Below are 144179 nucleotides of genomic sequence, written 5' to 3'. Positions count from 1 at the left end.
TTGAGGCGGGCGTAGCGTAAGCCATTTACACTCCGCCGCCCCAACTTACAGGAGCAAGTGCTGTATTCCCTAAACACTTGGGGCCAGATTCACGTAGCTCAGCGGATCTATAGATCCGCTCGATCTACGTGAATTAAGATCCGCTCCCGCAAGTTTAGGAGGCAAGTGGCTAATTCACAAACCACTTACCTCCAAACTTGCGGCGGCGGATCCTAAATCCCCCGGCGGAATTCAAATTCCGCGGCTAGGGGGAGTGTACTATTTAAATCAGGCGCGTTCCCGCGCCGATTTAAATGCGCATGCGTCGTCCGGGGAATTTCCCGGCGTGCATTGCTCCCACTGACGTCGCTAGGACGTCAGTGGTTGCGACGTGAGCGGGACTTGCGACGTGCGTGTTCGTGAATCGGCGTACGCAAACGACGTAGGAAAATTCAAATTCGACGCGGGAACGCCGGCTATACTTAACATTGGCTGCGCCTGATAAAAGCAGGGGTAAGTATACGACGGGAAAGCCGCTACGGAAACGTCGTAAGAAGACTGCGTCGGGTCCGCGTACGTTCGTGAATTTGCGTATCTCGCTGATTTACATATTATTCAAGGTAAATCAGCGGGAACGCCCCCAGCGCCATTTTTAAATCGAAAATAAGATCCGACAGTGTAACACATTGTAACACTGTCGGATCTAAGCCCTATCTATGCGTAACTGATTCTATGAATCAGGCGCATAGATAGGACCAGTGTAAGTCAGAGATACGATGGTGTATCTGTAGATAATACACCGTCGTATCTCTTTGTGAATCTGGCCCGATGGGTCTATAATTGTTATCATAGGTGTATGTTAGAGACAGATGGCCATAGATTTGAGGCGGGCGTAGCGTAAGCCATTTACACTCCGCCGCCCCAACTTACAGGAGCAAGTGCTGTATTCCCTAAACACTTGCTCCGTAGTTTGGGGCGGCGTAGTGTAATTGGCCCGGCGTATCCCCGCGTAATTCCAAGGGGGCGGCTTGTATTTAAATTAAGCGCGCCCCCGTGCCGTTCGAACTGCGCATGCGCCGGGCTTAAAATAGCCCAGTGCGCATGCTCCAGTTCCCGATGGAAAACGTCAATGACGCCGACGTGTGCGTCATTGACGTAAAGTCGTATTCAAGAACGACTTAGTAAAACGGCGTACCCGACGGGAAAAGACAACGCGGACCCGACGCCATACTTAACATGGCATACGTGGGACTGGCGTAAGGTTACCCCTCATATAGCAGGGGTAACTTTATGCTTACGCAAACGACGTAAGCGACGGTTACGTGACGCAATTTCGTTCGGGAATCGGCGTATCAGGCTCATTTGCATAAACAAATAAGACCTGAACGTAAACGCCATCTAGCGGCCGGCAGCGAATTACATTTAGGATCCGACAGTGTAAGTGACTTACACTAGTCGGATCCCAGCCTAAATCCGGCGTATCTTGTTTTGTGAATACAAAACAATGATACGCCGGCGGGAAATTCGATTTACGCCGGTGTATCAGTAGATACACCGGCGTAACTTGTTTGAGAATATGGCCCAGAATATCAACCAAAAATCCTGAAAAAATATATATGATACAAATGTAAGAAAAAAATAGGTAGCAGTTCAGTGAGTAAAATAAGTACAGTAAAACTTTGGTTTGAGAGCGTTTTGCAAGACAAGCTAATTTTTTTAATAAATGTTGTCTTGATATACAAACGATGTATTGATATACAAGTAGCGTCACAACACAACTGAGTATAAAAAAGAAGAGGCGCCTCTAAGTGTTTTTAAACATTTTGCCCGGGATTCAGAGAGATCGGCGCATCTTTAGATAAGCGTAGCGCATCTCTTATGCGCTACGCCGTCGTAACATTGAGAGGCAAGTACTGTATTCACAAAGCACTTGCTCCCGTATGTGCGCCGGCGTAACGTAAATGGGCCCGCGTAAGCCCGCGTAATTCAAAGTAGGCAGGTAGTGGGCACGTTGTATTATAATTAACCGTGACCCCATGTAAATGAATGGCCGATCGAACGGTGCATGCGCGCACATGCTCAGAATCACGTCGCAAATACTCCCTAAGATACGTCGGCTCAATGCTTTCGACGTGAACGTAACCTACGCCCAGCCCCATTCACGTACGACTTACGCAAACGACGTAAAATACGACACTGTTCCCGCGCCCATACCGTAACATGACTTACCCCTGCTTTATGGGGGGTAAAGTTACGCCGGGCGTACGCCTTACGTAAATGGTGTAGCTTAATGCAACGGGCGCAAGTATGTTCGTGAATCGGCGTATCTAGCTCATTTACATAATTGACGCGTAAATCTACGGAAGCGCCCCTAGCGGCCAGCGTAAATATGCACCCAAGATACAACGGTGTAAGGAGACTTACGTCGGTCGTATCTTGCAAAATTCAGGCGTATCTGAGTTTCTGAATAAGCGCATAGATACGACGGCGCACATTTGGACTTACGACGGCGTATCTGGAGATACGTCATCGTAAGTCCTTTCTGAATCCGAGCCAGTGTATTTATGTCTTTTGATAATTTCAATGTAATAAAATACTGGGGTAGATTCAGGTACATTTGCCCATTTCTTACGGAGGCGCAGCGCACCGTTTTGCCGCTGCGCCTCCGTAAATTTCCTGCGCTACGCTTGATTCACGGAGCAGGGACGTCATTTGCTTCAAAGTGAAGCATTTGCTTCAAAGTGAACGTGAATGGCGTCCAGCGCCATTCACGATTCACTTACGCAAACTAGGTAACTTTCAAATTTCGCGACGCGGGAACGACGGGTATACGTAACATTGGCTGCCCCTGCTAATAGCAGGGGCAGACTTACGCGAAAACCGCCGTACGGAAACAACGTAAATTGCATAAGTAGGGCTCGCGCAACGTTGTGAATCGGCGTTAGTATGCAATTTGCATACTATATGCTGAGCACAACGGGAACGCCACCTAGCGGCCATCGCAAGAATGCAGCCTAAGATATGCGGGCATAAGAGCCTTATGCCGCACATATCTTAGGCTGCAGTCGGCGTAACGAGGTTCCTGAATCAGGAGCATTCGTTACACCGGGGCAAGTAAGCAATTGCGCTGCGTAACTTATGGTTACACAGGCGCAATTGCTTCTTGAATCCAGGCCACTGTTTCTACATATATCACAGTGTCTGGCTTTTAAAGTCCCATCCTAGGGGGAACAACCTTTTTGTTCCATCTTCAGAGTCAGGGACCCATGGAGCTGGTGTGCATTGACATTCTGTGCTTGTAGCCTGATCTGAGCGGGCAGAGAAATCTCCTGGTAGTGACTGACCATTTCACTAGTTATGCCCAGGGGTTTTCCACGAGAGACCAACAAGCATCCACAGTGGCCAAGATCTTTGTGGAGAAATTCTTTGTGCACTCTGGTCTGTCCCAACGCATCCACTCTGATCAAGGGAGAGATTTCGAGAGTAGTCTCATCAAGAGACTTTTAGACCTGTTGGGCATCAGGAAGTCGAAAACCACCCCGTATCATCCTCAAGGAGATCCTCAACCAGAGAGATTCAACTGAACCCTCCTGGATATGCTTGGAACTCTAAATTCAAAACCAAAGCAGCACTGGAGCAAGCATATAGTGGCTATCGTGCATGCTTATAACAGCACCGCCAATGATGCCACAGGTTATTCTCCCTATAGTTTGATGTTCGGACGGTAGGAACGGCTGCCAGTAGACTTGGCCTTCAGCACATCCCTCAACCAAACTTCAGCAACTTACCACAGAGGGGATCACCTGCAGAGACGTCTAAAGACCGCCTATGATAAGGCTCAAGCTGCCTCATATGCCAGACAGAGAAACAAAATAAACTTTAACCTCAAGGTACGAGTGCAGGACCCAGGGCCGGCCTTAGGTGTTCAGGCGCCCTGTGCGAGCTAATCTTGTGGCGCCCCCCCCCCCCCCATCTTCACCCCCTCGCCCCCTGGTCACCTAAACATACACAAAGAGGAAAAAAATATTTGTAACAAATAATTTCTTTTAATAAACAGACAGACAATTTAAGTGCGTCTCAATGGACCTTTCACACTGAGTCCTGCAAGCAGCATCTTTGGAGCAGCTTTTGGGCACTGAAAAAAAAAACGCTCCAAAAACGCCCCTCTCCATTGAAATGAATAAAAAGCGCTGTAAAAACGCCTTACCCTTTCACACTGAGGCACTGCAAAAACGTCCTAAAACGTTAGGGTCTTAGCGGTGCTTTACCAGCACATTGGGATTGCAGATGAGGCGTTGCTTGAATAACGCTCAAGTAACAGTTAAGCCTTTAATTGCCCTAGATCAGGGGGTCTCCAAACTGCGGCCCAGGGGCCAGATGTGGCCCTTTACTTGCTTTTATCTGGCCCTTGGGGCAATATTTCATCTTCTGACATAAAAAATGGGGCACAATTCCTCCTAATGACAGCAACAATGGGGCACAATTCCTCCTAATGACACCAACAATGGGGCACAATTCCTCCTAATGACAGCAACAATGGGGCACAATTCCTCCTAATGACACCAACAATGGGGCACAATTCCTCCTAATGACACCAACAATGGGGCACAATTTCCTTCTAATAACACCAACAATGGGGCACAATTCCTCCTAATGACAGCAACAATGGGGCACAATTCCTCCTAATGACACCAACAATGGGGCACAATTCCTCCTAATGACACCAACAATGGTGCACAATTTCCTTCTAATAACACCAACAATGGGGCACAATTCCTCCTTTTACTGACACCAAAAAACGTGGCATTGTTTACTCCTGCTGATACCGGAACATTTTTGCTATTTCCAGTGGCCACAGTCCGGCCCCCTAAAGTCTGAAGGACAGCAAACTGGCCCTTCATTTAATAAGTTTGGAGACCCCTGCCCTAGATGATTAACCCCTTGCCAGCCAGTGTCATTAGTACAGTGATCACTGTATTAGTGTCACTGGTTCTCACAAAGTATCAGATTGTCAGTCACAATATCGCAGCCCCGCTATAAGTCCCTGATCCCCGCCATTACTAGAAAAAAAAAATTCCATAAATATATCCCATAGTTTGTAGACACTTATTAGGATATTTTGTACCAACAACATTGACCTAAATCAGAGGTCTCCAAACTGCGGCCAGGGGGGCAGATGTGGCCCTTTGCTTGCTTTTATTCCGGCCCTTGGGTACAATTCCTCCTACTGCCACCAATGATGGGGCACAATTCATCCAATGACACCGATAATGGGGCACAATTTCTCCCAATGACTCCAATGATGTGACACAATTTCTCTCAATGACACCAATGACGGGACACAAGTTCTCCTGACAACACCGATTATGGGGCAACCATTACTCCCATTGACACCAATTATGGGGCACAATTTCTCCCATTGACACAAAAGATGGAGCATTGTTTTTTCCCCACTGACATCAGGACATTTTGTAATCCAAATGGCCACAGTCTGGCCCTCCTGAAGCACAGTAAACCAGCCCTTTGTTTAGAAAGCTTGGAGACCCATGGCCTAAATTTATGAAAAAATGTTAATAAAATTGGATATGTTATATAGCAGAAAGTAAAACATTTTTTTTTTCAAATTTGGTCTTTTGTTAAAACAGAAAAAATAGAATAACGCAGAGGTGATCAAATACCACAGAGAAAAAAATACAAAATTTATTTGTGTACAGCGTCGCATGACCGCGCAGTTGTCAGCTTAAATTATGCAGTGCACATCGCAAAAAATGGTCTGTCATGGAGGGGGGGTAAATCTTCCAGAGCTCACGTGGTTAAACCGTGACATTTTTTTGCCCAGAGTTTATTTATACTTCAGGCAATAAACATGGGGTGTCACAAACATGAAGTGATCCTCTGTAGGAGTACAGGCCAATTACAGACTGCCTGAAGTAAAAATAAACTCTGGGCAAAAAATCGGACCTCTGGAAGATTTCCCCCCCCCCCCCCCCCCCCCTTTCATGATAGGCCATGTTTTGCTATGTGCGCTGCTTAAAGTGGAGGTTCACCTAAAAAAAAAAAAAAAAAATTATCATTGCATTAGGCTATTTAGTAGAATGAGAATCTGCGTTTGTTTTTTAAAAATGCTAGCGGGACATACCTTTTTCTATATAGATGATCAACGCGGCTTCCGGGTATGGTCGTCGGGGCTGGGCGTTCCTAATTGATTGACAGGCATCCCGACAACGCATACAGCGCGTCACGAGTTGCCGAACGTCGGTGCGCAGGCGCCGTATAGAGCCGCACCGACGTTGGCTTCTTTCGGCTACTCGTGACGCGCTGTATGCGTTGTCGGGATGCCTGTCAATCAATTAGGAACGCCCAGCCCCGACGACCATACCCGGAAGCCGCGTTGATCATCTATATAGAAAAAGGTATGTCCCGCTAGCATTTTTAAAAAACAAACGCAGATTCTCATTCTACTAAATAGCCTAATGCAATGATAAAAAATTTTTTTTAGGTGAACCTCCACTTTAACTTAAGCTGACAACTGCACAGTGATATTTGATCACCTCTGCGTTTTATTTTTTTCGTTTTTTTTCTCTAACAAAAGACCAATTTTGAAAAAAATTTATAATTTTATGTTTTGCTATAACATAAAAAAAATGTTTTACAGGCTCAAATCTGGTGTACAGGTGGGGGGGGGGGGGGGAGAGGGAATGACAGGTGTGAGCCTGCTAGATAAGGGGGATGGGACGGGCTGCCTTACCGTTACTTTTCTTCAGAGTTACGGCAGTCTGTCAGGCAGGTCCCGGCTTCAGTCGGTCAGTGCTCTGCTGTCTCTTGGCGCCATTAGGATTTGAAGCTCAGCGGCATGCATCACGCATGCACGCTTTACGCTACGGCGCCGCGCTACCCAGGCCAGTACCACCTGAGACAAGGAGAGGAGAGGAGGAGGGAGGGTCAAGGCCCCGTGCATGAGTGTCAGCGGGCGCGACGCTCCCCCCCCCTCCGCAGCGCCGGGGTGCCGTGCTCTTGCTGAGCAGTGACACGGGCGGCGGCCGCCCCTGCTCCTGCCACATTCAACACATTTTTAGTAAAGTGACTGCAAGATGTGACGGCGCCCGTATTGTCCAAGGCGCCTTGTGCGATCGCACAACTCGCACAACGCAAAGGCCGGCCCTGGCAGGACCTACAGCCATATGACAAGGTACTGCTGAGAAACCTTGGTGTCCCTGGAAAGCACAAGTTGGCTGATCGCTCGAAGTCACAGCCCTATGTTGTTTGCAAGCATCTGCCAGGACTCCCAGTATATCAAATCCGGCCAGAGGGAAGCACAGGCCCGCTGAAGACTTGGCATCGTAATCAGGGGTCAAGTCCTGGGGAAAAAAGTGTGGGAACTCCCACCCAAGATCCACTCCCCCACCCAAAAAAAAAAAAAAAAAAAAGATACGCTCATATGCATATATATTTCACACCCTTTTACATTACATAGCACCATGCATCACTGGACCCCCTTTACATTACACAGCACCTCTGGACCCCCTTTACATTATACAGCACTCTGCATCACTGGATCCCCTTTACATTACACAGCACCTCTGGACCCCCTTTACATTATACAGCACTCTGCATGACTGGATCCCCTTTACATTACACAGCACCTCTGGACCCCCTTTACATTATACAGCACTCTGCATGACTGGATCCCCTTTACATTACACAGCACCTCTGGACCCCCTTTACATTATACAGCACTCTGCATGACTGGATCCCCTTTACATTACACAGCACCTCTGGACCCCCTTTACATTATACAGCACTCTGCATGACTGGATCCCCTTTACATTACACAGCACCTCTGGACCCCCTTTACATTATACAGCACTCTGCATCACTGGATCCCCTTTACATTACACAGCACCTCTGGACCCCCTTTACATTACACAGCACGGTTAAAACAGGATCAGGAGTGGGTTCACTTTACATGCTGTAACCTCACAGCAGTGAGGTAACGGGCCACCCATTCACTATCTCACAGTGTGGATATTATAGAGAAGATACCGTCACCACATTCAGCACATATCCAATGGACTTTCACATTTTTGAATGATTGCTATATACTATATCATGAAATAAGTTATTTTGTACTGCATCAGTTGGATTGCCACACATGCTTTGCACAGTTGTTTTTGGCACTTTTATCATATTTAGCATTTGTGTTATTAAGGACTTGTTTGTTCTGTATTTTCACTTTACCATTGCTATAGTACTTACTGGCAAGTGAAGTTACTATAATAATAATAAGGTTTGCACATAGCACTTTTTTTTGTTCCACATTTTTTTTAGCAACAGCACATAAGATTTGGAACTTTTGGCTATTTTCTTGCACATTGCACTTCTTACAACAGCTCAGTAACTCAAGGGTACCTCTGTTGTGAGAAGTCCTCCAGTCGAGTGTCTGAGCGCGTTCGTGTGTTCCCAAAGAGGGTACAGCAATGCAGCAAGAACCGCAAAGGGACCTGGACCGGGCGGGAGGCAATGGAAGTAGCTGGGCACTGGGCAGGAGCCTCTGCGATGGATGTGTAGCAATTGGCGGGACAAGCCGGGCGCACTCGTATGACGTCATCGGGAGCGTGGGTGTTGCCGTGGTGACAGAAAAGGACGGAAAGAGACAGGACTCGGGTACAGTAGTAAATTCGCTGCCTGTCACAATGCGTCTGCTCGAGTCCTGCAACGGGAACGACGTTCCCGCTGTGAAAAAAGTGCGGGGACGTCGTTCCCACGCGTTCCCGCAGGACTCGAGCCCTGATCGTAATCATCTGTTGCCTCTGTCAGAAGCAGTTCCTGTGCCACCACAGCCAGATTTACAGTCCACACCCACGGCCTCTCAAAGATCCCAGCCAGTGACTACATCTCAGTCTGTACCCCTGCTGAATATGGAAACAGCGAGGCAGGACAACCTCACCTACTACTACAGGGCTCAAAATTTCAAGTCCTGAGCTACTAGCCAGGCCTCAAGAGTTACTCGCCACCAGTTGCCCCACCTAATTCATACACTGCCCTGCGCCTAATTGCACCCGTAAACACGCCCTCATAGGTTATCTCATGGAATGACAATGTTTTATGCAGAATCAAGTTACAAAATTAAATATTACCAACAACAACTTTAACAAAATGGGACAGGGCACAGGGGGCAGACCAGAGGGACAGGGCACTGGGGCAGACCAGAGGGACAGGGCACTAGGGTCAGACCAGAGGGACAGGGCACTAGGGTCAGACCAGAGGGACAGGGCACTGGGGGGCAGATCAGAGGGACAGGGCACTAGAACTGGGTCTCTTCCCCATTCTCTTGCTGTCTGCTCTGCAACTCCCATCCATCCTCTCTCTCTCTCCCATTCATCTCATCATCAGGAGCCTGTGTGTGCGGCTCCAAGCTTGCATGTCCCCACTTCCCCCTTTTATTCAGGCTGGCAGAGAGGAGAGGAGCTGCAGCACAGCGGGAGGGAGTACAATCCAGCGCTGAGATCCACACAACTGCACAGCCATTGACACCATAGCACAGCGCACACTGACAGCGCACAGCACACATTGAGACCAGTCTGTTCACAGTGCTCAGGCTAAACGGTTGGAGAAGGAAACTGCACAAACTAGAAGGCTGCTGCTCTCATGTCAGGGCAACTTTCAGTGAGCGCTGCACCGGAGTGGTAATTTTTGCAATCCTCCACCTCACTCATTACTTTCTGCTCTCCAGCTACATTGATCGGGGCGTGGGGGAGGGGGGCAGGCTCAGAGAGGTCATACTGTTAGGTCCCATGGCTTAATGAGAATTGTAAGGAGAGCACCTGTGTACTGCTCTGCCTGTGCGTGGCTCAACAGACTACTTTTCCCGAGCCTGCACCTTTCCTCTTCGGCCGCCAATCTCATCGGGGCTCTAAGTGTAGGCACAGATTGGAGGGAGATTGGTCATGCAGCCCTGTCATCACTCGCCCCCAGCTTAAATCCACTCGCCAAATGCTAGTAGGCGAGTGGAAATTTTGAGGGCTGTACTACTATAATTGGTGGGACGTTCCTCTGCCAGGGTTTTATGCAGATGTAAATTGTATGGTTTCCTGTGCACACTAACCTGTTTTTTTTTTCCGTGTGTATATCAAAAGCATGTAACAGGTCATAGATTCTTTACCTCCTTAGGTGGACCAAAGGTTCTTTGGTGGGGGGAGTGTGTAGCGAGGGCTGCTCTGTCACCCATGGTCCCACACCTCCCACCATCCCCACCAGCGACCGCCGGACTGAATAGACACTGACACAGGCACTCACTGAGGGAAAGCACACCTGTCAGTCCCTGTGGGGGATTTCTCCCCCTCTTTCTCCTCGTCCTTGAGTGACAAGCGGTGCTCACTCACAGGCATCCGCCCGCTCTGCTCTCTTCTATGTGTCCCTATTGGCAGGGAGAGGGACCCAATCAAGCAGTAGCAGAGGACCACGGGACTTGAAGTCTCATCACAAAATGGCCCCATTGATTTCTACAGGGGCCGGAACTACCAAGCCCAGCCTGCTTTGCAAGAAGGGGAAGTTCAACATGGCACCTCATGGCAAAGAACACTCTGAGGATGTGAAAAAAAAATTGTTGCTCTACATAAAGATGGTCTTCTAGGCTATAAGAAGATTGCCAAGACCCTGAAACTGAGCTGTAGCACGGTGGCCAAGACTATACAGCGATTTAGCAGTACAGGTTCCACTCAGAACAGGCCTCACCATGGTCAACCAAAGGAGTTGAGTGCACGTGCTCAGTGTCATATCCTCTTCCTTAAGTGACAAGTGGCGCTTACTCACAGGCATATGCCCGCTCTGCTCTCTTCTCTGTGTCCCTATTGACAGGGAGAGGGACCCAATCAAGCAGTAGCAGAGGACCACGGGACTTGAAGTCTCATCACAAAACAGCCCCATTGATTTCTACAGGGGCCGGAACTACCAAGCCTAGCCTGCTTTGCAAGAAGGGGGGCTAGCTAAAGACTTAGGCCCCTTTCACACGGGGCGGATCAGTAATGACCTGCCTAGGTGTGCTCCATAAGCTCAGCGGGGATCGCTCCGTAGATCCCCGCTGAGCCGGCGGATGACAGGTCGGTCCCCGCACACTGTGCAAGGACCGCCCTGTCTTTTCTCCGCTCTCCCCTATGGGGGGATCGGATAACCATGGACCGTATGTCCGTGTTCATCCGATCCGCAGACGGAAGAAAAAATAGGGTTTTCTCCCGTCTGCAAAATCAGATGTTTGCGGAGGCGGACGATTACGGGTGTCAGCGGATGTTTATCCGCTGACACCCGCAATCTCATTGGGACTGTAGCGGGGTCATCCGGCCAGAGCTTCATGGCAGGTCATCCCCGCTGAATTTATATTTCAAATTGTATATATGTTGGACATTGTTAGGAAGTTATGCATTGCGGGACTACTAGTAGCAGGAGACACGGACTCCATGGACTCCTCGGAGAAGCGGACTACATTTCCCGCAATGCTTTGCCCCCCCCAGAAGGATGTGACGTCTTGCTCAGACTGGGGGAAGGAGGTCATTTAAGGAAGGGGTGTGGCACCTTTTTCGCTCTCTCGGGACCAGCCTTCTCTCCTGTGCGGAGCTGCGTACAGACACAGCTGCCCTGTTAGGCTGGAAGCCTGGGCCTAGTTTTTACTGGGAGACCAGCTATCCAGACGGAAGTAAGACCCACAGCTCCATTCGGTGTCTCGTGGGGATTGAAGAGGAAGCCCAGCTGACAACCATAGCAGCGGAGCACCCTCGTCCGGGATCCGGTGTACCGTGGAGCGACATCTTGCCAGAGCGGTTTTCTTTCCCGAGGAGGAATCGGGCGGGTCGGCCTGCTGGGTGAGAGAGCACCTGCTCAGTTTCTGACTTTTTGGTTGCCATAGACATCTAGCACATTTTACAGGCCACGGACACATGCTGGCCTATGGCCGAAACCTAAAGGCCTAGTTAAATTGTTCCAGTGTTTCATAAGAGTGATTGATACGGACGGGCGATCGACCTCACATCGTTCTGCTACCCTAGACGTCCTGTTATATGATTTCTTCCCTTTAACTATTACCTGTGGATTACAAATATTAACATGCACCAACCGGCTGCCATGTGAACATCAACTAATCTGCAGAACTACCCGCTAGGGGGGGTGCTCGCGAGCATAGACTGACATCTTAAGTTTAGGCGGGTGGAATCCATCCTCGGGTCTAGAATAGCCTATTAATTTACACTGATTGCTGATTTTTCTTGCAAGGGCCCTTGCGGATCAGACTGAGTTATTGCCTTCAATTATGTCTATGTCAAAATCTTATATCTGTTGTTTTCTGAGCCTTTATACAGTAAAATTACTCCTTACATTCAAATATATTCACTGTGTGGAGTACATTTCTTATTTGGCGGGACTATTCGTCACAGCAGGTAATTCACTTTCATTATTGTTATTGTATATTGCATGCCTGTTATTGTGGCCTCAGCCCAGCAGGGGTCACAATATCTCGCTTACTGGACTTCTGATGTGTCAAGGGAGGGTTCGAGCTAGTTAAATAGGGGTGAGCTAAGCAAAAAGAGAGTAGATCCCAAATCAACCAGCGGCTCCTTCGGGGGTAGCGCTACACGTGGGGGCTCGTCTGGGGTTTCTACTTCTCAAATCACCTACCCCTCCTTAAAGACTGAACTCTACCTTTATCGATGTCAGCCATGGATACAGCAACTGCAGCCAATTGGTGCAAAAGTGAAAGCATCCCATTAGAGCAAGGTTTAGTAGTTGAAGTGCGGGGAGAAGTTTGGGATGAGAGAGAGGCACACACAGTCTTAGAAACTCAGTCTCAAGGGGAGAAGTTCTGGGTGATCAAATTGGAAGTGGATCAAACCAACCCACACACCTATGTCTTAAGTCAATGGCGAATTAAAGTCCCAGACTTCTTGAAAGCACCTAGTATAAAGACCACTGACGGCAAAGAGTTCTTCCTGATACAACCTGAACAAAAGTCAGATGGTCCCTCTTCTTCTGGAACAGCTCTTTCCCATTCTTCTGGCACCCCGGCACCCACTGGGCCCCCAGGTGCAACGGTACAAGGGCCGGCCAAAACGCCCTTGAAGGACCTCAGCCCAGATCTATGTGCCATTTTGGGAGAGATTGTGGCTCAATGCAAGAAAGATTCTACGGACTGTTTGATCACAGGATATAGAAAACTTAGGGCCTTCTCGGGAAGACACCCTGTACCATCTTCAGAAGATCGTTTTGAAGAGTGGATGGACCAAGGGCTATCGGGCGCCCCAGCCACCTTCCAGAGATTGAAGGAAAGAACGGTGGGTGACATGAATCTGATAGAAGTGTTGGTGTACCTGGATGATGTCATCGTGTTCGGAAAGACTCTGGAAGAACATGAACAGAGATTGGAAAAGGTGCTGAAGGCCTGAAGCTGTCCCGAGAAAAGTGCCTGTTTTATCAGTCATCTGTCCACTACTTGGGACACATAGGCCCAGATTCACGTAGATCGGCGCATCTTTATGCCGGCGAAGCGCATCTCATATGCGTTACGCCAACGTAAGTTAGAGAGGTAAGCTCCTTATTCTCATAGCAAATGCGCCCAATTTTGCGCCGGCGTAACGTGAATTAGTTGGCGTAATTCAAAGTAGGAAGGAAGTGAGCGTGATCCATTTAAATGAAGCGTGACCCCATGCAAATGAAGGGCTGAACGAACGATGCATGCGTTGTGACGTGATCGTATGTCCCGCGCACCTCTGCGCATGCTAACAACTACGCCCGGCATAAACCCTGAGATACGCCGGCCCACCGCTTACGCCCAGGGCATAAATACGCCCAGACATGCGCCCGTCGAGTGCAAAAGTACACCCGTTTGGTTTCTTGAGGTGTAAGTACTTTTGCTGTGTCTTACTTTGTGCCATGCCTGCTCCTCGCAGTGATAAGAGGAAGAAAAACTTCTCCCCAGAGGAGAGGGCGATTATTATATCTGCCGTGGAGAGGTATGATGCTCGCCTCCATGGGGCAGAAAGTAAAGGCACGAGTAAGGCTAAGAGGGATGAGATCCTGATGAGGATCACCACCCTGGTCAATGCCCTTGGGAATGAGGTAAGGAGGCCCCAGGACATTGTGAAGAAGATGAATGACCTGCGTAGGAAGGTCAAAGAGAAGCTGGGCAAGATGAGGAGGCATGCCAGCGCCACTGGAGGTGGACCAGCCTCTGCTCTTAGGCTGACTCCTGAGGAGCAGGTGGTTGCCCGGTGCCTTCAGAGGGAGCAAGTGGAGGGAGTGGAGGGCTATGACTCAGTTGAACTGGCCTTGAGGACAGGTAAGTGTGTTTTTTCTCCTATCTGGTGTGTAGCATGTGAGGGGGTGGAAGGGAACATGTGACAAGTGTGTGGGTCCACCAACATGTGAATGTTTTGTGTCATCCACAGATGTCCAGGAGGGAGCTGGGCCATCATCTGCCTCTGGCCGTCCCACACCATCATCCCCTGAACATCATGACCCATCACACCCACTCACTCAAGGGCCTCCCCATATGCAAGGCCTCAAGCCTCTCCTGGCCCCAGGAAGGCTACCAGGAAGATCAGGGGGGTTCCTGACTTCCTTCCTGAAACTTTAACAAGGGCACAGGACTCCAAGACCCGCCATATGGGTGAGATGACCGTGGAGATGCGTCGTGTGGCAGACAGCCTGGCCTCCACGGGCAACATAAATGACGCTCCTCTGGATCTCACTGGCAACAGTGCAGCGGTGATCACCTGCCTGGGGGAGCTGCAAGCCACAACGGCTACCCTCATGGCAGAGGTGAATTCCCTGACAAAGGCCGTACAGGGCAACACAGCTGCCATTGAGGCGGAGGGGAGGCAGTCGCGGCTGGTGCAGGCAGAGACCAATTCCATCCTCACCCGCATTGCCGTGGCTTTAGAGGGCAGGCCGCCAGCCAGGGAGAGACCAGGGGATGCTCCCCCACCTGATGACCCACCCCCCACCTGAGGCTTCTACCAGGCAATTACAGAGCCGTGGCCGTGGCCGTGGCAGCAGGCTTGGCCCACGACAGGGCAACTGATTTTTTTGATTTTTTTGTTTTGCCTTATCTTTGCTCTGGTGTTGAGTGTTTATTTTTATTTTTCCTCAGGTCATGAGTTTTTTTCTTTGCTAAATTACTGCACACGGTGAGGCGTGCGGAGTATAGTGTGACTGGTGTGTGAATGTGGGGGTGACACTCCTGCCAGCAAAGGGGCGTCACCCTCGGTCGTTGGGGAGAAGTTATCCCCATGACCGTGTGAATGTGGTATGAATGGACAGCGACATAATTGGGGCCTTGGAGTGGCGTTGCTGCTCCCAAGTCCTGCATGGTGGACTTGGGCTAATCCAATGTGAAGTGGATGTGGTGTGTGTAAACTAGGGACCACAGTGGTGTGCATGCGTGCATTGTCCTTGTGCCATGATGAATGTGTGTGTTTAACGTGCAAAGATTGGTTCCACGAGGCAACTCCTGACTGCTGTTCCCTCAGCAGACGGGGTAGCCTCGGGCAGGGGGGGAATGTCTGGTTCGGGGGTCAGGTCATCACGTATGTCAATCTCCAGGCCCTTTCTCTCGACAAAGTTGTGCAGCATGCAACATGCACCGATGATCTGGCACACAAAGTTTGGGGAATACAACAGGGTCCCCCCGGACTTATCCAGGCATCGGAAACGGGACTTTAGGATGCCAAATGTGCGTTCCACCACTGCACGGGTATGTATGTGTGCTTCATTGTAGTTTCTCTCTCCTCTGGTTTGGGGATCCTGGAATGGAGTCATGAGATGGGGCCCAAGTGCATATGCAGAGTCACCTGGAAGGGAAAAGACAGGAGGATGTTAGTTGTGCATGTGCCCCTCGTGATGTCTGCATCATGGGGTCGGACAGTCATGCCTGACTCCCATGTCACTCACCAACCAGCCAGCTGTCCCCATACACGTTCTGTTCGAATTCCGTTGGGATGGTGCTTTGACGGTATATGTAGCTGTCGTGGCTGGCTCCGGGGGGGTTGGCACGGACGTGCCATATGAGACATTGATGGAATGCCAGTGCTTCCGATTGCGGTATATGTGCTCTGTGGCACGGGGGGCCATAGTGCCACATGTGTGCAATCAATGGCCCCCACGGTGCGTGGGAATCCTGCAATACTGAAGAAATCCTGCATTGCCTTATGCCGCAGGTGCTCCTGGGTGGGTCTGATGATGTGGTTGGACATGCGTCTGAGTATTGCGGGGACAACCTGGTGCACATATCTGCTCATGCTGGTTTGTGACATCCCAGCCACTACTCCACTTGTACGCTGGAATGATCCACTGGCGAGGAAATGCAGTGTTGCCAGTACCTTGACCAGTGGCTGCACTGCATGTGAGCGGTGTGTCTGGCTTGTGATTTCATCATGCAGGGTTGTGGCTAATTCCAGGATGGCATCAGTGTTAAATCTGAAGATGCGATACACCTCCGAATCCCACATGCCAAAGACGTTCATGCGCGTTCGGTATATCCTCTCCCGTGCCCTCCTCCTTCTACGCGCCTCTGCACACACTAGTAGTGCTATGAGTTGACCATGCCTGCCCCTGGCATGTTGGCATACGGATGTGTTGTCCTGCAAGTGTGGTTGCTCATCTCGTCCGTAACGGTGCTGCTGTAGTTGCTCTCCAGCTGACTTGCGCACGTCTGGTGCAAAGTTACCCCTGCTTTATGAGGGGAAACTTTAGGCCGGACGTATGTCTTACGTGCACCGCGCGTAGCCCGCGTCGGACGCACGTACGTTCGGGAATCGGCGTATCTCCCTCATTTACATATTTGAATAGGAAATCAATGGGAGTGCAATATGCGCCCAGCGTAAATATGCGCCCGCGCTACGCCGGCGTAGAAAAGTTACATCGGTCGGAAGAAGCCTATTTGCAGGCGTATTTGGTTCTGTGGGTGCGGCGCATAGATACGCCGGTGTATATATACACTTACGCTGCGCATCTCGAGATACGCCGGCGTAACTTCTTTGAGAATCTGGGCCATAGTCTCTACAGAGGGGATATCTACAGATCCAGAGAAATTGGAAGCAGTTACCTCCTGGCCTAGGCCCACGAATGTGACGGAGTTGCGGTCATTCCTGGGATTCTGTTCCTACTACCGGAGATTTGTTGAAGGATTCGCAAAAAACGCTAAACCCCTCAACGAACTACTGAAGACAGAGGATGAAGATAACGCCTCTGAATCTACAAAATCGAAACTCGAAACTCCACATGGGCCCTCGAAGGGCCAAAGAGTCCATTTGTGATCAATGGACCTCTGAATGTGAAGAGGCATTTGTTCAACTAAAGAAGAGCTTGACAACTGCCCCCGTTCTGGCCTATGCCGATACATCAAAACCTTATGAGTTACATATGGATGCCAGTAGAGAAGGGTTAGGGGGAGTGTTGTATCAAGAACACAGCGGTTGTCTACGCCCAGTGGCTTATGTAAGCAGGAGTTTTACCCCATCCGAGAAGAATTACCACACTCATAAACTTGAGTTCGTGGCTTTGAAGCGGGCTGTTGTAGATAAGCTAAGAGACTATCAATATGGAGCTCAATTTGAGGTGAAAACTGACAACAATCCACTCACCTACCTGTTTACCACCGCTAAGCTGTATGCGACAGGGCACCGATGGCTGGCAGCCCTCTCGAGTTTCAATTTCGGTCTGAAGTACCGCCCAGGAGTACATGGTCTGAATGCCCCGGAAAAGAAATGGACCCAAATATCTTCTGAAGGAGTGCGGGCATTGTGCCAGGGAACTGAGCTGCAGATGAAAGGAGGGTCCCGGGCTGAAGAGATCGGGGTTCTGACAGCAGGAGTGCCTAATTATTATTGCGATATAACCCAATTAAAAAAAAGTGATCTACCACAGCTAACAAAGAAGGAACTGAGGCGAGACCAGAAGGAAGATTCTTTGGTTAACCTAGTCTTAGAGGCTCTGGAGAGAAAGGACCCAAGGATGCTCCTGACCAGTTCCTCTAGAGAAGCACGGCTGATGCATAAAGAGTGGGACAAATTGCAGCTCCATCAAGTGGTGGTCTACCTAGGGGCCCCCCTGATGGTCCCGAAGAAAGGTGGCAGATGTTCTTACCGAGCAAACACAGAGAGATCGTGCTAACCGCGCTTCAAGAATAACTTGGCCATCTGGGCCCTGAGAGGACTTTCCAACTGGTCAGGGATCGGTTCTACTGGCCCGGGATGAGGGCTGAGGTTGAGGGATATTTCCACTCTTGTATTCGGTGTATCCAACGTAAGACCTTACCTCGGCAAGCTGCCCCAATGGGCCACCTTCCAAGTAAGGGCCCGCTGGAGTTAGTGTGTATAGACTTTCTTTGTGTGGAGCCTGATCTGAGTGGGGTAGGGAATTTTCTGGTAGTAACTGACCATTTCACCAGATATGCCCAAGCATACCCAACTAAAGACCAAAAAGCCTCCACAGTAGCTAAGGTTCTGGTAGAAAAGTTCTTTGTCCACTATGGATTGCCCCAACGAATCCATTCCGACCAAGGAAGAGACTTTGAAAGCAAATTGATACAAATGTTGTTGGGCATCCTGAACATAGATAAGACCAGAACTATCCCCTATCACCCCCAGGGTGATGCCCAGCCCGAACGTTTCAACAGGACTCTCTTGAACATGTTGGGGACACTGAACTCAGAGGAGAAACAGCATTGGAGCAAACACATTGCAGCCATTGTACACGCATATAATTGCACCACAAGTGACACAACCGGATATGTTTGGGTGGGAAGCCCGGCTGCCTGTTGACCTGGCTTTTGGATTATCCCTAGATCATACTTCTGCGGCCTCCCACAAAGGCTATGTGGATCGTTTGAGAAGGAGCTTGAAATTGACCTATGAAAAAGCGCATGCTAGTTCCGAACAACGGGAACAAAGGAATACAAGAAACTTTGATTTGAAGGTTCGAATTCAGGATCTACAGCCAGGAGACCGAGTTTTACTAAGAAACCTGGGCATTCCAGGAAAACACAAACTGGCTGACCGCTGGATGTCTCAGCCCTACGTCGTATGTAAAAAGTTGCCTGACCTTCCTGTGTATCAGGTCCGACCTGAAGGCAGTGTGGGGCCTCTGAAAACCTGGCATAGGAATCATTTACTACCCCTAAATGAAGCTGTTCGACTACCCTCGACCCCTGACTCTCTGGATCCGCATCCAAACCCTCTGGGCCAGTCACTAGATCCCAAATTTCACATCCAGACTCAAAGGATGAAGAGTCCACAGATGAATGGATAGGGTCAGAGTGGTTATGGTCCCCTCAATGACCAGAACCTAATGCTTGGTTCCTGCCCTCATCTGAAGCGACCAGTAGTGGGGTACTTCGACCAGAGGCCCCTGAATTCACACCACAGAACGTACTCAGTGAAGACCAAGAGGAAGATGTTGATTTATACTCAGCAGGAGATCTCATGGATAGAGTTGAGCGGACACCTGGATGTTCGGGTTCGGACCCGAACCCGGACTTTGGAAAAAAAGTTTGGGTTCGGGACCAAACCCGACCCGAACTTTGACCCGGATCCGAACCCCATTGAAGTCAATGGGGACCCAGACTTTTGACTACAAAAATGTCTCTAAAAAACTAAGGGAAAGGGCTGGAGGGCTGCAAATGGCAGCAAAATGTGGGGAAGAGCATGGCAAGTACTCTGTCCCTATAGGAAATAGCTGGAACCTCTCCCTAAACTATGTACTGGAAAATGCTCGTCCTCTGCAAACAAATAAGTATCATTACTATGTTACATTGTTGCTCTAGAATTACCTGGATCACATATAGTCTTGCTACGTACTGTATTTGAAACTGCTTTTACTTTTACTACCGTGCACCTTGAGATTACTTAACGTGGCTTCTCGAAACAGTTGTGGAAATCTCAAAGGGACATATACTCTAAAACCATTAAAGCTTCAATTGTCTCTCTCAAGTTAATGCTACTTTCATACAGTATTTTTATATGCTACGTGCTTGACATTCGTTGTTATTTGTATACGGCTTCCGCCCTTAAATACCGAACATGTTCGTTATACGTTTTCTTGACTAAGGTTCCCTGGTATGTTGTAATACCTCCTCCCTTAGTAGCTCAATGCATTTCTTTATGTTAAGTGATATGATGTAGAGAACCCCCAAACTCCTGTTCTCTGATTGGAGTGACGCCTGGGGCCCAGTACTGAAATCTCACATAACATAGAGAGGGGCATTGAATTCTTTCTTTAACCACAGTTGTGGTTCACTCCCGTTCACCGTAGTTTCGTGAAAATGTTCTGGTATTTATCTGAACAATACAGATGATCACTTATGGGGCCTCACGCGATAGTGAGCCCTGGGATAATCTAGGGGTCCGTTACAGGAATTCCTTGTGGTTTCGGGTCTCCGCCGCTCACTGTACATGGTGTGGTCCCGGTTCATGGAGAGAACATATTATTCAGTCCCATTGGTACATGGATACATAGGCCCGGATTCACAAAGAGCGGCGCATCTTTAGACCGGTGTAGCGCATCACATATGCGCTACGCCAACGTAAATCAGTGAGGCAAGAACAGTATTCACAAAGCACTCGCTCCCAAACTTGCGCCAGTGTAACGTAAGCCCGCATAATTCCAAGTAGGATGGAAGTGGGCGTGATCCATTTAAATGAAGCTTGACCCCCATGCAAATGATGGGCCGATGAATGGCGCATGCTCAGAATCACGTTGAATTTACGCCCTAAGATACGACGGCTCAATGCCTACCACGTGAACGTCACCTACGCCCAGCCCCATTCACGTACGACTTACGTAAACGACGTAAAATATGACGGCTGTTCCGTCGTCCATACCTTTGCATGGGTTGCGCCCCCCTAGAGGTGTTTTATCTTTACGCCAGACGTACGCCTTACGTAAATGGCGTATACTCATGCGACGGGCGCAAGTACGTTCGTGAATCAGCGTATCTCGGTCATTTGCATTTTCGAAGCGTAAATCAATGGAAGCGCCCCTTGCGGCCAGCATAAATATGCGCCCAAGATACGACAGTGTAGGAGACTTGCGTTGGTCGGATGGAGCCAAAATTCAGGCGTATCTTATTTCAATCATCAGGCGCATAGATACGACGACGCATCAGTAGACTTACGCGGCGTATCTGTAGATACGTTGGTGTAAGTCTTTGTGAATCCGGGCCATATTGCTCATTTTGCACTCTGCTGTAATGATTAACCACTTAAGCCCCGGACCTTTAGGCAGCTAAATGCCCAGGCCAGGTTTTGCGATTCGGCACTGCGTCGATTTAACAGACAATTGCGCGGTCGTGCGACGTAGCTCCCAAACAAAATTGGCGTCCTTTTTTCCCCACAAATAGAGCTTTCTTTTGGTGGTATTTGATCACCTCTGCGGTTTTAATTTTTTGCGCTATAAACAAAAATAGAGCGACAATTTTGAAAAAAATGCTATATTTTTTACTTTTTGCTATAATAAAAATCCTCCAAAAACATATATACATTTTTTTTTCTCAGTTTAGGCCGATACGTATTCTTCTACCTATTTTTGGTAAAAAAAAATCGCAATAAGCGTTTATCGATTGGTTTGCGCAAAATTTATAGCGTTTACAAAATAGAGGATAGTTTTATTTTTATTTTTTTTAATACTACTAATGGCGGCGATTTTTTTCGTGACTGCGACATTATGGCGGACACTTCGGACAATGTTGACACATTTTTGGGACCATTGTAATTTTCACAGCAAAAAATGCATTTTAATTGCATTGTTTATTGTGAAAATGACAGTTGCAGTTTGGGAGTTAACCACAAGGGGGCGCTGAAGGAGTTAGGGTTCACCTAGTGTGTGTTTACAACTGTAGGGGGGTGTGGCTGTAGGTCTGACGTCATCGATCGAGTCTCCCTATAAAAGGGATCACTCGATCGATTCAGCCGCCACAGTGAAGCACGGGGAAGCCGTGTTTACATACGGTTCTCCCCGTTCTTTAGCTCGGGGGATCGATCGCGAGGGGGCGGCTAGAAACGAATAGCCGCGCCCTCGTCCCAGATGGCTCCCCGCGGGTTACCGACCGCCGCTAGGGTTGCCACCTCATCCCTTTAAACCCGAACACCTTTGAATTACACAGGTTCTGGGGCTAATAAAATGCAGATAAGGCACTAAGTGAGTTTAATTACCACCTTAATCAGCCACAGAACCTGTGTAATTAAAATGTATTCAGGTTTAAAGGGATGAGGTGGCAACCCTAACCGCCGCATGTAGCGGGGGGGGGGGGGGTCCCGATCGGACCCCCGACCCGCGGAAAGGTGGGGACGTACATGTACGCCCATATGCCTGTACGTGCCATTCTGTGGACGTATATGTACATGCGGCGGGCGTTAACCGGTTAAGGACAGATATGTTCAGTGATCATACTTTCTGTATGTTGATTATCTGACTTTGTTCTATTAATGTGTTTGTTTCTTTTTCAATAAAAAATATTGAAATATATATATATATATATATATATATATATATATATATTTTTTTTAAGGCAGCTAGCAAGAGGAAAAAATCTATAATCTTTTTTTTTAATTTTAAATTTTTTTTCAATATCACAAAAATGCAGTGCCTTAAAATATTAAAGGTTAAACATTACTTTAAAATAAAGAGTCCTTCAAAATGAAGAAAGTAAGAAAAAGTCTTGGTTAAATCTTGCTATTCCAGCACGGCTTTTACCATTCAGGGAGGAGTTAGTCTACATTTTTCTTTTTATTTAAAGACAACAAATTGGGTCAAGGCAAATTTCTCTGCATTGTCTCTTCGCCATTCAGCAATCTCCCTGACAGATGGCGCGTATTGCTGGCACTTCCCAGCTGTGAGTGCGATGCCGTTGTATCCGGTGACTTTGTATGTGTCAGTCACTATGATGGGGAGACGGATTGTGGGTGTAATCCGGCAGACCGGTGAAGCAGGCCGCACAGTAATTAGGGAAATTAAATATTTGTACTGCGCCACCCACTATGATTCCTCCTCTCCATCTGCAGACAGTACAGTAATCAGGGTAATGGATTATGTACTACGTCTCCTACGTCTCCCTCTATGATCCTCGCTCTTCCCCTGGAAGGACACTCCCCACAATGACTGCACAGAGAGATCACTCCCTCCAACAGAGGAAGAGCGACAGAGAGAAGAGAACACACAGGTACCACCTATATCATATGTGTCACCTATACATTACATATAGACAGACTCCTTATGTACATTATATATAGACACACTGTATATACATTATATATAAACAGACTGGGCCAGATTCACAAAGAGATACGACGGTGTATTATCTACAGATACACCATCGTATCTCTGACGTAAACTGGTCCTATCTATGCGCCGGATTCATAGAATCAGATACGCATAGATAGGGCTAAGATCTGACAGTGTTACACTGTGTTACACTGTCGGATCTTTTTTTCAATTTAAAAATGGCGCCGGGGGCGTTCCCGCTGATTTACCTTGAATAATATGTAAATCAGCGAGATACGCAAATTCACGGACGTACGCGGACCCGACGCAGTCTTCTTACGACGTTTCCGTAGCGGCGTACCCGTCGTATACTTACCCCTGCTTTTATCAGGCGCAGCCAATGTTAAGTATAGCCGGCGTTCCCGCGTCAAATTTCAATTTTTTAACGTCGTTTGCGTAAGTCGTTCTAGAATACGGATGGACGTCGTTTACGTAAGCGTCGAAACCACTGACGTCCTAGCGACGTCAGTGGGAGCAATGCACGCCGGGAAATTCCCCGGACGGCGCATGAGCATTTAAATCGGCGCGGGAACGCGCCTGATTTAAATAGTACACTCCCCCTAGCCTCGGAATTTGAATTCCGCCGGGGGATTTAGGATCCGCCGCCGCAAGTTTGGAGGTAAGTGTTTTGTGAATTAGCCACTTGCCTCTCAAACTTGCGGGAGCGGATCTTAATTCACGTAGATCGAGCGGATCTATAGATCCGCTGATCTACGTGAATCTGGCCCACTCTGTATATCCATACAGGTTGGGGGGGGGGGGGTTTAATGTTTTTTTTTTTTTATGTTTATTATTTATTATTTTATTATTAATTTATTATTATTTATTTTCATTTTAGACCCCATTCACACATGAGCATTTTTCTGTTCGCAGCTTGATGCCGCGTACACACGATCGTTTTTCGGCATGAAAAAAAAAAGAAATTTTTTAAAATGTAATTTAAAATGACCGTGTGTGGGCTTCACGACGTTTTTCGGCTTCTGAAAAATGACAAAAAAAAATTCGAGCATGCTGCATTATTTCACGTCGTTTTTTAAAATGTCGTTTTTCGTGTTGTAAAAAATGATCGTGTTTGGGCGAAAACTACGTTTTATACCCGCGCATGCCCAGAAGCGAGTTATGAGACGGGAGCGCTCGTTCTTGTAAAACTACCGTTCGTAATGAAGTAAGCACATTCATCACGCTGTAATGCCCCGTACACACCATCACTTTATGTGATGAAAAAAAACGACGTTTTTAAAAACGTCACTTTAATTGACCGTGTGTGGGGGAAAACGTCGTTTTATGTCTTGTAAAAAACGACCAAAAAAAATTGAAGCATGCTTCAATTTTATGTGTCGTTTTTCAAAACGTCATTTTTTACTTCACAGAAATTGACCGTGTGTAGTAAAAAACGTTGTTTAAAACGACGTTTTTTCACCCGCGCATGCCCAGAAGCTAGTTATGAAGCGAGCTTCAATGGAAAAAGTGGTGAGAACGTAACCTCGCTTTGCTAGAAAATTGTGAGAAAAACGATGGTGTGTAGGCAACTTCGTCTTTGAAAATTGAAGTTTCAAAAACGTCATTTTTTACTTCACAGAAAATGTCATTTTTTTTCATCACATAAAGTGATGGTGTGTACGGGGCATAACAGACAGAAAAGCGCGAATCGTCTTTTACTAACAAGGAATCAGCTAAAAGCAGCCCCAAGGGCATGGAACTCCCCCTTTAGAGTGCCGTCGTACGTGTTGTACGTCACCGCGCTTTGTTCATCATTTTTCAAAAACGATGGTGTGTGGGCAACGTCGTTTTTAATGATGAAGTTGGAAAAAACTTCGTTTTTTGGACATGCTGAAAAACGTCGTTTTTTTCCATGCCGAAAAACGATCGTGTGTACGGGGCATGAGAGTCAGAAATGAGTGTAGTGATAAAATCTGACACCTGTTGTATCTCTTATTTCCCTTGAGATAACCTGCAATAATGCCGCCATCTTCTCCATACTATGGCCTCATCATTGTGGATTCCCACCAGCCAGGTGAGTGTATAAGCAACGGCACATTACAGTGTGGCCCCCCGGCTTTGAACCCTTTCCTGGGTGACACATGGAGGCTGCATTTGATGACCTCGCAGTCTGTAGATACGACAGTGGCTCAAATTTTTTTGGGGGGCGCAAACAAACAAAAAAAAACCACATCAATTGCAGCCACTGTACCCATTAATTGTTGCCACTGTGCCATCAAATGCAGCCACTGTGCCATCAAACGCAGCCACTGTGCCATCAAATGCAGCCACTGTGCCATCAAATGCAGCCACTGTGCCATCAAATGCAGCCACTGTGCCATCAAACGCAGCCACTGTGCCATCAAACGCAGCCACTGTGCCATCAAACGCAGCCACTGTGCCATCAAACGCAGCTACTGTGCCATCAATTGTCGCCACTGTGCCATCAAACGCAGCCACTGTGCCATCAATTGTCGCCACTGTGCCATCAAACGCAGCCACTGTGCCATTAATTGTCGCCACTGTGCCATTAATTGTGGCCACTGTTCCATTAATTGTCGCCACTGTGCCATCAAACACAGCCACTGTGCCATCAATTGTCGCCACTGTGCCCATCAATTGTCGCCACTGTGCCCATCAATTGTCGCCACTGTGCCATTAATTGTCGCCACTGTGCCATCAAACACAGCCACTGTGCCATCAAACACAGCCACTGTGCCATCAATTGTTGCCACTGTGCCATCAATTGTCGCCACTGTGCCCATCAATTGTCGCCACTGTGCCATTAATTGTCGCCACTGTGCCATCAAACACAGCCACTGTGCCCATCAATTGTCGCCACTGTGCCATTAATTGTCGCCACTGTGCCATCAAACACAGCCACTGTGCCATCAAACACAGCCACTGTGCCATCAAACACAGCCACTGTGCCATCAATTGTCGCCACTGTGCCCATCAATTGTCGCCACTGTGCCATTAATTGTCGCCACTGTGCCATCAATTGTCGCCACTGTGCCATCAATTGTCGCCACTGTGCCCATCAATTGTCGCCACTGTACCCATCAATTGTCGCCACTGTGCCATCAAACGCAGCCACTGTGCCATCAATTGTCGCCACTGTGCCCATCAATTGCCGCCAGTTTGCCCCTTAAAATGACGCCAGATTGCCCCCCCCCCGCCCTGATTGGCTGAGACGCCTGTCGGTGTTAACCAGGGAACGCACACCCCATGTGTCCCCTGGTTAACTATTTGGAAGCAGATTACAACCCTCAGGCTGGCTCTGATAGACACTTCCAAAGCCAACCAGCCGCCGTTATTCAGATGGTCGGCGCTCACCAGGGGGCCGGCCATCTGAATAGTGGGCAGCGACAATACATAGATTAATGCAATACATGAATCTGTGTATTAATTTTCAGTGGCGGTGCGCGAGCGAGAGGGGGCGCTGCTCCTGCGCCCTCTATTGAGGCACCGCCACTGAGATACGAAGGGTGGTGACATAACACTCTCCATCTCATCCAATTAGAGAATGCTTTGCATTCAATCAGAAGATGCAAAGCCTTCACTGACTGGCGCCCGTGCCGGGTGGCCGACCTCCTGTGTTCAGAATGCATCAGGTTGGTAGAGTCCCTCTTTTTATAGCAGGTTTCCCCAGTAGAGTCTAGCTTTACATGTGTCCCACAGCATCTCCTCCTCTACATCACGGAGGCTTCTGCCTCGTGTCTCCTCCCTCTTCCTCCTAGGCGTCCAATAGGATCGCCGGTCCTTTCAGCCAATCGGATGACCTGCTTCCTGATTGGCCGGGAGGATCAGTGTGAGAATAGCGAATATTCAATCGCTATTGTCGCACAAATGGGTGGGCTCGGAGGGAAGTGCCCTGCGCCATGAGCCCACCCTATTTTGAAGCCCTGCATGTAGATTAGGGGGCCTGACGCACTGCGCCCCGAGCCCACCCAGTTGGGTGACAATAGTGAATTATTTTTCGCTATTGTCTATCTAATTTTCATCGTAGCCAATCAGGAAGCAGGTCCTGAGACCCGTCACCCGATTGGCCCGAGAGGAGAAGCGATATAATTGGCCGCCGAGCAGGAGGAGGAGGGAGGAGACACAGGGCAAGATGCCGTGAAGCAGCAGGAGAAGGAGACGCCGCCCGGAGCAAGCGCTGCCCGCAACCTAGATGGGGTAAGTGTGGGGCTGGCAACCGACCAACTGGGGGGGGCCTGTGATCTGACGGACCGGGTAGGTAGAAAATGGCTCCCCCCCCAAAAAAATATATATATACCACCAGCCGCCATTGGTCTGAACCCAGGGAGTCAGGGGACTTACAGGGTCGGGGCCAACAGTGGGGTACAGATACAGCAAGCGGCCTTCATGGAGGTAGCATTATAAAAATGTCGGGGGGGGGGCAGAGAATGCAAGGTCAGTGTGAATAGGAAGGTAGGGGTAAAGAGAAGGGGGGTGTGTTTTACTGAGGAGAGCTCTGAGAGCTGATTGGAGGGAAGGGGCACAGCACACAGGAACAGTTTTGAGGCTGTCAATCAGCTAGAGGTCCCTCCCCTGTCACCTTTTTTTCTCTTGGTGTCAGGAAAACTTCTCAGAAGTGACTCACGCTGATAGCAGAAGAAGGAGGGAGCAGACAGAAATGACACTTAGGGGTAGATTCACGTAGATCCGCTTATCTTTGCGGTGGCGTAACGTATCAGATTTACGTTACGCCTCCGCAACTTAGACGGGCAAGTGCTGTATTCTCAAAGCACTTGCTCCGTAAGTTGCGGCGGTGTAGCGTAAATCGGCCGGCGTAAGCCCGCCTAATTCAAATGTGGATCAGGGTGGCGTGTTTTATGTTAATCTTCTGTGACCCGACGTGATTGACGTTTTTCACGAACGGCGCATGCGCCGTCCGTGGAAATCTCCCAGTGTGCATTGCTCCTAATACGCCACAAGGACGTATTGGTTTTGACGTGGACGTAAATTACGTCCAGCCCCATTCACGGACGAGTTACGCAAACGACGCAAAATTTTCAAATTTCGTCGCGGGAACGACGTCCATACTTAACATTGGTACGCCGCATGTACTCCACCATATAGCAGGGGTAACTATACGCAGTGAAAAGCCTAACGTAAACGGCGTAAATGTACTGCGTCGGCCGGGCGTACGTTCGTGAATTCGCGTATCTTGCTGATTTACATATTTTAACGCGTAAATCAGCGTACACGCCCCTAGCGGCCAGTGTAAAAATGCAGTTACGATCCGACAGCGTAAGAGACTTACGCCAGTCGGATCTAAGGGAAATCTATGCGTAACTGATTCTAAGAATCAGGCGCATAGATACGACGGCGCGACTCAGGCCTTGTACACACGACCGGATCTGTCCGATGAAAACGGTCCGCGGACCGCTTTCATCGGACATGTCCGCTGGGATCATTTGGTCTGATGGCTGTACACACCTTCAGACCAAATTTCCCGCGGACAGGATACGCAGTGATGTGGCCGCGCCGATGACGCGACGACGTGCGCGACCCTGGAAGGTCAATGCTTCCACGCATGCGTCGAATCACTTTGACGCATGCGAGGGCTTTCGGCCGATCGGACATGTCCGGTGAGTCGTACAGACGACCGAACATGTCCGACGGACAGGTTTCCAGCGGACATGTTTCATAGCATGCTAAGAAACATTTGTCTGCTGGAAACCCTTTCCGCTCGGCCGGGAATCCGGTCCGGTCGGCCGTACAGACGACCGAACATGTCCGCGGAAACTGGTCCGCGGACCAGTTTCAGCAAACATGTTCGGTCGTGTGTACAAGGCCTCAGAGATACGACGGCGTATCTGGAGATACGCCGTCGTATCTCTTTTGAGAATATGGCCCTCAGTGCTCTGGATTGTGACAAGTACACACTATAGAGGGATGTGCTTTGTTCATATTTTGATGTCTGAGGTTTACAACCACTTTCATTTTATAAGATACAAGACAGCAGATATAATTTTGTGATTCTCCTGTGTGTGTCCAGTCCCTCTGCAGGGGATCTGGGTTGACGTCCAGGTGAAAGGCTTTGTGGCGGACGTATCGGCGACTCTCAAGTATAAGAATGAGGAGGAGAATGCGGTGGAAGCCATCTTTGTCTTCCCCATGGATGAAGACTCCGCCGTCTACAGCTTTGAGGCCACAATAGAGGGGAAGAAGATTATAGCCGACCTCCAGGAGAAGGAGCAGGTAATGAGGACTACAAGACAAACACATCAGAACACATGAAAATTTCATCTGAGACATAATTATACACGCTGGGGTCCCATATATGCAAATTGGATGCGTTTTGAACCGCATCCAATGCAGCCGAAGATGCCTGTAACGGTCACCACCGTTTACGACCTTCCATCCCATCCACGACAGCTCATCTGACACTCCAACCGTCCAACAGGCATCAGACATCCCAGAATAACGAGACTTGCTCCATTACTGGTTTCAAAATGAAGACAACTTTAATGGTTTCTTCTCAGCTTATATACAGTACAAGGCATGGAAGTATTCAAAGGGACAATTAAATCTCCACCCCCCTAATCACACACTAAGGCTAATTACTAAACATTCCTTCATTAACAGCAAAACAAACAAAACACCATCACACAATGATCTCCTTCCAATCCACATCCCCAGACAGACGCTCTGTTTCCGACAAGTACATTCCACACATAAACAGTATTTAGCATACATAATTAGAGGTCTGGGAGCAGACCTGGATTAACAACTTTACACAAGGACAATGGAATGTCTTCCAGGCCCTGACTCAATTAGCATGTCACTAGTCAGGGCTAAGCATAGAAATGGGTCATAGAATATTCTTTGCAGGCATTAAGGAATATACTGTAAATCACTGTCCACGCCAAAACAATCCAACATGTGTACCCCATCTCCTGGCTCAATCTGTGCCCAAAAGTGACTCCTGTTACAATGCCCTTTACCGTAAGAATAATCATAATGGCTGTTGAGCCGCTTGATCGTTCTTACAGGCAGCAGGAAGGGAAGCCCCCGCTACTCTTCGGTGCTTCTGCGGAATGCGCCGGGAATTAGTCATAAAGAAAACCGAGGGCCATATGGTCCCCGGCAGTCTCTATGATTCTCAGCGGCCCAATCGCGACGTTATGATGACATCACGTTCGGGCCGGCGGAAGTAAACAATGCCAGGGACTTGGCTGGAACACCTGTGATTGTTAGTTTTTTTTTTATCTCAGGCTTTTCAGCCTGGAGGAGAGATGTGGGGTCTTATAGACCCCACATGTCTCCATAAAGAGGACCTGTCGCACACTATTCCTATTACAAGGAATGTTTCCATTCCATAGGGCATTTCAGCAGCATTTACAGCTTCCGGAACTGAAACCAAATTGGATGTAGATCATAGGCCCGGATTCAGAAACGAGATACGACGGCGTATCTCCGGATACGCCGTCGTATCTCTGAGTGCGGGCCGTCGTATCTATGCGACTGATTCAGAGAATCAGTTACGCATAGATTTCCTTAAGATCCGACCGGTGTAAGTGTCTTACACCGTCGTATCTTAGGCTGCATATTTACGCTGGCCGCTAGGTGGCGCTTCCGTATAGTTACGTGAGGAATATGCTAATTAGGTATTTACGCCGATTCAGAAACGTACGTCCGGCCGGCGCATTTTTTTACGTCGTTTACGTTAGGATTTTTCCGGCGTAAAGTTACCCCTGCTATATGAGGCGTAGCTAATGTTAGGTATGGACGTTCCTGCGCCGAGTTTTGAAAATTTTACGTCGTTTGCGTAAGTCGTTGGCGAATAGGGCTGTACGTAAGTTACGTTCACGTCTAGAGCAATGACGACTTGCGGCGCAATTTCGAGCATGCGCACTGGGATTTTTTCACGCGCCGTTCGTAAAATACGTCAAATACGTGGGGTCATAGTGAATTTACATAAAATACGCCCACATCATCCCCATTTGAATTAGGCGGGCTTACGCCGCCACACATACGTTACGCCGCCGTAACTAAGGGCGCAAGTTCTTTCTGCATACGGAATTTGCACCCTAAGTTACGGCGGCGTATTGTATCTGACATACGTTATGCCGCGCCGGCAGATACTGCAATGTATCTGAATCCGGCCCCAGATTTGCAAAACTAAACTGCTATAAAAATGTACAGATTACATGACCGTAACCAGTTTGCTGACGCTCCCTCTCTTCTCCAGGCTCACAAGACCTACGATGAGGCCATCAGCCGGGGTAGGCAAGCCTTCCTCCTGGAGAAAGATAAGACCTCAGGGGACATCTTTAGCTGCAGTGTCGGGAATCTCCCTCCTGGCCAGGAAGCCGAGGTCACCCTGCAATACGTACTGGAGCTGCCTGTGGAGGCAGATGGAGCTGTGCGCTTTGTACTCCCGGCCGTCCTCAACCCGAGATACACCCCAAAAGGTACAAATAAGCTTTTTTTTTCCTTCAACGTTTGTGTAAGGCCCCATGCACACGAGACGCTGGTAAACGCGAGTTCAGAGGCATTTGGACAGCTTTTTCAACTGCCCCTGAACACATTCAATGTTATCCTATGTGTCCATGCACACAGTCAAGTTTTTCTGCGTTTTTCGGCAGTTGCGTTTATGCTCATTTTTTCAGAAGCAAAAAAATGGGTTCAGACGCAAACGTTTTCGCGTTTCAGACGCAAAACGCGGTACCGGCCTTTTGCTGCGATTTCGTTTATAGGCGTTTTTAAAGGTGACCTATTTTTTTACATTAGAAATCTCAAAAATGATGGCAAATGATGAAAAACCATACAAAAAAAACATTAAAAAAATGTAATTGCTTGCATTGCATTGCGGACAATCCACAACTTGTGGTAGGTGACGTGGCCAGGTGACGTGGCAAGTGGACAATCCACAACTTGTGGTAGGTGACGTGGCCAGGTGACGTGGCCAGTGGACAATCCACAACTTGTGGTAGGTGACGTGGCCAGGTGACGTGGCCAGTGGACAATCCACAACTTGTGGTAGGTGACGTGGCCAGGTGACGTGGCCAGGTCATGTGGCAAGTGGTCCTTGAGTGGTTAATAGTTAGTAATAGTTAAAGGGATACTAAAGGGTCGTTTTTTTTTTTTAAATAACAAACATGTCATACTTACCTCCACTGTGCAGTTCGTTTTGCACAGAGTGGCCCCGAAAGCCGTTTTATGTGGTCCCCCGGTGACTCTCTCGGCTCCTCCCTGTATCAGATAACCCCCTAGGAGAAGTGCTCTCCCGGGGGGGGGTTACCTTGCGGGCGTGCTCCTGTTTCCAGAATTTGGCGTCCATGGCCGCTGAATGCAGAACTCAGCTCCGCCCCCTGGCGCCCCGCGTCATTGAATTTAATTGACAGCAGCGAAAGCCCATGGCTGCGCTGCGATCAATCTATCCAATCAAGAGCCGAAAAACCCCGGGCAGACAGACTGCGCGTCCTCGCTGTGGGTCATTCCAGGGCTCAGGTAAGTAGAACGGGGGGCTGGGGGGACGATGACTTCCAGAAGTTTTTTCACCTTAAGAGCCCTTTCACACTGGTGCATTTTTGCGGCATTTTTGCAGGAAAAATAGCGCTCATAAAACGCTCCAAAAAACGCCCCCTCCATTAAAATGAATTGAAAACGCGGTACAAAAACGGTAAAATAGCAGTGTTTTACCGCTATTTTAACGCTCCGCTATAGGCGTTTCCAGTGTGAAAGGGCTCTAAAGCTTAAGGTGCATTAAGGTGAAAAACAGGAGGGTTTACAACCCCTTTAAGTTATTAGTTATTATTTCAGATTTTTGGATTTGCGAATTTTTAGAAGTTTCACATTTTCGAATATTTGAGTTTGCGAATATTCGTAAAAAAAATTGTTAAATGGGTTTTCGTTAATTCGGATATTTCCGAATGAACAAATTTGTTGAAATTCGTTAAACGAATTTGGAACAAAACAAATTGCACATGCCTAGTCACAGGGATCAATTTGGAATCTAACAAAACTACTTGGGCCAGATTCTCGTAGATCCGGCTTATCTCTGCGGCGGCGTAATGTATGTCATTTACGTTACGCCCCCGCAAGTTTTACAGGCAAGTGCTTTATTCACAAAGCACTTGCCTGTAAAGTTGCGGCGGCGTAGCGTAAATCACCCGGTGCAAGCCCGCCTAATTCAAATGAGCCGGGTAGGGGGCGTGGAGCATTTAAATTAAGCGTGTTCCCGCACCGAACGTACTGCGCATGCGCCTTCCGAAAAATATCCCAGGGTGCATTGCTCCAAATGACATCGCAAGGACGTATTGGTTTAGACGTGAACGTAAATAACGTCCAGCCCCATTCACGGACGACTTACGCAAACGGCGTAAATTTTTACATTTCGACGCGGGAACGACGGCCATACTTAACATTGGTTGCCCCTCAGATAGCAGGGGCAACTTTACGCCGCGCAAACCTAACGTAAACGTCGTAACTTCACTGCGTCGACCGCGTGTACGTTCGGGAATTCGCGGATCTAGCTAATTTGCATACTCGACGGGGAAAACTACGGAGGCGACACCTGGCGGCAAAAAAAAAAAATGCATTTAAGATCCGATTACGCCTGTCGGATCTAATGGATATCTATGCGTAACTGATTCTAAGAATCAGTCGCATAGATACAACGGCCCAGATTAGGATTTACGACGGCGTACATGGCGTTGCGCCGTCGTAAGCCCTTTGAGAATCTGGGCCCTTGCGTTTTAGCACTATTTTTACTTTATAGGAAAGGATGACGTCCATTATCGCACAGGAATATGGTAACATGAAACGATGCTGATCTGCATTTTTTTTTATCTCAGGGAGATATTTCCTTGTTATCTCTTCCAGATCATGATGTGAGCATAACAGCCGCAAATCCAGAAGTGGCGGTTGGTGAGATTCCGTACACGCTGAGTCTGAGAGCTCACTTCCAGTCTGCGTATGGCATCGCTAAGATCGAGTCCAACTGTGACATCACCAGTCTGAAGTACATGGATAGAGACAAGACCAGTGCCAAGGTGAGCGGGACACCAAAAAGTATCAAGGCTCTTTTCTTTAGCTGACTGAATAGGATACCTGCAATAATCTAATACACAGTGCCAGGGTTAAAGTGGAACTAAACCCCCCTATCCTTTTCAGCCAAGGAAGCTGCCATCTTGACAGTTAGCACTCCTGGCATGCCTTTACATTGATGGGTTTAGTTCCACTTAAAGCGGAGTTCCACCCTATTTAAAGTCAGCAGCTAAAAAGAGCGTAGCTGCTGAATTTTAACCACTTAAAGCGGAGTTCCGGCCACAATTTAAATATAAATACCCCTGTAATACACAAGCTTAATGTATTCTAGTAAAGTTAGTCTGTAAACCAAGGTCCATTTTGTTAGGTTGTTACAGCATTTAGACACTTTATAAAATAGAAATTGACTGGGGCCATCTTAAGTGTGGGCATCATGAAGCCAGACTGTATGACTTCCTGGATTTCAGCCTTGCAGATCTCGCACATGCTCAGTGCTGCACAAGCAGTGTCAGATCAGGTTTCAGCACCTGTGCTGTCCAAGTCACATGATTCTTTGAGACTGGGGAGTGCACAGACTCCTGGAAAGTTACACCCACTACATTCCCAGGAGTCTGTGCGGTGTAGGTTAGGAAGCATTAAGATGCAGGAAGAGGGAAGATTAACTATTCTGCCTAGCAACAACACTTTGAAGGCATCTAAAAAAAAAAAAAAAATTCGTAAAGGACTAATGAAATTTTTTTAAAACTACTGATGTAATGTTATATTTATGAGTGGAACGACCCCTTCACGCCGATATACGTCGGCAGAATGGCACGGCTGGGCACATCAACGTATAGGTACGTTGTCCTTTAAGCCCAGCCGTGGCGACCCGGTCCGAAGCTCCGTGACCGCGGGACTCGCGGACCTGATCGCCGCTGGAGTCCCACGATCGGTCCCCGGAGCTGAAGAACGGGGAGGGCCGTGTGTAAACACACCTTTCCCGTTCTTCATTGTGGCGGCGTCATCGATCGTGTGATCCCTTTTATAGGGGGACACAATCGATGACGTCACACCTACAGCCACACCCCCCTACAGTTGTAAACACACTTGAGGTCACACATAACCCCATCAGCGCCCCCCTGTGGTTAACTCCCAAACTGCAACTGTCATTTTCACAATAAAGAATGCATTTTAAATGCATTTTTTGCTGTGAAAATGACAATGGTCCCAAAAATGTGTCAAAATTGTCCGAAGTGTCCGCCATAATGTCGCAGTCACGAAAAAAATCTCTGATCGCTGCCATTAGTAGTAAAAAAGAAAAAAATAATAAAAATGCAATAAAACTATCCCCTATTTTGTAAACGCTATACATTTTGCGCAAACCAACCGATAAACGCTTATTGCGATTTTTTTACCAAAAATATGTAGAAGAATACGTATCGGCCTAAACTGAGGAACATTTTTTTAGATATTTTTGGGGGATATTTATTATAGCAAAAAGTAAAAAATATTGACTATTTTTAAAAATTGTCGCTCTATTTTTGTTTATAGCGCAAAAATTAAAAACCGCAGAGGTGATCAAATACCACCAAAATAAAGCTTTATTTGTGGGAAAAAAAGGACGCCAATTTTGTTTGGGAGCCACGTCGCACGACCGCGCAATTGTCAGTTAAAGCGACGCAGTGCCGAATCGCAAAAAGGGGCAAGGTCCTTTAGCTGCATTTTGGTCCGGGTCTTAAGTGGTTAATAAACAGACACTCACCTGTACCACGGTCCAGCGATGCGGGCGTATGAAGCCTCCCTTAGAATCAGAGTCAACTATACTCTGATTATCCCTTAACTTTTAATAGCACCGGTACTTGGAAGTACACAGGCGCTACACAACAAGACTTTGAGATCCTGCGAGATCTCACAGATTAGGTGAAGGATCTCCCTGAAGGCACTGATGACATAATTCCTGGTACCTTTTCCCTTCACTTCCTGTCCCATAGCCAAACAGAAATGAGAGCAAATCCCACTAAGGAAATTCCTGGAAATCAGACGGTTCAAAAGAGCTAGTGTCCTCATTGGAAGATTTCCTCTTTATTCCTGTTCTGGTGACAACCTAAATTTTTGATTTCACTTAACAAATGACAAATAGAGAAGGTGAATCCCCCTTATAGAGGCACAGGGCCAGATTCATAAAGCACTTACACCGTTTTTTTTGGTAGATGCACGGCGTAAGTGCAGATTTGCGCCGGCGGATCGCTGCGCCTTACCCAGAGAACCAGATTACGCCTCCAAATAGACTTCATCGCCTCGGTGTAACCTTTCCACGCCGGCGCGGCGTTGGTGCAGATTTACGCTGGTCCGATCTGGCGTGGCCATGGTTTTTTTTGTTTTAAATATGCAAATGAGGTTTTTGGGCCGATTCATCAACTTAAGCTTGTCCGGCGCAGGCTACTCCCGGTGAGCGGAGCTGAAATTTCCGGTGCAAAGTTACACCTCATAAAAGCAGGGGTAGCTTTGCACCAGACTTGCAGAGGTCAGCTGGAGAGCAGCTAAAGCAGCAGCGTTACAAACGACCTGAGCAACAACACTTGCTGGACAACACATAGAGGCGGTCCCCATGTTGGGAGAGGCCCTCAATAATTACAGCCCTCTCCTCTGGGCTGAAATTGGTCATCCGCCCACCTGAGGATTCCTCATCAGCCATAACTGCCCCACCACAATGCAAACCACCTAGCTTAGAAAAAAAAAAGCTTCAGTACATTTGCACCTGCAGGGCGGAAGTCTGGGCTGATTCATGGACTGGGCTTTGGTAGTGGGTCGGCGGAGCTCAGGGATCACGCCGGGGCGCAGTTCTGAGCATGTGCAGATTGGGGCATTTACCCCTGGATGTCACTGAGCATGTGCGGTCTAAGATGCGCCCCGGCGTGACCCCTGCACCACGGTCGGCACTTCATTAGCATAGGGTGACTCCCAGTTGGCCTTACCCAGCCTTACGCCGTCTAAAACCCGCCCCGCTGGGGCATCGTATACAAAAAAAGTTTCTTGAATCACCTAACTGCCTCTCCGCGCTGGACCGGTGTAGTCTAAAAATGATGCACCACGCCGGTGCAAATCTGCACCATTGTATATGAATCTGCCCCACAGCCCGCAATAAAACCTGACAGACATTCCAATCTCTCTTTACAGTGGCCAAAACAAAGAAGTTAGCTTTACTTTAAGTTGGACAGAAATGCCCGGATTCACATGCAGCGGCGCATATTTATGCCGCCGTAGCATATCTCCTTTACGCCACGCCGACGCAGCGCAGAGAGGCAAGCACTGTATTCACAAAGCCAGTGCTGCCAAAACTGCGCTGGGTTTCCTAGGCGTAAGCCGGCGTAAATGGAAGTGGGCGGGAGCCATGCAAATGAGGCGTGACCCCATGCAAATGATGGGCCGAGCGCCAGACAGATATGTATAACGAACGGCGCCTGCGCCGTCCCGTGGACTCATCCCAGTGCGCATGCTCAGAATCACGTCGAACTACTCCCTAAGATACATGGGATCACTGCCTACGGCGTGAACGTAACCTACGCCTAGTCATATTCACGTCCTACGTAAACTATGAAAAAAATACGTAGGCTTGTGTTCCCTGGTGCAGCCCTTTGCATGGATGCTGCTGAGTTACACCTCCTTTATGGGGCATAACTTTACGCCGGACGTATGACTTTACGCGCACTGCGTCGGACGTACGTACGTTCGCGAATTGGCGTATCTCCCTCATTTGCATATGTGAATAGAAAATCAATGGGTGCGCCAAATACGTCCAGCGTAAATATGCGCCCACTCTACGCCGGCGTAGGCAAGTTACGTCGGTCGGATGAAGCCTATTTTCAGGCGTATCTTAGTTTCTGAGTCCGGCGCATAGATACGACGGCGCATATTTACACTTACGCTGCGTATCTGGAGATATGTCGGCGTGAGTGCTTTGTGAATCCGGGCCAAAATGTTCAAACTACTATTATGTTTTTTTTCTCCTTTTGCAGGTGTCATTAGCGAAGGGGCACAAGTTTGATCGGGATGTGGAATTTTTGGCTTATTACATGGATGTAAACAAACCCAGCGTCATTGTGGAGGCGGGGCTTGGATCTACAGATGCTGCTCAAGAATCAGGACTGACTTCATCAGGTGACAAAATAAACTGATGTGACATCTACAACTGTCACTGCGTCATAGTACAATTACTCAACACATAGGACCCCTTTTACACTGAGGTGGTGGGTCTGGTAGTGGTAAAGCGGTGCTAGTTTTAGCACCGCTTTGCCGTCGTTTAAGCTGCGCTTTTTGGGCGCTAGCGGGGAGCTTTTAACCCCTGCTAGCAGCCAAAGAAACTGTTAAAATTGCGTGTGTTGCAGCGCTTCTGAATCATTTATTTCAATGAGCAGGGGCGGTTTAGCAGCGGTGTATAGACCGATCTCGCACCACCCCAAAAATACTGCTTGCAGGACTTTTTTCACATCCTGCAAGTGCAGTTTTGGGCACCAGTTCTCAAAAAGGACATCGGAGAACTGGAGAAAGTGCAGAGAAGAGCAACCAAACTGATAAGAGGAATGGAGGAGCTCAGCTATGAGGAAAGATTAGAAGAACTAAATGTATTCACTCTTGAGAAGAGGAGAATAAGGGGGGATATGATCAACATGTACAAATATATAAGAGGTCCATACAGTGTACTTGGTGTTGAGTTATTCACTTTACGGTCAACACTGAGGACAAGGGGGCACTCTTTACGTCTAGAGGAAAAGAGATTTCACCTCCAAATACGGAAAGGTTTTTTCACAGTAAGAGCTGTGAAAATGTGGAACAGACTCCCTCCAGAGGTGGTTCTGGCCAGCTCAGTAGATTGCTTTAAGAAAGGCCTGGATTCTTTCCTAAATGTACAGAATATAACTGAGTACTAAGATTTGTAGGTAAAGTTGATCCAGGGTAAATCCGATTGCCTCTCGGGGGATCAGGAAGGAATTTTTTCCCCTGCTGTAGCAAATTGGATCATGCTCTGCTGGGGTTTTTTGCCTTCCTCTGGATCAACTGTGGGTATGGAGTTGGGTGTATAGGATTGTACTGTGTTTTTTATTTTGTTTTTTTATTTTTTGTGGTTGAACTGGATGGACTTGTGTCTTTTTTCAACCTGACTAACTATGTAACTATGTAACTAACTATGTAACTATGCACTGCCCCAGTGTTAAAGCATTTGGGCTTTCACACTGGGGAGGCATGAGAGGCGCTTTACAGGAACTATTATTAGCGCTAAAACGCCTGAAAAGCGCCTCAGTGTGAAAGGGGTCTTAGTGTGTTATTGTGCACATGTCCACATGATGATAAATGCTGTATTGTGAGCTTGTTTTATCTCTTCCTGTTAGTATATGTAGCTCCCCCGCTGACCTCCAGGAGGCGTAATGGTATCCCCAGAGATAGGGTGGGCTGACATTTTAAGTGTAGATTACTTCCAAGCATATAATCACCTCATTTCATGTGAAGAGTAAAATCAGTAAAAAAAACAATAGTGCATAACACAACTTATAAAATGTATAATGTGCAAAAATGGTTATTCAAGTGCAAAAAAATAGTGCTCAGTTCATAATCCTTCACAATCTTCTTTCTTAATGTGGAACACATTAATGTACACCACCACAAAAAAGTGTTTCCAAAGCCCCGTCACCACAAATGGAAATAGAGAAAAATAACAAAAAGTCCCCCCAAAAAAAGAAGAAGAAGAAATCCAGGATGTAGAGGGATCACTTGTTCAGAGACTTCAGCACTTCCAGTACAGTATTGGATGGTCGCTATGCACTAGGTAAACTTTTTTTTTTCCCACCATAAATGGTTAACGGAACTCCTTATTAGATATTCAGATCTCTCAAGGAGATCACAGAACGCCTTGCAAATATGTCATGTTCCAAAGTTACTAAGCCAAATACACTCCAAGGAAGGGATTGAAATACAAGAGAAGGTCCACATTTGTCCAGATGTGAACCTCCTTGTAACGGTCATCACCGTTTACGATATGCCATTCCATCGCCCCACGACAGCTTATCCGACACTCCAACCATCCAACAGACACGATCCATTCCCCCAGAATTAAGACGAGACACAAGCTCTGTTTTTCTGGTTCCAAAACAAATGAATGAACCTTTTAATGGTAAAACTCAGTCTTTTTATGCAGTTACAAGCATGTTACAGTTAATCACAGGGATAAAGACACACTCCACCCACACATTCTTTTAGATAATGACATTCAGGTGAGTTAATTACTACTCATTATCCAGACGGTCTGTCTCCGCATTTAGAGGGGTTAATTACTACAGCTTGACAAGTCACATTCCACATCTTAAGAGTCGGTTCACACAGCAGCGGCGCGACTTCGGGGGCGACTCTGCAAGTCGTCCTGAGGACGACTTCAGAGGCGATTTGCAAAACGACTTCTGTATAGAAGTCAATGCAGGTCGCCCCAAGCCGCCCCCAAAGTCGTACAGGAACCTTTTTCTAAGCCGGAGCGACTTGCATCGCTCCTATTAGAACGGTTCCATTGCATTGAATGGGACGCGACACGTCAGGCGGCTGAGCCGCCTGTCGTGTCGCCCCAGTGTGAACCGGGTCTTACAGTGTCATTAGCATACATAATGAACAGGTCTTAGGAGCAGACTCAATTAGCACAATGGACACAAAACAGTATTAGCATCACACAATGGAATGTCTTTCAGGAGCCAGCCTCAATCAACACCTCAAAGCTAGACATCTGACCCTTACAGACTCAATCAGTACAATACACACAACACAGTATTAGCATCACACAATGGACAATGGAATATCTTAGGAGTCTATTGACCTGGTGTGGGTCAGCATGAAATCGCCTGCAATATTTTCAGATCTCCTGCAATACATGAATTATTATTTCTCAGTCACCCTATGCCCAAAAGGGGCATAGGATGACCCTAGACCCAAGAGTCATTAATGAAGCTGGCACAGGAGTACCCCCCATCCTTCAAAGGTCTTTGGGTGTCACGGGCCATTCCGTTACACTCCTCTTGTATTTAAATCCCTTCCCTGGAGTGTATTTGCCTTAGGAGTCTGGAGAGTCCTTTTGGATCGGGACATATTTGGCTGCAGAGCAGCAAGACGTTCTTTGATCTCCTTGTGAGATTTGAATAGTAATCTATTTGTGGTGGACTTTGGGAACACTTTCTTGTGGTGCTGTACATTAAAGTGGAGTTCCACCCAAAAATGGAACTTCCACTTTTTGGAATCCTCACTCCTCCCCCCCCCTCCGGTGTCACATTTGGCATCTTTCAGGGGGGAGGAGGGAGCAGATACCTGCGTAATACAGGTATTAGCTCCCACTTTCTGGCATAGATCACCTTGGTGATCGAGGTGACCTATGCCACTTCCTACGCCTACTCTGTCCTCCCCCCGCTGTCTTCTGGGAGACACACAGGTCCCAGAAGACAGCAGGGACCAGTGAGGACACGCAGCGCGACTCGCCGATGCGCAGTAGGGAACCAGGAAGTGAAGCTTCCTGAGTCCCTCACCGAGGATTTGCGGCAGCAGCAGCCGACAGCCGAGTGACCACTCGGCTTCGGCTGCCGACATCGCGGGCGCCTTGGACAGGTAAGTGTCCATGTATTAAAAGTATTTGTAGCTGCTAGCTTTTAATATTTTTTTTAGGCTTTAAGGCCTCATGCACACTGGACGTTTTTGAACATTTTTACAGCAGCTGTTTTTGGCTTCAGATGTTCATATCCCGGCTTAAATAGGTCGATTGGTGCTTGTACAGGATGTGTGTGTGCATGTGTGCACATGCTAATATGTTTGTGTGAGTGTGCCAATGCCCATTGTGCAATGAGCCTTTGCTCATAATAATGAGCATACAATAGACTTCTTGTCCCAACATGAACTGAGCTTCTCTCCCCACTGACACCAACGAGAGGACATTTGTTATTCCCACTGACGCCAGGGCATTTTTTACTTCCACTGGCCACGGCCCAGCCCCTCTGAAGTCTCAAGATCAGTAAAATTGTCCTTTTTTTAGAAAGTTTGGAGGCCACTGCTCTAAAACCAGATGGCTTTTTTACCCATGAAGGATAAGGGGGTACCTTTATTTTTGCTGCACAAACATGAGATGTTTAGTCATTATTGGCAAAACTTTAACTATTTTTGGAGGATGTCAAAAGTATTGTCTGAATATGTTATTCTTTCTCCTCTACTTCCATCTATGCCTCCTCCATTGTCTCATCATTCTCTTCTTCCTTGATCCTAAATGTCCTTTTTTTTTCTCAACTTCGGCCTTGGATGGCACAATTATATAACAAGAAGTACAAGAAATAGACTACTGTATATTACCGTATGTACTCGAGTATAAGCCGAGTTTTTCAGCAATTTTTTTGTGCTGAAAATGCCCCCCTCGGCTTATAATCGTGTAGCGCCCCCTATACTTTCAGAAAGGGCACTACGCTAAAGTTAATGGGAGAATGAGAGAGATAAGTTGCTCTCATTCTTAATTTTGTTAAATTTGGCTGTCGCCAAATCCTGGATTGTCCTGTGGGTCAGTCTGTGCATCCAGAGATATGGTTTCATCTCTGGACGGCAGATGGCGCCGGAGGGATCCAGGCAGAGCCGCTTCTTCCCAGCAGCCAATGAGAGGAGTTGGGCCTCGCTGAGCATGCTGGGAGGGGGTATTTCTGTGGCGGAGGCTGTTGTTCTGGGTTCTTCGCAGGTTCCTGGTTCCAGGTGCGGCACCCACCTTTAGGGTGTGCGCACATCACGGGCCCCACCACTATGGCCTACCTGGCCTGGGGTCGCGCACTACGCGGAGTTCCTGACTCTGGGCCTCCTGGCCTGGAGCAACTGATGCCACAAAGGGGCCCCAGTGACTTACTGGTTCCCCACTTCTACTGAGGAGATCCCAGGCTGTATACCGTTCGGTGGGGGATCGGCTTGAGGAGAACCCGGAGGCAGGTTATCCAAAAGGGCTTGAACAAACCATCGGGGATCTGGTGACCTGACATTGACAGGTACACTTGCACTGTCAACTGGTGACCCTAACGTAATTTACTGGGAGGATTCGCTCTGCTGTTCAAAGTAAATCTTGCACTAGGCCTGTGGCAGAGGCCCCAATATTCAATCAGAGCCAAGTCGGTGGCAGAGACTTGTTCCTCCCAGCAACCTAAAGTGACACTCCGGCTGCCAGGCCTGTGGCAGGGGTCTGTCCGGAGGCACTTCACCCACTCTGGCTGGAGTGGCGACGTATTGATGCAGCTACAGAATAGCAGGACTGCTTTTCTCTATCCAAAGCCTGATACCGCAATGTTCCTTTATTTCATCAACCTTTTCTGTCTACCTCAAGTTGATGTTGGTCGTGTTGGACCAAGGAAATAAAGCATTCAGAAAATTTCATCTACCGATTGGATATTTTATTTCTGCTCTACTCACTACCTTCACCCCTAGACACTACATAGAGGTAACTTAATACGCCGATCCCAAAACAATCAGCGGCTCCTGAGGGGGTAGTGCTACACTCGAGTAACCTTTTTGCACCTGATATCCCGGACTTTGGGTCCCCTGGACCCCACTTGGCACACATGTAGCCCCACTCTTCCTCTACAAGTGTGCAAAGTTTGTTGTCTGGGGGACCTACGGCCGGGGAGCACCGATTTTTCAAAGTCGGGCACCCCTTCCATAGACTCCCATGTTAAACGTCAGTCTATGTTAAATGGTAAATTCTACAGTGATTTTGGGGACCTGGTACCGGCCGGTCGTAGGTCCCCTGGACCCGAAAATTGGCACACATGTAGCCCCAATTTCTCATCTACAAGTGTGCAAAGTTTGTTGTTTGGGGGACCTACGGGTGGGGAGCACCGATTTTTCAAAGCCGACACCCCTTCCATAAACTCCCATGTTAAATGTTAATTTCTCCGGTGACTTTGGGGACCTGGTACTGGCCGGTCGTAGGTTCCCTGAACCCGAAAATTGGCACACGTATAGCCCAATTTCTCATCTACAAGTGTGCAAAGTTTGTTGTTTGGGGGATCTATGGGTGGGGAGCACCGATTTTTCAAACTCGGGGATCCCTTCCATAGACTCCAATGTTAAACGTCAGTCTAGGCATGGGCACAGTAAGGCATGGGCACAGTGAGGCATGGGCACAGTAAGGCATGGACACAGTGAGGCATGCACATGGACACAGTAAGGCAAAGTGAGGCACAGTGAGGCATGTAGATGGACACCCTAGGCTTATACTTGAGTCGATACGTTTTCCCATTTTTTGTGGTAAAATTAGGTGCCTCGGCTTATATTTGGGTCAGCTTATACTCGAGTATATACGGGTACATAAATTAAATATTACAAAGTAACAAAGTGACTACACAACCGTAAATAGACCCCACCCACTCTTAAATCACTCTTAATGGGTTGACACCAATTTGTTGGTAATACCAATGATAGTCTGTGACAGTAGGGAAGGCCATGAAAATAGTTTGGTGGGTGGCCTCTGTAAATGCCGTGTGGAATATGTTGGAGTAAAATGAATCCGTTTTTTAGTCTCTTTGTTACAATCTTACTTTCTCCCTGTGTTCTGTAGGGTCCATCATGGCGGAGTCAGTGGCCATGTTGAATTTTTTCCCGAGTTTCCCAGCTGGACAGGAGCAGTCCGATTGCGGCGAGTTTATTTTCCTTGTAGACCGATCTGGAAGTATGGAGTGTCCAATGAATTCTGAGCCAAATGCCCCACAGAGGATTCAGGTTGCCAAGGTCAGTAAATTGTCCAAACTCACCATGTAAGACTGACAACTATGAAAAGGTGTCTCAGGATCCTTGTTGTAAATTTAAACAGTTGCACGTTTATGATAAAACAGTCATCTAGACCAGTGTTTCTCAAACTTTTTTTAGTCAAGGCACCCTTTAAAGTGGAAGTCCATGCAAAATCTAAAATCCCTGCATCTATAGACACCAGGGATCTAACACTAACCTCTCTATCCCTGTAAAGAATAGACTAGTATACATACCTTTTTTGGAAGCCGATCTGACCCGCTCCAACCGGATCCCACGCTGAGCTGTCAGTCACGGTTTCACTGTGCAGTGGAGACCGAGGACAACGGAAGCCCCATAGTAAGTCTATGGGTGACCTCACTTTCCATTCATTTCATTAAAAGCGCCCCACTAGTGGCCGAAAATGCGCCGTGACAGCTTTCGGCTTCATGTCCGGGAACGCGTGTCCCGCTGCACTCCCGGAATGGACAGGCGACCGCCTGGGACCTGTCACGTGTCCCAGGAAATAGCCTAGAGGGAGGGGCTGCCTAGGGGCAGAGGAGGAGTCGCCTAGGCGGTCCCTAGGTGGAAGTAGGAAGTGGGACAGGAAGTCCCACTCCTACCGAAGTCCACACTCCTCCCCCAAAAAATTGCATGTAAGGGAGCGAGGAGTGCTTAAAAGCGGAAGTTCCACTTTTGGGTGGAACTCCGCTTTAAGCTGTGAATATACATTTCAGCTTACGTTATTGACCTGTGTAAACAACAGGCTTTTTATTTAACCAAAGCAGGTAAGCAATGCCTATTTCCCGCAACATGGTTAATACTATTAAATAGCTGAGCCAAATTTCGACCCATGGTGGTGTATCACCGCTATTTTTTGTATATTTTAAGTATGTTCAATATGTTGGCTTTCACCCTATCCATTGTCTTTCCTCTGCAGGAGACACTGCTTCTTATATTAAAGAGTTTACCTCTCGGGTGTTACTTTAATATCTATGGCTTTGGCTCCCGTTTTCAGTCTTTCTTCCCGTGAGTATAAAAGTTGGACTGTGGGCAGATGTTATGTATAGCAGCTTCATTAAAAGGCTTTAAATCCATAATAAACCTTTATAGTATGGGCTTCTGTATATCAGTGTTATGATCATGGGCGTCCACTGAAATTTTTTCAGGGGGGGTGCTTCCGCAGCGGTGATACACATTTAACCCTTTCTTCAAATGCTAGCAGGGGTTAAAAGCGCCCCGCTAGCGGCCGAATATTGCAGCTAAAACTATGGTAAAGCAGCACTTTTTAGCGGCGCTTTACCGATAACACGGCCAGTTGGCAGTGTGAAATAGCTCTTGAAATAATTCAGCTTCACTCCATGCCCATATAAATATAGCCTAGAGAATGTACAGACCTCCCTTCAGCACAGACCCCCCCCCCCTTCAGCACAGACCACTTCATTGAGCACAGGCCCCCCATTCTGCACAGACCCCCCCTTCAGCACAGCCCCCCCATTCCGCACAGACCCCTCCATTCAGCACCTCCTCTGCCCTCCAAGGCTGATTGGCTGCTTTCTTAGTTGATACCAGCCAGGTAAATACAGAACCAATACACAAAATGATGAAATCATTATAACTTATGGCCTCAGTTGTCACAGAGGAGAGGGAGAAACTGATGTTCCTCCTTCTTCTTTGTGTGCTGCCAATCCGACCAGATGGAATGGGAGTGCCTGGGAGAACAGGGGAGGGCTTTGGTTGAACGCAGCAGGGATAGTGCTGCCATTGTCCATTAGCAAAGATGCTGAAAAGGAGATCCTGTCTATGCTCGGGAGGAGGGAAAAGGAGACCCACAGACCCTGGTAAGTTCCTTGCTGCCCAGCCACTCAACAGCGCCCCCTTCTTATGGCGCCCATGGCACTTGCCATGGCTGCCATACCCTAGATACGCCACTGTTCCCAGCAGCCTTTTGTCAGTGTGAGTTGGAGAGACCTGGAGTAAAAAAAGGAGAGTTACTTGGGTGTTTTCAGGGAGAAATAGCTGCCAATGTACAGTACTATATGCAATACTATCAACAATACACTGAATTACAGTGTTGTGGAGTATATATTATTGTACTATTTACATTACACTGAATTATAGTGTGGTGGGTTATATATTATTGTACTATACACATTACACTGAATTACAGTGTTATTGGGTTATATATTTGTAGCGCTACCCCCGAAGGAGCCGCTGGTTTGTTTTGGGATTTACTCTGTTTGACTTGGCTCACCCCTATTTAATTTACTCAAACCCTCCCTTGACACATCAGAAGTCTGGTATTGCAGGGTATTGTGACCTCTGCTTGGCTGGAGTCACAATAGCAGGCACACAACATGCAATAACAATATGCCAATAGTATTACCTGTTCTGTTTGGATGGTCCCTCCAGACTAGAAAATACACTCCACACAGTTGATATATTTAAATCAGAAAAGATAAGTTTACTTTATGTGAACTTAGCAAACAGGCTTAGATTTACATCACAAGCAAGCAACTGGCAGGTAATGACTCACTGTGATTCAGTAAGGGCCCTTACTGGAATCAGCAATTGATATCAGCAGTTAAAGACCTAAACTAAAGAATGGTACCATTCACTTAACTAAACTAGGCAGTCTATGCTCGCGAGCGCCCTCTAGCGGGCAGTCCTGTAAACAGTTAGAGCTCACGTTGCGGCCAGTTGGTGCACGTTAAACTTATAATCCACAAGTGGCAATTGATGAATGAAGCTACACAACAGAGTATCTGGAACAGCAAACGTTGGTGAACTGATCGCCTGCCAGCGTCAGTCACTTCTATAAAACACTTAAACGGTTTATAAGGCCTCCAAGTCTCAGCAGGAGGCCAACATGTGTCTCCGGCCTGTGAGGTGGCACTAAGGTGTCTGTCTGAAGGGGAAGTAGGAGTTGAGTGTGTGCTCTCTCACCCGACAGGCCGATCCGCCTGAATTCTCCTCAGAAGGCGTGTTGGTAGAACACTGCTCCGCAGCATAAGGATCCTGGACGAGGATGCTCCACTGTTTCAGTTGTCAGCTGGGCTGCCTCTTCGATCTCCGGAAACACTGGCTGGATACTGGAGTCTTGCTTCCTTCTGGATGGCTGGTCTCTCGTGGTTTTAGGCCCAGGCTTCTGGCCTAACAGCACAACTGTGTTGTGTCAGCAGCTCCGCAGAGGAGAAGAATGCAGGTCCCGAGAGAGCGAAGACAGCCACTCCCTTTCCTTAAGTAACCTCCCCCATAAGTCTGTGCGGAGGTGTCACATGCTCAGGTGACGCAGGGCATTGTGGGAAGTGTAGTCTGTTTCTCCTAAGAGTCAATGGAGTCCATATCTCCTGCTACTTGCAGTCCCACAATGCATCGCTTTCTTAAAGGTACAAGCAAGAATAAAGTTCCAGCGGGGATGGCCTGTCATTAGACTCCGACTGAATTATTGTGGTGGGTTATATATTGTACTATATACATTACACTGAATTCGTGTGGTGGGCTACATATTATTTCACTTTATTCATTACACTGAATAACAGCGTGGTGGACTGTATATTATTGTGTACCCCCCTCTGTGTTTTAGAACTACATTTTTGTGGTATAGCCGCGCTATCCCATTGATTTAATTGGGCAGCTGTGGTGGAGGAGCACACCGCTCCAAAGATGCGGCTAGCAGGACTTTTTTTACCGTCCTGCTAGCGCAACGCTCCAGTGTGAAAGCCCTCAGGCTTTCACACTGGAGACAATAGAGCAGCACTTTTAGGGCGGATTGCAGGTGCTATTTTTAATATATAGCGCCTGCAATACGCCCTCAGTGTGAAAGGGGTGTTACAACGTCAGTTATTGTTTGGCTGCTTTTTTCATTATTTATATCCACTCTCAGACTGTTGGAAACATTTAGTTGATAGATGGACATCAGAGAAGCACAGTGTGGTCTTGGTAAGGCATGTTCATGCCACAACAAATTTCAATTCTGGAAATTGTGTCAATTCTTCTGGTATTTCAGGCATATTAGCCCTTTGTAGTGCCTTCTGTAGCTCTCGATCACCCTTCAATCTGCCCCATGTGAGTTGCAGTTTACATCCGCTCCAGCAACCATATAATATGACCTTATAAAATAATGTCACCCCAGGGAGAGTGTGGAGTACACACAGCAGTCCATGGAGGAGGCGGTGAAGAAAGTGAATGAAATGGACGCCAGCTTTGGAGGAACAGAAATTCTCCAACCTCTACAGAAGATCTACCAAACACTCGGGAGAGCCGAGCACCCCCGACAGGTATGTGAGGCTGTAAAGCATTTGGTAGCTGCTGCTGAGTGTGAAGTAAGAGAGTTCCAAGCACTCAGATTATGCCCCAAGGGTCAAAGGTCAGGAGGTGTGTGTCGTCAAAGGTCAGGAGATGTGTCCCCAAAAGTCAGGAGATGTGTCCCCAAAGGTCAGGAGGTGTGGCTGACCCTGATGAACTTCCCTTCGAGAAGAAGACCAAGACTTAGGGATTGGACTAGGGACCTCCCCCAAGGGTCAAAGGTCAGGAGGTGTCCCCCCCAAAGGTCAGGAGGTGTGGCTGACCCAATATAACTTTAGTATGAACTACTATATTAAAGCAAGCCAGTGAAATAGAGTGTTGATCAGTTTATACTTAAAGAGGAGTTCCATCCAAATTTGAACTTCCGCTTATCCCACTCCTCACCCCCTTACATGCCACATTTGGCATGTAATTTTTTTGGGGGGGGGAGTGGGGGCTTCAGGAAGAGTGGGACTTCCTGTCCCACTTCCTCCTTCCTGTAGGCGACTAAGCTTAATCGCCTACAGGAAGGGGCTGCTGTAGGCGATCGCCTAGGACACGTCACAGGTCCTAGGTGATCTCCTGGCCAATTACACGGCGCAGCGCCGGGCCGCGCCGCTCGCGCATGCGCAGTGGGTGCCCGGCCGTGAAGCCGAAAGCTGTCACGGCCTGGGTGCCCACACTGAGAATGAAGACGCCGGCCGGGGAGGGGGGGAGAGGAGCGGAGCCCCGGCCGGCGCGTCGCTGGAGCAGGTAAGTGTCTGTTTATTAAAAGCCAGTAGCTACACTTTTTGTAGTTGCTGACTTTTAATAAACATACAAATTGGCTGGAACTCCCCTTTAAGCAATGCTGGTTTCAATGGTCTCCTTCCCGTGGGGTATATGAATCCATACCCCATGGCACATCTGTGCGTGTGCAGCCATGGGCTTGAATGCACCCAGGGATTGAGGCATTGCACCCGCACCGGCATGGATGTCACATTGGGAGCAGTGGCTTTGTCTGTGCCCCAATTGACAGAAATGGGATTGCCAACACGGGGATGCATGGAAGACCTGTGCATCCCCGCGTGTGGGTAATCACGGCCAACACAGGGGGCATGGATTCATATGCTCGTGTGAACATGGCCAATATAATATGTTGAGCTTTTTCTTATACTGTTGTATTTCCCATCTCTGCCCTCTCTCCAGCTTTTTGTCTTCACGGACGGAGAAGTCGGAAACACGAAACAAGTGATTGATGAAGTTCAGAAAAATGCTCAAAAACACCGGTAATTCTAAATATTTCATCCTTCTGTTTATATTGAAATCTGACAACCGTATCCTATCTCACTGTATCGTAATGTCATCCTCCACCACCTATAAACCTGACAGTTCTGCCGTCTGATGGTGAGATATAATATTTCAACATCACTATTCAGATACATTGGCCTATTTGTTTTTGCATTCAGGATCACTGTACCATTTTTTTTACAGAGCATCGTGGGTTTTCTAAAGAGAGAAAATAGCAAAAACTGCTTGCTTTACGACTGTCTCTCTCTGATGTAAACTATGTGAGAATTAATCTGTAAACAGCAGGAGGGAGGCAGATAAATCACTGGTCTGACTTATTCAGTTATCATTGTATATATGTGTAAATATCAGCTTGAGCTACTGAGCTCTGTAATGACAAGGACACAAGAAGAAAGAAAGAAAAAAAAAACGATTTAAACATTAATCACTTCAGCTCCGAAAGGTTTGACCCCCATTCTTGACCAGGAAATTATTTGCTATGCGGCACTTCCTCACTTTAACTGACAATTGCATGTTCATGCAATTTTTTTTATTATTTAACCTCTTAACCCCCGGACCATATTGCTGCCCAAAGACCAGAGCACTTTTTGCAATTTGGCACTGCGTCGCTTTAACTGACAATTGCGCGGTCGTGCGACGTGGCTCCCAAACAAAATTGGCGTCCTTTTTTCCCACAAATAGAGCTTTCTTTTGGTGGTATTTGATCACCTCTGCGGTTTTTATTTTTTGCGCTATAAACAAAAATAGAGCGACAATTTTGAAAAAAATTAAATATTTTTTACTTTTTGCTATAATAAATATCCCCCAAAAATATATAAAAAAACTTTTTTTTCCTTAGTTTAGGCCGATACGTATTCTTCTACATATTTTTCGTAAAAAAAAAACGCAATAAGCGTTTATTGATTGGTTTGCGCAAAAGTTATAGCGTTTACAAAATAGGGGGTAGTTTTATGGCATTTTTATTAGTATTTTTTTTTACTAGTAATGGCGGCGATCAGCGTTTTTTTTCGGTACTGCGACATTATGGCGGACACTTCGGACACTTTTGACACATTTTTGGGACCATTGGCATTTTTATAGCGATCAGTGCTATAAAAATGCATTGGCTTACTATAAAAATGCCACTGGCAGGGAAGGGGTTAACACTATGGGGCGGGGAAGGGGTTAAGTATGTCCCTGGGTGTGTTCTAACTGTAGGGGGGTGGACTCACTAGGGGAAATCACTGATCTTCTGTTCATACATTGTATGAACAGAAGATCAGCATTTTCCCCTCTGACACGACCAGGAGCTGTGTGTTTACACACACAGCTCCCGTTCCCCGCTCTGTAACGAGCAATCACGTGTGCCCGGCGGCGATCGTGCCCGCCGGGCACACGCACGGGAGACGGGGCAAGCGGGGGGCGCACGCGCCCCTAGTGGCCTGCGCGAGAGTCGACATTATACTACGGGCTCTCGCGCAGGGGAGCCGACTTGCCGCCGTAATATGACGGTGGCCGGTCGGCAAGCAGTTAAACAAGAAAAGACTGACCGTTTTGAAAGAAAAACAATATTTCTTTTACTTTCTGCCAACAAAAACACATAAAAATGTTTAAAGTATCAAATCTCTTAATACATTTAGGCCTAAATGTACTCTTGACACATGTCTTTGATAAAAAAAATCCCAATAAGTGTATATTGATTGGTTTGTGTGAAAGTTATAGCGTTTACAAACTATGGGATATATGCTGGAATTTTTATTTATTAATCTTTTTTATACGAGTAATGGCGGTGATCATTAACTTTTATAGTGGGATGGCGGGCAATCTGACACTAACTAACACTTTGTGGGAACTAACTGCCACTGACATCACTGGTGACATTATTACAGTGATCAGTGCTAATAATATGCACTGTCACTGTAATAAGGACACTGGCTGGGAAGGGGTTAACATCCAGGGCGATCAATCAATTAAATATGTGCCTAACAATGTGTAATGAGTGTACTGTGTGCTGATTTTACTGACGATCTAGTTATTTTGAATCCCTGCTTAGCAATGAGATCCCCTGTCACTGAATGAATGAATGAATGAAAAACTTATAAAGCGCTGGGCATGCGAACTGAATCGCACTGAACACTGTGTGCTGTTTACACGCACAGGGCTGTGGTCAGGGAAGATCACAGCCAATTCACCAGGTGGTGAATCACTGGCCGGGGGCCCCGATGATCGACATGTGCTGTGCCCCCTACCTGGCAATGCAGAATCATGTATACAGTATATATGTGATTCTGCGCAGACAGCCTGCTAAAATATAAAAGATGGGGGTGTGCTGAGTAAATAAACACCAAACTTGTCAAACCTCAAGATTACCCAAAATGCATGTGCACTGGGATGCGTCCACGGGACGGCGCATGTGCCGTACGTTATTCGTATCTTTATGACGCTCAGTCCATCATTTGCATGGGGTCACGCCTCATTAGCATGGCTCACGCCCACTTCCACCTATGCTGGCTTACGCCGAGGAAACCCAGCGTAGATTTGGGAGCGAGTGCTTTGTGAATACTGTGCTTGCCTCTGTGCGCTGCGTCGGCGTAGCGTATATTCGATACGCTACGCCGGCATAAATATGCGCCGATGTATGTGAATCCGGGCCAATGTGTTTACAAAATAGGGGATAGTTTTATTGCATTTTTATTATTATTTTTTTTACTACTAATGGCGGCAACCAGCGATTTATTTTTTTCGTGACTGCGACATTATGGGGGACACTTCGGACAATTTTGACACATTTTTGGGACCATTGTCATTTTCACAGCAAAAAATGCTATAAAAATGCACTGATTACTGTGAAAATGACAATTGCAGTTTGGGAGTTAACCACTAGGGGGCGCTGAAGGGGTTAAGTGTGACCTCATCTGTGTTTCTAACTGTAGGGGGGCGGGGCTGGACGTGTGACATCATTGATCGTGTTTCCCTATATCAGGGAACACACGATCGATGACAGCACCACAGTGAAGAACGGGACCAATCGCGGGACTCCAGCGGCAATTGGGTCCGTGGGTCCCGCGGCCGCGGTCACAGAGCTTCGGACCGGGTCGTGGGCGTGCGCCCGCGACCCACGGCTCGGCACTTAAAGAGACACGTACAGGTACATGCTTGTGCCCAGCCGTGCCATTCTGCTGACGTATATCTGCAGGAGGCGGTCCTTAAGTGGTTAAGGTGCAAAAACATGTGGGTTTACAACCCCTTTAAGCTCCCTATGTGTTAGCATGGGTAGGGGACATGTTCTTTTTATGGAGACATCATGGATCTATTAGAAGCCCGATGTCTCTTCTGCTCTCTACTGCAGCTGTTCAGGTACAGACCATGCTTGATTAGTTGCTACTCCAGCCACAGTAGCCAGGGGAATAAATGAACTGAAACCGGAAGTGAAAAAAGGTTGTCGCTTCCGTGTTCATTAATTTCAGAGAATATCGGCCAATGGGTGTTTCTCAATCCCTTCCTGCTCATCATCTTCAAGTGAGTTACTGCGGGTAGTTCAGGGGCGTTCCCTTTTCTCACTACTATAACAGTGATTACTTTAACCACTTAACGACCGCCGCATGTACATATACGTCCACAGAATGGCACGTACAGGCAGATGGGCGTACCCGTATGTCCCTGCCTTTCCGCGGGTCGGGTGTCCGATCGGGACCTCCCCCCGGTACATGCGGCAGTCGGAAATCGTCGGGGAGCGATCCGGGATTAGGGGGGCGGCTATTCATTTCTAGCCGCCCCCCTCACGATCGCTCCCCGGAGCTGAAGAACGGGGAGAGCCGTATGTAAACACCCGTGCTTCACTGTGGCGGCTGCATCGACCGTGTGATTCTTTTTATAGGGAGACGCAATCGATGACTTCAGACCTACAGCCACACCCCCCTACAGTTGTAAACACACACTAGGTGAAACATAACTCCTACAGCGCCCCCCTGTGGTTAACTCCCAAACTGCAACTGTCATTTTCACAATAAACAATGCAATTTAAATTCATTTTTTGCTGTGAAAATGACAATGGTCCCAAAAATGTGTCAAAATTGTCCGAAGAGTCCGCCATAATGTCGCAGTCACGAAAAAAATCACTGATCGCCGCCATTAGTAGTAAAAAAAAAAATTATAAAAATGCAATTAAACTATCCCCTATTTTGTAAACGCTATAAATTTTGCGCAAACCAACTGATAAACGCTTATTGCGATTTTTTTTACCAAAAATATGTAGAAGAATACGTATCGGCCTAAACTGAGGAAAAATTTTTTTTTTATATATTTTTAGGGAATATTTATTATGGAAAAAAGTAAAAAATATTGCATTTTTTTCAAAACTGTCGCTCTATTTTTGTTTATAGCGCAAAAAATAAAGACCGCAGAGGTGATCAAGTACCACCAAAAGAAAGCTCTATTAGTGGGAAAAAAAGGACGTCAATTTTGTTTGGGAGCCACGTCGCACGACCGCGCAATTGTCTGTTAAAGCGACGCAGTGCCGAATTGCAAAACCTGGCCTGGGCATTTAGCTGCATTTTGGTCCGGGGCTTATAAGTGGTTAACTGAAAATCTGATTTCTGGCTGGAAAGAAAAACAGAACCAAGCTCTTGGCTGCAGTATTTGATTTGCACCAAAATGTAAATATACATTTTTCATTCATTTATTTTATTTTAGTATGTATTTATTTTATTTGTTTTAGTTCCGACCACAATAAATTAATAAATACAAGATTTTAAACAACTTGCAGTTGATATCCTATCCTGCTGATAGTTATGTGGTTGTTTTTTTTTTTTTTTTTTTAAGAATGAGACTAGTACCCTGATTTTTACTGCTTAATACTAAACCATTCTGAAAGAAAACTCCGACCCTGTCCCTTACACATTCCAATAATGGGATAACTCACTGGCCAGACAAACTTCAAGACCATCAGAAAATGTCAAAGCTTTGCCTTTCAGAATGGTCTGATCCAAGAGCGTTTTTAGTTCTAATCGTCCTGTACAGCCAAGTGCAGGGAGTAATTAAGACTTGTCCTCCCTTTGCAGGTGTTTTACATTTGGGATCGGTGAAGGAGCCTCCACATCCCTCATTAAAGGCATGGCCCGGGCAGGAAGTGGAACCTTTGAGTTTTTCATTGGCAAAGACCGCATGCAACCCAAGGTAAGAGTATACAAGAGCCTACACCCCAGAGGCGTTGCTAGGGGGGTGCAGGGCGTGCGGTCCACACCGGGTGACACCTGCTAGAGGGGTGACACCATCCCGTTTTTTTTTTTTTAGCTGACATGCCCAGCCTGCCCTGTGCAATCCCAGCCTGCCCTGTACCACCCCAACCTGCAGTGTACCACCCCAAACAGCCCTATACCACCCCAGCCTGTCCTGTACCCCCCAAACAGCCCTGTACCACCCCAGCCTGCTCTGTACCACCCCAGCCTGCCCTGTGCCACCACAGCCTGCCCTGTACCACTCCAGCCTGCCCTGTACCACCCCAAACTTTCCCATGCCACCCCAACTTGCCCTGTGACACCCTAACTTGCCCTGTACCACCCCAATTTGCCCTATGCCACCATAACTTGCCCTATACCACCCCAACCTGCCCAATGCCACCCTAACTTGCCCTGTACCACCCCAACATTTCCCATGCCATCCCAACTTGCCCTATGCCACCCTAACTTGCACTATACCACCCCAACCTGCCCTGTACCACCCTAACTTGCCCTATACCACCCCAACCTGCCCTATGCAACCCTAACTTGCCCTATACCACCCCAAACTATCCTATATCACCCCAACATGCCCTATACCACCTTAACCTGTCCTATACTCCCCCACTACACCAACCTGCCATTATACCACTCTATACTACCCTAACCTGCCACTATACTGCCCTATACTATCATTTACAGGGGCTGGTTTGGGGTGCGCCGCCTGCTTGGTGCTGGGCAGCCTAGACAGAGGGGGGGGGGTGACACCATGTTTTACCGCACCGGGTGACACCAACCCTAGTGACGCCACTGCTACACCCCTAGAAGGACGGACCTTGAGTTACATAGTTATAGAATGGTAAGAAAGCTGGGATCCATCTGTGGGTGTGCATATGTTATCTAAAGTTGCTATATGTGCAAAAACCCTCATACATGTTACCTACCCACCCCTTCCTATTTTATTATGTTTACTTCCTCTCGCTCCAACAATGTTTCATACTCACAACAACATGCACACATCCCAGGTGTGGAAAATTGGCTGGTGGACTTCCTCAGGCATAAACGCCGAGACGAGAAGAAGAAAGAAAGGGCGCGCCAGCCTATTGCATTATCCTTAAACCAGATTTTATTTAAAAAGATCAAAGGAAACTACTCACAAACAAAGTTGAAAGGAGCACAATGTACACAGTTTCCACAGGTAGCAGCAGTAAGTAGAAACCAAAACACTCCAGATGGTCATAGAGGGAATGACGACGGCCACTGCCGCCTGACGCGTTTCGAAGACCAACCTTCTTCCTCAGAGCCCAGCAGTCGCCTAGACTCCAGAGCATGGCCCCTTCACCTCAGAGGTATTTCAATACCTCTTTTGCAGGTGGGAGGACTATAAGTGAACCTTCTGGCTTTGAGATTTAACAACAAACTGAGCAGCTTTGTCTCCAGGAGCAGGAATCCTCTATCTCGAAAGAGGACATTACAGTCGTGGTGGGAACAATCATCAATTCCAGACTCGACTAGGCAAATGCCCTCTATCTAGGACTCCAAATACCAAATCACTCGTCTGCAAGTCGTTCAAAATACGGCCGCTCAACTAGTGACCGAAAAAAAAACCATGGGAATCAATTTCACCTTCACTGAGATCCCTTCATTGGTTGCCAGTAAAAGACAGAATCACTTTCAAGGCACTCTGTCTAATACATAAGTGTATTCAAGGCAATGTCCCCCAATATATATGCGAAAAAATAAAAGCCCATAACCCCAATCGCATTCTGCAATCCACCAATCAAAACCTACTCCAGATACCCAAAGCCAGATACAAGTCCAAAGGAGATCGAAGATTTGCAGTCCAGGGACCTCACCTGTGGAATGCACTACCAACCACTATCCGACTGGAGTCGGACCACTTGGCCTTCAGGAGAAAGATTAAAACCCATCTCTTCTGAGGTCAAGGGGTTCCTTACCCATGAAATGGATACAGCGCCCAGAGGCGATTCAGTTTGCATGTGTTGCGCTTTACAAGTTTCTCACTCACTCATCATAGTGGATGATCTGGTGATTCTCACGGCACTGAACTTACCTAGATGAACATGGTACTTAAACCTCACCAAACTTCTGGTCGATTTTCTGTGGGCCTTTCCATATAGCCTCTATTTGATGTGCTGCACATGTGATCAGCTTGGGGTCACCTTCTCCCTGCGGGGGGTACCTTTCACAAGGAGCAAGCTCATCAATGCCAGGGAACCAGGTAGAGACTGAGGTCTTGTGAAAAATCTAAAATTAAAGTGATTGTAAAGTCTTGGGTTTTTTTTTTTTTTATATAATAACAAACATAAAATACTTACCTGCTCTGTGCAGTTGGTTTTGCCCAGAGCAGCCTGGATCCTCCTCTTCTCGGTTCCCTCTTTGCTGCTCCTGACTCCTCCCTTCTGTTGAGTGCCCCCACAGCAAAGCAGCTTGCTATGGGGGCACCCGAGTGGAGCTGCAGCTCCGTGCATCCATTCAGACACAGAGCTGTCATTCTGCCCCGCCCCCTCTCTCTCCTCATTGGCTAACTGACTTTGACAGCTGCGGGAGCCAATGGCACCAATCAGGAGATTGCATTAAGATAAAAAACCTTCTGCCTTTACAACTCCTTTAAGTCAGTTTCCCTACTTAGAGATAAGCTTTCACTGTGTCCAGTAATAAAAGATACAGAGTCCTCTGTGAAGTGTCTTGTCCCATGTCACTGGGGGGTTTATTTACTAAAGGTAAATCCACTGTGCACTACAAGTGCACAGCAAGGGCACTTGGAAGTGCAGTCGCTATAGATCTATAGGGGACATGCAAGGAAAATAAAAACATTTTTCTCTTCCGTTCATGGACGAACACAGCAGCATTGACCTTAGGGTTATATATCCTTCCTTTCAGGAGAGACTAGGCAGAAAAAACAGCACTTCAAGTGTTAAAACACTTCTCTCAGTACAGCACCTCCCAGGGGGCGGGTCCCAGGGTACATCCCACTCTCTGCCTCATGCAGCTACAGTTTTTTTCTGCCTAGCGTTAGGAGAAGACATGTCCCTTCTGGAGCCCATGTGCTCTGGAGTTTTTTTCCCCTTTTTTTGATTTTTTCCTGCATTTTTGGATCCTGGGATCTACAATCAACTGCCGACTGGGTGACAGGCTGGATCTGCGATCCTTGTAGTCCCCCCATATTCGGCCATCGAGCGTGTGCCAGCCTTTAGCTATGCGCTGGGCCATCTACGACATGCCCCGTTGCTCCAGGGGTGGGCGGTGAGCTATATGCTACAAGGCACACATTTGACCGGTCTCTATGGCTGTGTCACAGTGTGCCGGGCCGACAGCCATGCCGTATCTGCCTGCGGACGTTGGGTCTGTCTGGAATGCCTCCAGCCGGTGGTCGCAGGATGGGTAAGTAGTATCCCCTTGCCTTGGCAGGGTGGTTTGGCTGGTGCATTCCTGGGGAGGTTGATTGAGGGTCCACCCTGCTTTCCTCTCTCCCTTCCTCCCCTCCTTTCTCCACGTTCTAGGTGGCTGGGTCGGCCGTGAGGTGGGGGGTCTGCCTGGGGAAGGCTCCATCCTGAGGCTGGGGGCTGTGTCTGCTATGCGGGGGTGCTGTTGCTGCCGTGTGTGCGGGGGGGGCCTGCCTGGGCGTACCGGGTGTTTTCTGCTGTGTGAGGTGTTTTTTTGGATTACCTTCACAGCCGCCATGTTGGCGGCGCCAGGCGCCTTTATTGGAGATCGGCGGCCATTTTCTTGTAGCCCACATGCTCTGTTTGCATGTTGGCGGCCATTTTGGAAAGTGTATTTGCCTCTAGTGGCAAAATAAACGGCGCAAGCGGCTCCAGCACACATCCTGAGGGACGGTACAGCACGGAGCAGCGCTCTGGGAGGCAGACAGCAGCGGTACAGGCCTGGTCGGGGTGGTGAGAGTCCCCTGTTTCTCTGCTGCGGCCGGGAGGCTGGCCTGTGGATCTTGCCTTGCATTCCGGGGGTGACAAACGGGTGGACTAACATGGTGTCAGAACTGGACGCATCTCCCCCTGACAATTCCGGAATTAACCCTTAGTGCCCCTGTACCTGCGGCCTCGGTGGATGCTATGACGGCAGTCCTAGAGGCGTTTGTTGCCAGGGTAGAAGTGGCGTGTGGCCAGAGGGGGGTAAAAAGCGCCCCCCCTCCCCCGCCTTCTTCTGTGGATGCCTCTGACACGGAATCGGGCCCATCTTCTGCTCCCGTCCCTGGTTCCGAGGTGTCAGAGGATGCAGGACAAGTCCACACAGGCAGTGAGGATGACACTGCATCAGGGTCGGAGCATGATAGGGCGCTAGTTGGAACTCTTATCACTGCGGTGCGGGATACTCAAAAAAATGAGGATTCAGCGGAGACATCGGAGATGTCGGTCCCTTTTGGGTTCCGTAAGCCGGCCCGCACTGCAAAAGTGTTTCCTTGTGTTCCTTATCTAGAAACATTTTTGTACAAGGAATGGGATCGGCCGCAAAGGGTTTTTTCTGTTCCAAGATGTTTTGTGGTCCGTTACCCTTTTGAGGAGGATTTCCTGAGGAAATGGACCTCTCCTCCGTCAGTGGACCCCCCTGTGTCCAGACTGAACAAGGTGACCACGTTGCCTGTGGAAGTGGCTCCCGCTTTCAAGGACCCCGCAGATAGGAGAGCTGAGACTGTGGCCTGTTCCATGTTCACGGTGGTGGGTTCGGCGGTGAGGCCGGTCTTGGCCAGGGCTATAGTGTCTCAGACACTTACTGAACAGTCAAAGTTGTTGCTTTACGAGTTGGGGGAGCATCAAGCCCCTCCGGACTGTGTGGCGCTTGCCGACCAGTTGGTGCAGGGCCTAAAATGTGTTTGTGAGTCAGCCCTGGATAAGACTCCCTTGCTGTCCAGAGCCTCGACCTTCAAAAGCCTCCGTTTGAGGGCATTAGGGAGATCCCTCTATTGACTCTGTCCCAGAAGGTGTTTTTTCTGGTGGCAGTTACATCGGTCAGACGGCCTTGTCTTGCAAGGCTCCTTACTTGGTCATCCATAAGGATAAGGTGGTGCTGCGTCTGCAGCCGTCGTTCCTTCCTAAGGTTGTTTCGGCCTTTCACCTTAATGAGGACATTGTTCTTCCATCCTTGTGTCCTCGGCCGGCGAATCCAAAAGAGGCTGCGTTACATTCCTTGGACGTGGTTTGAGCCCTATGGGTGTACCTGTCTGCTACGGCTCCGTTCCGGAGGTCAGATTCACTGTTCGTGTCAGTGACTGGTCCTAAGAAGGGTCTGGCGGTCTCGTCGGCCACCATTTGTAGGTGGATCAGGCAGGTCGTGCTTCAGGCCTATACTCTAAAGGGGCGGGCGCCCCCCCTTCCCGGTTACGGCGCATTCGACCATCGCAATTGGTGCCTCCTGGGCTTTCCGCCATCAGGCGTCTGTTTTACAGGTGTGTAAGGCAGCGACTTGGTCGTCAGTCCACACCTTCTCAAAGTTTTACAAGGTGCATGTGAGTGGCCGCAAGTTTTGCAGGCAGCTGTTTAAGGTTGAAGTTCCTCCGTTGAGGAGCTCTGGTTTGTTTGGGGTGAAGTTGGTTTGCTGTGTTTTCGCACCCCTCGATTTTTTGACACTGCTTAGGGACGTTCCTAAGGTCAATGCTGCTGTGTCCGTCCATGAACGGAAGAGAAAATAGGATTTTTGTACTCACCGTAAAATCCATTTCTCTGAGTTCATGGACGGACACAGCACCCACCCCTCCTTTGTTTGTACTGCTTGTTGACGAACTGAGGCTGCAGATGCAGAGAGAGGAGGATGTTCCCGGGGAAACTGCCCCTTGGGAGGTACTGTGTGGAGTGTTTAACACCTAACATGCTGTTTTTCTGCCTAGTCAATCTCCTTGAAGGAGGATAATACCCTAAGGTCAAGATGCTGCTGTGTCCGTCCATGAACTCAGAGAAATGGATTTTACGGTGAGTACAAAAATCCTCTTTTTATTTTTTTTAATATGTTCAGGTGTTTTTAACTAGCCTTGCAGGATAAATGTAATTCTTGTATGTGTGCGCTATAATCTGTTTTGTACTGTTTGTTGGTCTTATAGCAGCACCATCTTGAATGTAAACACATTTTAGGGTGTGCCCCCCAAGTATGATTTTATATGTATTGGTTAAAAACATTACTGTGGGGGAAACCTCTGGATTGAAAGTTGATATAATTTTTGTTCTTTTTGTCTTTTAATTGGTTATTCATGTTTATCTTCTTGTTGTTTTTGTCTCAGGTTCTGATTTGGTAAGCCTACTGTTTTTCTTTTTTATTAATACCCCTCCCAAGGTTCTTCGGGCACTTAAGTATTCCTTACAGCCCCCTGTGGAGGACGTCTCTCTCATATGGACCCTTCCTTCTGGTGTGGAAGGCATCATCCTGTCCCAAGTCCCCACTTGCTTCTTCCAGGGACAAAGGTCTATTGTCTACACTCAGCTAAAGGGAAAGGTCAGTGGCCCAGGGAACATTGTGTTTTGTATGGTAGTTCACAGGTCTCAGGTAGATGGACACAGGCCGAGTGATACTGCATAGTTATACTATACCTGGAATATTTTTAGATCAAGCTAGGCTCTGCTGGTGGTACAAAAATTAAGTATACGGCCCAGATCCACAAAGAACTTACGCCGGCGTATCTATTGATACGCCGCGTAAGTTTTACGATGCCCCGACGTATCTTTGTTTTGTATCCACAAAACAAGATACGACTGAATGTGGGCTAAATCCGACTGACGTACGTCTTAGTACGCCGTCGGATCTTGGGTGCATATTTACGCTGGACGCTAGGTGGCGCTTCCGTTGATTTCCGCGTAGAGTATGCAAATTAGCTAGATACAGCGATCCTCAAACGTACGTCCGCCCGGCGCATTTTTTTACGTAGTTTACATAAGGCTTTTTTCGGCGTAACGTTACCCCTCATAAAGCAGGGGTAAGTCATGTTAGGTATTGTCGTCGGAAACGTACGAACAGCGTCGTGTTTTACGTTGTTTGCGTAAGTCGTCTGTGAATGGGGCTGTACGTAATTTACGTTCACGTCGAAAGCATTGACTATTTGCGACGTGATTTCGAGCATGCGCACTGGGATATTCCCACGGACGGCACATGCGCCATTCCAATAAAAGGTATTTTATGTGGGGTCAAGATGAATTAACATAAAACACGCCCACATCTTAGTCATTTGAATTGCGCGCCCTTACGTCGACACATTTACACTATGCCGCCGTAACTTACGGCGCTAATTCTTTGTGGATAAGGAACCTCCGCTCTAAGTTACGGCGGCGTAGTGTATCTGAGATACGCTACGCCAGTCTTATATATGCGCCGAGGTACGTGGATCTGGCCCTACAACTTCACCCAATCTGAGGGAAAGTGGACAACCTATATGTGGAGTAGGTGGGCTTTCTGTGACGATGGGTTGGGTTTGAGGTGCAACTAGGTGAAATTTAATTTAATAAACCTGCAAGCTAAAGCGATATTTTCCCAAGCCACAAAACACACACAGCAAGTGCCACAAGGGAATCAAGTAATGAAATATATTTAACCACTTCCATACAGGGCACTTACGCACCTTCCCGCCCAAGCCAATTTTCAGCTTTTAGCACTGTCGCACTTTGAATGGCAATTGCGCGGTCATGCTACACTGTACCCAAACAAAATTGGCGTCCTTTTTTCCCCACAAATAGAGCTTTCTTTTGGTGGTATTTGATCACCTCTGCGATTTTTTTTTTTTTTTTTTTTTTTTTTTTTTTTTTTTTTGCGCAACAACTAAAATAAAACTGAATTTTTTTTTAAAAAAATACGTTTTTATTTTTTTCTGTAATTTTTTTTGTAAATAAGTACGTTTTCTCTTTCAATTACGGGCACTTATATGGCGGCACTGATGGGCACAGATGAGATGGCACTGATTAGCGGCGCTTGTATGTGACACTGATGGGCACTCATAGGCGGCACTGATGGGCACTCATGTGCGGCACTGATGGGCACTCATGGGCGGCACTGATGGGCACTCATGGGCGGCACCGATGGGCACTCATGGGCAGCACTGGGCACTCATAGGCTGCACAGATGGGCACTCATGGGTGGCACTTATGGGCACTGTGGGGTGGCACAGATGGGCACTGTGGGGTGGCACAGGTGGGCACTGTGGGGTGGCACAGATGGGCACTGTGGGGTGTCACTGATGGACACTGTGGGGCGGCACTGATTTACTTATGTTGCCAGTCAGTGCCCATTTGTGGGCATTGATTGGCATCTTTTTTTTCCAGACTTTTTTTGTTTTTCTCAGACTTTTTTTTTATTTTTTATTTTTTTTAGACTTTTTTTGGTCCCCCCCTTTTTTTCTTCCCTGGTGGTCCAGGGCCAGGGGGCACTCCCTGGTGGTCCATGTGGCGATCCGAGGGGGGGCTGTGCTGATAAACAATCCCCTGTCAGGAGAGCCGCCGATCGGCTCTCCTTTACTCGCGTCTGTCAGACGCGAGTGAGGAAGAGCCATCAACGGCTCTTCCTGTTTACATCGTGATCAGCCGTGGTTGGACAGTGGGTGAGTGAGTGGGCGTAACGTATCCTATTTACGCTACGCCTCCGCAACTTTGACAGGCAAGTGCCGTATTCTCGAAGCAAAGTTGCGGCGGCGTAGCGTAAATAGGCCGGCGTAAGATCGCCTAACTCAAATATGGAACATGTGGCCGTGTTTTATGTTAATGTATTGTGACCCCACGTAAATGACGCTTTTTACGAACGGCGCATGCGCCGTCCGTGAAAGTATCCCAGTGCGCATGCTCCAAATTAACCCGCAAAAAGCCAATGCTTTCGACGTAAATGACGCACAGCCCTATTTGCGAACGACTTACGCAAACAAAGTAATCGGCAGAAAATTTTACGCTGGCCCGACGTCCATACTTAACATTGGCTTCGCCTCATATAGCAGGGGTAACTTTACGCCGGAAAAAGCCTAACATAAACGGCGTATCTGTAATGCGACGGCCGGGCGTACGTTCGTGAATTGGCGTATCTAGCTGATTTACATATTCTAGGCGTAAATCAGCGTACGCGCCCCTAGCGGCCAGCGTAAATATGCTGTTAAGATACGACGGCGTAGGCGACTTACGCTGGTCGTATCTTAGAAAAATTCTGGCGTATCTGATTGTATGAATCAGGCGCCAAGATACGATGCCTCACACTCAGAGATACGCCGTCGTATCTCCTACGTGAATCTGGGCCATAGTTTTTTTTTTTCCAAATTTCTGCTCTTTTTCCGCTTATATCGCAAAAAAAAAAAACGGAGTCATGAATAAATACCAGCAAAAGAAAGCGCTATTTGTGCAAACAAAATGATAAAAATTTCATTTGGGTACAGCGTAGCATGACCGCACAATTGTCATTGAAAGTGCGAGAGCGCTGAAAACTGAAAATTGGTCTGGGAAGGAAGGGGGCAAAAGATCCCAGTATTGATGTGGTTAATCTTGTCCAGTCATGTGATCCCACAGCTTCGACTCTCCTGTGTCAGTTAGCAACAGCTGCAGGGGAGATGAAGCTTCATGAACAATTGCTGGGCTATGGGAGCCTATGGGTGACACCATGGGGGAGACTTAGTAAAACTGGTGCACACCGAGTCCAGTGCAACTGTGTGCATAGTAACCAGGTTTTATTGTCAAATCTTAAATGAGCAAGCTGAAGTTAGAAGCTGATTGGTTATCATGCAAAGCTGCACCAGATTCTGAGTGCTCCAATTTTTGTAAATCTGCCCCCATGGCTCCTGGAATTCAGATGTGAAGCGCTCTCTTACGCAGGGATGCTGGAGCTCCTGAGTTATATGACTGGACCAGACCAAATAAAAAAAGGGTAAGTATCCGGGGCCCTGGGGACCTCTGGGCCCTTTAATAAAAAACAAATAAATATATATATATATATATATATATATATATACACAAATTATTATTCTTTTTTATAAAAAGAAATTACAAAAAAGGGGGGTTGCCATCCGGGACCTCTGAGCCCTTTAATAATAATAATAATAATAAAAAAAAAACCTCTGGGCCCTTTAATAAAAATAAATAAAAAATATTTATAAAAAAATAAACATTTATAAAAAAAAGAGGGGTTGCCATCCAGGGCCCTGGGGACCTCTGGGCCCTTTAATAATAAAAAAAATATATATTAAAAAAGGGGGTTTGCCACATGGGGCCCTGGGGACCTCTGAGCCCTTTAATAAATATATATATATAAAAAAATTATAAAAAAAGGGGGGTTGCCATCCAGGGCCCTTCTACCTTTAATAATAATAATAATAATAATAATAATAAATATATATACATATACATATATGTATAAAATGAATAAAAAAATATATAAAAACAATTTTTTTTTTAATAAAAAAAAAGGGGGGTTGTCATCCAGGGCCCTGGGGATCTCCGGGCCCCCCGTACCCCTAAAAAAAAAATTGTCCCTTTAATTAAAAATATATATATATTTTTTTTTTATAAAATATAAATAAAAAAAAGGGGAGTTGCCATATTGGGCCCTTTGGGCCTCCAGGCCCTTGGGGACCTCCGGGCCCCTTACAGGTGTACTGCCTGTACCCCCCTGATGGCGGCCCTGAGTATACAGATCTTTTTTAAGCATCGTATGCAGGACAGGTAGAAGGAGTTTGTCCCTAATAGAAGATTTGTACTGTATCTATCTAGCAAAGATAGTGAAAGTTTGTTGCAGTTATTTGTTACTAACTATTAAAGTATTAAGAGATTTTGTTGATTTACATTTTCGTCATTTATTTTTTTCCTAGGTGGAGAATGAAGCTGAAGTTGAGGTCTGTCTGCAGTACAAGTTTAATGAAGAAATTATAAAGAACAGCCTACATTTTCTGCTGGACATGCAGAATACAGAAAGGTCATTTATTTAATATCAATCATCATACTTCAATGAGAAACACTTCTGGGATTATCTTTTTAGGGTCACCACCAGCAGACTGGCAGAGCTTTGGGCCCGGATTCACAAAGGAGTTACGACGGCGTATCTCCCGAGTGCGGGCCGTCACAACTCGGCGCCTGATTCATAGAATCAGATACGCCTCACAGTTGCCTAGATACGAGCAGCGTAAGTCTCCTATGCCGTCGTATATTGGGGTGCATATTTACGCTGGCCACTAGGTGGCGCTTCCATATATTTCCGCGTCTAATATGCTAATTAGCTAGATACGCCGATTCACGTACGTACGTACGTACGTACGTACGTACGTACGTACGTACGTGCGCCCGGCGTATCAAGATACATTGTTTACGGGCGCAAGTTCTTTGTGAATACGGGACCTGCCTCACTAAGTTACGGCAGCGTAGTGTATCTGAGATACGCTACGCCCGCCTAAAAAAAGGAACTTCTACGTAAATGTGGGCCTTGGTCTCCCATCACCCTATCTATCTTCTTTACAGTAATATCCATCCACAAACTGCAGAGCTCTGATCTCCTCTGCAGAGCTCTGGTCTCCTCTGCAGAGCTCTGATCACTGCCTATCTCCTCTCACCCACCATTCACAGACTGGCAGAGCTTAGATCTCTCATGCACTGTGTATCTTTTCTCATGTCTTGCAGACTGGCAAAACTATAAGCTTATGTTCAAATCCAATTTCTCACCCTTTGCCATCCATCCATTACTTGGCAAAGCTCTGGTTTCCTCATGCTCTGTCTACCTTCTCCCACCCACCATTCATAGACCAGTAGAGCTCTTTTCTCCTCATGCACTTTTTATCTTCTCTCATCCACCATCCACAGACTGGCATAGTACTGGTCTCCTTAGGCACTGTCTCTCTTCTCTCACCCACCATCCATAGACTGGCATAGTACTGGTCTCCTTAGGCACTGTCTCTCTTCTCTCACCCACCATCCATAGACTGGCATAGTACTGGTCTCCTTATGCACTCTCTATCTTCTCTCATTCACCATCCACAGACTGGCATAGTACTGGTCTCCTTAGGCACTGTCTCTCTTCTCTCACCCACCATCCATAGACTGGCATAGTACTGGTCTCCTTAGGCACTGTCTCTCTTCTCTCACCCACCATCCACAGACTGGCATAGTACTGGTCTCCTTATTCACTGTCTCTCTTCTCTCACCCACCATCCATAGACTATCATAGTACTGGTCTCCTTATGCACTCTCTATCTTCTCTCATTCACCATCCACAGACTGGCATAGTACTGGTCTCCTTAGGCACTGTCTCTCTTCTCTCACCCACCATCCATAGACTGGCATAGTACTGGTCTCCTTAGGCACTGTCTCTCTTCTCTCACCCACCATCCATAGACTGGCATAGTACTGGTCACCTTATGCACTCTCTATCTTCTCTCATTCACCATCCACAGACTGGCATAGTACTGGTCTCCTTAGGCACTGTCTCTCTTCTCTCACCCACCATCCATAGACTGGCATAGTACTGGTCTCCTTAGGCACTGTCTCTCTTCTCTCACCCACCATCCATAGACTGGCATAGTACTGGTCTCCTTATTCACTGTCTCTCTTCTCTCACCCACCATCCATAGACTGGCATAGTACTGGTCTCCTTATGCACACTCTCTATCTTCTCTCATTCACCATCCACAGACTGGCATAGTACTGGTCTCCTTAGGCACTGTCTCTCTTCTCTCACCCACCATCCATAGACTGGCATAGTACTGGTCTCCTTATTCACTGTCTCTCTTCTCTCACCCACCATCCATAGACTGGCATAGTACTGGTCTCCTTATGCACTCTCTATCTTCTCTCATTCACCATCCACAGACTGGCATAGTACTGGTCTCCTTAGGCACTGTCTCTCTTCTCTCACCCACCATCCATAGACTGGCATAGTACTGGTCTCCTTATTCACTGTCTCTCTTCTCTCACCCACCATCCATAGACTGGCATAGTACTGGTCACCTTATGCACTCTCTATCTTCTCTCATTCACCATCCACAGACTGGCATAGTACTGGTCTCCTTAGGCACTGTCTCTCTTCTCTCACCCACCATCCATAGACTGGCATAGTACTGGTCTCCTTAGGCACTGTCTCTCTTCTCTCACCCACCATCCATAGACTGGCATAGTACTGGTCTCCTTATTCACTGTCTCTCTTCTCTCACCCACCATCCATAGACTGGCATAGTACTGGTCTCCTTATGCACTCTCTATCTTCTCTCATTCACCATCCACAGACTGGCATAGTACTGGTCTCCTTAGGCACTGTCTCTCTTCTCTCACCCACCATCCATAGACTGGCATAGTACTGGTCTCCTTAGTCACTGTCTCTCTTCTCTCACCCACCATCCATAGACTGGCATAGTACTGGTCTCCTTATGCACTCTCTATCTTCTCTCATTCACCATCCACAGACTGGCATAGTACTGGTCTCCTTAGGCACTGTCTCTCTTCTCTCACCCACCATCCATAGACTGGCATAGTACTGGTCTCCTTAGGCACTGTCTCTCTTCTCTCACCCACCATCCACAGACTGGCATAGTACTGGTCTCCTTATTCACTGTCTCTCTTCTCTCACCCACCATCCATAGACTGGCATAGTACTGGTCTCCTTATGCACTCTCTATCTTCTCTCATTCACCATCCACAGACTGGCATAGTACTGGTCTCCTTAGGCACTGTCTCTCTTCTCTCACCCACCATCCATAGACTGGCATAGTACTGGTCTCCTTATTCACTGTCTCTCTTCTCTCACCCACCATCCATAGACTGGCATAGTACTGGTCACCTTATGCACTCTCTATCTTCTCTCATTCACCATCCACAGACTGGCATAGTACTGGTCTCCTTAGGCACTGTCTCTCTTCTCTCACCCACCATCCATAGACTGGCATAGTACTGGTCTCCTTAGGCACTGTCTCTCTTCTCTCACCCACCATCCATAGACTGGCATAGTACTGGTCTCCTTATTCACTGTCTCTCTTCTCTCACCCACCATCCATAGACTGGCATAGTACTGGTCTCCTTAGGCACTGTCTCTCTTCTCTCACCCACCATCCATAGACTGGCATAGTACTGGTCTCCTTATTCACTGTCTCTCTTCTCTCACCCACCATCCATAGACTGGCATAGTACTGGTCTCCTTATGCACTGTCTCTCTTCTCTCACCCACCATCCATAGACTGGCATAGTACTGGTCTCCTTATTCACTGTCTCTCTTCTCTCACCCACCATCCATAGACTGGCATAGTACTGGTCTCCTTATTCACTGTCTCTCTTCTCTCACCCACCATACATAGACTGGCATAGTACTAGTCTCTTTTTGCGCTATCTATCTTCTCTCACCCACCATTCATAGACTGGCATAGTACAGGTCTCCTCATTCACTGTACATCTTCTCTCATCCACAGACTGGCATAGTACAGGTCTCCTCATTCACTGTACATCTTCTCTCATCCATAGACTGTCATAGTACAGGTCTCCTCATTCACTGTACATCTTCTCTCATCCACAGACTGGCATAGTACTGGTCTCCTTATTCACTGTCTATCTTCTCTTACCACCATCCATAGACTGGCATAGACAGTGTGTAAGGAGACCAGTACTATGCCAGTTTATGGATGGTTGGTGAGAGAAGATAGCCAGCATAAGGAGACCAGTACTATCTTCTCTCATCAAGCCATAGACTGTCATAGTACTGGTCTCCTCATGCACTGTCTATCTTCTCTCATCCACCATCCATAGACTGGCACAGTACTGGTCTCCTTATGCAATGTCTATCTCTCATCTCTCCTGCTTTATTCTATTTGCTTTGATGGACATGCTACAATAAAGAAGTTGATTTTACTGGAGTGCAACCATTCACTATCTTTTATATGGTTTTTAAAATTACTACTGTAGCTGGATTAGCGCGTGGCCTTTGGGCAGATAATTGGAAGACCGACCTTTAAAGTGGTTCTGAAGCTCTCCCCCAGCCCTTCCCTTTTCCTTACCTGAGCCCGATCTGATCCAGCGATGTGCACGAGCGCAGTGGCTCCCACCGCTTTCTCTCTCCTCATTAGACAGATTGATAGCAGCAGGAGCGATCAGCTCCCGCTGCTGTCAATCAAATCCAGTGACATGGGGGGTGGGGCCGAGTCCCGCTGTCTGTGAATGAAGCGAGCCCGCACAGGTGCCACCATGGAAAGCGGCTTTCCTTGGAGGCTCCTGATGAAGAAAGGGGGGGGCCAGGAACGCCGGTGGGGGACCCCAAAAGAAGAGGGTCTGGGCTGCTTTGTGCAAAACCATTACACAGAGCAAGTAAGTATAGACATGTTTGTTATTTTTATAAAAAAAAAAAAAAGTTTTACTAACACTTTAACCACTTGAGACCCGCGCTAAAGACTTCCACAGCGCGGCTCTCAAGTGCCGGGTGGACGTCCTTGGACGTCCTGCTGTTTACATTCCCCGCGCGCGCCGCTGGGGGTGCACAGCGGGGAAACACTGTGCCCCGGCGCATCGCTAAGAAGCCAATGCGCGTGCCTGGCAGCCGCAATGTCCGCCAGGTACCCGCGATCGGTGGTGACAGCAGGGACGTGGAGCTCTGTGTGTAAACACAGAGCTCCACGTCCTGCCAGGGAGAGAGGAGACCGATGCTGTGTCCCTTGTACATAGGGACACAGCATCGGTCACCTCCCCCAGTCAGTCCCCCTCCACTCACAGTTAGAAACACTCCTAGTTTACACATTTAACCCCTTCCTCGCCCCCTAGAATTAACCACCTCACTGCCAGTCACATTTATACAGTAATCAATGCATTTTTTTTTTCACTGTTCGCAGTGTAAATGTGAATGGTCCCAAAATAGTGTCAAAAGTGTCCGATATGTCCGCCGCAATATCTCAGGCCTGACAAATAAAAAAAAAACGCAGATCGCCGCCATTACTAGTAAAAAAAAAAAAAAAAAAAATCATAAATCTATCCCCTATTTTGTAGGCGCTATAACTTTTGCGCAAACCAATCAATATACGCTTATTGTGATTTATTTATTTTTTACAAAAAATATGTAGAAGAATACGTATCGGCCTAAACTGAGGACATTTTTTTTTTTTTTTTTTTTTAAATTGGGATATTATTATAACAAAAAGTAAAAAATTGTGTTGTTTTTTTTCAAAATTTTCTGTCTTTTTTTTGTATATAAAAAATAAAAAATAATATAAAATAATAATAATGATAATATAAAATAAAAATTAAAACCGCAGAGGTGATCAAATACCACCAAAAGAAAGCTCTATTTGTGGGGAAAAAAATGATAAAAATATAATTTGGGTACAGCGTTGTATGACCGCGCAATTGTCATTCAAAATGCGTCAGCGCTGAAAGCTGAAAATTGGTCTGGACAGGAAGTGCCCAGTAATGAAGTGGTTAAGCAGTATTGCATATTATTTATCCTTTTTCAGGCCCACCATCCACAGACTGGCAGCCAAAGCTCTGATCTCTGAACTGGAACATGGACCAGAGTCACCATCCGAAGAGGTGAAGAAGAAGATCTTGGAGACCAGTCTGCAGTCTGGTGTTGTCTCCTCTCTCACAGCCTATGTAGCCGTCAACAAGGACACCAACACACGTGTGGAGGGACCTCCTATGTGCAGGGATATGGTACTTGAAAGTATGTATTTTTTACATTTCAATGTCGCTATACAGAAGAAAACTGCATGCCCCATCATGGGGAAGGCACAAAACTGTTACTTCCACTTTAGTTCAGCTGTGACTATAGCAGATCTTTCCAATAACACTGCCCCCTAATGTCTCGTACACACGGACGGTTTCCCAGACGGGAAAACTGCGAGGAGAGCTTTTGGCCGGGAATCCTGGCTGTGTGTATGCTTCTTAAGCCCCATACACACTATCAGTTTTCCTGCAGGTTTTCTCTTCAGATTTACCAAAACCATCTAATATGAGGTCAAACCTCAAGAGTTTCAATTTGTAAGCAATCAAGCAGGCCCTTGCACTACATGGTTTTGGTAAACCTGAGGAGAAAACCTGCAGGAAAACTGATAGTGTGTATGGGGCTTTACAGTTTTTCAGATGAGAAAACTGCCCAAAAACTGCCAGACAAAAAAAGAGAACCAGTCCTCTTTTTTTTTCCCGCCGGAAAAACCGGCAGACTTTTGCCCAGCGTTTTTTGGCAGTTTTTCTATGGGAAAAACTGCGATGGCGCATACACACGACCGCAGTTTTCCTGTTGGGAAAACCAGCCGCGTGTAGGGGGGAAAGAGCAGGTTCTCAGCTTTCCCCTCGGGATTTCCCACGGGAACTTTTCCCGTCGGAAAACATGCACGTGTGTACGGGGCATAATAATTAGATCAATCAGAATGTAAAAAAAAATACATCAATACATTGGAGTAACGTACATTATGTGACAAACACAATAATAAATGGAAAAAGTGCAGAACTGAAAAAATGTGAAATCCGGCAGTCCTAATAGTCCATGAAATTGCACCTAAACAAATGTGCAATAATAACAGGGGGGTAGATTCAGGTACCGCTGCGCACTTCTTACGGAGGCGCAGCGTACCGTTTTTACCCTGTGCCTACGCAAATTATCTGCGCTACGCTTCATTCATGAAGCAGTAGCTACGTAATTTGCGCGGGCGCTCCTTAAAACTGCCCGGCGTAAGGGCGCATAATTTAAATGATCCCGTAGGGGGCGTGGATCATTTAAATTAGGCGCGTTCCCGCGCCGAACGTAATGCGCATGCTCCGTCAGGAAACTTTCCCGACGTGCATTGCGGCAAATGATGTCGCAAGGACGTCATTTGCTTCAAAGTGAACGTAAATGGCGTCCAGCGCCATTCACGATTCACTTACGCAAACTACGTAAAGTTCAAATTTCGCGACGCGGGAACGACGGGTATACGTAACATTGGCTGCCCCTGCTAATAGCAGGGGCAGCCTTACGCGAAAACCGCCGTACGCAAATGACGTAAATTGCGTACGCAGGGCTCGCGTAACGTTGTGAATCGGCGTTAGTATGCAATTTGCATACTATACGCTGAGCACAACGGGAACGCCACCTAGCGGCCATCGCAAGAATGCAGCCTAAGATATGCGGGCATAAGAGCCTTATGCCGCGCATATCTTAGGCTGCAGTCGGCGTAACGAGGTTCCTGAATCGGGAGCATTCGTTACGCCGGGGCAAGTAAGCAATTGCGCTGCGTAACTATGGTTACACAGGCGCAATTGCTCTCTGAATCCGGGCCAGTATATTCAAGTCTCCTTCCAAGTCCAAAATAATGGTGACAGTTCTTGTTAGACATGTGCAATGCGTTTCGTCCCAAATTAGTTTTTAAGGAATTTAGACAAATTCGTAAATTTGAAAATCTGAAATATTAACTAACAAATTATAGGTATTGGAATTTCCTTTTAAATTTGGCTGTTAGCGAATGTAAAGAATACAAATTTATCTGAAGTTACGAAATAACGAATTCCTTATCTAAACGAATGGAACGTAACAAATTAAAAATAATAAATAGCAATAATAATAATAAAAACTTTTTATTATTATTGTAGCGCCACCCCCGCAGGAGCCGCTGATTTGTTGTTGGGATCGGCGTATTAAGTTACCTTGGTGTTATCTAGGGGTGCAGTTGGAGAACAGAGTATTGAGCGAATGTCCAGACAAGGAATGGAGGTTTTCCAATGCTTTATTTCCAGGCCAACACGGCCAACATCAACATCAGTTAGGAAGAAAAGGTTGATGAAGAAAGAGAGATAACTTTGCAGTATCAGGCCTGGATAAGAACCGAGCAGTCCTGCTCTCAGCAGTACCAAATTACAGTTCGTCGCCACTCTAGCCAGAATGGGTGAAGTGCCCCCGGACAGACTTCTGCCACAAGCCTGGCAGCCGAAGTGTCACTTTAGATTGCTGGGAGGAACAGATCTCTCTCACAGACCTGGCTCTAGGCCTCTGCCACAGGCCTATTACTTTTAAATGAGCTGAATGGACGAATAGAGCGAATCCTCCCAGTAGGTTTTAGCACTGATCACCGGATGACAGCAAAGTGTACCTGTCAGCATTCCGGTCACCAGATCCCAGATTGGTTCGTTCAAGCCCTGTTGGACAACCTGCTTCCGGATTCTCCTCAAGCCGACCCCCCAATCGAACGGCATCCAGCCTGGGATCCTCTCAATAGAACTGGGGACCCAGTAAGTCACTGGGGCCCCTCTCGGCAACATAGAGCTCCACGTAGCACTTGACCCCGGCCTGGAAGGCCATCGCCGGGGTCCGTTGGATGCACGCACCCTAAAGGTGGATTCCGCACCTGGAACCCGTGGGACGAACCAATAAAGATGGCGTCTGCCACAGATATACTCTCCCTCAGCATGCTTCGCGAGGGAAAACTCCTCTAATTGGCTGCTGGGGAAAATTGCTCTGCCAGAACCCCTCTAGCGCCACCTGTCGCCCAGGGGTGGAAACACCCCTGGAGCACAGGCTGACCCTACAGAACATTTCTGGAATGACAGCAGCCCGAATTTTACAAATTGTGAATGGGAGCAAGAATAACTCTCCCATTCCCCACTAACTTTAGCGTAGTGCCCATACTGGAAGTAAGGGGGCGCTACATTATTATTTAATTACGTTCCATTTCTTTAGACGCAGCATTCGTTTTTTCGAATAATTCGTAACTTCGGATAAATTCGTGTTTTTTACATTCACTAACAGCTAAATTTGAAAGGAAATTCCAATACCTATAATTTTTATAGTTAGTTATTTATTATTTATAAATTTGGAATTTTCGTTCTTTCGGATTTTCATATTTACGAATCTTGGAATTTACGAAATTTCGAATTTACAAATGTACTAATTTCAAATCTCTCATGGGCTCTCCATCCCCGAACATTCCAAAACTACATCTCGGGCGTTCTCCTCATCGGACCACCAGGCACTTCCTGAAAACCAACCAACCACCCTCCACCCTCTTGGCCTGGACAGCACCTATCTACCTATTTCAGCCTGTCTACGCCAGTTCTTAGATGTACCGGCTCCATTCATTTTCTTATTTTCCAGCAAGGAACATTGGGCCAGATTCTCATAGAATCCGCATTGGCGTAGTGTAAGCCATTTACACTACGCCGCCACAACTTACTGGAGCAAGTGCCGTATTCGCAAAGCACTTGCTCCGTAATTTGCGGCGGCGTAGTGTAAATGGCCCGGCTTATGGCCGCGTAATTCAAAGGGGGCGGATTGTATTCAAATTAAGCGCGCCCCCGCGCATGCGCCTGCCATAAAAATAGCCCAGTGTGCATGCTCCAGCTCACGACGGAAAACATCAATGACGCCGACGTGAGCGTCATTGACGTAAAGTCGTATTCGCAAACGACTTAGTAAAACAACGGAAAAAGACGACGCTGACCCGACGCCATACTTAACATGGCATACGGCGGACTGGCGTAAGGTTACCCCTCATATAGCAGGGGTAACCTTACGCTTACAGAAACGACGTAAACGATGACGAGGCGGCGCAAAATCGTTCGGGAATTGGCGTATCAGGCTCATTTGCATAGTCAAATGAGAAATGAACGTAAACGCCACCTAGCGGCCAGCGGCGAATTACATCTAAGATCCAACGGTGTCTCTTCTGAGAATCTGGCCCATTGTCAGCAAGTATAGAAAATACTAGTTGATCTTGCCAGAAGTGTACCTGTCCCTTCCTGTGAGCCAAAATGGAAGCACAGATATCTTTTATCTTTATTGTGTGTAGCGCCTGTGTACTTATCAGTACAGGTGCTATGTAAAATCTAGTGGGATGAGAGACTTACTTGCTCTCATCTGTGTTTGATTTGGTTAAATTTGGCTGTCGCCAACCCCGAGCTGTCCTGTGGGTCACTCTGTTCTCCAGAGATGCTGTCTCATCTCTGGATGGTAGGTGGCGCCAGAGGGGTTCGGGCGGAGACGCTTTTTCCCCAGCAGCCAATTAGAGGAGTTTTCCCTTGCGGAGCATGCTGGGGAGGAGTATTTCTGTGGCGGAGGCCTTGGCAAGGGGTTCTTCGCGGGTTCCTGGTTCCGGTGCGGCACCCACCTTTAGGGTGTGCGCACATCACGGGCCCCGGCGATATGGCCTACCAGGCCGGGGCGCACGTGCTACGCTGAGTTCCTGACTCTGGGCCCTCATGGCCCGGAGCATCTGATGCTGCAAAGGGGCCCCAGTGACTTACTGGGTTCCCCAACTCTATTGAGAAGATCCCAAGCGAGTTGTGCTGTTCGATGGGGAGTTGGTCTGAGGTGAGCCCGGAGGCAGGCAATCCAACAGGGCTGGAACGAACCATTGGGGATCTGGGTGACCAGAACAGTGTCTGTCGAGGAGAGTGGGCGGGGCATACACAGGAGGAGAGGACGAGAGGAGGGGGAGGAGTAGAAGCAGCTCCTCTCCTCTAACTGGATGTGCAGGCAGCAAGGGGGAGGGGAGAAATGTCAGAGCTGGCTGTGGTATGCCCAGCTCATCTCTCTCTATCTGGAGCTCTCTATCTGGCGCTGTGTTGGTGGCGGGGGGGGGATCTCTGCTATTAGGTAAACCAGGCGTCTCTGGGCGCCCCCTCTCGGCCTGCAACCCCTTGGTATGCCCCTGGGGAGACGTGACGCCACGGCCCACCGGGCATATGCCCGGTATGGCCAGTCCAGGCCTGGTTCTAAGTAATTTTCTAGCAAAAATTTTTTAATTTTTACTTGTAAATGACAAATGTCAGAAAAAGGCCTGGTCTTTGAGTGGTTCTTCCTGCTCTGATTATAGTATTTGCCTGTCATGGCGAGAAATTAATAAGAGTCTGTATCGGTGCTTATCGCTCACCATCTATCCCTTCTTACAGGAGACCAAGCCCTCAGTGAACTTGATGTGCTCTGTTCTTCTAACTTTGCAACTCCTATGAGAAAGATGACCACATCTGGTAAGTGCCATATATATATATATATATATATATATATATATATATATATATATATATTTATTTATTATGTAAGGGGTTAGCTCGGTAGCGGGGTGTGTGACCCCTTTGATGGGTTCACCACACACTGAATTTATACAGACTGGCAGTCGAAGACGGTTGAAAACAACGTTTTTGGTTTATTTTTCCATCTTGCTGGAAAACAAGTGCAAGTATCCAAACAGCATAAACAAAATCAAAACATAAAATAAACTCTAGCCACTCTGGGCGTCTACCTTCCACACAGGAACCTATCTATGAAGTCTAACACAGCCTGCCGCTGGATAGACAGTGCTGGTCATACAGCACAAACAATACTCTTTGGACTTTTTATCACACAGAAAAGTCAATGGTCTCCTCACCTCTCCAGGAGACCTTCAGCACTGGGCTTTTTCACACAGAAAGCCTCAGCATGCAGCTCTCTGGCGCTGCTCTCCTGTTCACACAGCCTTAGGAGTGACGCAGCCAATTAGTGGTAATCCTCTGGGCTACTTTATAGAGGCCTTTAATTGCCTCACTCTGAACAGCTGGAGTCTTCCAACGGCCCTTAGCCTTCCTGGCTATTTCTGGCAGCGGACGCCTAATAATGATTGGTGTATTGTCTAACAAGGCAGAAACGTATGTCCCGACTGTGACAACACCCACATATTTACCTGACTTCCTGTCACAATATATACAGTGGCCCAGATTCAGGTACATTTGCGCGATATTTGCGGGGGAGCAGGGCAACGATTTTGCCCTGCGCCCCCGCAAATATTTTGCGCTGCCCTCGATTCACGGAGCAGCAGCTCCGTAAATTGCGAGGGCGCGCCGGCAAAATTGCCCGGCGTAAGCGCGCGCAATGTAAATGATCCCGCCGAGGGCGGGAATCATTTAAATTAGGTGCGCTCCCGCGCCGAGCGTACAGCGCATGCTCCGTCTGGAAACTTTCCCGACGTGCATTGCGGCAAATGACGTCGCAAGGACGTCATTTGCTTCAAAGTGAACGTGAATGGCGTCCAGCGCCATTCACGAATCACTTACGCAAACGACGTGAAATTCAAATTTCACGTCGCGGGAGCGGCGGCTATACTTTAGCATTGGCTGCCCCTACTATTAGAAGGAAAAGAAGAGTGAAACCTGCGCGTATGTAAAGTAGGTATAAGGAAGGTGAAAGTGGACAACAAACTGCTGCCCCCCCTAAAACATGTTTTCCAAGGAAAACATAAATAATATAAATACAGAAGATGGGGGTAGTGGCGCTGTCTGTTTGTTCCCTGTGTGACCAGGGTGTGAACTGGCTAATAGGCCTGTGAGCAGTCCTAACGCTAAATGGCGAGGATCATCAAATAAATAAAATAAAATAAAAAGTGGATAACCAAAAATATATAAAATATATATTTAAAGATGATGTAGTGATACTACGTGTCCACTAGATGGCGGTATTAAAAATACCTATATTTAACTGTGATACCAGAAAATTGGTGCAGGTGCACTGAAAGCTAACTAGTAGCAAGACATAAATAATAATAAATTAAATATATTCGTATACCATTAAGTGGAGTGGAAAAATATTATAGACAATGTGAAAATACATATGCCATCCACAACTGGCAGCAAAGATGTAGTATACTAAATATATGTGAACAATAATATGTGAAAATCATCTATAAACTATTGAATCAAAAAAGTCCTTCCAACTTGTGGCAGTAAATAAATAACAACAAATAATCAGTTCATTCGATGGGTGTCATCTTAGTGACTTGCTTGGTGAACAAACAAAATACTTCAGGTGAAGTCACTGTGGCTCCGGTGCTCCCCCTTATGCGTCCCCACTCACCAGAGTTGAACACCCCTACAGGGGTAACAAGCATGGGTATGATCTCCACCAGGCGTTCCACAGCTCAGATCTCCAGGCACTCGATTTTCCCAACGTTCCCTTTAAATTCCACAGCGGGGCAAAAATAGACTGCTGCCTTTATATACCTCCGGAAATAAAAAGAACAGGGACTCCCATAGCGTAGTATGTTTGAAAATAGCACTTAAGCTAGGATTTATTGGCTGTGCCAGCAAAAAAGATTTAAAAGTACAGATAACAGAAATAACGGGGACTCAAATATAATGATAGAGAAAATAAAATAAAATAAAATATTAAAAAAGGGATCCAGGCTGGTGAGATATACCAGCCGTTAGGTGTAAAAACAAAAAGACTGCTGATCCAGCAGTGTTCCCACTAAGCACTTGGTGTCCGGTACTCGTGACAGAGCTGTAGAGCGGCGTGCGCTCCAGGTGCGTTCCAGCTATTAGAACCGGATCAAATTTGCACCGCATATATGTGAATGACCTTCATTGGAACTAATGCTTTTTTACACGACATGCAAATCTTTGCATTTCGGGATGCATTTGATTTGCATAAGTGTGAATCGGGGCTGAAGGAGCTCATACAATAGGCTGACAATGTTGCTGCTAATTGCAAGGCAGTGGCTAAGTGTTGTCAGCCTGTGACAGGAAGTGCTAATACCGGCAGGACCACTTGCCAACGATTAACTGGGTTTTTCCCCTCAAATGCAGCCAGTTTGCTCCCTCAAATGCAGCCAGTTTGCCCCCTCAAATGCAGCCAGTTTTCCCCCTCAAATGCAGCCAGTTTGCCCCCTCAAATGCAGCCAGTTTTCCCCCTCAAATGCAGCCAGTTTTCCCCCTCAAATGCAGCCAGTTTTCCCCCTCAAATGCAGCCAGTTTTTCCCCTCAAATGCAGCCAGTCCCCCCCCCCCCCCAATGCAGCCAGTTTCCTCCCTAAAATGCAGCCAGTTTCCCCCTCAAATGTAGCCAGTTTGCTCCCTCAAATGTTGCCAGTTTCCACCCTCAAATGCAGCCAGTTTCCCCCCCCCCAAATGCAGCCAGTTTTTCCCCTCAAATGCAGCCAGTCCCCCCCCCCCCAATGCAGCCAGTTTCCTCCCTAAAATGCAGCCAGTTTCCCCCTCAAATGTAGCCAGTTTGCTCCCTCAAATGTTGCCAGTTTCCCCCCCAAATGCAGCCAGTTTCCCCCCCAAATGCAGCCAGTTTCCCCATCAAATGTTGCCAGTTTGCTCCCTCAAATGCAGCCAGTTTCCCCCCCCCCCAAATGCAGCCAGTTTCCCCTCCAAATGCAGCCAGTTTTCCCCCTCAAATGCAGCCAGTTTTTCCCCTCAAATGCAGCCAGCCCCCCCCCCCCCCCCAATGCAGCCAGTTTCCTCCCTAAAATGCAGCCAGTTTCCCCCTCAAATGTAGCCAGTTTTCTCCCTCAAATGTTGCCAGTTTCCACCCTCAAATGCAGCCAGTTTCCCCCCCCCCCCCCAAATGCAGCCAGTTTCCCCCCCAAATGCAGCCAGTTTCCCCATCAAATGTTGCCAGTTTGCTCCCTCAAATGCAGCCAGATTCCCCCCCCCCCAAATGCAGCCAGTTTCCCCTCCAAATGCAGCCAGTTTCCCCTCTCAAATGAAGCCAGTTTCCCCCCCAAATAAAGCCAGTTTCCCCCCCAAATAAAGCCAGTTTCCTCCCTCAATTGCAGCCAGTTTCCCCCCAGCTCCTGCGCCCACTATGGACGCACCGCCACTGCCTGACCCTCTGTCTGGACAGTGCTGATTGGCTCTGTGCTGATCACATGCACTCTCCCAAGAAAAAAATAAAACTTTCTACCAAAACGAAGCATGTGGAGCTTGACTCCTCATGCTCTGTCTTATCCAAACCTGTTCTGGAGACAATGGAAGAAGAGGAGGATCTGTGCATACAGGATCAAACAGCCTTGTTACACATCACAGAGGATTAACCCCTTAGGTTCCACAGTGAGTATAACCAGCATGCTTTACTGCGTATACAGACTGATTTTACTGTTGTGGGTTTAGTAACACTTTAAGTGGTTAAGAAACTTTCTACTGAAAAACAGATGTTGGGTTTACATAAACGGTGCTATAAAGCATAGTCATTCTTTATGTTTATGAAGCTTTTCTTTAATGTACAGGTACATCACCACAAAAGCTGGCTGATTGGTTTAAGAAAATGACTATATCAGGTATGTGATTGTTGTACACTCCCAAGGGGCCAGTCACATGGTCTTGAAGTTGGTGCCATTGCTCTGTGCTGTGCCCTGTTATGTTCCCTATCAAAAAGCCTTCATCAGCTGATTTCTTCAGACAGAGGAAGTAATGTTTATCAGCAAGGCAGTGTTAAGAAAAATTCAACGTATTGCACTATATTGTCAAAACGATATTGTCAAAAGTATTGGGACGCCTGCCTTTACACGCACATGAACTTTAACCAGTTAACGCCTGCCGCATGTATATGTACGTCCACAGAATGGCACGTACAGGCATATGGGCATACATGTACGTCCCCACCTTTCCCGGGGACCCCCCCCCCCCCGGTACATGCGGCGGTCGGAAACCCGCGGGGAGCGATCCGGGACGACGGCGCGGCTATTCGTTTCTAGCCGGCCCGTCGCGATCGCTCCCCGGAGCTGAAGCACGGGGAGAGCCTTCCCCGTGCTTCACTGTGGCGACTGCATCGATCGAGTGATCCCTTTTATAGGGAGACACGATCAATGACATCAAACCTACAGCCACACCCCCCTACAGTTGTAAACACACACTAGGTGAAACCTAACTCTTTCAGCGCCCCCTGTGGTTAACTCCCAAACTGCAACTGTCATTTTCACAATAAACAATGCAATTGAAAGGCATTTTTTGCTGTGAAAATGACAATGGTCCCAAAAATGTGTCAAAATTGTCCGAAGTGTCAGCCATAATGTCGCAGTCATGGAAAAAATCACTGATCGCCGCCATTAGTAGTAAAAAAAAAATAATAATAAAACTATCCCCTATTTTGAAAAACACTATAAATTTTGCGCAAACCAATCGATAAACGCTTATTGCGATTTTTTTTTACCAAAAATAGGTAGAAGAATACGTATCGGCCTAAACTGAGGAAAAAAACTTTTTTTATATATTTTTGGGGGATATTTATTATAGCAAAAAGTAAAAAATATTGAATTTTTTTTAAAATTGTCGCTCTATTTTTGTTTATAGCGCAAAAAATAAAAATTGCAGAGGTAATCAAATACCACCAAAAGAAAGCTCTATTTGTGGGAAAAAAAGGATGTCAATTTTGTTTGGGAGCCACGTTGCACGACCGCGCAATTGTCTGTTAAAGCGACACAGTGCCGAATCGCAAAATCTGGCCTGGGCCTTTAGCTGCATAAAGGTCCGGGGCTTAAGTGGTTAATAGCATCCCAGTCTTAGTCCGTAGGGTTCAATATTGAGTTGGCTCCGCCCTTTGCCGCTATAACAGCTTCACCTCTTCTGGGAAGGCCGTCCACAAGGTTTAGGAGTGTGTCTATGGGAATGTTTGACCGTTCTTCCAGAAGCGCATTTGTGAGGTCAGGCACTGATGTTGGACAAGAAGGCCTGGCTCGCAGTCTCCCCTCTAATTCATCCCAAAGGTCTTCGATGGGGTTGCAGCCCAGGCAAGTTCCTCCACCCCAAACTCCCTCATCCATGTCTTTATGGACCTTGCTTTGTGCACTGGTCCAAATCATTTGGTGGAGGGGGGATTATGGTGTGGGGTTGTTTTTCAGGGGTTGGGTTTGGCCCCCTAGTTCCAGTGAAGGCAACTATTAAGGCGTCAGCATACCAAGACATTTTGGACAATTTCATGCTCCCAACTATGTGGGAACAGTTTGGGGGGCGGACCCTTCCTGTTCCAACATGACTGCACACCAGTGCACAAAGCAAGTTCCATAAAGACATGGATGGGAGAGTTTGGGGTGGAGGAACTTGACTGGCCTGCACAGAGTCCTGACCTCAACCTGATAGAACACCTTTGGTATGAATTAGAGCAGAGACTGCGAGCCAGGCCTTCTCTCCAACATCAGTGCCTGACCTCACAAATGGGCTTCTGGAAGAATGGTCAAACATTCCCATAGACACACTCCTAAACCTTGTGGATGGCCTTCCCAGAAGAGGTGAAGCTGTTATAGCTGCAAAGGGCGGAGCCAACTCAATATTGAACCCTACAGACTAAGACTGGGATGCCATTAAAGTTCATGTGTGTGTGTGTAAAGGCGTCCCAATACTTTTAAATAAAAAAGACCTTCCACCATCAAGCATGTCCTTGTAGTGTAACGAGAACACTGCGTGCCACCACCTTAATCAAATGCACACTCACCAGATAGTAAGTTGTAACAGCTACAGCAGACACAGCATGTTTCTCAGGCACAAATCCTCCTCAGGTATATGTACTGGGTCAGTGTCAGTGGGAGGACACATGCCCCATTGTTGGTGTCATTGAGAGGAATTGTGCCCCTTCATTGGTGTCAGTGGGAGGACACGTGCCCGACTGTTGGTGTCAGTGGGAGGACACGTGCCCAACTGTTGGTGTCAGTGGATGGAATCGTGCCCCAAGGGCCCGTGAAGAGCGAGCAAAGGGCCACAGATTGGAGACCACTGCTCTTGGTAAAGGAGTACATTATTTTCTCCTGGTAAACATCTGAGAGGAATATGATGCAGTGGGATTACCATAAAACAGTATCAGGAATTGTATGAAGTTGTTCCAATAAAGAGTTATCCTAAGGGGATAGACTGTCTGGGAGACCCAGGGATGAGACTAGGTGCTTAACCACATTCCACATCAAGACGACATTGGCCCAGATTCACGTAGGAGATACGATGGCGTATCTCCAGATACGCCGTCGTATCTCTGAGTCTGAGCCGTCGTATCTTGGCGCCTGATTCAAAGAATCAGATACGCCCAAATTTGTATTAGATACGACCAGCGTAAGTCTCCTACGCCGTCATATCTTAACTGCATATTTATGCTGGCCGCTAGGGGCGTGTACGCTGATTTACGCCTAGAAATATGTAAATCAGCTAGATACGCCAATTCACGAACGTACGCCCGGCCGTCGCAGTACAGATACGCTGTTTACGTTAGGCTTTTCCCAGCGTAAAGTTACCCCTGCTATATGAGGCGTAGATGAGGCGTGGCAATGTTAAGTATGGACGTCAGAACAGCGTTGAATTTTTCACGTTTTATGTCGTTTGCTTAAGTCGTTCGCGAATAGGGCTGTGCATCATTTACGTTCACGTCGAAAGCATTGGCTTCTTGCAGGTTAATTTGGAGCATGCGCACTGGGATACTTTCACGGACGGCGTTCGTAAAAAGCGCCATTTACGCGGGGTCAAATTAAATTTACATAACACACGCCCACATCTTCCACATTTGAATTAGGCGGGCTTACGCCGGCCTATTTACGCTACGCCGCCGCAACTTTGGTTTGAGACAACGGCACTTGCCTGTCAAAGTTGCGGAGGCATAACGTAAATAGGATACGTTACACCCGCACAAAGATGCGCGCTTCTACGTGAATCCGGGCCATTAAGTTCAGAATTGGCATCTGATGTTCATGAAGGAATGATTTGGGACATCTAGAAAGATCAATAATTGTCCAGTCTCCAGGACATGTGACAGTGGGAAATGTAACAAGCACATAGGGAACAAGTAGGGAAATCTGTTAGGCCTCGTACACACGACCGAACATGTCCGCTGAAACTGGTCCGTCGGACCAGTTTCCGCGGACATGTCCGACCGTGTGTAGGGCCGACCGGACAGTTTTCCGGCCTAGCGGACAGGTTTCCAGCGGACAAATGTTTCTTAGCATGCTTAGAAACTTGTCCGCTGGAAACCTGTCCGTCGGACATGTCCGATGGTCAGTACGACTCATCGGACATGTCCGCTGGCCCGAGAACCCGCGTATGGCGTCGAAGTGATTTGACGCATGCGTGGAAGCATTGAACTTCCGGGTTCGCGCACGTCGCCGCCACGTCACCGCGTCGTCTGTCCGCGGGGAATTTGGTCTGATGGTGTGTACAGCCATCAGACCAAATGATCCCAGCGGACATGTCCGATGAAAACGGTCCGCGGACCGTTTTCATCGGACATGTCCGCTCGTCTGTACGAGGCCTTAGAGATTGAAGTAAAAGGGACAAAATAAAAATATTTATTTTTTTTTCTCTTTCTTTTTAGTGGCAAATTTGTTTAAGAGGTCTGAAGAACCATCTGAGGAGGAAACTGAAGGTAGGAACGGTCATCCTTATTTTTTCAATCACAATGTCATATTTAAAGTTTACGTCTAAGGCCCCGTACACACGACCGGTTTTCTCAGCAGAATGCAGCAAGAAACTCGATGGGAGACGTATTCTGCCGAGAAAACCGGTCGTGTGTACACTTTTCGCCGAGAAACCCGTCGGGAAACTCGTCGAGCCAAATAGAGAGCATGTTCTCTATTTCCTCGTTGGGCAATGGGAAAATTTGGCTCGACAAGTTTTCTGACAGCCGAACAAGGAACTCGACGAGCATTACATGCATGTTTCTCCATGTTTTATCCATTTAAAACACTGCAAGAACAGAAAAACAGATCCATACAGTGGTTTATTTTCCAGCAAAACAATGCCATTGCCTTGACTCGAAGTCCCAAGAGCTAGTTCAAACAGTGTCTGGGGAAAGGGCTCTTGGGAGATGTAGTTCTGGGGGTGTGCTCCCAGCTGCTGGCCCTGCAAGAACTGATCTTGTGATATCTCAGAGTAATTAGACTTGTTAAAGTTATAATTAAGTTAAAAGTTAAAATAAATGCCGGGATATGCTTTAGAGGCGGAGAGGGAGGTTTATAGTTTAGGAAATACTTGGACTGGAGATCCTCTTTAAAGCGGTGGTTCACCCTCCTTAACAACAATGCAGCATAAAATCCGGCATAGTAGCGCGAGCTACACTATGCCGGTCTTAATTTTTTTATCCCCGTACTCACGGTTATATCGTACATAGACGATTCCGTCTGCCGCGGGGAATGGGCGTTCCTAGCAAGAGGGAGGGTGATTGACGGCCGGCTCTGGCACGTCACGCTCCCCGAAGACAGCCGGAGTAGGTCTCGGCTCTTCACGGCGCCTGCGCACAGGCTATGCGCAGGCGCCATGAAGAGCCAAGCCTATTTCGGCTATTTCCGGAGATGCGTGACGTGCCACGGCCGGCCGTCAATCACCTTCCCTGTCCATAGGAACGCCCATTCCCCGGAATCTTCTATGTACGCTATAACAGTGAGTACGGGGGGAAAAAAATTAAGACCGGCATAGTGTAGCTCGCGCTACTATGCCGGATTTTTTTTTTATATAGGGTGAACCCCCGTTTAATGTCCCATGCTGTGAGTTGGCTCTCAGCGTATCCATTTGGCTTCTCCCTGATCATCGCCGATCTTTGACTGTTTTACGTGTTCTGCTGGCTGTCCTGTCTGGAGTGGTCATATTAGGCCTCGTACACACGACCGGACATGTCTGCTGAAACTGGTCCGCAGACCAGTTTCAGAGGACAGATCCGATCGTGTGTACAGGCTAGCGGACAGATATCCAGCGGACAAAAGTTTCTTAGCATGCTAAGAAACTTGTCCGCTGGAGAGCTGTCCGTCGAACATGTCCGCTGGTTAGTAAGTCTAACCAGAGGACAGAAATCCCGCGCATGCGCCGAATTGATTCGACGCATGCGTGAAAGCATTGAACTTGCTCGATAGAGAACGTCGGTGTCGTCTACGTCACCGCGTTCTCTGTCCGCGGGGATTTTTGGTTTGATGGTGTGTACAGCCATCAGACCGAAATCTCCGAGCGGACATGTCCGATGAAAACGGTCCGCGGACCGTTTTCATCGGACATGTCCCCTCGTGTGTACGGGGCCTTAGAGTTTGGTACCACAGCCCAGGGCAGTGATTTGCCAGCACAAGGCTTTCATGGCAGGAAACGAGTCAAAGAAAAAACACTGCCACTCATGTGTCCTGGCAGAGCTGTGTGTGTCCAGCCATGATCACCGCAGGTAATTTCTGGATGTGTGAACAGTCATGGATAGCTGCGGCCACTGAGCCAGTATGCTGGGTAGTTGTAGAGTGGTACCCGATGTATTGAAGAACTAGGTAACAAACAACTCGGCAAGGGAGCTCACCAGACTGGGAACAATCAATTTAGTGGAAAGTCAGCAGTAGTACCCCCGAGATAAAGACCTTGGCCCAGATTCTTAGAGGAGATACGACGGCGTATCTCCAGATATGCCGTCGTATCTCTGCGTCCGGCCGGACGTATCTATGCGCCTGATTCTTAGAATCAGTTACGCATAGATATCTGTTAGATCCGACAGGCGTAAGTCTTACGCCGTCAGATCGTAACTGCATTTTTAAGCTGACCGCTATGGGCGTGTATGCTGATTTACGCAGCGAAATATGTAAATCAGCAAGATACGCGAATTCCCGAACGTACGCGCGGTCGACGCAGTAAATTTACGCCGTTTACGTTAGGCTTTTCCCGGCGTATAGTTGCCCCTGCTATATGGTGGCATAAGTGTGGCGTATCAATGTTAAGTATGGCCGTCGTTCCCGCGTCGAAATTTGAAAAAGTTACGTCGTTTGCGTAAGTCGTCCGTGAATGGGGCTGAACGTCATTTATGTTCACGTCGAAACCAATGACGTCCTTGCGGCGTACTTTGGAGCAATGCATACTGGGAAATTCCACGGACGGCGCATGCGCCGTTCGGGAAAAACGTCAATCACATCGGGTCACAGTACATTTACATAAAACACTGCCCCCCGATCCAAATTTTAGATAGGCGGGCTTACGCCGGCCGATTTACGCTACGCCGCCGCAACTTACGGAGCAAGTGCTTTGAGAATACAGCACTTGCCCGTGTAAGTTGCGGAGGCGTAACGTAAATCAGATACGTTACGCCCAAACAATTTTTACGCGGATGTACAAGAATCTGGCCCAGTGCCTGCCAAGGAGGGCGTAATGCGGCATGGCCGGTCCAACTAAAACATGAGCTTGCTGGAAATGTAAATATAGGCCCTGCTCTTTCCTTACTCCTCCATAACCTCCCCCTGATGCTAATGCTGTCCCTGACTAGGGATGACCCTCCCCCTCCCCCGGTTCGGTTCACAGCAGAACTTGCGAACAGGCAAAAAATGTGTTCCAAACACGCGTTAAAGTCTATGGGACATGAACGAGAAAAATCAAAAGTGCCCATTTTAAAGGCTTATATGCAAGTTATTGCCATAAAAAGTGTTTAGGGGCCCGGGTCCTGCCCCAGGGGACATGTATCAATGCAAAAAAAAAAACTGCAGTTTTTCCGGGAGCAGTGATTTTAATAATTCTTAAAGTGGTTGTAAACCCTTTTGTCTTAATTTTATCTAAAGTGAAGCCTATAATAAGGCTTACCTATAGATAGTGGAAATATCTCCTACACGTGCGCCGTTTAGGAGATATTTCACTTGTAGTGCGCCAATGTCGTCATCAGCACATGTGCTATGAAGAAACGGTCCTCTGTGAAGGCTCCCGCACACACGGGAGTGATGTCACGTGGCTCCGGCCAGTCACACAGCCGGAGTCCGCGGCCCCCTGTAAAGAAGAGGGACGAAGATAGATGCGCCATGCACGGCGTGGGCTTCGTTTGCAGGTAAGTGTCATAATGGGCTAGTATGCAATGCCACTAGCCCATTATGCTTTTCATTTGCAGGGTTTACACACAACAAAAGAGGAAGTAAATCCCATCGGGGTTTACTTCGTCTTTAACCACTTAAGGACCGCCTCCTGCACGTTTACGTCAGAGGAATGACACGGCTGGGCACATGCGCCCGCGACCCGGTCCGAAGCTCCGGGACCGCGGGACCCGATCGCCGCTGGAGTCCCGCGATCGGTCCCCGGAGCTGAAGAACGGGGAGAGCTGTGTGTAAACACGGCTTCCCCGTTCTTCACTGTGGCATCGATCATGTGATCCCTTTTATAGGGATACACAATCGATGATGTCACACCTACAGCCACACCCCCCTACAGTTAGAAACACATATGAGGTCACACATAACCCCATCAGCGCCCCCTTGTGGTTAACTCCCAAACTGCAATTGTCATTTTCACAATAAACAATGCAATTTAAATGCATTTTTTGCTGTGAAAATGACAATGGTCCCAAAAATGTGTCAAAATTGTCCGAAGTGTCCGCCATAATGTCGCAGTCACGAAAAAAATCGCTGATCGCCGCCATTAGTAGTAAAAAAATAAAATAAAATAATAAAAATGCAATAAAACTATCCCCTATTTTGTAAACGCTATAAACGCTTAAACGCTTATTGCGTTTTTTTTTTTTTTTACCAAAAATAGGTAGAAGAATACGTATCGGCCTAAACTAAAGAAATGTTTTTTTTATATATTTTTGGGGGATATTTATTATAGCAAAAAGTAAAAAATATTGAATTTTTTTCAAAATTGTCGCTCTATTTTTGTTTATAGCGCAAAAAATAAAAACCGCAGAGGTGATCAAATACCACCAAAAGAAAGCTCTATTTGTGGAAAAAAAAGGACGCCAATTTTGTTTGGGAGCCACGTCGCACGACCGCGCAATTGTCTGTTAAAGCGACGCAGTGCCGAATCGCAAAACCTGGCCGGGTCCTTTAGCTGTCTAAAGGTCCGGGGCTTAAGTGGTTAAAGTGAAACAATAAAAATTGAATATTCCTTTAAATATCGTACCTGGGGGGTGTTTATAGTATGCCCGTAAAGTAGCTAATTTTTCCTGTGTTTAGAACAATAACACAGCAAAATTACATTTATAAAGGAAAAAAAATCATTTAAAACTGCTTTGGCTGTAATGTATTGTCGAGTCCCGGCAAAATAGATGAAAATCATTGGAAAAAAAAGGCATGGGCCCCCCCCCCCCCCAGTCCATTACCATGCCCTTTGGGTCTGGTATGGATATTAAAGCGGGGGTTCACCCTTAGAGGGCACTTTTCCCCCTTCGCTTCCTGCTCGTTATTACTAGGGGAATCGGCAATTTATTTTAAAATATGTGCAGTACTTACCCGTTTACGAGACGCATCCTCTCCGTCGCTTCCGGGTATGGGCTTCGGGAATGGGCGGTCCTTCTTGATTGACAGGTTTCCGAGAGGCTTCCGACGGTCGCATCCATCGCGTCACGATTTTCCGAAAGAAGCCGAACGTCGGTGCGCAGGCGCAGTATAGAGCCGCACCGACGTTCGGCTTCTTTCGGCTACGAGTGACGCGATGGATGCGACCGTCGGAAGCCTTTCGGAAGAATGTCAATCAAGAAGGAACGCCCGCTCCCGAAGACCCATACCCGGAAGCGACGGAAGAAGATACAGCTCGAAAACGGGTAAGTACTGCACCTATTTTAATATAAATAGCCGATTCCCCTAGACCGAACGAGCAGGAAGCTAAGGGGAGATTTTTTTTTTTTTTTTAAATGGGTGAACTCCCGCTTTAAGGGGAACCCCTAACCAAAATAAAAAAAATGGCATGGGGGTCCCCTAGGCACTATGGGCCAGATTCACAAAAGGGATACGACGGCGTTTCTCCTGATACTCCGTCGTATCTCTGTTTCTATCTATGCGACTGATTCATAGAACCAGTTACGCATAGATATCCATAAGATCCGACAGGTGTAATTGTTTTACACTGTCGGATCTTAGGATGCAATACCGCGGCCGCCGCTGGGGGGAGTTTGCGTCGTAAACCAGCGTCGGGTATGCAAATTAGGAGTTACGGTGATCCACGACGGATTTTCGCGTTCGCTACATCGCCGCTAGTCTAGTTTCCTGTCGCAAAGTTAGTCGTCGTTTTGGGTGCCCTAACTTTAGTCAGCAATCGTATTGCTGTCTAAAGTATGGCCGTCGTTCCCGCGTCGAAATTTAAAATTTAACGTTGTTTGCGTAACACGTCCGGGAATACGGAAGTACGCTACGCGCATCGCCGTTCGAAAAAATGACGTCACTGCGCGCAAAGCACGACGGGAATTGCGAAACGGAGCATGCGCAGTAGGTCCGGCGCGGGAGCGCGCCTAATTTAAATGGCACACGCCCATTTGAATTGGCCTGCCTTGCGCCGGAGGCTGCCAGCGTAGTTTTCATCGCAAGTGCTTTGTGAATCAGGCACTTGCGATGAAAACTTGCGGCGGTGAAACGTATCTACGATACGTTACGCCGCCGCAGTTCTATGTGAATCAGGCCCTATATACTCTGAACAGCAGTATATATACTATACGGCCTGCCCTATATACTCTGCAGAAAATTGGGCCTTAGGTGTTGGTGGTACCAGAACAATGTAACCCCCCCCCCCCCCCACAGGATACTCTTGGGGAGCGCAGGAATGGACCTTGCTGTTAAATATTAGATCAAACATCTTAATTGCATGCCCCTGTTAAACAGGGGCAGAAAAATGTGGCCTTTGGTGGTGGTACCAGAACACTGTAAGCCCTCCCAGATACTCACAGGCCCGTCAGTAGGGGAACTACTTGGCCCAGCTATTCCAATAGCACATTGTCACCAGGATCCCATAATAAAATCAGCACTCACAAGGCCAGTGGAGCAGCTGTGCCCATTCAGCTTCCTTCAGATACCTTCCAGTGAAGCTGTTGCAGACTGGATCCTTTAGGTGAAGTCTTGGGGTCTCAGAGATATTTTCAGGTGTAGGCCTCTTGGCTCTTCCACAGCTGGGACCTCAGTGAACATTACCTTAAGTCAGTAGAACTGTTGTGTGCAGGGGGTAGCCACCCCCACCCAGATGGGTGGAATTCCTTTATCAGGAAGACCCTACTGTTCTAAAGCTTAGACTATTTATGTGGTCCTCAGCCACCTTCTGGGCCCACCTCCTCAGGCATTGGCTCCAGTAAAAGAAATAGTCACACTGCTCATTTGCCTTGCCCCACCTCCTATGTTCTAGAAACCTCTAGAAGGTAGGGGAGAGCAATCAGACCTTCAACCTGTGAAATCCAGAACAGCCAAAATAAATCACCAACTGCTCCAATGATTAGAGGAGCCAAAAAGAACCACACTTACTTATCATCAATTCAGCCTATCTAGGAGGGTGCTACAGGTAAAAAAAAAAACTTTTGCCTTTACAACCATTTAAAAAATAGTTATGGCCAGATTCAGGTAGGGCAGCGTAACTTTGTGCGGGAGTAGCGTATGGTATTTACGCTACGCTGCCGCAAGTTAGAGAGTCAAGTGCTGTATTCACAAAGCACTTGCGTCCTAAGTTACGGCGGCGTAGCGTAAATGTGCCGGCGTAAGCGCGCCTAATTCAAATGAGGAAGAGGTAGGCGTATTTTAGGGAAATTAAGCATGACCCCACGTAAATGACGTTATCAACGAACGGCGCATGCGCCGTCCGTGGACGTATCCCAGTGCGCATGCGTCAGATAGAATGCCTAAGATACGTCGAACACTGCCTACGACGTGAACGTAACTTACGCACAGCCCTATTCGCGTACGACTTACGCAAACGACGTAAAAAGATAGGCTTGTTCCGACGTCCATACCTTGCATGGGCTGCGCCATCTAGGGAGCAGCTTTATCTTTATGCCGGCGTATCTCTTATGTAAACGGCGTAACTAATTGCGACGGGCGTGCGTACGTTCGTGAATCGGCGTATCTTGCTCATTTGCATATTCGACACGGAAAACAACGGAAGCGCCACCTAGCGGCCAGCGTAAATATGCACCCTAAGATACGATGGCGTAGGAGACTTACGCCGCTCGTATCTTAGCCTAATTTAAGCGTATCTGGTTTCCAGAATACGCTTAAATTTACGACGGCGTAGATTCAGAGTTACGACGGCGTATCAACTGATACGCCGCCATAACTCTCTCTGAATCTAGCTAATAATGTTGATTGAGAGAGTTTACTTCTACTTTAGTGGAAAATAGTAGATAAATCTTGTGGTGGCATGGGGGAACTACAAAAGGAATCTCTACTGTGCTCCCCCCAATTATATTATATTATATATAAATATCTCGTATTTTATCTTTTTGTTACTTTATTATTTAGAATGTCTTACATTACCATCTCCACCATCACCGCCCCCGCCTGATGTTCCAGTGGAGACCCCCGCTTTTGTGAGGCTGATTTCCCTACAGAACGCGGACGGATCCTGGAATCTGACCCCCGAAATCTCTGCTGTCCTGGGAATATCTGAGACGGATATAAAGACCGGGAACCACGACCAGGTATTGTGTTATTGGTCATATCGGCTCCCTGCGTATAAGGGGGCAGATCCACAAAGATCTGCCCCCGGCGCAGCGTATCTGAGATACGCTACGCCGCCGCAACTTTTTTGATTTGGTTCGAATCCACAACGAATTTGCGCCCAAAGTTACGGCGGCGTAGTCTATCTCTCGCGGCGTAAGGGCACCTAATTCAAATGCGGCGAGTAGGGGGCGTGTTTCATTTAAATGAAGCGCGTCCCCACGCCGAACGAACTGCGCATGCGCCGTCCCTAAATTTCCCGCCGTGCATTGCGCGGTCAGTGTTTTCAATGTTTACGTAAATTGCGTCCAGCCCCATTCACTACGACTTACGCAAACGGCGTAGAATATTTAAAATTATACGCGGGAACGTCGGCCATACTTAACATTGAGTACGCCACCAAATAGCAGCTTAAACTATAAAAAGACGGAAAAAAAAACGACGTAAGGAAATGCGACGGCCGCTCGTACGTTCGTGGATCGTCGGAAATAGCTAATTTGCATACTCGACGCGGAAAACGACTGAAACGCCACCCAGCGGCCCCCGGAAAATTGCATCTTAGATCCGACGGCGTACTAAGGCGTACGCCTGTCGGATCTAACACAGATGCCGTCGTATCTGATTGGTGGATACCAACCAAAAGATACGACGCGCAAAATTCGAAATTACGCGGCGTATCAACAGATACGCCGGCGTAATGGCTTTGAGGATCTGCCCCCAGGACTTTATACTGCTGGCAGAAACAAGGATGTATGATGATAATATGCAGTCTTAGAGGCGATGTACAGGTAGGTTAATCTGCCTGTACGTGGCATTATACCGACGTATATCGGCGTGAGACGGTCGTTAACTGGTTAATGCAGATGTCACATGACTTGTGTTACCATTTAGTGTGGTGAGCATATTATAGTCACACACAGAACTGAGACAAAGGGTTGGGCAGAAGGGGAAGCCTCACGTGGCCACATAGCAGCCCATGGGCACATCATACTATCCCAGTAGACATGTGCACTGCTGAAAAATTTGTTAGTTTTAGTTTTTGTTTCATTCGTGTTTTTTTTTTTTTTTTTTGGGGGGGGGGGGTGTTTTCGGGTCATTCATTATGATAGCAATTCGGAAAATCGGAAAATCGTAAATTTGAAAATCCGAATATAAGAAAGAAAATTCGAACTAATAACTACCGTAACTAATAATAACTAACTATTAAATTATAGGTATTTGAATTTCCTTTTAAATTTGGCTGTTAGTGAACGTAACAAATTTACGAATTATCCAAAATAAGAAATGCTGCATCTAAACAAATGTAATGGAATGAATTAATAATAACAAAAAGTTTTTATTATTGTTATTTATTATTATTTATTCGTTATATTCTATTCGTTTAGATGCGGCATTCGTTATTTCGGATAATTCGTAACTTTGGATCAATTTGTATTTGTTACGTTCACTAACAGACAAATTTAAAAGGAAATTCCATGACCAGTGTTTTCAGGATATCCCTATTACCATATCCCTCCTTTTACCAAATACCTTTCCTTCCCCCCAGTCACATAACCATAAAATATAATAATCATAATAACGAGACCACACCTGAGTTTGGAGTATAACTGGCCATAACAGCCTTTTTGTTATTACCAAAATAATTCATTAATTAAATAATTTCCAAAAAAAAACATTTTAACGGCAACTTTTTTTAACACACAGAGGGGTAGATCCACGTACATCCGCGTATTAATCCACTGGGCGCAGCGTATCTAAGATACACTACGCCGCCGTAACTTTTTTTTTCGAATTCTCAAAGAATTCGCGCCGTAAGTTACGGCGGCGTAGTGTAACTTTGGTGGCGTAATGGCGCGGCATTCAAATCTCTGTGATGGGGGCGTGTTTTATGTAAATACGTCGTGACCCGACGTAAATGACGTTTTTTTTTAGTAGACATGTGCACTGCCAAAAAAATTGTTAGTTTTATTTTTTGTTTCATTCGTGTTTTTTTTTTTGTTTGTTTGGTTTTTTTTTGGGGGGGGGGGGGGGGTGTTTTCGGGTCATTCATTATGATAGCAATTCGTAAAATCGGAAAATAGTACAGTCGTAAATTTGAAAATCCGAATATAAGAAAGAAAATTCGAACTAATAACTACCGTAACTAATAATAACTAACTATTAAATGATAGGTATTTGAATTTCCTTTTAAATTTGGCTGTTAGTGAACGTAACAAATTTATGAATCATTTACACATTCAAATCTCTGTGATGGGGGCGTGTTTTATGTAAATACGTCGTGACCCGACGTAAATGACGTTTTTTTTTAACTGCGCATGCGCCGTCCGTGGGGGGAATCCCAGTGCGCATGCTCGGAATTAACCCGGAACAAGCCAATGTTTAAGACGGTGACGTCATTCAACGCAAATCCCTATTCGCGAACGACTTACGCAAACTACGTAAAACAATCTAAATGCGAAGCGGGAACGACGGCCATACTTAACATTGAGTACGCCTCATAATAGCAGGTTTAACTATACGCCGGAAAAAGCCGAACGCAAACGACGTAAAAAAATGCGCCGGCCGGACGTACGTTTGTGGATCGCCGTAACTAGCTAATTTGCATACTCGACGCGGAACTCGACGAAAACGCCACCTAGCGGCTGCCGAAAAATTGCACCTAAGATCCGACGGCGTATTAAGAAGTACGCCTGTCGGATCTATCCGAGATGCAGTCGTATCTTGTTTTGTAAATCCAAAACAAAGACACAACGCGCAAAATTTGAAATTACGCGGCGTATCAAGAGATACGCCGGCGTAATTCTTCTGTGGATCTGGCCCACAGCCTGTTGGTCTTTGACGGCCCCCCCGAACCTCAAAAAATTACCAACACTACACTGTGGGACCATTTTACCATACCAGGCCTCCAGCTCGGAGACAACCCCTTTTTTCCCGCAGTGTTACCATACCCGTATTCCAGCGCACACCGTTCCACTGGAATATCCCAGAGGGACAAATAAAAAAGTCCCAAAAATTAAAAAAAAAAAAGGCTGAAAAAAACTAAAAAAAATAAAAGATGCCAATCAGTGCCCACAAATGGGCACTGACTGGCAACATAGGTGCCGCCCCACAGTGTCCATCAGTGCCACCCCACAGTGTCCATCAGTGCCACCCCACAGTGTCCATCAGTGCCACCCCACAGTGTCCATCAGTGCCACCCCAGTGCCCACCTATCAGTGCCCATCTGTGCCACCCATAAGTATCCATCAGTGCCACCCATTAATGCCCATCTGTGCCGCCTATGAGTGCCCAGTGCCGCCCATGTGTGCCCATCAGTGCCGCCCATGTGTGCCCATCAGTGCCGCCCATGTGTGCCCATCAGTGCCGCCCATGTGTGCCCATCAGTGCCGCCTATGTGTACCCATCAGTGCCGCCTATGTGTACCCATCAGTGCCGCATACCAGCGCCGCCAATCAGTGCCACCTTATCTGTGCCCGTCAGTACTACCTCATCGATGTCCATCAGTGCCATCTCATCAGTGCCGCCATATCAGTGCCCGTAATTGAAAGAGAAAACTTACTTATTTACAAAAAAAATTAACAGAAAAAAATAAAAACGTAATTTTTTTTTAAAATTTTTTGTCTTTTTTTTAGTTGTTGCGCAAAAAAAAAAAATCGCAGAGGTGATCAAATACCACCAAAAGAAAGCTCTATTTGTGGGGAAAAAAGGACGCCAATTTTGTTTGGGTACAATGTAGCATGACCGCGCAATTGCCATTCAAATTGCGACAGTGCTGAAAGCTGAAAATTGGCTTGGGCAGGAAGGTGCGTATGTGCCCCCCGGTATGGAAGTGGTTAAGATGGGGTGCTGGCTCCTCAGGGCACAGGCAGGTCATAATCTTTTATTATTTTCTCTAGTTATTGTTTTTTTTGTGCAGGTAGATAGGCAGGGAGTAGAAAACTCTGGGTGGGGGAGGGTAACACCAGCTCCCACTGTAGGATTTTTTACATTATCAGTGTTTTATATAGGGGTGAAGTAGCTGGTTAGGGTTGCTGTGTGTAGTGGGATCTCTATGGAAGGTATTCTCTGGGGGGGATCTTTGGGTTTCGATCCTGACTATTTTTGCATTGTACATGCTAATAAACATTTGTAGAGGGTGGCCCGGATTCACAAAGCACTTGCGCCGACGTATCTCGAGATACGCCGCGTAAGTGCAAATATGCGCCGTCGTATCTGTGCGCCGTGCCCACAAACTAAGATACGCCAGAAAATAGGCTTCATCCGACCGACGTAACTTGCCTACGCCGGCGTAGAGTGGGCGCATATTTACGCTGGACGTATTTGGCGCTCCCATAGATTTTCTATTCACATATGCAAATGAGGGAGATACGCCGATTCACAAACGTACGTCCGTCCGACGCAGTGCGCGTAAAGTCCCTACGTCCGGCGTAAAGTTATGCCCCATAAAGGAGGTGTAACTCAGCAGCATCCATGCAAAGGTCTGCACCAGGGAACTCAAGCCGACGTATTTTACGTAGGACGTGAATATGACTAGGCGTAGGTTACGTTCACGCCGTAGGCAGTGATCCGACGTATCTTAGGCAGTTGTTCCGACGTGATTGTGAGCATGCGCACTGAGATGTGCCCATGGGACGGCGCATGCGCAGTTGGCCATACGTATCTGTCTGGCGCTCGGCCCATCATTTGCATGGGGTCACGCCTCATTAGCATGGCTCACGCCCACTTCCACTTGCGCCGGCTTACGCCTTGGAAACCCAGCGCAGATTTGGAAGCACTGGCTTTGTGAATTCAGTGCTTGCCTCTCTGCGCTGCGTCGGCGTAGCGTAAAGGAGATACGCTACGGCGGGATAAATATGCGCCAGTGTCTGTGAATCCGGGCCTGTGTGTTTATCTTTTCTTTTTTGTCTTTTCTTTTTCCTGATCTCTACCTGATCATCCGCCCACAGCTCATATGAAAAACACCATGCATGCGCATCTGTTGTATAGTTGTTAGGAAGCAAGCAACTGGCCACGCATGCGCAGTGCATTCTCTATGCCAATCATGGGCAGCTACAGCAGGCATTAGCCGTGGAGGAGGTGAAGCAATTTTGCATTCTTGCCCTGGGCGCTGGACGAACCTGTCCCAGTACTGGTCACACATGTGTCTCCTGCAAATCCAAATAGGTTCCTGCGTTCATATCTGGGTGATGTCTGGCCTGCCAAATGGGCAGGAAACTAGAACCCAGAATTGTACAGATAAGTAACATTTCAGGTCTTGTATAACAACTTCCCGACCGCCGCATGTACATATACGTCGGCAGAATGGCACGTACAGGCACATGGGCGTAAATGTACGTCCTTGCCTTCTAGCGGGTGGGGGGTCCGATCGGGACCCCCCCCCCCCGCTACATGCGGCGGTCGGATTCCCGCGGGGAGCGATCCGGGACGACGGCGCGGCTATTCGTTTATAGCCGCTCCGTCGCAATCGCTCCCCGGAGCTGAAGAACGGGGAGAGCCGTATGTAAACACGGCTTCCCCGTGCTTCACTGTGGCGGCTGCATCGATCGAGTGATCCCTTTTATAGGGAGACACAATCGATGACGTCAGACCTACAGCCACACCCCCCTACAGTTGTAAACACACACTAGGTGATCCCTAACTCCTACAGCGCCCCCTGTGGTTACCTCCCAAACTGCAACTGTCATTTTCACAATAAACAATGCAATTTAAATGCATTTTTTGCTGTGAAAATGACAATGGTCCCAAAAATGTGTCAAAATTGTCCGAAGTGTCCGCCATAATGTCGCAGTCACGAAAAAAATCGCTGATCGCCGCCATTAGTAGTAAAAAAAAATAATAATAAAAATGCAATAAAACTATCCCCTATTTTGTAAACGCTATAAATTTTGCGCAAACCAATCGATAAACGCCTATTGCGATTTTTTTTACCAAAAATAGGTAGAAGAATACGTATCGGCCTAAACTGAGGAAATTTCTTTTTTTTATATATGTTTTTGGGGGATATTTATTACAGCAAAAAGTAAAACATTTTTTTTTTTTTCAAAATTGTCGCTCTATTTTTGTTTATAGCGCAAAAAATAAAAACCGCAGAGGTGATCAAATACCACCAAAAGAAAGCTCTATTTGTGGGGAAAAAAGGACGCCAATTTTGTTTGGGAGCCACGTCGCACGACCGCGCAATTGTCTGTTAAAGCGACGCAGTGCCGAATCGCAAAACCTGGCCTGGGCATTAAGCTGCCTAAAGGTCTGGGGCTCAAGTGGATAATAAACTCCTCCTTCCCTCCTCTGCAGAACATGGAGGTGTCGGTGTGGGTGACGGTCCTGGCGGTGATCTGGCTTCACACCACCTGTGAGGATCAGAGAGAGGAGTGGGAGCTGCTGGAGAAAAAAGCCACCTCCTGGGTCAGGGCTAAAGCAGGTAAGTGCTAAATACAAACTGCAGTATAAGCTCTGTTCAACAGCATTGCATTTTCAGGTCCCCCGCTGGCACTCCTGACTCCTCCCCCCTGCTAAGTGCATTCTTGCTCCCCAAGCAGGCTCTGTTTGTACATTGCGCCTCCTCCCCGCAATGGATAACCCCCCTTCTGGGAAGCTCTCTCTCAAGGGGGTTACCTTGCGGGTGCGCTCCCATGTCCAGCATTTGGCGGCTGTAGCTGCCGAATGCAGAACTCGCCGGCACCCGTGTCATTGGATTTGATTGACAGCTGCGGGAGCCAATGGCTGTGCTGCTATCAATCTATCCAATGAAGAGCCAAGAACCCGTGGAGAGAGCGACGGCGGGATTGTGCCTATGGAATTTGGGGCTCGGGTAAGTAAAACGGGGGGCTGGGGGGCCGGACACTGAAATGTGTTTTTTCACTTTAATGCATAGGATGCATTAAGGTGAAAAAACACGAAGGTTTACAACCCCTTTAATGCAGAGAATGGATTAAGGGTAAAAACTTTCTGCCTTTTAGTACCACTTTAACTGCTTGCCGACCAGACAAGACAAGTCCCGGTCCCCGCTCTGTAACGAGCAATCGCGGGTGCCCGGCGGCGATCGCGCCCGCCGGGCACCCGCACGGGGGTTCACGGACGAGCGGGGGTAGTGGCCGCAAAAAGAGCCGACGTCATTGTACGGGCTCTCGCCCAGGAGAGCCGACCTGCCGCCGTAGAATGACGGCGGCAGGTCGGCTCTCCTGGGCGAGAGCCCGTACAATGACGTCGGCTCTTTTTGCGGCCACTACCCCCGCTCGTCCGTGAACCCCGTGCGGGTGCCCGGCGGGCGCGATCGCCGCCGGGCACCCGCGATTGCTCGTTACAGAGCGGGGACCGGGAGCTGTGTGTAACTGTAAACACACAGCTCCCGGTCCTGTCAGCGGGGGAAATGCTGATCCTCTGTTCGTACAATGTATGAACCGAGGATCAGTGTTTCCCCTAGTGAGGCCACCCCCCCCTACAGTTAGAACACACCCAGGGACATACTTAACCCCTTCCCCGCCCCCTAGTGTTAACCCCTTCACTGCCAGTGGCATTTTTATAGTAATCCAATGCATTTTTATAGCACTGATCGCTATAAAAATGCCAATGGTCCCAAAAATGTGTCAAAAGTGTCCGAAGTGTCCGCCATAATGTCGCAGTACCAAAAAAAAAATCGCTGATCGCCGCCATTACTAGTAAAAAAAAATATTAATAAAAATGCCATAAAAATACCCCCTATTTTGTAAACGCTATAACTTTTGCGCAAACCAATCAATTAACGCTTATTGCGATTTTTTTTTTTTACGAAAAATATATAGAAGAATACGTATCGGCCTAAACTGAGGAAAAAAATGTTTTTTTATATATTTTTGGGGGATATTTATTACAGCAAAAAGTAAAAAATATTAATTTTTTTCAAAATTGTCGCTCTATTTTTGTTTATAGCGCAAAAAATAAAAACCGCAGAGGTGATCAAATACCAACAAAAGAAAGCTCTATTTGTGGGGAAAAAAGGACGCCAATTTTGTTTAGGAGCCACGTCGCACGACCGCGCAATTGTCTGTTAAAGTGACGCAGTCCCGAATCGCAAAAAGTGCTCTGGTCTTTGGGCAGCAATATGGTCCGGGGGTTAAGTGGTTAAATTGGATTGGTCTGTCAATGCATCAAAAGCTTCACTGCAGCACAGCACAGAATATTGTGCCGCTTCTCCCTCTCCTAGTTCTGCTGTACAGCAACGGCAAGAGGCCAATACCAAGTCAGATTCGGGAACTTATACCGCTTGGGCTGGATTCAGAAAGATCAGCGGATCTTTCTGCTGGCGTAACGTATCTCAGATACGTTATGCCGCCGTAAATTTGGGCGCAAGTTCCTTATTCAGAAAGAACTTGCGCCCTAAATTACGGCGGCGTAACGTATGTGGGTCGGCGTAAGCCCGCCTAATTCAAATGGGGATGTTGTGGGCGTGTTTTATTTAAATTTAACATGACCCCACGTATTTTACGTTTTTTTACGAACGGTTCATGCGCCGTTCGTAAAAGAATCCCAGTGCGCATGCTTGAAATTCCGTCGTCAATGCTTTAGACGTGAACGTAACTTATGTACAGCCCTATTCGCGAACGACTTACGCAAACGACGTAAAAATTCCAAAATTCGACGCGGGAACGACGTCCATACTTAACATTGCGTACGCCTCATAAGAGCAGGAGCAACCTTACGCCGAAAAAGCCTAACGTAAACGGCGTAAAAAAATAGCGCCGGGCGTACGTACGTTTGTGAATCGGCGTATCTACCTAATTAGCATATTCCTCGCGTAAATCGACGGAAGCGCCACCTAGCGGCCAGCGTAAATATGCAGCCTAAGATACGACGGTGTAAGACACTTACGCCAGTCGGATCTTAGGGAAATCTATGCGTAACTGATTCTATGAATCAGGCGCATAGATACGACGCCGCAACTCAGAGATACGACGGCGTATCTCCTACATGAATCCGGCCCCCTTGTATTTAAAAAATACATTTGTTGGTATAATAATAAATAAAGGATTGTATTAAATTGTGTATTGTATATCTGCACGAGGTTCAGTTTATTAATTCTCCGAAGATCATTTAAATCCGATTAATAATTATCGCCCATCATTCTGCATCCGGAATAAATAAAAGTGACATTTGATGTGTCCTCAGGTTCCTCTCTGGGGGAGTTTGTCAGATCCGGGAACGAGCTGCTGAAATCCTCCGTGGACCCCGAAGTGTTCGGCCTCTAAGAGGAGACGTCTGGAGGAACCAAGATGGCGGAATGTTGCTGCATTTCATTTTGTGCCTAAACAGTTTTTGTGCCTTTGTACTGTGCTCCTGTATCTGTGAGCGATACCAAAGTTAGATGTGCCGAGTTTACTATTAGGTGTAGAATAACAATTTGCACCGTTTACAAGTCCTTGGCCCGGATTCAGGTAGATTTGCCCCTTATTTGCGGAGGCGCAGGGCAGCGTTTTTGCCCTGTGCCCCCGCAAATTTACTGCGCTACCCGCGATTCACGGAGCAGTAGCTCCGTAAATTGCGTGTGCGCTGTGTAAACTTGCCCTGCGTAAGGGCGCCTAAAGTAAATGATCCCGTAGGGGGCGGGAATCATTTAAATTAGGCGCGCTCCCGCGCCGAGCGTAGAGCGCATGCTCCGTTGGGGAAACTTTCGCGACGTGCATTGCGGCAAATGACGTCGCAAGGACGTCATTTGCTTCAAAGTGAACGTGAATGGCGTCCAGCGCCATTCACGCATCACTTACGCAAATTACGTAAAATTCCAACGTCGCGACGCGGGAACGACGGGTATACTTTAGCATTGGCTGCCCCTGCTATTAGAAGGGGCAGCCTTACGCTAAACACGCCGTACGGAAATGACGTAAATTGCGTACGCAGGGCTCGCGCAACATTGTGAATCGGTGTTAGTATGCAATTTGCATACTATACGCTGAGCACAATGGGAGCGCCCCCTAGCGGGCATCGCTAGAATGCAGCCTAAGATATGCGTGGCATAAGAGCCTTATGCCACGCAGATTATAGGCTGCAGTCGGCGTTACGATGTTCCTGAATCAGGAGCATTCGTAACGCCGGGGCAAGTAAGCATTTGCGCTGTGTAACCTATGGTTACACAGGCGCAATTGCTTCTTGAATCTGGGCCATTGTTCTTTACTATTCTGTGTAGTTTGCAATGTTCAGTCACAGAGAAATACTTTGTTGCAGTAATGTTTAAAGGAATAAACCACTTTTTTTGTAGATCCATAAAGATTTAAGAGGAGGGGGGGTCCTCTTTAAAGCGGGGGTTCACCCTATTATACCATTACATTCGGCATCGTAGCGCGGGCTACAGTATGCCGATCTTACATTTTTTTATCCCCGTACTCACTGTGCTATGGATCATTGAAGATTCCGGGGAATGGGCGTTCCTATGGTGAGAGAAGGTGATTGACGGCCGGCCCTGGCACGTCACGCTCCTCCGGAAATAGCCGAAATAGGCTTGGCTCTTCACGGCGCCTGCGCATAGCCTGTGCGCAGGCGCCGTGAAGAGCCGAGACCTACTCCGGCTGTCTTCGGGGAGCGTGACGTGCCAGAGCCGGCCGTCAATCATCCTCCCTCTCCATAGGCACGCCCATTCCCCGCGGGAGTCGGAATCTTCAATGATCGATAGCACAGTGAGTACGGGGATTAAAAATTTAAGACCGGCATACCGTAGCTCGCGCTACGATGCCGAATGTAATGGTCTAATGATGTTGAGGAGGGTGAACCACCGCTTTAAGCTAAAAAAGGTTCTCAGTGTAGTAATGGAGGCCCCCGATCTTCTTCGTTCCTCCCCAGAGATGTGTCCTTGTCCCACTTAGTGTTCTTCAGTTATAACATTGTTCATAGAGAGCTGGTATAGCTGTATGGGTAAGGTGTCATTCTAGATTGTACCTGTAGGGGGCAATGTTAAATTTTGCCTCCCAGTTTCTGCATGGTGGAGTGTTTGGTTTGGTTTGTATTTCGTTTAGTGTGAGAACCCCTCCAAGTACTGATCTGTTATTTGAGGAACACATAGGTAGATTCAGGTAGAGTTAGGCTGACTTATCAGTAGATAAGCCGACCTAACTCAGAATCTACGCCGACTTATGTTTAAGTGTATGCTCAAACAGAGATATGCTTAAACATATCTAAGATAAGATGGCTTGCGCCGTCCTATCTTAGGTTGCAATTTTTCGGATGGCCGCTAGGTGGCGCTTCCATTGCGATCGGCGTAGAATATGTAAATGAGTTGATACGCCGATTCACGAACGTACGCCCGGCCGCCGCAGTAGTTTTACGCCGTTTCCGTAAGGCATTAGCAGGCCTAAAGTTATTCCATCTATTAGATGGAATAACAATGTTAAAGTATGGCTGCCGTTCCCGCCGCGAGATTCGAATTTTTTACGTCGTTTGCGTAAGTCGTCCGCGATTCGGGATTTACGTCGTTTACGTCCACGTCGAAATCAATAGGCCCGTGCGGCGTACGCAGCCGCAATGCACACTGGGAAATGTAGGCGCCCGGCGCATGCGCAGTTAAAAAAAAACGTAAAAAACGTGAGGTCAAGCCTCATTACCATAAAACACGCCCCCCTCCAAGACATTTGAATTCGGCGCCCTTACGCCCGCCCGCTTTAGGCTACGCCGCCGTATATTAGCAGGCCAGTACATTGAGAATCATGTACTTGCCTAGCTAACTTACGGCGGCGTAGCCTAAACAGGCTAAGCTATGCCGCCGCAAGTTTGCACCATTGTACCTGAATCTACCTAACAGACATTAGCCAGCACTTGGGGAAATACTTATATAAAGAGGAAATAACATAAAAAGGGAAGAAGGTTATATATTGCTGCTTAGGGACGCCACGTCCCTAGTATGGAGCCTCTAGTGAACTTCTACCGTTCCTAGATAGTGTTGCTCACGAATATTCGCATTGCGAATATTCGACTCGAATATAGCATATTCGAGAAATCGCGCTATATTTCGAATTTCGCGGTGAATATTCGCAATTCCGAATATTCGCATTTTTTCAATTTGATTTTTAAAACAGATCACATCCTATCGACGTCTAAAAGCATTGCTGGTATGATTAGAGACCCTGGGCCGAGTAGCTAAGCTGAGGCGATCCTTTTATATTGCCAAATTGAAAAAAAAAAAATTGCGATTTTTCGCTATTGCGAATGCGAAAATGATTGCGAATTTTCGATAACTGTGGTAGGAGAACTCTGATTGTCTCTGATGCAAAAGGGGGGGGCTTTGTGTATGTGTATGTTATGAATATTTGTATGTTTGATATTATTATTTTTTGTAAGAAGGAAAAAATTGCGCATACCTTAAAAAAAGGGGAGAATACAGCAGCAACTCAAAAATGTTATACAACATAAATTAATACAAGACAGAAAATGGAGTCGCTCTACAAGAATAAAAAATATGTCTAGTGACAAGACATGTGGGCAAATTATAAAATAAGCAAGCGCAAATAACTTGTGAAATACACAGTGAAACAAATATATAAAGAAATATAGTCCCAATAATAGAAAAATAATCTTTCATAAAAATGTCTTTGATATGTGAAGTGAAAAAAAGTCCAAAGCATGCAGCATGAACGTGTTCAATCTTCAAGGTGTTTGATTGACAAACGGCTGTGACAGATGGATAGAGTAAAGAATCACCACCAATGCAAAACACTTTTTATTTTATATTGTAAAATATCACGAATATTCTGAGCCAATCAGAGTGCTCCTTCTGCATTTGCCGAATATTCGCAATTATTTTGTATTGTAAGATATCAAGAATATTCTGAGCCAATCAGAGTGCTCCTTCCGCATTTGCCGAATATTCGCAATTATTTTGTATTGTAAAATATCAAGAATATTCTGAGCCAATCAGAGTGCTCCTTCCGCATTTGCCGAATATTCGCAATTATTTTGTATTGTAAAATATCACGAATATTCTGAGCCAATCAGAGTGCTCCTACAGCATTTCTCGAAATTGCGCAATAAATATCGCATTCGCATGTTGCGTTATTTCGATAAAATATCACGAATATTCTGAGCCAATCAGAGCGCTCCTCCAGCATTTCTCGAAATTGCGCAATAAATATCGCATTCGCATGTTGCGATATTTCGATAAAATATCACGAATATTCTGAGCCAATCAGAGCGCTCCTCCAGCATTTCTCGAAATTGCGCAATAAATATCGCATTCGCATGTTGCGTTATTTCGATAAAATATCACGAATATTCTGAGCCAATCAGAGCGCTCCTCCAGCATTTCTCGAAATTGCGCAATAAATATCGCATTCGCATGTTGCGATATTTCGATAAAATATCACGAATATTCTGAGCCAATCAGAGTGCTCCTACCGCAGTTATCAAAAAAATCGCAATTATTTTCGCATTCGCAATAGCGAAAAATCGCAATCATTTAATTTTGATAAAATATCACGAATATTCGAATTTAGCGAATATATCTCGAATATTCGAATATATATTCGAGATATATCGCGAAATCGAATATGGCATATTCTGCTCAACACTATTCCTAGACTGTGCAAAGTGACCAAGATCTTTTTTAGACTCCACACTTTTCCCACCACAGTGTATTGTTTTATTTGTTGATGTATTTATTTATTTTATTCAGCATTGACATTACAAGGTTATTTTTTCATGTTTGGTAGGAATAGATTACTTTTAACAATAAACTTAGTATATGCTGGAAACGTATAGTGTGTGCGAGTCCATCCATACATCCATCATAAAGGGTACAAGGCTACAACATACCTATATCAGCCCCCTATATATTCAGGGCCGCTGATAAGGCAGTACAGCCAGCCCTCCTGTACTGGGCCCAGGCCTCATCAGTTCAAAAGGCACCTGCCCAGGAGGGCTGGAAGTACTGCCCCCTATTGCCAACACCTGTGCCGTGCTGCCAGCTTCTACTTTTCTTTTCTCCTTCCAGCTGTGCTGCAGGGGGGTCGGTTCTAGTATCTGAGCTCAGGGCTGCTGTTAGAAAAAAATAATAATAATTATTAATAAAAATGCAATAAAACTATCCCCTATTTTGTAAACGCTATAAATTTTGCGCAAACCAATCAATAAACGCTTTTTTTTTTTACCGAAAATAGGTAGACTAATACGTATCGGCCTAAACTGAGGGGGAAAAAAATATATATCTTTTTTGGGGGATATTTATTATAGCAAAAAGCAAAAAATATTGCATTTTTTTTTTCAAAAATTGTCGCTCTATTTTTGTTTATAGCGCAAAAAACAAAAACCGCAGAGGTGATCAAATACCACCAAAAGAGAGCTCTGTGGGGGAAAAAAGGACGCCAATTTTGTTTGGGAGCCACGTCGCACGACCGCGCAATTGTCAGTTAAAGCGACGCAGTGCCGAATCGCAAAAAAGGGGCCTGGTCCTTTAGCTGCATAATGGTCGGGGTCTTAAGTGGTTAAAAAATATAACAAATATTTTATTACTAGAGAAGTATAAAAGGGGAGTAAACAAATGTTGACTCTCATATACAGACAACCATATATATATAAAAATATCACAACATAACAACAAATTTAGGGCCAGATTCACGTAGAAGTGCGGTGGCGTAACGTATCGTAGATACGTTACACCCCCGCAAGTTTTTATCGCAAGTGCCTGATTCACAAAGCACTTGCAATGAAAACCTACGGCCTCCGGCGTAAGCCCACGTAATTTAAAGGGGCGTGTGCCATTTAAATTAGGCGCGCTCCCACGCCGGACCTACTGCGCATGCTCCGTTTCGAAATTCCCGCCGTGCTTTGCGCGAACTGAGGTAATTTTTTCGAACGGCGACGTGCGTAGCGTACTTCCGTATTCTCGGACGTCTTACACAAACTACGTGAATTTTTTAATTTTGACGCGGGAACGACGGCCATACTTTATACAGCACATACGTGTGCTGTGTAAAGTTAGGGCACCCAAAACGACGACTAACTTTGCGACGGGAAACTAGACTAGCAGCGACGTAGCGAACGTGAAAAACCGTTGTGGATCGCCGTAACTCCTAATTTGCATACCTGACGCTGGTTTACGACGCGAACTCCCCCCCAGCGGCGGCCGCGGTATTGCATCCTAAGATCCGACAGTGTAAAACAATTACACCTGTCGGATCTTATGGCTATCTATGCGTAACTGATTCTATGAACCAGTCGCATAGATAGAAACAGAGATACTCCGTCGTATCTCCTTTGTGAATCTGGCCCATAGTGAATATAGAGAAGATAACGCTATATAATTGCCTGTTGGCCCAACATGTTTCACAGATTTCTTCTTCAGGACAGGATTTTTAAGGCAATATATTGGCTACAGAGAAATACAAAAGACAAACTTTAAGATATCAAACGACGACAACAATTTTATAATATGCGAATAAATTTCAATAAGAAACCAAAAATGAGACATTTACATGATACATAAGGGCATATAACATCCTAATTAGTGGGCTATGGCAATAGTGAAAGTCACATGTAGCGATGTGCAATTATGGCGAAACTCACCTATCTTGTCTGTGATACACAGATTGATAAAAATCCTGTTTGTTTAACAAATGGGGAGCAGAGAGGGGAGCATCAAGTCCAGCAATGGGAATCGCAGGGTGGGCGATGATCGATTGAGGATGAAGGAAGCCCTGCCAGAAAAAAAGTATGTAGTACGTCCACCATTAGAATATAATTATAATAAAGGACTTGTGCGCTGCTATGATAAAATTCATTATTGTGAACAAAAAAAAAAGGAACATTTGCCGTCATTCAACAAGTGAACTCACACTCATAGATATAAATATGCAAACAGTGTAAATAAATCCTATAAAATGTCTATCTTCACAACTAAAACAGAAATATTAAAACACAAAAGTGCAAACCATCAAAAAAAAAATGAAATAAATGAACAGAGGCCCGGATTCAGATACGAGTTACGACAGCGTATTAGAATCAGTTACGCATAGATTTCCCTAAGATCCGACCGGCGTAAGTCTCTTACGCCGTCGTATCTTAGGCTGCATATTTACGCTGGCCGCTAGGTGGCGCTTCCGTAGATTTACGCAAGGAATATGCAAATTAGGTAGATACGCCGATTCAGAAACGTACGTCCGCCCGGCGCATTTTTTTACGTCGTTTGCGTTAGGCTTTTTCCGGCGTAAAGTTACCCCTGCTATATGAGGGGGGTATCCTATGTTAAGTATGGACGTCGGGCCAGCGTTGAATTTTCCGTCGATTACGTCGTTTGCGTAAGTCGTTCGCAAATAGGGCTGTACGTAAGTTACGTTCACGTCGAAAGCATTGCCTATTTGCGGTGTAATTTGGAGCATGCGCACTGGGATACGTTCACGGACGGCGCATGCGCCGTTAGTCAAAAACATCATTTACGTGGGGTCAGCCATCATTACCATACAACATTGTAGAATTTGAATTCCGTGGGCTTACGCCGGACCACATACACTACGCCGCCTTTACTTAGGGCGCAAGTTTTTTCTGAATACGGAACTTGCGCCCTAAGTTACGGCGGCGTAAAGTATCTGAGATAAGTTACGGCGGCGTAAAGTATCTGAGATACGTTACGCCCGCCGATAGATACGAAAATGTATCTGAATCCGGGCCAGAAAGTCCAAATATTGAAAAAAAAGTCCAACACTCGTGATGATTCTGAGATGAGTAGGTGTCCCTCACACTTGCAAGTATCGTATTTTCCCGGCGTATAAAACGACCTTTTATACTTAAAAATATTCCTCAAAACTCGGGGGCCGTCTTATACGCCGGTACCTGTATGCAGAGTCTCAGTCAGACTGCAGGCGCCCATTGTTCAAAAGCCGCGCCTCCTCCTCGTGCTGTTCCGTGATAGGCGGAACACTCAGTTTCCCAGCAGAGCCTCTGTTTAGTGTTCCGCCTATCACGGATCTCTTCTCATCCTCGGCCTCTGACGAGAGGACATCCGCGATAGGCGGAACACTGAACACAGGCTCTGCTGGGAAACTGAGTAGTCCGCCTATCACGGAACAGCACGAGGAGGAGGCGCGGCTTTTGAACAATGGGCGCCCGCAGTCTGACTACAGGAGACGGTCAGAGAATGCAGACATAATACAAGAGATGGTCAGAGACTGCAGACATGGTACAAGAGATGGCCAGAGAATGCAGACATGATACAAGAGATGTTTAGAGACTGCAGACATGATACAAGAGATGGTCAGAGACTGCAGACATGGTACAAGAGATGGTCAGAGACTGCAGACATGGTACAAGAGATGGTCAGAGAATGCAGACATGGTACAAGAGATGGTCAGAGAATGCAGACATGGTACAAGAGATGGTCAGAGAATGCAGACATGGTACAAGAGATGGTCAGAGACTGCAGACATGGTACAAGAGATGGTCAGAGACTGCAGACATGTTACAAGAGATGTTTAGAGACTGTAGACATGTTACAAGAGATGTTTAGAGACTGCAGACATGGTACAAGAGATGGTCAGAGACTGCAGACATGGTACAAGAGATGGTCAGACACTGCAGACATGGTACAAGAGATGGTCAGAGACTGCAGACATGGTACAGGAGATGGTCAGAGACTGCAGACATGGTACAGGAGATGGTCAGAGAATGCAGACATGTTACAAGAGATGGTCAGAGAATGCAGACATGGTACAAGAGATGGTCAGAGAATGCAGACATGGTACAAGAGATGGTCAGAGACTGCAGACATGGTACAAGAGATGGTCAGAGACTGCAGACATGGTACAAGAGATGGTCAGACACTGCAGACATGGTACAAGAGATGGTCAGAGACTGCAGACATAATACAAGAAATGGTCAAAGACTGCAGACATGGTACAAGAGATGGTCAGAGACTGCAGACATGATACAAGAGATGGTCAGAGACTGCAGACATGGTACAGGAGATGGTCAGAGACTGCAGACATGGTACAGGAGATGGTCAGAGAATGCAGACATGTTACAAGAGATGGTCAGAGACTGCAGACATGGTACAGGAGATGGTCAGAGAATGCAGACATGTTACAAGAGATGGTCAGAGACTGCAGACATGGTACAGGAGATGGTCAGAGACTGCAGACATGGTACAGGAGATGGTCAGAGACTGCAGACATGGTACAGGAGATGGTCAGAGAATGCAGACATGTTACAAGAGATGGTCAGAGAATGCAGACATGGTACAAGAGATGGTCAGAGAATGCAGACATGGTACAAGAGATGGTCAGAGACTGCAGACATGGTACAAGAGATGGTCAGAGACTGCAGACATGATACAAGAGATGGTCAGAGACTGCAGACATGATACAAGAGATGGTCAGAGACTGCAGACATGATACAAGAGATGGTCAGAGACTGCAGACATGATACAAGAGATGGTCAGACTGCAGACATGATACAAGAGATGGTCAGAGACTGCAGACATGGTACAAGAGATCAATGCAACCTCACTGTGCCCATCAATGCAGCCTTACTGAGCATATGAATGCAGCCTTACTGTACATGAATGCAGCCCAGCCTTAGCCCAGGTTCACACTGGGCTGCAGGAGTGAAATCATGCAAGTTCAGCTGAACTCGCACACAATTTCACTCCCGTTGGCAGTCACGATTTCGGATGTGATTACAAAGACATCTGTGCAGATGTCAATGTAAATTGTGGGCCGAAATCTCAAAAAGTAGTACAGAAACTACTTTTTGAAATCGGTGCAGCGCCGCAGATGCGGTGTCGCACCGATTAGGACAGTGTCATTTCATGGGCTTAATGCCCATGAAAGCAGCCCAGCATTATGTCCATGAATGCAGCCCAGCCTTACTGTCCATGAAAGCAGCACAGCCTTACTGTCCATGAAAGCAGCCCAGCCTTACTGTCCATGAATGCAGCCCAGCCTTACTGTCCATGAAAGCAGCCCAGCCTTACTGTCCATGAATGCAGCCCAGCCTTACTGTCCATGAAAGCAGCCCAGCCTTACTGTCCATGAAAGCAGCCCAGCATTATGTCCATGAAAGCAGCCCAGCCTTACTGTCCATGAAAGCAGCCCAGCCTTACTGTCCATGAATGCAGCCCAGCCTTTCTGTCCATGAAAGCAGCCCAGCCCAGCCTTACTGTCCATGAAAGCAGCCCAGCCTTACTGTCCATGAATGCAGCCCAGCATTATGTCCATGAATGCAGCCCAGCCTTACTGTCCATGAAAGCAGCACAGCCTTACTGTCCATGAAAGCAGCCCAGTCTTACTGTCCATGAAAGCAGCCCAGCCTTACTGTCCATGAATGCAGCCCAGCCTTACTGTCCATGAAAGCAGCCCAGCCTTACTGTCCATGAAAGCAGCCCAGCATTATGTCCATGAAAGCAGCCCAGCCTTACTGTCCATGAAAGCAGCCCAGCCTTACTGTCCATGAATGCAGCCCAGCCTTTCTGTCCATGAAAGCAGCCCAGCCCAGCCTTACTGTCCATGAATGCAGCCCAGCCCAGCATTACTGTCCATGAAAGCAGCACAGCCTTACTGTCCATGAACGCAGTCCAGCCTTACTGTCCATGAATGCAGCCCAGCCTTACTGTCCATAAATGCAGCCCAGCCTTACTGTCCATGAAAGCAGCCCAGCCTTACTGTCCAGCTGGGCTGCTTTCATAGACAGAAAGGCTGGACTGGGCTGCTTTCATGGACAGTAAGGCTGGACTGCTTTCATGGACAGTAAGGCTGGACTGGACTGCTTTCATGGACAGTAAGTCCATGAAAGCAGCCCAGTCCAGCCTTACTGTCCATGAAAGCAGTCCAGCCTTACTGTCCATGAAAGCAGCCCAGTCCAGCCTTTCTGTCTATGAAAGCAGCCCAGCCCAGCCCAGCCTTACTGTCCATGAAAGCAGCCCAGTCCAGCCTTACTGTCCATGAAAGCAGTCCAGCCTTACTGTCCATGAAAGCAGCCCAGTCCAGCCTTACTGTCCATGAAAGCAGCCCAGTTCAGCCTTAGTGCCCATGAAAGCAGCCCAGCCTTACTGTCCATGAAAGCAGCCCAGTCCAGACTACTGTCCATGAAAGCAGCCCAGTCCAGCCTTACTGCCCATGAAAGCAGCCCAGTCCAGCCTTACTGTCCATGAAAGCAGCCCAGTCCAGCCTTACTGTCCATGAAAGCAGCCCAGTCCAGCCTTACTGTCCATGAAAGCAGCCCAGTCCAGCCTTAGTGCCCATGAAAGCAGCCCAGCCTTACTGTCCATGAAAGCAGCCCAGCCTTACTGTCCATGAAAGCAGCCCAGCCCAGCCTTACTGTCCATGAAAGCAGCCCAGTCCAACCTTACTGCCCATGAAAGCAGCCCAGTCCAGCCTTACTGTCCATGAAAGCAGCCCAGTCCAGCCTTACTGTCCATGAAAGCAGCCCAGCCTTACTGTCCATGAAAGCAGCCCAGCCTTACTGTCCATGAAAGCAGCCCAGCATTACTGTCCATGAAAGCAAAACATATGTATATAATGTTTGAGGGGTTCAGAATAATTTTCTAGCAATACATACTGAAGTGGTCATCGTTAAATTACTACGTTTGCGTACTAGAGGCCTTAGTGTGGTGTAAAAATGAAGCGTACTAGCAGTTTCATGTGAAGAAACGACGTGCAAAGACATCCAAAATGGCGTATAGGGACGTCCCTTTGTTTCTTATTAGAGAGACGTGGCAGTGCCAGCGGAAAGAGGCGTTTGTTTAGGTATTTTGCAGATCTCCATTTGTTAAAAGCAGGTCATGTGCCTTCAGCAAAACACCTAAAACAAGACCACCAAGACTATTCATTCCGGGGTCGTTCAAGAATTCAGCTATTTGCACAAAAGAATCGTACTGAGTCTTGGATCATTCAAAAGCACAACCGCAGCTGTGTCATCATGCGGTATACAATATGCCTCATAGTCATGGCGTCAGGTAAGTATTCGACTTTATTTCCTAATGTACGGTACATTTTATTGTGCAAAGTATATTCTGGTGGTTACTTTTCCTACGCTGCCGCCTTTATTTCTTGTATAAGTGCGAATTTGCCGTTTTTATATGTTTTTAATCATCTTTATAATCTACCGTAGTCCCGACTAGATGTTTTACACATACCGCAGGAAGTACGGTACGTCTTATGTGGTTCAACGGATGTTTATATCATCCTTTTCTGAATTTATTGTTACGAGTTGTAGGCAGTAAATAAATCGTATATAAAATGGATATTGTGAAGTATATTTAGACAATTAAAAGCATACTAGAATGTTTGGAGAACATGTGAAGACAAAAGACGGTTGCTAGTAATATATATGCATCAGGGGGTACTTTAATTTAGGTGACCCCAGCTTTGTGGTCACTTCTCTATCAATAACAATAGCAAAAAAAATCTCTTTTCGTCCATGGACGGACACAGCTCCTTAAATCTTGACATTTGGGTTATGTTCCTGTTCATAGGAGTGGACAAGAGGCTTTCCACTAAAAAGACTACCTACAAGTTAAGATTTAAGGAGCTGTGTCCGTCCATGGACGACAGAGAAAAAGGGTTTTTACGGTGAGTACAAAAAATCCTATTTTCTCTTTTCGCCCATGGACGGACACAGCTCCTTGAATCTTGACATTTGGGTTATGTTCCTGTTCATAGGAGTAGACGAGAAGGCCGCGGTGGAGGCTTCCCACTAAAAAGACTACCTACAAGTCAAGATTTAAGGAGCTGTGTCCGTCCGGAAAATAGGATTTTTTGTACTCACCGTAAAACCCTTTTTCTCTTTTCGCCCATGGACGGACACAGCTCCTTAAATCTTGACATTTGGGTTATGTTCCTGTTCATAGGAGTAGACGAGAAGGCCGCGGTGGAGGCTTCCCACTAAAAAGACTACCTACAAGTCAAGATTTAAGGAGCTGTGTCCGTCCGGAAAATAGGATTTTTTGTACTCACCGTAAAACCCTTTTTCTCTTTTCGCCCATGGACGGACACAGCTCCTTAAATCTTGACATTTGGGTTATGTTCCTGTTCATAGGAGTGGACAAGAAGGCCGCGGTGGAGGCTTCCCACTAAAAAGACTTCCTACAAGTCAAGATTTAAGGAGCTGTGTCCTGTTTTACGTCACCGCGTTCTGACACGATCGTTTTTTTAACTGATGGTGTGTGGGCGTGACGAACCATCAGTCAGCTTCATCGGTTAACCGATGAAAACGGTCCATCGGTCCGTTCTCATCGGATGGACTGATCGTGTGTACGCTGGGTGGGGAGTGGAGGAAAATCACTCCGCCAGGGAAGGCAAGGAGATAAGCAGGCGGCCGGCCGGCCGAGACTTGAGCCAAGGCAGAAGAACATGCGAATGGAGCTGAATAGACATGCACCCAAAATTTAAGAAATATTCCCTCTGCTCCGACCAGCACATGATCATCAGAAAGGGGGCACAGATGGAAAAAAATACACTCCCTAAGCTAGTAGGAGCGGCGGAGTGTAATTCAGAATTATATTTTTTTTAATTCTGCACTGATTGTCTTTGAAATTGCCCCAGCCCCTGTTCAAATCCAATCTGAAGACAAAACCGGGGACAGACTTGGTCCGGAGACAGTGTCCTCAATCCGGGGACTGTCCCTGGAAACCGGGGATGTCTGGTCACCCTATCTTATCCCTTTCACGCCGACGGAACGCATATATGCGTCCTCGGCTTTCGGGGGTTATACCGGGATGATGCCTGCAGCCGCAGGCATCATCCCGGTACCGTTGTTTAGAGCGGGCGATCGGCTATCCAGACATAACAACCGATGCGGCTAAAAGCCGCTCGGTTGTTATGCCGGAGGAGCGGGAGGGGACATCCGCCGCCTCTCGCCACTCTGACTGGGCCTCCCGTCCCACCGGGAGACCCGATCCCCGATCCGGCGCCTCCGTAGTCCAGGCGCGCTCTGAAACAAAGCCGTAAGCGGCTTTGAGTCAGTGTCCGCATTGAAAACACGGAAGCGACGTCATGACGTCACTTCCGGGTTTCTCGGCTGCCAATGGCGCCGGATTTAAAAAAGTACACAGTATTCAGCGATCTGAATACTTTGAAGTGCAAAGGAGGGATCGGGGGTCTTTTAGACCCCCGATCCCTCCATAAAGAGTACCTGTCACCACCTATTACTGTCACAAGGGATGTTTACATTCCTTGTGACAGCAATAAAAGTGATCAAAATGTAAAAAAAAAAAACACAATTTAATATTATAAAAAAAAAAAAAAATAAGAAAAGAAAAAATGTTTTAAAGCGCCCCTCTCCCTGCGAGCTTGTGCAATAAAGAAAACGCATACGGAAGTCGCGCCTGCATATGAAAACGGTGTTCAAATCACACATGTGAGGTATCGCCGCGATCGTCAGATCAAGAGCAATAATTCTAGCACTAGACCTCCTCTGTAACTCTAACCTGGTAACCGTAAAAAAAAGTTTAAAGCGTCGCCTATGGAGATTTTTAGGTACCGTAGTTAGTCGCAATTCCAGGAGTGCGTGCAATTATAAAGCGTGACATGCTTGGTATCTATTTACTCGGCGTAACATCATCTTTCACATTATGCAAAAAAAAATTGGGCTAATTTTACTTTTTCATTTTTTTTAAATTCATGAAAGTAAATTTTTACCAAAAAGTTGTGTTTAAATCACCGCCGCATAAATACCGTATGACATAAAATATTTCAAAAAATCGCCATTTTATTCTCTATATTCTCTGCTAAAAAATATATATATATATAATGTTTGGGGGTTCTAAGTAATTTTCTAGCCAAAAATATGGATTTTAACTTGTAAACACCAAATGTCAGAAATAGGCTTAGGCATGAAAGGGTTAAACAGGATTTATATAGCGCCAAACAGTTTGTGCAGAGCTTTACAACGTGAGGGCAGACATTACTATACAGTTACAACACAATTTAATACAGGAGGAATCAGGGGGCCTTGCTAGGGTTGCCACCCTTTCTTCAAGACAAAAAACAAATAGTATATACAGCAATATATATATATACAGCAAGGAGCAGTACCATTAGCCAGGCTGGGGGTCATACACAGAGATCAGGACAAGGCATGTACCAGAACGTAACGTAAGCCAGGCCAAGGTCAGATGAGGACGGGAAACCAACAGGACAGAGAGAGGATGGATGGATAGGCTGCAGGGCAGGGATTCAAGGTAACAGGTACACAGGAGGGACTAGATAAGGATAAGGTCAGGAACACGGTCAGAATGCAGGCTCAGAATCGGGTCACAGACAAGCAAGGTCAGGGCACAAGGAGAGAGATACCAAGGCAGGCATGTGAGGGCTTTCCGGGTATTTATGAGACTGCCAGTAATTGTCCTCGCGTAACACCTGAGCGCAGGAGGTGCTGCCTGCCCCACACTGCCAGAATACACCCACTGGTGGACACTGGTACTGCGATCCACGGGACCAACAGCGCCACCAGCGCATGAACCCTTTGCCGACACAAACATGTACGATTGCGTCGTCGTACAGTTTAGCTGCTCCGTTGAATCTTCTTAGAACATTCGACAAACACCATAAGCCTTTAACCGCTTGCCGACCAGCCGCCGCAGTTATACGGCGGCAGGTCGGCTGCGCGAGATCATGTAATATTACGTCATTTCGCGATTCAGCCAATAGGGGCGCGATCGGCAGGGGCGATCACCTTAGGGCACCCACGATCGCTCGTTACAGAGCGAGAACCGGGAGCTGTGTGAGTACACAGACAGCTCCCGGTCCTGTCAGGGGGAGAAATGCCTGACCGTCTGTTCATACAATGTATGAACAGCGATCAGTCATTTTCCCCAGTCAGTCCCACCCCCCCTTCAGTTAGAACACACACAGGGAACATAATTTACCCCTTCCTCGCCCCTTCCCTCTGTCCTGTTGGTTTCCCGTCCTCATTTGACCTTGGCACAGTGGCTGCGTTTAATGGCATGGCACAGTGGTGACAATGTATGGCACAGTGGCTGCGTTTAATGGCATGGCACAGTGGTGCAAATTGATGGCACAGTGACTGCATTTGATGGCATGGCGCAGTGGTGCGAATTGATGGCACAGTGGCTGCATTTGATGGCATGGCACAGTGGTGCGAATTGATGGCACAGTGACTGCATTTGATGGCATGGCACAGTGACTGCGTTTAATGGCATGGCACAGTGGTGCGAATTGAAGGCACAGTGACTGCATTTGATGGCATGGCACAGTGACTGCGTTTAATGGCATGGCACAGTGGTGCGAATTGATGGCACAGTGGCTGCATTTGATGGCATGGCACAGTGGTGCAAATTGATGGCACAGTGGCTGCATTTGATGGCATGGCACAGTGGTGCAAATTGATGGCACAGTGGCTGCGTTTGATGGCATGGCACAGTGGTGCAAATTGATGGCACAGTGGCTGCGTTTGATGGCATGTAACAGTGGCTGCGTTTGGGCACAGTAAGACTGCAATTTTTTTTTCCTTTGCGCCCCCCCCCAAAAAAATTTTGAGCATCAGCCGCCACTAGCTACCATGCCCTTAAATATAGTTCCTGACTGGTGTGAATCACTGAAAAAACAAATGCATACCACGAGAGTTAACAACCCCCAAACTTTACAAGACATACAAATACAAAGTTACATTTTTAGAAATCATCTCTTACCCTTTTCAGCAGCAATGACTTCTTTCATAAAACAAAATGATTAAAACATTCAGGAATCTTCTCCATTACTGTAATCAATGGTAAGTTTTAAGTAGACAAGAGGAAACAACATCTTGTAAAGGAGATGATTTGTAAGTAGGTCTCAACTTCCTGAGAAGACCCCATCACAGGAGAAATGTACGTTCCAGCACGCCATGGCCATGTATTTTCCACACTTGGGGCAAAATGTATGTTCCCGAAAATAGAAGGTCCAGGTTGTCATTGATGAAAGGTTGTGAATAAAAAAAAAAAAAAGGAATCAAAGAAAAATGTTCACAAGCAAAGCCTGTTATACAGAGGAATCCACCCAAAGGTCTACAGAGCTAGCAGGACTGTCGGAGCTGATAAAGTGCGTGCTTGTGGTGAAACATTTCCTCCCTCACGTGTGGTTTCCTTTACACCTTGTATGCTCATAAGAGAGAGATGAGAAGTTTTGTATTGTTCTGCCAAAAAATCGTTTTTCTCAACCCAATGCAATATACCTGCTCAAAGGCACAATGGCCTCCGCCCAATCCGGTATGCCTGCCTAGATAGAAACAGTTACATAAAATAAATCAGATTTCTGCCACTGACAGCACTGTTGCTATAAACAAATATTTGAGGGAATTCAAAAAAGTATTTAAAGTGGAACTTTAGTCAGAAAATTAAAGCGGAGGTTCACCCGCACATGACACTTTTTCCCCTTAGCTTCATGCTCGTTTTGTCTAGGGGAATCGGCTAGTTGTTTTAAAATATGAGCTGTACTTACCGTTTACGAGATGCATCTTCTCCGTCGCTTTCGGGTATGGGCTGCGGGACTGGGCGTTCCTTCTTGATTGACAGTCTTCCGAGAGGCTTCCGACGGTCGCATCCATCGCGTCACGATTTTCCGAAAGAAGCCGAACGTCGGTGCGCAGGCGCAGTATAGAGCCGCACCGACGTTCGGCTTCTTTCGGCTTCGAGTGACGCGATGGATGCGACCGTCGGAAGCCTCTCGGAAGCCTGTCAATCAAGAAGGAACGCCCGCTCCCGAAGACCCATACCCGGAAGCAACGGAGAAGATGCATCTCGAAAACGGGTAAGTACGGCTCATATTTTAAAACAAATAGCCGATTCCCCTAGACAAAACGAGCAGAAATCAAAGGGAGAAGAGAAAAAAAAAAACGAATTGGGTGAACTCCCGCTTTAATATGTTGGGTGGTATTATTGGACCTAGGAATTCCTTAATATATAAAGATATTCTTTTTCTCTTTTAAATATAAATTATTATTTTAGATTACTTTATTCTTTATGCTTATGTAAACTGCCCTACTCTTATCACATGGTGATGAGCATATGGAATTGCTGGATATTAGAGGCAGTTAGTAAGAAGGGAATGATTGATATGAAATATGTTTAAATGATTATATTTCTGTATGCTATTGACATATATCCTGCTATTTTTTTATTGTATACTTCTTTTAATGAAAATAAACTTAAAATTTAATGAAAAAAAAAAATCATATTTCTGCCACTGACAGCACTGTTGCTATAAACAAACATTTGAGGGAATTCAAAAAAGTATTTAAAGTGGAACTTTAGTCAGAAAATTAAGTCCTGCTAGATGACATCAGGCTGTATATAAAGAGACTTTTAGGTAGATTCAAGTAGATGTGCCTAAACTTGCGGCGGCGTAGCTTAGCGTGTTTAGGCTACGCCGCCGTAAGTTAGCGAGGCAAGTACATGATTCACAATGTACTTGCCTGCTAAGTTACGGCGGCGTAGCCTAAAGCGGGCGGGCGTAAGGGCGCCTAATTCAAATGTGTGTAAGGGGGCGTGTTTTATGTTAATGTGGCTTGACCTTACGTTTTTGACGTTTTTTTTTCTACTGCGCATGCGCCGGGCGCCTACATTTCCCAGTGTGCATTGCGGCTAAGTACGCCGCACGGGCCTATTGATTTCGACGTGGATGTAAACGACATAAATCCCGATTAGCGGGCGACTTACGCAAACGACGTAAACATTTAGAATCTCGAAGCGGGAACGGCGGCCATACTTTAACATTACTATTCCATCTAATAGATGGAATAACTTTAGGCCTGATAATGCCTTACGGAAACGGCGTAAAACTACTGTGGCAGCCGGGCGTACGTTCGTGAATCGGCGTATCTACTAATTTACATATTCTACGCCGACCGCAATGGAAGCGCCACCTAGCGGCCATCCGAAATATTGCAATCTAAGATAGGACGGCGCAAGCCGTCGTATCTTAGATATGTTTAAGCGTATCTCTGTTTGAGCATACGCTTAAACATAAGTCTGCGTAGATTCTGAGTTAGGTCGGCTTATCTACTGATAAGCCGGCCTAACTCTTACTGAATCTACCTATGTGTTCCTTCCAATAAAGTTCTTATTCCTGTTTGACCTTCAACATGGAGCTTTTTCTCGTATTTGGGGGAGAATTATTCTTATGGGGTCTTATTCGGCTGGTTGGCGTGTCTGGTAGCTGCCATGGGTTTGGGAATGGAATATCCTAAACGACTTTAACCCCTTTCATACACGGGGGGTGTCGTTACAAAGTCCATGCAGAAATCCTTAAATCAGTGCAAAAGGTATAGCATACATCAAATTAACATTAAAGTCCTTGCAATCAATTCCTAAATGAGTCTGTCCTGCCGTATCCTGTCAGAGAATGTAAATGTTCTTAGCTTGAATACCGCCGCCGATCCACCACCTGAGCACCCCTTTGGTAATGCACTCACCACAGTTAAGAATTGGATGAGCCTAATAACTCCTCAACTAGTGGGACACCTGGAGCACTTCTCTAGATCACCAGAGATCTTTCCTGGAATAGCTCAGCTTTATTAAAAATAAAGTACTGTATATACTCGAGTATAAGCCGACCCGAATATAAGCCGAGGCACCTAATTTTACCACAAATAACTGGGGAAACGTATTGACTTGAGTATAAGCCTAGGGTGAGAAATGCAGCAGCTACTGTAAGCGGAAAAGAGGTTAAACAATGGCCATTTGCACGCCTCACTGTGCCCATTGCATGCCTCACCTCACTGTGCCCATTGCATGCCTCACCTCACTGTGCCCATTGCATGCCTCACTGTCCCATTGCATGCCTCACCTCACTGTGCCCATTGCATGCCTCACTGTCCCATTGCATGCCTCACCTCACTGTGCCCATTGCATGCCTCACTGTGCCCATTGCATGCCTCACCTCACTGTGCCCATTGCATGCCTCACTGTGCCCATTTGCACGCCTCACCTCGAGAATGTAAAGAGAAAAGCTCTTATCAATATCAGTTTGTGATTTCTGCAGCGACATAAGTAATTGTATCAGCAATAAGTATCATGGCATTATTGCATCAACATAAAATCAGAAACCCAGCATATTAAATGGCATTATTGCCTCACCTCATTGTGCCCACTGCAGCCTCACCTCACTGTGCCCACTGCAGCCTCACCTCACTGTGCCCACTGCAGGCGCTCACCTCACTGTGCCCACTGCAGGCGCTCACCTCACTGTGCCCACTGCAGGCGCTCACCTCACTGTGCCCACTGCAGGCGCTCACCTCACTGTGCCCACTGCAGCCTCACCTCACTGTGCCCATTGCAGCCTCACCTCACTGTGCCCATTGCAGCCTCACCTCACTGCAGCCTCACCTCACTGTGCCCACTGCAGCCTCACCTCACTGTGCCCACTGCAGCCTCACCTCACTGTGCCCACTGCAGCCTCACCTCACTGTGCCCACTGCAGCCTTACCTCCCTGTGCCCATTGCAGCCTCACCTTACTGTGCCCATTGCAGCCTCACTTTGCGTCCTCTCGTCCGTGATAGGCGGAACACTGAACACAGTATCTGCTGGGAAACTGAGTGTTCCGCCTATCATGGAACAGGACGAGGAGGAGGCGCGACTTTTTAACACTGGACACCCGCAGTCTGACTCTGCATGTCACAGATAATCTGGTACACATACTCGAGAATAAGCCAAGGGGGGCATTTTCAGCCTAAAAAAGGGTCTGAAAAACTCAGCTTATACTCGAGTATATACGGTATATATATATTTAAGTCATTTATTAGAAACACCAAACCTCCACATACTAAATATGGTTACAAGATGCATCCATAAAAACAATGTATCAAATACAGAGTCGCGTCTTTCTTACCACCGCTTGGAATTCAGAGAATCACTTGCCGTGATGAGACCCAGGATGACGCTCTTTGTGATTGACCCCTGCCCATTGCCTGAGATACAGCGATTATAAATTATAATCACTTGCAGAATTGAGCGATAGTGATTTGTGGGGAAATTCGTCATCAAAAAATAAAAGTAATGACAGCGACAATTCTGCAACTGAGCAAATTTCAGTGTTTTTTTATTTGATTACACTATTGAATAATTTTTATTATAATTACATTATTATTTGTTATAATTATTTATCGTTATTTATTATATTATAATTTATGATTTTGTTTTTCAAACTTTATCATACCCGGGATGTCTACTAGACTCTTGTTTGGACAGATTTAAAGCGGGGGTTCACCCTAAAACGCGAGCTACGGTATGCCTTTATTTTATTTTTTGGCGCCGTACTCAGTTTAATTCTGTAGTGAAGTTTCAGTAGGCGTTCCTATGCAGAGGGAAGATGATTGACGGCTGGCTATGGCGCGTCACGCTTCCCGAAAATAGCCGAAATAGGACGTGGCTCTTCACGGCGCCTGCGCAGTCAGCTCCTAGTCTGTGCGCAGGCGCCGTATAGCGCCGCGAAGAGCCGAGACCTACTCCGGAAGTGTGACGCGCAATAGCCGGCCGTCAATCATCTTCCCTCTGCATAGGAACGCCCATTCCCCGCGGGGAGTCTGAAACTTCACTACGTGATTAAACTGTGAGTACGGCGCCAAAAAAATAAATAAAGGCATACTGTAGCTCACGCTAGTATGCTGGATTTAATGGTAGAAACTTGTTTTTTAGGGTGAAACACCGCTTTAAGTGAGTTATTCCTAAGAATTACAGGCCTACAATGTAAAACGCCAAATTTCCATGCAAAATAATGGTACCGCTTTCAGCACCTAAAACCCAGAAAGAATCATACCGCCAGGGAGGTTTATACATCCTGCATCAAATTCATGAAAGCATTGCAATAGTTTCCGTAACAGTTTACACAGCTACCACAGAATCATGTAGTTCTTATATGCATCACATTTATGATGTTTGGTTGTGGCTGCAACAAATCAAAAAAATATCAGTTCATAGCTAACGAAACTGAAGGTAATTAACCACTTTCCACCCGTAGGCAGTGTTGCCAACCGTCCGTATTTTTACGGACAGTTTGTAAAAACGGGCACTTTTTTCCCCCGTTTGTAAATGTCCGTGGTTGCGGGAATGTACCAGTAAAAATAGCCGAGACGGTTCGGCTTGGAACTGCGCATGGAGATTGGAGGCAGGGGGTGATGGTGGATGCGGTGGCACCGCAGAGAGGGATGGAGGCAGGGGGTGTTAGTGGCAGGGGGTGTTGGTGGCACAGCAGAGGGGGATGGTGGCACCGCAGAGGGTGGTGGATGGAGACAGGGGACGATGGGGGCAGGGGGCCTGGGGAAGATTGGAGGCAGGGGGTGTTGGTGGCAGAGGGGGATGGAGGCAGGGGGTGTTGGTGGCAGAGGGGGATGGAGGCAGGGGGTGTTGGTGGCAGAGGGGGATGGAGGCAGGGGGTGTTGGTGGCAGAGGGGGATGGAGGCAGGGGGTGATATGACTAAATAATTTGCCCTTATTATATCAAAAATAACAAAAATATGTTTTTTTTAACCTTAATATCTACCTTAAATCACATTGCTATTTGCCTAGCGTACTTGTTTGTAGCCTAAATACTGAAATTTGCACCTACAAATTTAATTTAGTAACTTTTGTGAAATTCCAGTAAAAACGTGGCTGCGTCAGTAAATTTAGAGTATCGTGCCAGTAAATTTCAATCTGGCAGGTTGGCAACACTGCCCGTTGGACATTTTATGATGTCCTAGACTTGAGGTGGAGATATCTGGATGTTGCCTGCAGCTACAGATATCATCCAGATGTCTTTGTTTTTAGCTGGCGATTCCCTCTCTTCTAAAAGCCACCCTAGTGGGTGATTACCAGTCGGGTTCTTTTTACAGGCAGCCCCCTCCTGCAGCCCAACAGCGACTCTCCGGGCTCTCCCGTGCAATTGAGGAGCCGGAAATCCCGCTGTGGCGGTTGGTTCCCATAGAGCTGGCCATGGACCTGATGGTCCCCCGGCTATCTCTATGATCCTGGGAGGCCAGAAGCGACATCATGATGATGTCACTTCTGGCTCCGGCAGATGTGAATACTGCCATTTTTCCCCCTGGAAAGCAGAGATCGTTGTTTTTTTGATCTCATGCTTTCCAGGGTAGAGGAGATATCTGGGGTCTTATTGAGTAAGAGCTGTGAAAATGTGGAACAGACTCCCTCCAGAGGTGGTTCTGGCCAGCTCAGTAGATTGCTTTAAGAAAGGCCTGGATACTTTCCTAAATGTACAGAATATAACTGGGTACTGACATTTATAGTGGGGTGACCAGACATCCCCGGATTAAGGACACTGTCCCTGGACCAAGTCTGTCCCCGGTTTTGTCCCCGGATTGGATTTGAACAGGGGCTGGGGCAATTTCAAAGACAATCAGTGCAGAATAAAAGATAAATAAAAATCTGAATTGCACAACCCTGGCCCGGAGCTCTTACTAGCTTAGGGGGTGGAAAAAAACATTATCTGTGCCCCCTTTCTGATGATCATGTGCTGGTCGGAGCGGAGGGAATATTTCTTCAGTTTCGGGTGCATGCCCATTCAGCTCCGCTCGCATGTTCTTCTGCCTTGGCTCAAGTCCCGGCCAGCCTCCTGCCTGTTTATCTCCTTGCCTTCCCTGGCGGAGTGATCTTCCTCCGCACCCCACCCAGTAGTAGGCGGGGCCCGGAGAGTGAGACTTGACAGGCTGTGAGGCGGCGGGGGCGACGGTCAGAGAGTTGCTGATTGCCGCCATTACAAGTAAAAAAAAAAATATGTCCCCAGATTTAATTTTTAAAATCTGGTCACATTAATTTAAAGGTAATGTTGATCCAGGGAATATCCAATTGCCTCTCGGGGGATCAGGAAGGAATTTTTGTAGCAAATTGTATCATGCTCTGCTGGTGTTTTTCGCCTTCCTCTGGATCAACTGTGGGTATAGAATTGTGTATATGGGATTGTTTGATATTTTTTATTTGTTTATTTATTTTTATGGTTGAACTAGATGGACTTGTGTCGTTTTTGCAACCTGACTAACTATGACTCCAGATGTCTCCATAAAGAGGACCGGTCATGCCTTATTCCTAATGCAAAGAATGTTTACATTTCTTGTAAAAGGAATAAAAGTAATCCAAAAAAAATTAAAGGGATAGTGTAAAAATAAAAATAAAATAGATATATATATTTTTTTAACCACTTAAAGGGTTTGTAAAGGATTTCTTTTTATCTTAATAGCTTCCTTTACCTTAATGCAGTGTTGTTTTCATGTCCTCATTGTTCGTTTTTGCTCTCAAGTTGCTGTAATTCTTCTCTGATCTCCACACTTCCTGGTTGTCTGTTTCCTGATGACCACAGTACTGGGAGCTTTCTCTCTGTGGTCACTAATCAAGGAGGTGTGATTACTGTGTGTCTAAAACCCCACAGCACCAATCAGTTTCGTTTTCCAAACCATCACTGCCCTGTAATGGCTCTGTACAGCAGAGAGGCAGGAAACAGCATGCAAAAACAAAACTAGAAACTGCAGGTACATTATATGATTGATTTTTATCTATTTTTAATAGTTTTTAAAAGGAATCAGTTAATTATTATGGGCCAGATTCAGGTAGCCTTACGACGGGCGTATCAGTAGATACGCCGTCGTAAGTCCGAATCCCCGCTGTCGTATATTTAAGCGTATGCTCAAACTGAGATACGCTTAAATATTGCTAAGATACGACCGGCGTAAGTCTCCTACGCCGTCGTATCTTAACTGCATATTTACGCTGGCCACTAGGGGCGTGTACGCTGATTTACGCCTAGAATATGTAAATCAGCTAGATACGCCTATTCACGAACGTACGCCCGGCCGTCGCGGTAAAGATACGCCGTTTATGTAAGGGGTTTTCAGGCGTAAAGATAAACCACCAAAAATATGGCGCAGTATGGACGTCGGAACCGCGTCAAATTTTTCGTCGTTTGCGTAACTCGTCCGTGAATGGGGCTGGCCGTAATTTACGTTCACGTCGAAAGCATTGATGATTTACCGATGTCGTTTGGAGCATGCGCACTGGGATACGCATGCGCCGTTCGATCGTAACGTCATTTAAGTGAGGTCACACTTAATATACATAAAACACGCCCACAGCTTCAACATTTGAATTAGGCGGGCTTACGCCGGCCCTAATACGCTACGCCGCCGTAACTTCGGCCGCAAAATCTTTGAGAATACCATACTCGCCTCTCAAAGTTACGGCGGCGTAGCGTATGTAGGAGATACGCTACGCCCGCCTAAAGGTATGTGAATCTAGCCCTATGTCTCTATACCCTGTAAACAGTAATTTCAGCAAAAAAAATGTTTTATTTACAACTCCTTTAAGAAATCCAATTTTATTTGTGTTTATTGTTTGTTTCATTGGCTGCTAGGACACAGTCACCAGTGTCCTAGTAACCAGTGACGTGGGGGCACACTGACAGTGGGTGGAGCCTAAAGATCTGTTTGATTGACAGTCGGCAACCTCGGATGGATTCCAAAGCTCTATTCGGTCTAATAGTGTCTTTGAAATCCATCCACTGTCTTCTGCTGTCAATCACAAGGCAGATGGACCCGACGGAGAACTATAGCTAGATTCACAGAGAGCGTCCTAACTCTGAATCTACGCCGTCGTAAATTTAAGCGTATTCTGGAAACCAGATACGCTTAAATTAGGCTAAGATACGAGCGGTGTAAGTCTCCTACGCCGTCGTATCTTAGGGTGCATATTTACGCTGGCTGCTAGGTGGCACTTCCGTTGAGTTCGGCGTAGAATATGCAAATGAGCTAGATACGCCGATTCAGAAACGTACATGCGCCCGGCGCATTTTTTTACACCGTTTACGCAAGGCTTTTTCCGGCGTAAAGTTAGTCGAACAAATAGCTGGCCTAGTCAATGTTAAGTATGGCCGTCGCTCCCGCGTCGAAATTTGAAATTATTACGTTGTTTGCGTAAGTCGTCCCTGAATGGGGCTGGACGTAATTTACGTTCACGTCGAAACCAATACGTCCTTGTGGCGTACTTTGGAGCAATGCACACTGGGATATGTCCACGGACGGCGCATGCGCCGTTCGTGAAAAACGTCAATCACGTCGGGTCACGAGTTATTTACATAAAACACGCCCCCCTCATCCACATTTGAATTAGGCGCGCTTAGGCCGGCCCATTTACGCTACGCCGCCGTAAGTTAGGAGGCAAGTGCTTTGTGAATACAGCACTTGCCTCTCGGACTTACGGCGGCGTAGCGTATATGCGATACGCTACGCTGCCTCAAAATTAAGCCAGTGTATCTGAATCTGGCTACTAGTCTCAATGGCCCAGATTCAAGTAGAATTGCGTGATATTTGCGGGGGAGCAGGGCAACGATTTTGCCCTGCGCCCCCGCAAATATTTTGCGCTGCCCTCGATTCACGGAGCAGTAGCTCCGTGAATTGCGAGGGCGCCCCGGCAAATTTGCCCGGCGTAAGCGCGCACAAGTTAAATGATCCCGCCGGGGGCGGGAATCATTTAAATTAGGCGCGCTCCCGCGCCGAGCGTACAGCGCATGCTCCGTCGGGAAACTTTCCCGACGTGCATTGCGGCAAATGACGTCGCAAGGACGTCATTTGCTTCTAAGTGAACGTGAATGGCGTCCAGCGGCATTCACGTTTCACTTACGCAAACACCGTGAAATTCAAATTTCACGGCGCGGGAAGGCCGGCTATACTTTAGCATTGGCTGCCCCTACTATTAAAAGGGGCAGCCTTGCGCTTAAAGTAGCCATACGGAAACTCCGTACCTGCCTTGCGCGGGGCCCGCGCAAGCTTGTGAATCAGTGGTAGTATGCAATTTGCATACTACACGCTGATACACAATGGGAGCGCCCCCTAGCGGCACACGCAAGAATGCAGCCTAAAATCTGCGAGGCATAAGAGCCTTATGCCGCGCAGATTTTAGCCTGCAGTCGGTGTAACAAGGTTCCTGAATCAGGAGCACTCGTTACACCGGAGCAAGTAAGCACTTGCGCTGCGTAACCTATGGTTGCACGGGCGCAAGTGCTTCTTGAATCTGGGCCAATGTTTCCCACCCAACAACTCAATTCCACTGCACCTGTTGGGTGGGGGAGCCTGATGGGGAAATCTGAGAGACTAGTTCCCTACCAGATCCACTTTGCCTATGATCGACAGCAGATGGTTGCTGCATGATTCCATAGCTGCTATTGGTCTGATTAATGGAATCCACCCACTGCCAACCCCACAATAAAACTCCTTCTCCATTCGCCTGTTTGCGTTACAGGATATAAATGGAAATGTACTTCAAATGTACAATAATTTCCCTTTTGCTAGGTAGTGTTGAGCAGAATACGCCATATTCGATTTCGCGATATATCACGAATATATAGCCGAATATTCGAGAAATATTCGCTAAATTCGAATATTCGTGATATTTTATCGAAATGAAATGTTTGCGAAATTTCGCGAATGCGAAAATAATTGCGAAATTTCGACAACTGCGGTAGGAGCCCTCTGATTGGCTCAGAATATTTGTGATATTTTATTGAAATTTCGCAAAATGCGAATGCGATATTTATTGCGTAATTTCGACAACTGTGGTAGGAGCACTCTGATTGGCTCAGAATATTTGTGATATTTTATCGAAATTTCGCAAAATGCGAATGCGATATTTATTGCGGAATTTCGACAACTGCGGTAGGAGCACTCTGATTGGCTCTGATGCAAAAGAAGGGCGGAGAAAATAATCGCGCGATATTCCGATTGCCGAATAATCGCATTGCGATTTTTCGGCAAGATAAAATGATTACTTCAGCTACTCGGCCCAAGGTCTCTAATCATACCAGCAATGCTTTTAGACGTCGATGGAGATCTCTAGGATGTGATCTGTTCTAAAAATAAAATTGAAAAAATTCGAATATTCGGAATAGCGAATATTCACCGCGAAATTCGAAATATATCGCGAATACTCGAATATGCCATATTCGAGCCGAATATTCGCAATACGAATATTCGTGAGGGGGCTCATTGCGCCTGGGGCTCTTCTTCAAGTGGGGCTATTCTATAAGTGGAAACACTTCTGCCTATGCACTTGTCTGAAGAATTCTTCTCTGTCTCTTTACAGGTATGTTTCAGCTGTCTGAGATCCACCCAGAATTGAAAACGGATGTGTTTTCTCTAGTTTAAATGTCTATGGTATGTTTCAGCTGTCTGAGATCCACCCAGAATTGAAAACGAATGTGTTTTCTCTAGTTTAAATGTCTATGGTATGTTTCAGCTGTCTGAGATCCACCCAGAATTGAAAACGAATGTGTTTTCTCTAGTTTAAATGTCTATGGTATGTTTCAGCTGTCTGAGATCCACCCAGAATTGAAAACGAATGTGTTTTCTCTAGTTTAAATGTCTATGGTATGTTTCAGCTGTCTGAGATCCACCCAGAATTGAAAACGGATGTGTTTTCTCTAGTTTAAATGTCTATGGTATGTTTCAGCTGTCTGAGATCCACCAAGAATTGAAAACGGATGTGTTTTCTCTAGTTTAAATGACTATGGTATGTTCAGCTGTCTGAGATCCACCCAGAATTGAAAACGGATGTGTTTTCTCTAGTTTAAATGACTATGGTATGTTCAGCTGTCTGAGATCCACCCTGAATTTGAAACATTGCTGTCTGTTTTGTTTATGTCTATTTGATAATACTGGCATGTTATTTTTGCTTAACCCTCTGTAGATCTGTCCACCTTACAATGCTTTATCATCTCCCTTGACTTACCCAAAATCACGGCCCATTAATTTTATTGCCCTCTTGCTGATCTGTTTTTGAACTAAGAATTCTGCCCTGTTGATCAGCATACATTTATTACCTCCTGATTAGATAATTGAAATGCACCCACCCCCCTATCTCTGTCAGTATAAATGTAAGCATCCTTTTGGGGGAAGCATTAGCAGGGGGCTCATTGCGCCTGGGGCTCTTCTTCAAGTGGAAACACTTCTGCCTATGCACTTCAGCGATTGCAGAAAGCAAGACAAACTTTTAGTTTGCTGTTCATGATCCAGGTATATATTCTTTTTTTTTTTTTTTTTTTTTGTTTACATTCACATTCTTCCCCTTCGAAAATGCACTCTCTACCACTCCTTCTGACAGTTGTGTCTTCTATCCTCAAACTTTCTTCCAGTCACCCCTCTGGTCCACCCTACACCCTCTATATATCGCCCTCACTTCTGTCCTCTCCTTATTACTGAATAAATAAATAAATAGTGCAGCGCAAGTGAATATGCCTAAAAATTCAAATAATCAAAAATAGATACATAATAAAAAATAAATACATAAAGTCCATAGAGTGCAAAGTGATAAAGGTGCTCCAAAAAATATACAGTGGTGATATATAGTGCAGAAATCTTCATCAGATCTGTGACCCATAGGACAGGATAATCCTCCACCAAGGCTAATGGATGGCCTCTCACCTCAGCGATTCGACCTGTGGCTAGGTCAAAAAGCAAATATCATATCCTCCACACAGTAAATGGCAAGCAGCTTTCAGGGTTCAACTCCAAAAACGTCCACCAGATGGAACCAGCAAGCAATAAACAAATAATCTCCCATAGATCATTCAATGGACCGAGAAAGAGTAAAACAAACACACTCTAAGTGTTCACTGCTTAAAAGGTTTAATAATCACAACAAAAGTTTAAAAACCACTCACATTGTAAAGCACTCTGGTCCGAGTGCAAAGATAGCAGCTTGTACCGCAGCTCAGAGGCCCGGATCAATGTGTACAGCGTGTGTAGGTCTCTGTGAGGCAAACGTGGATGACGTCGTCGTAGCTCCTCCCCCTCGTACGCGTTACATCCCAATGTAGGCGGGACTTCATCAGCATGGGGCGGGGATCAACGCAGACGTCCCACAACACTATATATACAATACGGTTGCCATAGCAGCACAAAAGGAGCCAATTGACTAGCGCCATCTGGTGTTTGCAAAGCAACACGCCAGGCAAAGGTAAAATAAAATCTAAATAGTATATTTAAAAATAGCCTGAGAATAGCGCCATCTTGTGTACAAACACAAGACTGAAGATACTTAAATCTTAAGGGACAATATTCAGTCAGGCAATCAGGTTAAAACCAACCAATTATTTAAAAATATATAAAAAATATATAAAAAATATATTTAGACGTCATCCGCATCTACCTCACCTAAGACCAAAACATTTACATTACAAGTTTACAATATATAACTGCATCAACATATAAAGGCAGTTCAAGCTAGAAAAGCAATTATAGTAAAAATTATAAATAATAAAAAATTATATAGTAATACCCAAATAAAAATTTGGATACCTATAATAAAACATAACATTAAAATACAATCCCCAAAGTACTTCTCAACGATTAGATATAAAGCAGTTGAGATCGAACTCAACGTTCAATCCCAACGGCACAGAAACCTTCATCTCGTATATCCAGAACGATTCTCGTTTACTCAATTGCCGAATATAGTGACCTCCTCTCCAATGTCTGGTGACTTTCTCTATACCCCAAAATTTGAGGCATTTGGGGTCCCTCTGATGATGGTCTCTAAAGTGTTTGGATACGCTGTGGGTCTTAATGCCACGCTTAATGTTGCTCACATGCTCACCCACTCTCGCGTGCAATTCACGTGAGGTGCGCCCTATGTACTGTAACCCGCAGTCGCACTCGAGCATATAAACTACGCCCTCTGTTGCGCAGGTGATCAACTGCTTTATCGGATACTCTACATGGGTAACATTGGAAACAAAAGATTTACGTTTTTTAATATTCCGTTTTGCATGTTTGCATGTGGCACACCTACCACAGGCATAGAACCCGGACAGGAAATTAAAAAGCCTAGGACGAGGAATGACAGGTGGGTCAGTGACTCCAGGTGCCAATCGGTCTCTAAGTGAAGGTGCCTTTTTATAGATAAATTGTGGGCGCTCAGGAAGGACAGGACCAAGAATTACATCTCCCTTTAGTATCGGCCAATATTTGGCAACAATTTTCTCGAATGCTTTATGTTGAACATTAAAATCCAATAGCATCTTGAAACTAGTTTTTCCTACATCATCTTTGGGAGGATTGTCCTGTATCATCAGATTTCTATCTGTTGTCCTAACTTTTTCTATTTCTTGCTCTATCAAGGGCTTAGAATATCCCTTTGCAACAAATCTAGTGGCCAACTCACGGGACTGCACCAGGAAATCGGATTCCCTGGTGCAGTTTCTCCGCAGTCTCACAAATTGGCCACGGGGTATGTTGCACAACCACAATCTGTGGTGACAACTATTTAATGGAATATATCCATTCCTGTCCACCGATTTAAAGTGGTTCTTAGTCACCAATCTAGATTCTGACTTGGATATCTCCAAGTCCAGAAAGGTCACCTGTTCCGTAGAAACGGTCCAGGTAAGGACTATACCCAGTTGATTGGCATTCAACCTTGTCATAAAGGCATTTAAAGATGGCATATCACCTTCCCAGATGAGCACCAAATCATCTATATACCTTCGATAGCAACAGAGCTGAGGCGGCATATCATGGAAGATCGCATCTTGCTCCCAGTGGGCCATAAATATATTGGCCACACTGGGAGCAAAACGAGCTCCCATTGCTACTCCGCAGCGCTGAAGAAAAAACTGTTTATCAAACCAAAAATAGTTTTTAAGTAGACAAAATTCCAAACTATCCAAAAGGAAACGTACATGCTCAGGGTCCAGATTAGTGGACTCCAGAGCCCATGCAACCGATGTGAGGGCTGCATCGTGCCCTATAATGGTGTACAAAGACCCCACATCGGCTGTCACCAGTATCGTTCCAGGTGTACATGTAATGGAACTCAAAATTTGGATAATTTGCTTAGTATCTCGTAGATATGCAGGCAACTTACAGACTAACGGCTGCAAAAACACATCCAAATATTGCCCTAATCGAGAACTGACTGAGTCGACCTGGAGTCACTGACCCACCTGTCATTCCTCGTCCTAGGCTTTTTAATTTCCTGTCCGGGTTCTATGCCTGTGGTAGGTGTGCCACATGCAAACATGCAAAACGGAATATTAAAAAACGTAAATCTTTTGTTTCTAATGTTACCCATGTAGAGTATCCGATAAAGCAGTTGATCACCTGCGCAACAGAGGGCGTAGTTTATATGCTCGAGTGCGACTGCGGGTTACAGTACATAGGGCGCACCTCACGTGAATTGCACGTGAGAGTGGGTGAGCATGTGAGCAACATTAAGCGTGGCATTAAGACCCACAGCGTATCCAAACACTTTAGAGACCATCATCAGAGGGACCCCAAATGCCTCAAATTTTGGGGTATAGAGAAAGTCACCAGACATTGGAGAGGAGGTCACTATATTCGGCAATTGAGTAAACGAGAATCGTTCTGGATATACGAGATGAAGGTTTCTGTGCCGTTGGGATTGAACGTTGAGTTCGATCTCAACTGCTTTATATCTAATCGTTGAGAAGTACTTTGGGGATTGTATTTTAATGTTATGTTTTATTATAGGTATCCAAATTTTTATTTGGGTATTACTATATAATTTTTTATTATTTATAATTTTTACTATAATTGCTTTTCTAGCTTGAACTGCCTTTATATGTTGATGCAGTTATATATTGTAAACTTGTAATGTAAATGTTTTGGTCTTAGGTGAGGTAGATGCAGATGACGTCTAAATATATTTTTTATATATTTTTTATATATTTTTAAATAATTGGTTGGTTTTAACCTGATTGCCTGACTGAATATTGTCCCTTAAGATTTAAGTATCTTCAGTCTTGTGTTTGTACACAAGATGGCGCTATTCTCAGGCTATTTTTAAATATACTATTTAGATTTTATTTTACCTTTGCCTGGCGTGTTGCTTTGCAAACACCAGATGGCGCTAGTCAATTGGCTCCTTTTGTGCTGCTATGGCAACTGTATTGTATATATAGTGTTGTGGGACGTCTGCGTTGATCCCCGCCCCATGCTGATGAAGTCCCGCCTACATTGGGATGTAACGCGTACGAGGGGGAGGAGCTACGACGACGTCATCCACGTTTGCCTCACAGAGACCTACACACGCTGTACACATTGATCCGGGCCTCTGAGCTGCGGTACAAGCTGCTATCTTTGCACTCGGACCAGAGTGCTTTACAATGTGAGTGGTTTTTAAACTTTTGTTGTGATTATTAAACCTTTTAAGCAGTGAACACTTAGAGTGTGTTTGTTTTACTCTTTCTCGGTCCATTGAATGATCTATGGGAGATTATTTGTTTATTGCTTGCTGGTTCCATCTGGTGGACGTTTTTGGAGTTGAACCCTGAAAGCTGCTTGCCATTTACTGTGTGGAGGATATGATATTTGCTTTTTGACCTAGCCACAGGTCGAATCGCTGAGGTGAGAGGCCATCCATTAGCCTTGGTGGAGGATTATCCTGTCCTATGGGTCACAGATCTGATGAAGATTTCTGCACTATATATCACCACTGTATATTTTTTGGAGCACCTTTATCACTTTGCACTCTATGGACTTTATGTATTTATTTTTTATTATGTATCTATTTTTGATTATTTGAATTTTTAGGCATATTCACTTGCGCTGCACTATTTATTTATTTATTCACTTTGAGATATTTTTTGGATTATATCTGCAGTGCTGGCTTGCAATCTATTTTAGTTTAGTCTTATATTATATTTTTTTCCAGCGCTGAATCACTTTATTACTCTTCTCTCCTTATTACTGCACTCACCAACTCATGCTAATTCTAAAGTCAAACGCCCAATGCTCCAAATCACTGGGGCAGGTCCACTCATATAAATCGCATTCCCACATTACCTCCCTCACCCTCCTGCTTCTCCTATCCTCTGGTGATATCTCCCCAAACCCTGGGCCTCCTTCATCCAACTGTGCTCAACGCACCCATTACCCTACACCCTCTGGGTGCAGCCGCAATGCACACAATCTAGTTCCCATTTCTCTTCTTCCCATGACCAGACTCCCTTTCTCCTGTGCCATTTTGAACGCTCGCTCCGTCTGTAACAAACTCACATCCCTCCACGATCTCTTTATCGCAAACTCATTTCATCTACTCGCCATCACTGAAACCTGGCTTCACGAATCCGACACTGCGTCTTCTGCTGCTCTATCCCACGGTGGTCTTTTTTGGACTCACTCCCCCAGACCCAGTGGACGCAAAGGAGGGGGTGTTGGAATCCTTTTAGCCCCACATAGCACCTTTCAGGTACTTCACCCACCTCCCTCTCTGTCACTCTCCTCATTTGAGGCGCATTGCATTCGTCTCTTCTCCCCAGTTTCTCTAAGGATAGCTGTGATCTACCGCCCCCCGGTCCAGTATCCTCCTTTCTTGATGACTTCTCTGCCTGGCTACCCTACTTTCTCTCTTCTGAAATCCCCACAATTATTCTTGGCGATTTCAACATCCCTACTAATGCTAACACTCCTGCAACTTCCAAACTTCTCAGTCTAACCTCCTCTTTTGACCTGAAGCAATGGATACAGGCTCCTACTCACTCTGAAGGCAATACCCTTGACCTTGTTTTTTCCCACCTATGCACTCCATGCAACCTCTCCATCGATCCTTACCCCCTCTCTGATCACCACCTTATTAATTTCACGCTCTCCCTCTCCTCCGTCTCCTCTTCCTCCAAATACCTAACAGTCACTCGTAGAAACCTTCAGCATATCAATCCTTCTCTTCTACACTCTGTGACTGACCACCTCTATGACAAAATTGCACCTCTGTCCTGCACCGACCTAGCCACTTCTGTCTACAACACTTCACTTCTAGCATCACTGGACAGACTGGCCCCCCTCACCACACGCAGAATAAGGCCCCGCCCCCTTCAACCCTGGCAAACTGATGATACTAGAAATCTGAAAAAACACAACCGTGCTCTCGAGCGCCAGTGGCGCAAGACTAAGTCCCAGGAAGACTTCGTCCAGTATAAATCTGCCCTCCAAAAATACAATTCCAGCCTCCTCGCTGCCAAGCAGACCTACTTCATCACCCTCATTAAAAACCTATCATCCCGTCCCCGTCAACTCTTCTCTACCTTCAACTCTCTCCTTCGTCCTCCACTGCCTCCACCCACTAACTCAATCAACGCCCAGGAGATTGCCAATCACTTCAAACAGAAGATTGATACAATTCGCAAGGAGATCTCTACTGTTCAGACATCCTCCACACCTCACACCTCATGCACACAGGTACAGTCACTACTTCCCTCGTTCAACCCCACCACCACAGAGGAGGTCGCTAAATTACTAACCAATGTCCATCTTACCACCTGCGCTCTGGATCCTGTTCCCTCACAAATGTTACGTTCACCCTCTTGCTCTATTCTACACTCTCTTACCCACATCTTCAATCTCTCCCTCTCTTCTGGCATCTTCCCTAACTCTTTGAAACATGCACTAGTCAGCCCCATACTTAAAAAGCCCTCACTGGACCCATCCAATCTTGACAACCTACGCCCCATCTCCTTGCTCCCCTTTTTATCCAAACTCCTTGAACGTCTAGTCTACAACCGACTGAGCGTCCACCTTGCTGACAATAACCTTCTTGATCCCCTTCAGTCTGGATTTCGTCCTCAACATTCCACTGAAACTGCTCTCCTAAAACTAACAAACGATATACTAACGGCCAAAACCAAAGGACACTATTCTGTGCTCCTACTCCTGGACCTCTCTGCTGCCTTCGATACGGTTGACCACCCACTCCTCCTCAAAAAACTCCTTTGGTCTCTGTGACTTTACTCTTCGCTGGTTCTCTACCTACTTATCCAACCGCACCTTCAGCGTTACTTACAACTCTACTTCCTCCTCTCCTCTACCATTCTCTGTTGGGGTCCCCCAAGGTTCTGTTCTTGGACCCCTCCTATTTTCAATCTACACCTCCTCCCTGGGTCAGCTGATAGCCTCCCATGGCTTCCAATACCACCTCTACGCTGATGACACTCAAATCTATTTCTCTACCCCTCAACTCACTCCTTCATTTTCCTCACGTATCACTAATTTACTATCAGATATATCACTTTGGATGTCACGTCATTTCCTTAAACTCAACCTATCCAAAACGGAACTTATAATTTTTCCTCCCCCACGTGCCTCTTCCCCTGATCTCTCTGTCAAAATTGATGGCACAACTATCAGCCCATCCCCACATGCCAAGGTCCTAGGTGTAGTCCTGGACTCTGAACTCTCCTTTACGCCTCACGTTCAATCACTGTCCAAATCTTGCCGCCTCAACCTCCGCAACATCTCCAAAATACGCCCCTTTCTAACCAATGACGCCACAAAGCTCTTAATTCACTCCCTGGTCATCTCTCGCCTTGATTACTGCAATTCCCTTCTCATTGGCTTACCGCTGCATACTCTAACCCCCCTTCAATCCATCATGAATGCTGCGGCCAGACTTATCCACCTTACCAACCGCTCTGTCTCTGCTACTCCTCTCTGTCAATCCCTCCACTGGCTTCCGCTCGCCCAACGAATTAAATTCAAAATACTAACTACAACCTACAAAGCCATCCACAATTCTGCCCCCTGCTACATCACTGACCTTGTCTCCAAATACCAACCTAATCGCTCTCTTCGTTCTTCTCAAGACCTCCTGCTCTCTAGCTCTCTCATCACCTCTTCCCATGCTCGTCTACAGGACTTTTCCAGAGCCTCTCCAAGCCTATGGAACTCCTTACCCCAAACTATCCGTCTATCTCCTTCTCTTTCAGCTTTTCGAGGATCCCTGAAAACCCTCCTCTTCAGAGAAGCCTATCCTACCCACATCTAACAACTGTATTTTAACTTTGCCCACCTGATCACCCCCCACATCTACTACCCTCTGTTCCACTTCACCCTCCCTTCTAGATTGTAAGCTCTAACAAGCAGGGCCCTCTGATCATTCCTGTATTAAATTGTACGGTAACTATAATGTCTTCCCTGATGTTGTAAAGCGCTGCGTAAACTGTTGGCGCTATATAAATCCTGTATAATAATAATAATAATAATAATAATAATATTTTATCGAAATTTCGCAAAATGCGAATGCGATATTTATTGCGGAATTTCGACAACTGCGGTAGGAGCCCTCTGATTGGCTCTGATGCAAAAGAAGGGCGGAGAAAATAATCGCGCGATATTCCGATTGCCGAATAATCGCATTGCGATTTTTCGGCAAGATAAAATGATTACTTCAGCTACTCGGCCCAAGGTCTCTAATCATACCAGCAATGCTTTTAGACGTCGATGGAGATCTCTAGGATGTGATCTGTTCTAAAAATAAAATTGAAAAAATTCGAATATTCGGAATAGCGAATATTCACCGCAAAATTCGAAATATATCGCGAATACTCGAATATGCCATATTCGAGCCGAATATTCGCAATACGAATATTCGTGAGCAACACTATTGCTAGGTGCCTTTTTAACATTTCAAAATAGGAGTCATGGCATAAAGAACAGAGAGACCAGCCATAAAAATCTGGAGAGAACACTATAAGGCCCCGTACACACGACCGAGTTTCTCGGCAGAATTCAGCCAGAAACTCGATCGGAGCTGGATTCTGCCGAGAAACCCGGTCGTGTGTACACTTTTCACCGAGGAAGCCGACGAGGAACTCGTCGGGCTAAATAGAGAACATGTTCTCTATTTCCTCGTTGTTCAATGAGGAAAGTCGGCCCGCCGAGATCCTTGGCGGTTTCAACACAGAACTCGACGAGGAACTCGATGTGTTTGGCACGTCGAGTTCCTCGGACGTGTGTACGGGGCCTAAGAAGAAACATTGGAGCATATTGGCCCATAAGGCATTAACTTTTCTTTGCTCCCATTTTAACCACTTGCCGCCCGCCAATGACAGATTGACGTTGGCAAAGTGGTTGTAGAATCCTGAGTGGAAGTCATATGACGTCCTCAGGATTCTGAGCTGCTGCGCGCCCCCGGGGGCGCGCATCGCGGCGATCGTTGTTGCAGGGTGTCAGTCTGACACCCCGCAACACCGATCTCGGTAAAGAGTCTCTCACGGAGACTCTTTACCATGTGATCAGCCGTGTCCAACCACGGCTGATCACGATGTAAACAGGAAGAGCAGTTGACGGCTCTTCCTCACTCGCGTCTGACAGACGCGAGTAGAGGAGAGCCGAACGACTGCTCTCCTGACAGGGGGGGTACGCGCTGATTGTTTATCAGCGCAGCCCCCCCTCGGATCGCCACACTGGACAACCAGGGAAGCCCACCCTGGACCACCAGGGAAGGGCAAACTGAAAAAAAAATGCCCCCAAAAAAAAAAAAATGCTAAAAAAAAGGCTGAAAAAAAAATCATAAAAAAAATAAAAGATGCCAATCAGTGCCCACAACTGGGCACTGACTGGCAACATAGGTGCCGCCCCACAGTGTCCATCAGTGCCACCCCACAGTGCCCATCCATGCCCAGTGCCCATCTGTGCCACCCATAAGTATCCATCAGTGCCACCCATAAGTGCCCATCAGTGCCGCCCATCAGTGCCGCCTATGTGTGCCCATCAGTGCCACCTTATCTGTGCCCGTCAGTACAACCTCATCGATGTCCATCAGTGCCATCTCATCAGTGCCGCCATATCAGTGCCCGTAATTGAAAGAGAAAACTTACTTATTTACAAAAAAATTAACAGAAAAAAATAAAAACGTATTTTTTTTTCAAAATTTGTAGTCTTTTTTTAGTTGTTGCGCAAAAAAAAAAAATCGCAGAGGTGATCAAATACCACCAAAAGAAAGCTCTATTTGTGGGGAAAAAAGGACGCCAATTTTGTTTGGGTACAATGTAGCATGACCGCGCAATTGCCATTCAAAGTGCGACAGTGCTGAAAGCTGAAAATTGGCTTGGGCGGGAAGGTACCTAAGTGCCCTGTATGGAAGTGGTTAATTCTCCATTTTTTTTTTATATTACCAAAAATAAATATATCCCAGTATTATAATTTAGAAGGGTCCACCAAATAATTTTCTGTTTTTTCATTTTTTTTTCCTCTCCAGGTTTTGCTGCTGGAGTTCAGGTGCTCCCCAATCTTCACATCCCGATGCCAGAGATATGTTGTATCAGCCCTGGAATGGTTATTCACATCTTTGCTGGTAATCAACAAATTGGAAAGTATGACAATTCCTTACAAGGCCTCAATGGATATCACAACCGCCTCCAGCTTGACCGCGAGATCGGAGCCCTCGTTGTGAAGAATTGGTCACAGGTGGATGGCCTAAGCTTCAGAATCAACATAAAACCCCCTGAAAACAGTAATATTTCTTCATATGATGGGTACTACAATGTCAACATGAACGGTGAGTAGATATGTGCATTCCCGTTTGTACGAAAATGTTCATTTTCGTACCCGCAGAATAATGTGTACATACGAAAAAATTTAAGCACCAAAATACGAAAACGACGGGATTACGAATGAGTCACATAACGAACAACCGCAAATATGAACGAACGATCCGACGAAAATACGACAAAACGAAAACGGCAAAAGAACGAATATGACATCTATAACAAAAGACTTGCATTCTTTATTTTGTTTGAATCCTTGTTCTGTTCGTATTTTGATTTTCAGTCGTATGTTCATATGACATCTAACAAAAGATTTTCATTCTGTATTTTGTTTGAATCCTTTTTCTGTTTGTATGTTCATATGACATCTTATAACAAAAGATTTGTATTCTGTATTCTGAATTCCTTCTTTCTGTTCGTAATTTGGTTTCAAAATACAGAATGCAAATCTTTTGTTATAAGATGTAATTTTCGTTTTTTTTTAATGGACAGTGAGTGTAGTTAGTTAGTGAAGCAGCTTCTCTTTTGTGCTGAGTACAGTAGTACAGTAGAGCCAAATAAACTTTTCTGTGGATTTTCGTCTGAAGGGAGAGATCAGTTGGCCAGACTTTTGAACCTGGAACCCAAAAATGGTTTTCTGATGGAGTTTAAAAACGAACGAACGTTCGGTAAAACGATCGTTTTTATGTTTGTTGTTAAAAAAGTCTGACCAAGTGTATGGGGCTTAACAATAGTTAATATGGATGAGCCGCGTGTTGAAAGTGCCGCGAATCCCGCAATATATTTACGAAAGTACAAAATGATGAAAATTCACGAAAATTATTGTCTAACAAGTAACGAACATGAATTAAACAGAATAACGAACCATCCCGCATGTACGAAAATAAAACGGTAACCAAAATACGAAACGATCGGAATACGAAAAAATCGCGTTGTACGAAAAACGAACGGGAACGAACAGGAAAACGGGCGTCTTACGAAAAACGAACGGGAACGAACAGGAAAACGAGCGTCTTACGAAAAACGAACGGGAACGAACAGGAAAACGAGCGTCTTACGAAAAACGAACGGGAACAAACCTACGGAACGATACGAAACAGAACAAAAAAAAAACGGAAAAAAATTCTGTGCACATGTCTAACGGTGAGTTAGTGATGACGACTCGATTTCAAGACCAACTCCCACTCAAAGCCATTTCACTTTTGCATAGGCAATGGTGGAATGATTGACCTGCTGTGCTTTCAAAGTCTCTTGGAGACTCCCAAGAGTCATTAAAAAAAGTTTCACTCCCACCTAGTTGGAATCCCCCATACAGGGCCGCCATCAGGGGGGTACAGGCAGTACACCTGTAAGGGGCCCGGATCGCAACCCCCTTTTGTTTTTATAAAAAAAATATATTTTTTATATATTTTTTTATTTCTTTTTTTTTCTTTTTCTTTTTTTTATATATGTATTTTTTTTTATTAAAGGGCCCAGAGGTCCCCAGGGCCCCGGATGGAAACCCCCTTTTTTTTTATATATACATTTTTATTATTTTATTGTTTTTTTATATATTTTTTTATTTTATTTTGTATTAAAGGGCCCAGAGGTTTCTCTTGTTTCTTTTTATTAAAGGACCCAGAGGTCCCCAGGGCCCCGAATGGCAACCCGAGTCAGGATTTAAAAAAAAAAATTGCTCATATTGCAAAACGCTCATTAACCGCGTTACTCACAATCCGAGGTTCCGCTGTACTGCAATATTAATTGGCAACACCACTTAGTTTTCCAACTAGTCCAAATTTTTTTTGTAAAATCTAACCGGAGTTAGAACCAAGAGTCCTCTCAGTTTTCTGACTTTGTTTTCCTCTGCAGGGGAGGTTGTTTCACGTAGACGGGTAATCACTGGTAGGAACGGATCCGATCTTCACATCCCGGTGCCAGAATTATGCAGCTCCAATCAGGAAATAGTTATTGACCTCTTCACTGGTGTAAACAAAATAGGAACCTATCACGATTCTCTAGAGGGCCTCGAAGAATACCAAAATCGCTTCCGGTACGACAACAAGACCTGTGAGTTCATCCTGAAGAACTGGACCCCAATGGATGGCCTAATCTTCAAAGCTCTTATGCAAATCGTTAAAAATGGTCAAAGAGCTGAATATGATGTGCATTACAATGTGTCCATCAATGGTGAGTCAAGACAGGATCTTAATCTGCTCCTTTCATTTTTTAGGTGATCACTTATTGCAAGGGTTT

General features: G+C 46.6%; 2 protein-coding genes across 2 annotated transcripts; both read left to right on the top strand.

Annotated features, from left to right (window-relative positions):
• Positions 1 to 25227: 25227 nt before the first annotated feature.
• Positions 25228 to 50565, top strand: LOC120924601 (von Willebrand factor A domain-containing protein 5A-like). Its single transcript, XM_040335592.1, has 9 exons — positions 25228 to 25291; positions 29264 to 29466; positions 31460 to 31682; positions 34096 to 34265; positions 38256 to 38397; positions 44840 to 45009; positions 45947 to 46035; positions 49142 to 49286; positions 50482 to 50565. Exons 1-9 carry the CDS (start codon positions 25237 to 25239, stop codon positions 50563 to 50565), a joined length of 1281 nt encoding a protein of 426 aa, XP_040191526.1. The 5' UTR covers positions 25228 to 25236.
• Positions 50566 to 61993: 11428 nt separating this feature from the next.
• Positions 61994 to 103111, top strand: LOC120924602 (von Willebrand factor A domain-containing protein 5A-like). Its single transcript, XM_040335593.1, has 9 exons — positions 61994 to 62240; positions 66571 to 66674; positions 72169 to 72377; positions 77576 to 77653; positions 81666 to 81716; positions 85724 to 85774; positions 93555 to 93733; positions 100044 to 100170; positions 102894 to 103111. The coding sequence occupies exons 2-9, from the start codon at positions 66658 to 66660 to the stop codon at positions 102971 to 102973; spliced, it is 792 nt and encodes a 263-aa protein (XP_040191527.1). The 5' UTR covers positions 61994 to 62240; positions 66571 to 66657; the 3' UTR covers positions 102974 to 103111.
• Positions 103112 to 144179: the final 41068 nt, after the last annotated feature.

The sequence above is a fragment of the Rana temporaria genome, chromosome 1 (assembly GCF_905171775.1).
Source record: "Rana temporaria chromosome 1, aRanTem1.1, whole genome shotgun sequence".
Lineage (NCBI taxonomy): Eukaryota > Metazoa > Chordata > Amphibia > Anura > Ranidae > Rana > Rana temporaria.
Note: the sequence above shows the minus strand (reverse complement) of the source record. Positions and strands in the feature narration are given on the sequence as shown.

Bases quoted from the DNA above. Each gene is read 5' to 3' on its own strand.
- LOC120924601 (XM_040335592.1), top strand. From the start codon at position 25,237: ATGCCGCCATCTTCTCCATACTATGGCCTCATCATTGTGGATTCCCAC. The intron at 38,398-44,839 runs GTGACAAAATAA...TGTGTTCTGTAG, and splicing joins ATCAGGACTGACTTCATCAG to GGTCCATCATGGCGGAGTCA. The intron at 49,287-50,481 runs GTATGTGAGGCT...CCCTCTCTCCAG, and splicing joins GAGCCGAGCACCCCCGACAG to CTTTTTGTCTTCACGGACGG.
- LOC120924602 (XM_040335593.1), top strand. The intron at 72,378-77,575 runs GTATGTATTTTT...CCCTTCTTACAG, and splicing joins CAGGGATATGGTACTTGAAA to GAGACCAAGCCCTCAGTGAA. The intron at 77,654-81,665 runs GTAAGTGCCATA...TTTAATGTACAG, and splicing joins GAGAAAGATGACCACATCTG to GTACATCACCACAAAAGCTG.